A 144,179-nucleotide genomic window follows, 5' to 3' on the forward strand; every position below is an offset into this window, starting at 1 on the left:
TATAGGAGGGCTCTCAAGTGACTCTTGACTCTCCATTTCCCATGTGTGATCCTTGGATGCCTGACCCTAAGCTTTACCCTTAAGGTTAGTCCTAACCCATACTCCACTAGAGCTTGTTCCCATGCTCCCATGCTCACAAGCCTAATATGGGTTAGCCTCCTAGTATATGCACACATAATGTGCATATAACACACAATACTGTACATACCACATGGTATTATCGATGAGCTATCAAGCTCTTCTTATGCTATCTAGCTATATTTGTCATATATATACCATTGTCGATAGCTAGTGCACAAACATTGAGGAATAGCTCTATTGGTGCATGTCCTAGTGCTATATAGCATAAAAACATTTGATAATATGTGATATGAACTAGACATAATACATATAGCATGCATATTTGCTTCATTGCAAAACCTTTATGGTGTATATGTCCTTGTGATATTTAGTAGAGATAGTCTCATATATATAGCTATGTTGGTGAAGCTCTCTAGGCTATATAGTAAATAGACTAGCTATATAGAATATTGAGTCTGAATATACAGGTGTTATAATTACTTCCAATGAGCTAATAACTTAGTCTGTGCTATATGGCATTATTTGTGCTAAATAGCACAATTGTATGTATTAATAGCACAGTGACTCGATCTATGCTATATGGCATTTATCTATGCTATATAGCACATCTGTATATATTAATAACAAAACAATAGGTAATTATATGTGCTATGAAATACACCTCAAAAATATAACATGCATATGTATGTGCTATATAGCTATTATTAATATTTAATAATACCTTGTCTATGCTATATAGCTCTGTCTCTGCTATACAACTATGTGTGTGCTATATAGCTAGTCCACAAATGTTCCTCTGCTATATAGCACAAGAACAAACAAATTAGCACTCACATACACTTATGTGTGCTATGAACTCTCTATGAACTACACATCAGAAATGTAGCATGCATACATATTTGCTATGCTATATAGATATTAATATTTTAATGTTACTCTTTTTATGCTATATAGATATTAATATTTTAATGTTACTCTTTTTATGCTATATAGATATTAATATTTTAATGTTACTCTTTTTATGCTACATAATTAGTGCACAAATATTCAAAAAATATTTCTAACTTACTCTATCTTTGCTATATAGCACAGTCTTGTGGTACATAGCTATATGTGTCTTCTTATACTTTATATATATGGATAGTTATCTGTCTAAAATTCATACACGTGAATAAATTTGTGTGGTATTTTTAATGATTTTATTTGTGTCTTTTAAAGCTATGATTTAAAGTGCTTTACGAGATTCTTGGATTTTTCATATAGAGTATTTTTTGAAGTTTAAAGACACCCATTCACATGTGAAGATCAGGTAAAGGTCCTTTGAGAAGCTCAAGCCATGGTTTGTATGAAAGTTGAAAGATCAGAACACGTGTTGTTTTGTGTACCACATACAACTGAGGTTTTTAAAAGATGCATTTAATATTATACCCTCAGATGCTTTTGGTTTTCATGGGAATTCATGTACATGTGTGAGTGCAATGCTTGCAAATCATCTATGGTTGGGGCCAAATGTCTTGCTGTTGAGCACTTTTTCTCAGTAATTATACAGTTGTGGGAATCATGTGTATGTACAAAGGAGTGGGATTCAAGATCTCACTAATATAAGTGTCTTATGGGTCAATGTGATGAATGTCATGTGAAAAATCTTTGCTTATGTCCATGCAAGCAAGAGGAGACAACAAAGACAATTTCAATTCAACTCTTTGATGAAATTCAAGTTCAAAACAAGCATGGTTAAAGTAAACAAAAGTGTTGTCCCTCAAGCATGTGGCTTTTATTGAGCTGACAAAGATGATACAGGTCTGCACAAAAACCTTCATCAACAATTTCACTTATAGATGGTAGGCTGATCAAGACAGAGAGAGCTTAAAGATATTTCCTTCAGATACCATTGTATCAATAGTAGATTTTATTGAGAACTACTTATTCAAAGAGAAAAATGAGATATTTCCTTCAGATACCATTGTATCAATAGTAGATTTTATTGAGAACTACTTATTCAAAGAGAAAAATGAGATACAATCCATGCAATGGCATACAGAGCAATACACAATTCGTGTTCATATTATGTATCAGCATAGTATTAAGGATGAAAATATTATCAAGGATATGCATTTCTACATTTTTGATGATAATCAGGATGATACCCTCTTTGTCCAGCACTATTTTCTTCTTTGTAACTAGTGGCTTAAAGAGCAGGGTTTGAATTTCAAGAAGCACGAGGTGTGATGGCGTGGGTTCACAGTTCAAAGCTACAAGACCATTCTACTTTATCATGTGATTTTACCAACTAGCACGTGTTAAGATGACATGGACTTTTTCTGGATCAAGCCATGGCAAGGGGGAGCATGATGGAACTGGCGCTGTAGTAAAGAGGCCCCTAACACATGAACAAATTAAGACCAATGGTGTTCTTAGGCAGGCTACTACTATTGTTGAGTTTTTGAGAAAACAAATGTCCAATGGTGCATTAGGGCCAAAAATGAAAAAAAAAGGGTCGTGTAAGGATTGGATTAACTTTCTTAATCAAAGTGATTTAACTAAAATAGTAGTGACAAATAGCTATATTAAATGCGTCTCTTTTACCTATATTTAGAGCAAAGTGTCTTTAATATGCCATCCATCACGTATATATCCTTTTGGCAGCCCACTTACCTACTTTTGTACACGTTTTCTAAAATAAATAATTTCAAATATTTGAATACATAACATACTTGTCTCTTCTATAGGGCATGATGCGAGTTTTTCCCTCTCTTTTCTTTCTAATATCTTTTTTCTCTCCTTGCTATCTCTTTCTTTCTCTTTGGATCATTTTTATTGCTATGGGAGACTCCAAGATTTGATCCACACTTAAAGAAAAGACACCATATCAACTTAGTATTTAACAAAGAATATTACACCTACAGAAGTATCTATCACAAATCTCTACATGATGAGGTTGAAGCTAAAAGGCTACGTGCAGAAGGAAAGAAGTATGCAGATTTGCGGGTTCAAGGAGGTCTATACCCACTTGACCCATCAACCGGTAAGCCTCCGTCATTTAGCACCTTGCATGATCTTGTTTGATTCGTTGGGGATGGTAAAAAAGGCTTATTTAGATATTGCTCAAGATTGAATAATCCATCTACTATTTTCAAGCAAACTATGCTTGGTGTCTACAAGCAATATGTTAAAGGACTAGAAGATATCATGATCTCATAAACTCAACATGTAAATCAGTTGGAAAGGCTACTTCAATCATCTCAGCAGGAAGAGGTAACGAAGCTTAGACAAACTAAACAAAAATTGGAGGAACATGCACTCCAAAAAAACCTAACTAAAAAGCACTCCTTTTGGGTTAAGGGTGAGATCTAGACAGTTTAGAAGTGTTACATTCCTATCCGCACATGGGGGTGCTAATAAGAAACGGATGAGGCTTGCTCGAAGCTATGTAAGTAGTGTGGGAGGTTTCTACTTGGATAATTCTCTAGATAGAATTTCTATGATCAAATATTCTATAAAAAATAATGACATGATTGAAATGCTCAAGCTCTCGTAGTGTGTAGGACTTCGAAGGAAGGTAGTCAAGGAAGTTTGCAATGACTTTCATGACTTGGTCAATCCGGATAAGGTGGTGGAGGCATGTGACAAGGTTTCAATAAGCAAAAAGGGATACAGAGCCATATCAAAGCTACTCATCCAAGGTATGAAGCCTCATCGTCTTTCTATGTTCCGACCAAATACCGTAGCAATGGCATGACACCAACAAAATTTGGCTATTCCGGGGTTCATAGGTGAATACAAACACATTGATGGTTTAATAACTGTAGAGAAGCCAAAAACAAAGAAGTCAACATGTATACTAACATATTTACAGATGTTAGAAGGGTCCAATCAGCCATGGTGAAGTTCTATCAGTGCACAATAGAGGACTGTGAGGATAATCTTATTTTTTTTATCGTGCTTGATTAGGCACAAATTCTCAAACATCAAAAAATGGAAAGAATTAGTATAGGGCTGATGAACAAAGCTTTAAATTATGACCAAGGTAAGGAAGACTATCCATTATATAGCATACAATTAGAGATGAAACTACGGCACATAGGGGAAGCTGCAGTGCCCAACAAGAGTCATGATCTCAAATTGTTGTTTTGGCACATAGAAATTCCAATCGTCATCATTGATGCTCATAATAAAGGAGAGATGCTTGTGGTGGATGGGGTAGGAAATTTTATAGTTGAGTGGCACATGAGTGCCGAATTGAAAGTATTGAAGTGCATGTATGGGGTGTGTGATGGTCCTAGATGTGCAAAACTATGCCTCTATTGCATGGCAGGAATGAACAGTACGGATTGGTACAACCCTACAATGGATTGTACAAAGCCTCCATTCAGAGACAAGATAAAGCAAGTAACTGATGATAAAAACCAGACCAAGGCTAAAGGGAAATCAAAGACCACAAGCAAGGGAAAGCCAACTAAAATAGCCAAATTCAAGGGTGAACTATGTATTGTGCCTGAAGATCCCAATTGGGATCCCATGCTTCCTATAAAGCTAGAGAGATCTCACGTTTATAGTTTACATGCAAAAATTAGAATACTGGATAAGCTATTAAAGCTTCATCTTGGCTATGCTCATTCCATTTTTGCCATCAGAGCTATTGAATGTTTAGAGCAATGTGAGATTTTACTCTCTAACATGGGCTTTCACAGTGGACATGTGCAACTTAAAAAGACTGACAAGGAATGCATGTTTAGAGCAATGTGAGATTTTACTCTCTAACATGGGCTTTCACAGTGGACATGTGCAACTTAAAAAGACTGACAAGAAATCAGGTACCACTGGTGATGTTCTAGTAGATGTGCCAATGGGAGGAGACAAAGCTAGGAGATTCTTGTCAAACTATGAAAACAAACATGTTACAACAGTATGGAAATGTTGGAAATCTATATGCAAGCACAAAACTAACCAAGCTAGTGATTTAAGGCTGACAAAGCTTTATATGAGGCTCTGGATAGAGCTTGATAATTTTATAAAACTCTTACATAAGCAAATGACTAAAGGAGATTACGTAAGACATTTTGAAATAGCAATCAAGAAACTTGTGGAAACAATTGTACCTGCCTAGGGAAACAAGGACATAACCTTCTACTTAGTAAGAGTTTTTGCTTCATGTAATTCATAATTAATATGATATAAAATGATTATTGATATGTATTTTTATATGGGAAGCATATTTTGTTTGCTCACAGCCCATATTTGTGAGGAACCAAGGGCCTCTTGCTACATGGAATACTCATGGCATGGAAAAATCACACTACGCTACACGTATCAACTATTTTTGTACAACTCGACATGGTGGCGGAAAAACAAAAACAAATGCACTATGAGAGCTTTTCAACACATTTTACCAAAGGCAAATGCAAGGATACAATGAAATTATTAAAAATCAGGTTAGTTTATACAACACAAAAACAGTCATTGTTATTAACATCAATATATTATAAACACTCCTCATGCTAAATAAAGTGTATGTTTATGCAGGATGGTGATTGAGAAGGAGAAAAAGTAAAAGTGATGCAAACTGTAATAAAAATTATTCTCAATACAAGTGGGAAAAGACTTTTAAAAAAGTCTTCTTTTTTGCTTCAATTGTTTGTCTTCCTCAAAGAGACTCCCCTCCCTTTTGGGGCTTTCTTTGGGCAGTTGTTTGCCCTCGTCTTCAGATAACTGTTTAGCCTCATCTTCTTTGGGTAGTTTTCCTCTATAACTTAATAGCTTTTGGCATTGATAGCCTCCAAAAGCATGGGTATTAAAATTAGAAACTTCCTTTGCATACACCGCATAACACAAAAAATACCCTTCCCTCGATGCCCACAGTCCTGGTGCATATCCAAAAATACGTGTAGCTTCCTCCTTCTCTATGAGCATTATCTTTTCTACATTGTGTTGTATCCTTCCATATCCTAAGTATGCTGACATAACCTTTAAGTCCATCAATGGAATGCATGGATCATATGAATATTTTGAGTGGTATTAGCAAGCCTCATATAGTGGCTGAGGGCTGAGTCTCTACCAACAAAAATGTGTTTGTCTCCACCTCGATCGAGGAATCCATCTTCATCTACTATCTCAAGCTATAAATAAAGAGAAAATTTACTTTACAACAATAAAAATCTTTTTAAAAAAATGTTGTGTATTTATTCTTATAAATACCTTTTTGTTCTCTCACCGCCGTCAACAAGTCGCCTATCCTCCCACAAGTCAATTAAACCTTGTGGAGGCATCTCTTCTTCGGAGCATGGAATCCTTGGTTGCTCCCTTCCCATATTAGAGATTCCCATGAATAGCTTCAAATTCTTCCTCTATGGAAAGAGTGTCTTCTTGTTCTTCAAAATTTTAAGTTATGCACATTTCTATAGCCTTAGGTGCACCGATGAAATTGTCGCATGTTGCTTCTGTGGCACCTAGATCTAAAAATTCCAATGCAACTTGACATCCATCTGCAATTAAACCAATACAATAGTCCTACCTTATATTCAATAACTTTTGGGTATCTATTAGTAGTACAAATGTGAGATCCCCTGTCCCCACTGTGCAACGAATTTAGGTGTGCTAGCAGCGGAAGTAGCACTTCTTGCGCGGGGCAGGGTCCCTCACTCGGGACCTCGCCCCACGGATATCCGGACAAGAGACTTATCATCGGTTCTTGCAGGGGGCAGGGTCCCTCACTCGAGGCCTCGCCCCACGGATATCCGGACAAGAGACTTATCCATCGGTTCTTCCAAAACCGAGAGCCCAAAAAAACTTCCCTTGCCCGAAAAGCATGGGCGATTCCTCTAGGATAATTTTTCTCCAATGTAGTCAAGACCCTTAACTAGCTGAACTGATTCGACCGAACCCATAAGTCCCATAGTCAGATCAGGGAAAAGATTGCACTTGGATCATTAGAGACCAACGCTTTTTTCCTCATTGAGAGACATAACCATTGATCATTCTTTTCCATAGAATAATTTTTGTCTGGGATTTACTTCATCTATCGTACCATAACAGATTGAATCTCAATTTAGGAATCCATCAGTCCAACCTAACCCCACTTTGTCCCGCATGTTAGCCAACCGCCCCAACCACTATAGTGATAGGATCCAATAAAGAATTTGGTTAGATTTTGCCTCGGGTACCACGGGAGTTTGGTTAGATTTTGCCCCGGGTACCACGGAAAAGAGTTCCCAAGCCCCCTAGCCGGGTATTCATGCAAACTTAAAAATAGTCACACCACTTACACACCCAATATAAAATTGCCTTTTTCACAAAATCAGCTGTCTTTAAAATAATCATTTAATGAAATCATAAAGTCACTGATCATAATCCTCAAAATCTCCGATTGAATCCTTAATTCCAATCATTCCTTCATTGGTATTGTTGAAATTTGAGCATAATGATGAGCTATGGTGGATCATACACTAGAATCAACATGATTAACAAAGTGATTAGCAAGTGATTAAGATGTAATTAGTGAATAATTAGCAGATAGATTAATGTAGGCATGGATACTCAAAAACCAGCAAATTCTCATTAGGGCTATGCCTCAATTTATAGTGTTTACATCAAGCATCAAATCCCTTTGATTTCTCCATGATTCACTCCCTGAATATCTCCACCTCTTGCCTGATTCTCTCCACCTCTTCTCTTTTCCCTGAATATCTCCCAGAATATCTCCACACTCCTAAATTCCCTCATGCTACCCATTATTCTCTCCCAGTAGATTCTTCTCACCTTTTCACAGGTTCTTTCACAATTACATCTCCTCTTTTACAGCCTCTATCCAAGAGCTTGTTCCCACACACACCCTATTCACTTGTATATTTCAACACCTCCCCTCAAGTGAATACTCCTAGTACACCTAGACCCTATACCAAGTTTGCCTCCCCTTACTTGATAGTCCGCGACCAGTGTCTACTCCTCCCCTCAAGTTATCTCAGCACACCTGGACCCTGTATCAAGTTTCTCTCTTACTTGACAGTCCGTGACCAGTGCCTCAAGTCCCTAAACTCCATAGTCCTTGACACTCTCTCTCTCTATGTGTCCAAGGCTACTATAAGTGCCCGCGACCTTGACTAAAGTGCTCACACATACATCTACCACGTGGCCTACATCATCGGTGGCTCAGAGGTGGTTTTACTTTATTGGGGCAGGTTACATTGGGTTGTGGGTTCTCTCTCTCTCTCTCTCTCTCAGAGATTTTCACATGGCTCCTCACTCTTTGGAGCCTCACATCTTCTCTTCTCTTCAATCTTCTTGTCGTGGCAGCATCTCTCCACGCGTCCGTCTCTTCTTCCAGTCTTCTCAGGGCAGCTTCTCTTCTTGTGGCAGCTTCTCTTCTCGTGTCCATGTCTTCCTTCAGGTCTTCTTCTCGGTGTGGATCCTCTTCTTGGAAAGAGATATTCTTCTTCTTTCATGGCTGGGGCCATGAGCTCGTCCGTCAGGTCATTTTGCTCCATGTGAGCAACATATTTCAATGTTTTGCTGACAGTTCCTTTGGGCTTTTTATGTTTTTTTTGTATCATTATGCAATGCAAACCCAAATTTATGCGGGAGGTCTTACCTCTTGCCTTAATCTGGACAAGGGCAGTGTCTGTTCCCATTTTTACACTGATAAAATGTGCCCAATACATAATGCGTATAGCATTCATTCTCATGCACATTCCAAATGCAACTTTGGCTGTGAATAATCTTGTATTTGAGTGAGATTTACAGGCATTAACCAAGGGTTAAATGCAAAATGATGATTTTCACAATTTTATCAGCACAATTTTACCAGAAATTACATTAAATTAAGGGTAACCAATTTGTACGGGATGGTTGGAGTATCAAACCAACTCCGATTTGAAATCTGAAGTTATAGGGATCTGTATCAGATACCTAATGGTTAATTTGAACCCTCAATTGCACCAAAGTACAGCGATTAGCACTGATTAATCACTGATTAGCAAATTAATGCTCTGGTTTGTGTGTAGAAAACAGAGTATGCGGGGAGCTCAGATCTGGTGCCTTCCACTTCAAATGAGCTCAAATGCTTTCAAAGGCATCAATAGCAATGAGTCTAGTAGAGGATTAAGCCAAGAAACACAAGATTTGACCAAATAATGAAAGCTTAATCTCTGTTTTACCAAAGTCACCTGCAGATTTGATGAGGAGCTTGGATCTCACTGTAGACTTGATGAAACTGAATTATGTCCTCACCAACTTGTAGAGCATGCTTGAAAACCCCCGGGGCTAAGAGGAATTAGAGCAATTTGATTTGATGAAGTGGGAATTAGTGATTTGCTGCAGAAAAACGTAGCCTGCTAAAATAGGGATTTCTCCCAGCTCCGTTGACGGTTTGCACTTCTTTTTTGATGAGCTTGAAGAGCACTGAGATGGCTATCATGTCCTAGAAGGGTTTGGCCTAATTTTATGTGTGCAAGGAGAGGGAGCTCCTCCACTGGCTGGGGGTGAAGGGGAAGATAAAAAACTCACTAAAAATTGATTTTTTTGCTAATTATCTTACTAATCCTCATTAATTAACTAATGGGCTCATAAATCTGGTTGATTCTAGGCATGGCTCTGATACCATGTTGAAATTTGAGCATAATGATGAGCTATGGTGGATCATACACTAGAATCAACATGATTAACAAAGTGATTAGCAAGTGATTAAGATGTAATTAGTGAATAATTAGCAGATAGATTAATGTAGGCATGGATACTCAAAAACCAGCAAATTCTCATTAGGGCTATGCCTCAATTTATAGTGTTTACATCAAGCATCAAATCCCTTTGATTTCTCCATGATTCACTCCCTGAATATCTCCACCTCTTGCCTGATTCTCTCCACCTCTTCTCTTTTCCCAGAATATCTCCCAGAATATCTCCACACTCCTAAATTCCCTCATGCTACCCATTATTCTCTCCCAGTAGATTCTTCTCACCTTTTCACAGGTTCTTTCACAATTACATCTCCTCTTTTACAGCCTCTATCCAAGAGCTTGTTCCCACACACACCCTATTCACTTGTATATTTCAACAGGTATACCTATGGCATCATTGGCAACCAGAACGCTCACCACCTGTCCACTCAGAGGGCCTTTTTGATAGCTCCTAGCTCATAGTAATTGGCAATATATTCACATATCAAAATGGAATCTCCGTTGAATATCAGCAAGATCAACCAATGGATCCATATAAAAGAGCCATGGACTCATCCGCAGCAAGGTCAATCAAGGAGATCCATGCCCGAATTTAGAAAACAAATCTGACTTCTTGTTCCAAAATCTTCCTTGACGCATGCGTGGGTATTGTTGGTGACCCAGAGCCCGAGCACCGTATGGTCATCACCCTTTAGGATCCTTCGCAGGTGACCTAGCGCTTCACTCATAGACCGCTTCCTTGGTCCCTCATCCACCATTTTGGAAGCTCACCATTTTAATCGAACCGAGACTGGTCAAGACCTCGGTCGACCTTGCTACGCGAGATGTCCTCCATTGACTCTCCGTCAGCTATTGCAACTTTATCAGATTAGGTCTTGACGACCTCATTCACAAGACAGTCAAATTTCTTCCCCAGCATTCTTGACATAAAACACTCATTTCAAAACAGTTAAAAATTATAGTTTCTATAACGAACTCTCGTCTTTCCACATTGATCCGTATCAAACCACATTATTTAATTTCACAATCATTTCATAAGTATTCCTATTCTCATCCAATCACATCATTTTCATCTCATCACATCTTTCCTCAATTTATCCTCATCACCTCTCTTCCACTCGCATCTACCCTATCCACATCTCATCACATCACATTCATTCACATCTCATCCAATCAGACTACATCAAATTCACGAACATCTCATCCACTCAAACCACATCACATTCACTCACAACACATCTCATTCATTTTACCTCAGAACTCATTCATTCACATCTATCCCGATTCACATCCCATCACATCACATTCATTCATATCCATCACATTCACATTCATCACCATTATATCACATCACTTCTATCCACATCATATCTCATTCATACACATCTCATCTCATTCATCCGGATCCATCCAATTGTTCACATGTACAACTACTCGCATTCATTCATATCCATCACATTCACATTCATCACCATTATATCACATTCACATCTATCCCGATTCACATCCCATCACATCACATTCATTCATATCCATCACATTCACATTCATCACCATTATATCACATCACTTCTATCCACATCATATCTCATTCATACACATCTCATCTCATTCATCCGGATCCATCCAATTGTTCACATGTACAACTACTCGCATCCATCCATACATTCATATCTATCACTTCACATACACATATATTCATGTCACCTCTCGTCTCTTTACGTCACATCACATTCTTTCACATACACATCTATATCCATTCTTTCGCATACATTCACATCCATTCTTTTACATACTCATTCACATCCATTCTTCACATACACACTCACATCCATTTTCATCACATACATTCACTCACATCCCATATCATTCATTTACATTCTAATTCACATGACATCGCATCTCATCCATTCATTCACATTTATCTAATTCACATCGCATCTCATCACATCTATTCACCTAACATTCTCATCACATCTATTCACCTAACATTCTCATCACCTCTATTCACATCACATCCATCCATCCATTCATTCCCATCTATCTGATTCACATCACATCTCATCACATCTATTCACCTCACATCTCATCACCTATATTCACATCACATCTCATCACCTATATTCACATCACATCACCTATATTCACATCTCATCACCTATATTCACATCACATCCATCCATCCATTCACATTTATCTAATTCACATCACATCTCATCACATCTCCTCACCTCTATTCACATCACATCCATCCAATCACTCACATCTATCTGATTCACCTCACATCTCATCACTTCTATTCACATCACATCCATCCATCCATTCATTCCCATCTATTTGATTCACATCACATCTCATCCATCCAATCACTCACATCTATCTGATTCACCTCACATCTCATCACTTCTATTCACATCACATCCATCCATCCATTCATTCCCATCTATTTGATTCACATCACATCTCATCACATCTATTCACCTCACATCTCATCACTTCTATTCACATCACATCCATCCATCCATTTATTCCCATCTATTTGATTCACATCACATCTCATCACATCTATTCACCTCACATCTCATCACCTCTATTCACATCACATCCATCATAGAATTTAAACATAGATTTTTAAGAGGATTCTAATTTTGATATAAAGATTCTTTACGCATCTATTTATGCATAAAAATCAACTTCAGTGGGAATAACACTTTTATAAAAATCTTTTTATGCATCTATTTATGAAAAAAAATCAGTTTTAATGAAAATAACACTTTTGGAATAAAAATAAATCCTTTATGCATCTTTCTATAACTAAAACCAATTTTAATGAAAATAACACTTTTGAAATAAATATAAATCCTTTATGTATCTTTCTATGCATAAAATCAATTTTTATGAAAATAACACTTTTGGAATAAAAATAAATCCTTTATGCATCTTTCTATGCAAAAAATTAATTTCAATGAAAAGAACACTTTTGGAATAAAAATAAATCCTTTAGGCATCTTTTTGTGCATAAAAGCAATTTGAATGAAAGTAACACTTTTGGAATAAAAATAAATCCTTTATGCATCTTTCTATGCATAAAAGTAATTTTAATGAAAATAACACTTTAGAAATAAAAATAAATCTTTTATGCATCTTTCTATGCATAAAATCAATTTTATTAAAAATAACACTTTTGAAATAAAAATAAATCGTTTATGCATCTTTCTATGCATAAAATCAATTTTGATGAGAATAACACTTTTATAATATAGAGATTTCCAATATGCATCTTTCTATGCAATGGAAAGGAACAAGCACTTGGTACACAATTTTTGTGCAATCATTAGGCTGAATTCAAGGATGTATTGAGGTGAATTGACACATGTATATGTCATTAAAAATGGATATGTCCTATGCTTCTTGGAGAATTTTGTGTGTGAGTTTCCTTGTGGAGTTTGGTACCTACTCTCACAGCTAGAAGTCTCGTACTTTCCCAGCGACACCGTCCACGTCACGACAACGCGCTGGCAATCAGAAGAAAACCAGTCGCCTCTCTCTTTTCCCCTTAAGCTTCCATTAAAGCTTCATGTTTGGTGATTTTTTCTTGCTCATATCATTACCCCCTTTGCTCTAATCAATCAAGTGATGAAGTAAATGTTTGTTGCTGAGATTTCTCTTGGTTTTGAAGAGATTCCAACCACTTGAAATATTTATAAATCTCATTCTCGTCAAGCTTCAATATCAACATCAACTTTCAAGCTTTCAAAGCTTTCAAATTAGTGTGCTTTTAAGCACTAATTGTGTTGTTTAACACTAATTACTCTATTAATCTAGCAAAGGAAAAGTGTTCTTAAACACTAATAGTGTTATTAAATACTAATGGTGAGTTAATCACCAAAATAAGTATCATTTAATACTAAAAATGTACTTTTTAGCACTAATTATGTTTTATACACACTAATGGTGATATTAATCATCAACCAAAGTGTTGCTTAACACTAAGGTGGTCTTAACCATCAAAGGAGGAGGTCATTTACATTAAGGAGGCTCTTCTTTATCAACATGGAGGCCGGTGTCATGCCATGGCACGTCTATGGTGTGAAACCATGCATGTGAGGCCATTAAATGCAAATCAAGATGCATGGGATTAAGTGCCACAGTGTACATGATTTATATATGCCTTTACGCGTAACAGGGCTTTTTTTTTGTTCATGTTTGTGTACATGGTTTTCATGTGAGCTTGGTGTTTTAAAGCAGATACTGAGGGCTAGCAGAAGTCCCTGTGCCTGTGTACATATGGGATGCATGAATTGCGAATAAACTTTGCCCTGAATGCCCTGGCAAATGTACAGAGTGGGTGGTTTTGCAATGAGCCAGTACAGGCACGTTGTTTTTTTCGAAACAAATGTTGGAGATCTGGAAGTTTTATGGCAACAGTATGGTGTGCGGGTGATTACCAAATGTAGGGCACCGACTGCAATTGTCTTGTTTGGTAATAATGATGCTGATGATTCAAAGCCGTGGGCAGCTCTTGTACTAGAAGGGTGGGCACCGTATGTCGAGGAAAGCAAGGTAATAAAGAAGATGAATGTGGCCATTCTTGAGGCTTTGAGGCCTTAAGAAATAATAAATAATATAATACATGTGGCCACCTTATAAAGAGCCACGTGGAGATTTTACATGGCTACCAGCACGTCATCTAGGAGGCTGGCGAAGATTCGAGTAGTAGCCGCTCGTTGAAATGGATGCCGGGCTAGGGATTCGACAAGGATTGTCTGACCTGCGAAAGGACATAGTCGCCTCTGAGGGGATCGAATCCAGATCACTATATAAGGATACGAGGGGTGAAGTTTACAGAGCCTTTGGTCGTTAAGGGGAAATATGTTGCTGGATTGTTTAGTAGAAGAACTAAGTGGCTCATGGTGGGGAGGATATGAGGGGCATGAAGCTGATTCATGCTGTTCAATTTGAATATCTTACTCAAGCTTGTTAGAGACTGTGATGTTGTTAAAACTTCACCGTGATGCTACTATAAGAAGGTGGTGAATGTGTAAAGTAACTATAGCTAAAGACCGAAGCAATAGGCAATCTTTCTATACTCAAGATAGTGGAGATTGTGAAGCTATTCGCAGCTGCAAACTCAAGGCGATGGTGTTGTGTGTTTAAGTTTCTGATACTCATACTCACAAGATTCAAATTATGTGGAAAGCTTGGGTTGATAATTCAACGGCTCCACGTATTATGTGATGATGATCTAATGAGTCTTATTGTGAGCATGGTCATTTCATGTTGAGTGTTTGTTATGATGAATGGGTGTGTGAAATGCAAGCTCTCTCTTTCAATTCAAAAAAAAATGCAGACGGCTGCCGGGTCCTGAAGGAAGCGGAGCCAGCAGAGGAGGCGCTGTGGGGAGAGGCAGAGTTGAGGCCTTATGAGAGGGTGATCGCCTCGTCATGGTGAAGGAGCTCTGGTGAGCTGCAGACAGAAACAAAGGGCATGGTATCCGCCTTGTATGTTAAGAAGGCTGGCAGCAGTAGCTGGAGAGACTACCTTGCAGAAGAGCTGGGTGGAGAGGCAGGTGCCCTGGTCATAGAGAGGCTCTTGGGTGAGCGTGCAGGCGCAAGGCGCAAGAGGGAGAGCTGCAATGGGCTGCTGGTGGCGACTGGAGACGTCGACACGTTGGTAGCCAACGGTGACTGACAAAAGAGAAGGAGGAGAGGGACCCGGGCAAGCAGCTGGTGTAAACGTGTGCTGGCGACAGATAGAGGCTGGCGACGGGCTGAGGAAGTCACCTTGGTGAAGAGCTTGAAGACTGGGGAGGTCGGAGGTAGTGGTCTACAAAAGAGGAGCAGAGAGGTGGTGGTCTACAAGCGAGGAGCAGAGAGGTGGTGGTCTACAAGCGATGAGCAGAGAGGTGGTGGTCTACAAGAGAGGAGCAGAGAGGTGGTAGTCTACAAGCGAGGAGCAGTGGTGGTCATCTACAAGCGCATACCAGAGGCATGGTGAGATACCAGAGAGTGGCTGCCGGGTCTAGAAGGAAGCAGAGGCTACGCAGTCGTGGGTTTGTGTGAGGTAGGTCGAGCTGCCTGCTGGCAACAGTGGAGAGCAGTAGAAAAAAGGTGCCGAGAGTGGAGAAGCAAGGCTGGCGTGAGAGCAGTTTGGGCACAGCTGCAGTCATACACAGAGGGAGGCCTCCTTTGGGCTGGTTGGTGCAGAGGGTGATGCAGTGATGAAGTGCAAGGGTTGACAGTGCAAGGAGATGATTGTCGAGCTACTGCTGGCGATTGAGAGAACACGAGTTTGTGGGCTGCTGCAGAGAAACGCTTGTAGAGGTCTTAATGTCATAATGTTATTTGTTTTCTTGGGTTTTGGAAATCATGTGATGGTGTATATATGCCATATGCCATCTTTTGCTTTGTGAGTTGTTGGAATCTGAAAGCAGGTTTTCATGAGATCAAGAGTCATCTTGAAATGGAGATGTTGACATTATGTGAACATGTGATGTGAATGGTCACATGTATATGGAAATCTTTTGAAGATTGTGCTATGCCTACATGTGTTATGTATGAGGCACTTGGATAAAGGGTCAGGAGATCTATGCTTGAAGCGGGTCATGCTCTTGACTCGTAATGTATATGCATTCATCAAGCTGAATTTGGGGTTGCTTTGAAGTGAATTGGCACATGTACATGTTGACCAAAATTGAGATGTCATAACCCCCCTTGAAGAGTTATATGTTTTGTTTCCTTGCTGGGATTTGAAGCTACTCTCACAGCCAGAAGTCTCGCACTTTCCCAGCCATACCGCCCACGTCACGACACCGGGCACACACCATAAGTGCTACATTTCAAGTCTTCATCATCAACCCGTTTCTTCCAAAGAGAAATGGTGCAACCATGAACCAAGTGTCTTCATCCCATCAACCCAAAGAGGTTGAAGAATTTTGGTTTTTTCGTCATCAAACTCAGATTTTTGAGTGTTTTTAAACTTGAACACATGTACACTAAGTGTTCATCTTCAATGTTGTTGTGTAAGTTTGGCCTCAGTTGGTCAAATGGTGAAACAGGGATTACAGGTTCGTTTTCAACAACGAGCATGGTTGCTTCGTTGAGGATTTCAAAAATGGATGTAGAGTCATTGCCAAAGGCAAGAAAGAAGGCACGTTATTTAAGTTGGATGCTGGGATTCCTAAGTTAAAATCAGCCATGTTCTCTAAAAGCCGAAATGTGGTACAAGACATTGACATGTGGCATAAAAGGATTGGACATGTGAACATACAAAGGTTAAAGAACATGCAGGTAAGAGGCATTGTTAGTGGGCTGCCTAGATTCAAAGTATGATGGGAATATGCATGTTTGTGATGCCTGTTAGTTTGGAAAGCAGGCAAGGCAAGGTTGCCATTTCTTAGAGAAGGCAACATGAGTAGCAGGCCACTTGAGATAGTTCATAGCGATGTATGGGGTCTTGCACAGAATCCATCCATTAAAGGCAGCTTATATTATGTGACATTCATTGATGGTTTCAACAGAATGACTTGGATTTACTTTCTCAGAGAGAAAAGTGAAGTGTTGGGAAAGTTTATGGACTTCAAAGCTTTTGCAGAGAAGCAATATGGCTCTTGCATAAAATGTTTGAGGACATATGGAGGTGGTGAATACACCTCACACGCTTTTGAGCATTTCCTGAGAAAGCATGGCATAAGAAGACAGTTAACTTGCATGTATACACCTCAGCAAAATGGTGCTGAGAGAAAGAATAGAGTCATTTGTGGAGTGGCCAGGGCTGTGCGGGAATGTTTTCGGGCAGAATGGTGTAGCTAGCTGGCAATTCAATTGGCTACACCATTCTACCTGTTGGTAAGAATACTTGTTCAATTGTACTCAAAATTGAGAGAAAACTTGCATTTTATATTAATTGAAAAAGATAATTACATATTTCATGATTACATGCTAGTGTTGATCCAAGGCATGGATAACAACACTTTGAATGTGCTAGACCATCATATGTACAAGTTAAAATGGCAGCCCAAAATAGGTGTAGCAAAACAATATCATTTATGTGAAAGTTTTGATCCAAATCATGCATTATAGCAACACGCCAAAAAATCGTGTATACAAGCCAAAATAAATGTAGACGTGGCTAGCATTGCGCTACGCATCGTGATGTGAGGGTTGAGGCATACCCTATAGCAACGCACACATAAGAAGAAATTAGTATTCAATGCAAACATGCCAATGCAAATGAGTAGATGGATACAAGTAGTAGTAGGATGCTTACCACATTTTCTACTACTCCCCAATTGATAGAGGGATTGATAGAGGGCATACCCTTGGACTGATCCAGTTGCTCATGCAATGCTTGTGTGCTAATGTTAATCCAATTCTAGGATTAACAAGAGTAACCGCCATTATCTTACATCAAAGAGTCACGATAGATACACCAAAGGGTCATACATTCAAGATATCAAGCAATACTGTCCAAAGCTATAACTTGGATGGGTGCCCGTAATGGTGTGATGGAGTATTTATGGCGATTCCCGCTTCAAGAGCATGTGGTAGCAAGATAGGATGAAGTCCTAAGTGATGTACTTCATGGATATATTATGAGAGTAGTCATTGTAATAGCATTAGGCCTCTTATAAGTAGCCTAAACTGCTCGACCGTGAGTGTGAACACTTATGGCTGTGTATATAAGTGAATTTCTCTCATAATACAATATACTCTCCAATTGTGCAATTGAGTCTTACTCTTGCTAATCCTATTGCTAATCTCTCTCCCTAATACATGCTAGTGAGTGTGTGTGAGTGAAGTGAGGTTAGAGGAGGGACGAGGACCCGTAGTGCAACATGTGGCAGTGTGACAACGCTCATGGAAGACATGGTGGAATTGCTTCTCAAGGAGTTGTAGAGCTTAGAGACCTTGAGGGTTATGAGCTCAGCCATTGGAAAGATCCTCACGACATTTGCGGTTAACCAGGTAATCTCCTTTTGGCTGTGTTTCAAGAAGGGTTAGGGTGAGCCTTAACATTTTTGGCGCTGCCCCCGAGGAGCCATCCCTTGGCTTTTTCCATCGTTTTGTCTCTAATCTATGCATAATCCATTGCCCATTTTCTTGATTAGTGGTTTTCCATGAAGAAGATGTGGATTTGATGGTGATTTGTGTGAAATTTGGTGTAGAATAGCTCTCTCTTTTTTTTTTAAAAGAATGCTTTTTGCTTAATCTTTCGATTAATTATTATTTTTGTTGTTATTTTTATGGTTTATCATGTGCTTAGGGCTTGCAAAGAGTGTGTACTAGGCTTTGTTTGTATCCATTGCATCAAACAATGTAAGAGAATGCATTTCTTAGTGAATGTTAGCTTTCTTTAGTTTAATCATAGAATTTAAGATCATTAATTGTAGTTTAATTATGTGTTTTTTGTTGAAATTGTGTGGATTGGGTTGTTGCAAGATCAGGGTGTCCAGTTTTATCCAGTTTATGCTGGACTGGGACAATGCTTGGAGAGAAAATTTTGGGAGGCAAGGTACTTAAAATGAGATCAAGCAAATAATAGAAATATACGCTTGCCCTTAAATTAACCCGATATAACTTAAATTAATATAAATCAATCTAATTAATCAAAATTAATCAAAAATATGATGAAATGATAAACAAATGATCTTTCCATACTTAGAGTGATCCAATTTATTTTTCCATAGATGCACCATTACAAGTACACTAGTCCCTATAGGTTTTAGATGATTCACATCAAAAATGTAATTTTACTAATTAGATTATTAATATTTACAGGCCTTCTGATAGTCTGGAAGAATTTTAAAAAAGAGATCATTAAAAATCCAACCATTGGATTTGCAATTTTTACTAACCACCACATTCTCCTAATGTCTCAGCATCTACCCACTCTTTTGATCTACAAGATTGAGGATTTTAAGTGGTAGCTATTGTGGGTACAAAAAGTGGCGTATATTATAACACTTTAAAGACCTTGAAATATTTAAAGAAAATAGACAAATATCTTAAAATTTTCTCGAAAAATCAAGTTAAGCTCCATATTATGTGAAGATCTAAGGTACAAAGTGGTAATCTCATATGATTTTATATGTAAAAGATATTAGCATTTTATGGAATCAGTTCAAATTTGGGACAGGGTGTATACATTGACTTTGTACCTAAGAAAATGAGGACTTTTGACTATCTAAAGCTTAATCAAATTATGCAACTATACTTCCAACTTTGAATATGATGTTCCAACAAAAGAACTTGAAACGAAATTCCTTCATTTACTAGGAGAGATTAGCCACTAAAGGTAAACAAATGCCTGTGTTTTTACTGTTTACAAGGTGCCTGAGTGGACAAAACTGGGCACCCTGATCTTGCAACCACCCGGATTAGAGTGTTAGCAAGCATTAGGAGTAGCTTAATCTTTTAAAAAATTTTCTTCAAAAAATCCTTGATTTTAACTAATTTCTCTTAATGGACTGGTTTTTGTCATTAAGAGTGATTAATCTTGATCATCAAGAGGCAAATAAAATTAGAAAATGTATTAATTGGGGTCTAAATTGATCATTTGAGTAGTCAAAATTGGGGTTTTTGAGTGTTTTGAGAGCATCTAGATGCATGAAAACACCTAATCACACCAAGTTTTTGATCAATTGGAGAAATTTGACTCTCTTTGCTTAATTTTACCTTAAAAAGTAGACTATAATTAAGAGTCTAATTAATCTCCTAATTTAGATTAATTTATACAATTGGTGATGCACATAGATTAGTTTTTCCTTGCTCTATCCAATGATGTGCTCAATTGTATGAATTAATTAAGGATTGGTGGTTAATTAGAGTCCTTGATTAGTGTAAAAAAAGATTAGTGAAAGGATTAATCTTGAGTTAATCCTTAATCACCTTTCTACATAACTCATTAAGGCTAATGAGCATTCAATGAGAAGATGCTCATGAGTTATCAATTTGTCCATTTTGGGGGTCAGGGTGTAAGGTGTGTCATTAAAGGGTTGACTTTTTTTTATTCCACTTAACTTTTTTGGGAAAATGCCCATATCCCTTTCATTCTAAATTCAAAAAACATTCCCCCCAAAAGAGAAATTCCTATTTCCCACTAGACTATTAAAAAAAATCAAAATTTAATCCTCACATGAAGTCCAGTTCACGCGTGAAGAGTTCTTCCACGGGATGAAACAGCAGTTCACTCTACGGGCAAAATAAAAAATTAAAAAAATTAAAATTTAATCCTCACGTGAAGTTCGCTTCTCTTCATGGCGTGAAACAGCAGTTCATGCGTCAAAAAATAAAAAAAATAAAATTAAAAATTTAATTTTCACGTGAAGTCCGGTTTACGCGTGAAGAGTTCTTCACGGCGTGAAATAGAAGTTCACGCGGTTTTAAAAAAAACAAAATTTAATTTTCATGTGAAGTCCGATTCACGTGTGAAGAGTTCTTCAACACAGTGCAAAATAAAAGTTTCTGCAGTAAAAAAAATAAAAAATCAAAAATCAAAAATCAAAATTTAATTTTCACGTGAAGTCCAATTCACGCGTGAAGAGTTCTTCACAGCGTGAAACTGAAAATCACGCGACAAATAAAAAAATCAAAAATAAGAAAAAATCACGTGAAGTCTCGTTCACGCGTGAAGAGTTCTTTAGGGCATGAAACAGAAGTTCACGCGGCAAAAAAAAAAGTCCTCTGGTTCACACGTGAAGAGTTCTTCATGATGTGAAACAGAAGTTCATGTGACAAAAAAAAAGGAAAAAAAAGAAAAAAGTTTTTTTTTTATTTTCACGTGAAGCGGGCCCGGTTCACGCGTGAAGAGTTCTTCACAGCGTGAAACAGTTCACGTGTAAAAAAAAAGATCGAAATTTAATCTATGTGAAGTCTGGTTCACGCGTGAAGAGTTCTTCACACAGTGTGAAACAGAAGTTCACGCAGTGGGGGTGGCAACGGTTTAAAAAATAAATAAATAATTAATTAATTAATTAAAATTTAATCCTCACGTGAAGGTCTGGTTCACACGTGGAGTTCTTCACGGCATGAAACAAAAGTTCTCTGGAAACCACCCCTGTTTGGAGGCCCGTATCTCCTAAACGGTGTATCCAATGAAGACGCTCTAGGGCTCATCGCTCAGAAAGCTAACATCGAGCTCTTCGACTTTGGACTTCTTTGTTCGAAGTCAAAATCGATCATTTTGGCCTTCGACCAGCAGTCCCAAAATCCGACCTAGAAATCAAGGCAAAAAACAAAACCACGAAAAATCACAAAAAACAGCACGAAAATGACGACGAGCCATATTCGGGCTATTTTTTAGGGCATAACGATAAAATCATGGACGCCTTAGGGAAACAAAGTTGTAGTACTCCAAAAATACTACAACTCCCTATAGAGTTTTTTAAAATTCCTTTTGGAACACCCTCAAAAACATGCTGCGAAACAAGGAAAAATTTCTTGAATTTTTTTTCTGATTCCCTTCCAAGATTAAAACAATCTATCAAAACCTCAATGCTCTTCTCTGATGATAAAGCCAAAATCACATCAACACTTGTACCTTTAATGACTCAACCTGAGCTATACCAGGACATAACAAACTACATAAAATAGGACTGTCAAGTTTCGCAAGTTTCCAAACAGTCCTCAAAGGGTCAAGTGTGCCATTGTACGCAGGGTGGTTGCAAGATCAGGGTGCCCAGTTTTGTCCACTCAAACACCCTGTAAACAGTAAAAAAACAGGCATTTGTTTACCTTTAGAGGCTAATCTCTCCTACATAACGAAGGAATTTCCTTTCAAGTTCTTTTGTTTTTAGAACATCACATGCAAAGCTAGGAATATAGTTGTATGATTTGATTAAGAATTAGATAGTCTAAAGTCCTGATTTCCTTAGGTATAAAGTCAATGTATATACCCTGTCCCAAATTTGGACCGATTCCAAAAAATGCTAATATGTTTTACATATAAGCTCATATGCAATTCCCACTTTGGACCTTATATCTTCACATAATATAGAGCTTAACTTGATTTTTTGAGAAAATTTTAAGCTATTTGTCTATTTTCTTTAAAATTTTCAAGGTCTTTTAAGTGTTGTAAAATATGCCACTTTTTGTACCCACGATCACTACCACTTAAAATGCTCAATCTTGTAGATCAAAAAAGTGGTAGTAGTGAGACATTATTAGAATGTGGTGGTTAGTCAAAATTGCAAATCCAATGATTAGATTTTTAATGGTCTATTTTTTAAAATTCTTCGAGGTTATCAGAAGGCCTACAAATATTAATAATTTAATTAGTAAAATTACATTTTTGATATCATCTAAAACTTATGGGGACTAGTGTACTTTGTAGTGGTGCATCTATGGAAAAAAAATGGATCACTTTAAGTATGAAAATATGATTTTTTAAATCATTTCATCTTTTTTTTAATTACTTTTGATTAATTAGACTAATTTATATTCATTTAAATTATATTGGGTTAATGTGAGTGTATGTGTATTTTCTATTAGTTGCTTAATCTCATTTGAAGTACCTTGCTCCCCCAAATTTTTTCTCCAAGCATTGTCCCAATCCAGCATAAACTAGACAAAACTAGACACCCTGATCTTGCAACAACCCTGCAAGTGGGTACTTTTGAAAAAATTGAGACCCAAACAGAGGATGAAAGTGAATGGGAATATGAAACAGAAAAATGATCTGAAGCTGGAACACTAGCTAAAACACCCATGGTTCCTTTGGAAGATTCTATCATGATATGGTTGGATTTTCCTACAGGCAATAATGTTCAATGCAAACGCGCATTGATTAGCCCTTAAGCAAGTCATAACATCATGACAATAGACACTTGGGTGTCATTGGGACAACTTGAACTCACCCTGACAAGCAATAGTCTTACAAAAAAGGAACCACTGAACAAAACATTGAAGTTCCAGGTTACTTTAGATACACTGCTCGATGGCAACAGGAATTTACATTCCATGTCACCCTAGATTCCCTTGAGTATTGATGTCATCATTGGTGGACCTTGGATAAGTGAATCATTGTATTCACTAGATGAATCCATGCAAATAGTAACCTTGAACACTCCTGCATGCAATGTACAATTGCTATTAGGGGAGGAAGAAACCTTGCAGGAGCTGGAACTTCAAACATATCTTACTGAAAAGATCCCTAGGATTTCGGTTGGATTGGAAATTTCAAATGAAATCACTATAGCTCAAGCACAACTTTATCCAAAACAAAACACAATCTCATGACCCTCGAGCTATGGGATTTGTTAGGTCAACCAACACTCGCGGCACATCCTGAAAGGATTACGTGATCATGCCATGTCTAGGGTACCTTCTTGAACATACAATGTATATTGACACTAACCCCTCACTTGCAAGTTTTTTGTGGTTGAGTATGTGTTGGAAGCAGATTTGATCTTGGGGCATAAATGGATTGTTGCTGCCCAAGCACCACTATGCTTTGCTAGTGATAGAGTCAACATGGTCAACAACAAGAAGTTGACGATACCATACTGTGAAGAAGAGGATCCAACTTTAATGGATATCTATGATGCTGAACCCAAAAGGATACAAGCCTCTTCCATAAAAGCCCCTTTACACAATGACCTACCATGTGCATTAACAACCAACTCCGATAAAGCCTCTACTCCATCAACCCCATCCTCACCTACGAAGTTCAATGCCAAAACCTCGCAATCAGCAACTATTCCTGAAGAATTTCCCAGAGCCCAACCATCTAACTCTAACAAGGAACTAAAAGGAAAGTCCCGAGCTCCTATGCATCTTTAAAGGAGACAACCACATGCTCAAAGGAAAGGCCCCAGCTCCTATGCATCTTCAAAGGAGACAACCACATGCTCAAATGCCTTGTCATCAAAAACCACTCCACAAGAGACTCTAACCTCATCAACAATGCCAATGAGTCTCAAACCTACAGCCTCAATGCCAACCAAAGTCAAGGAGGGCCCCAAACCTTCCACATCACCCCAAAAGAAAACTCCACCAAGATAACCACAATCAAGATATCTTAATAGTATCAAAATGTGGGTGGAAAAGCAGCTACTTGTTGTAGCTCAAGGCTACTATGAAGGTGCCAATCAAATTTGGGTGCCTTGACAGTCAAAACCTCTTCCACAATGCAACACTCGAAAGCAAAGGAAGAACAAGAGTACTCCACAACACCGTCCACAAAAGCCTATGTGAGTTCCTCAAAGAACTCCACCAATGCAACAAGTGTGGGTACCAAAAACATTACTACAAGCACAAGGGTATTACCAAAGAAATACCAAAGCTTGGGTCCCCAAGCGCATCACAAAGTCCCCTAAGCTCACACAAATAAGGAAGCCTCAATACCCAGCACATCGGCAACCAAATTATAGTGTTCATCAAAGATGGGTGGCTGTGGATGTACTTCAACAACATGGATACCATGATGGTAAGTCCATCATATGGTTGCCAAAATCCAACAATGTGAAGAAAACCTCACCACCAACTTCAACCCCCAACAACTTCCCCTATAGTTCAACAAGAATGGAGGCCCAAGAAAAAACAAGCAACTCTCTCAACCACTCTCGTGCATTCAGCACCAACACAAGAGCTTGTCTGTTCAAGAAAACAATCAACAGTCTTCCCTACTGCCTCGACATCATTTCAACAACAAATTCAAGATCAAATACGGAGACTTAAGAGCACATCAAGAACAAAATAACAATGCTCTTACCACCCCTCTAAAAATGATATATTGCAAACATAGTTGTAAAGTCACGGTCCATGTCAGTCCCTGCACTTTCACGTTTGTAATTTCACATCATGACTTTCACGTCTCCTATTTCACGTCATGACTTTCACGTCTCCTATTTCACGTCATGACTTTCACATCTGCTACCTCACGTCATGACTTTCACGTCTACTATTTCACGTCATGACTTTCACCTCTGCTACTTCACGACATGACTTTCACGTCTGCTAATTCACATCATCACTTTCACGTCTACTATTTCATGTCTGCACTTTCACGTCTACACTTTCATGTATGGTATTTCACGCCTCAGTGTTTCACGTCTTAGCAGTTCATATAAAAAAATAAAAATAAATAAATCAACATTTGAAAAGTTAAGGAGTTCCATCTCAAGGCTTAAGAACCTGCACTTTCACGATTTAAGTCTCATCATGGATTAAGCCATATCACACAATAGCCACTATATATTTATTACGCTTATTGCTTACTATTCTTTTGGCTAAATTAATGTAGTAGCTACTCCATGAGTACAAATCCATACTCATGCATTGGAGAACATTTGCACCAATGCCTCACCATCAACAACTTCCAGGTACATCTCTGGGATGGGGGGCCCATGGTGGTGGGCGCGAAAGCCTGGTCAATGTGGTATAACCCAATGCTTGAAATTTTCCTTTAAATTCTAAACCTCTCCGAATTGTAAGATTCCTCCCCAGCATCTCAAGATGTCCAACATCTTCCCCTGTAATCAAATCCCTCTTCAGAAATATAAAAGATCTTGTTTCTACCACTTTTGGCCTAGAGAGAGAAAATATTCTAGAGAGATAATATTCAGATATTAAATATTTTTGGATAGAAAAAATTCTTATCTTATTAAAATAAGTTTCCCTGAATCAGAAATTCAAAAAGATTTTCAGAAGGTGCATTAGAAATTAAGTATAATCTGTTCAAGCAGCATTATCCTGGGGGTGAAGATTTTTTTTAAAATTTTAAGTTAAGGTTCCTATGGACCAATAAGATTCATCCAAATGTAGGGAGGAGATAAATATAAGAATAAAATAAAAATCCCCCAAAAATGAGTAAATACTCACATAAGATGAAGAGTTGACTAAGGACAAGGTTAATAGTTAAAAAAGAGAGATATTTTAGTGAAATGATGCATTTTTGACACCTCTGCATGGGGGAATTCCCCTCATGAAGGAGGCACCTATTTCACATGCTTGAATGAGTTTTAAACTTCCAAATAATGGGATATTTTTATCTCTCCTCTCTCCTGTTTCAATTAGATCCAAAAAGTGACCAAAACTGACCCAAAAATGGTCAAAAATTGACCAAATAGATCAGGAAAATTCTAGAATCAGTTGGCTTGGTTAGAAGCTCACTTTTTCCTATAAATAGAAGCCCTCCCCTTTGTTGCAACTCAATAGTGTTATGCACTGTTACCCTGCCTCTCCCAAGTGCCAAAAATAGTGAATTTAATTCATAATTCATTAGTTTTTGACCCTCCCTCTTTCAAAAGATTGGTGGCCACTCTTGTATCAAACAAGAGTTGAACCCTCAAACCATCAATCCAAAGGAAAGCTCTCAGATTCATTAGTAAGTTGGAGATTCTTCTCTTTTTCATTCAATTCATGGTTTTTTATGATTTTTTTAATGATTTTTGTCTTCCCTATCTTGCAAATGATGTTATGCCTCATTGTAAAAGGCATTCCTCTCTCTTCTCTAGTAAATCAGTCCTTCTTTATCCTAGATAAGTGATAATTGATGGAATTAAACTTTTTATAATGTTTTCTCTTTTATAAGTGAGTTTTGATTAGTATAGATTACTTTAAATCAATTAGAGTTAATTTTAATGACAAAATCAAGTAGAAAATTTTGAAAAATGGTCAACCATACAAAGGAGGTTATGGCAAATTTTTTGGAAATAAGAATTATCTTTTATTATGCTAAAAGAGTAATTCCTATCAATTCTATACTCTAAAAGTGTCATTTTCATGCATAGAGGATGCATATTGATTATTATTATTTTATGCATAAAAGAATAATTTTCTTTTATTATGAAAGTGTTACTTTCATCAAAATAGATTTTTATGCATAAAGGAATAATTTTCTTTTATTATGAAAGTGTTACTTTCATCAAAATAGATTTTTATACACAAAGGAATAATTTTCTTATGAAAGTGTTACTTTCATCAAAATGGAATTTTTAGGCATAAAAGATTATTTTTTTATTATAAAAGTGTTACTTTTATCATATTTTATTTTTATGCATAAAAGATTTTTTTAATATATAAAAGTGTTACTTTTATCATAATTGATTTTTATGCATAAAAGTATGCATAAAGGATTATTTTTTTATATATAAAAGTGTTACTTTTATCATAATTGATTTTTATGCATAAAGGATTATTATTTTTTAATTATAAAAAGTGTTACTTTTATCATATTTGATTTTCATGCATAGAAGTATGCATAAAAGAAATTTATTTTATTATAAAAGTGTTACTTTTATCATATTTGAATTTCATACATAGAAGTATGCATAACAAAAATTTATTTTATTATAAAAGTGTTACTTTTATCATATTTGATTTTCATGCATAAAAGTATGCATAAAAGATATTTTTTTATATTAAAAGTGTGATTTTCATCAAAAATGATTTTTATGCATAAATGGTTGCATAAAAGATATTTTTTTATTTTAAAAGTGTGATTTTCATCATAAATGATTTTTATGCATAAATCGTTGCATAAAAGATATTTTTTTATATTAAAGGTGTGATTCTCATCATAAATGGTTTTTATGCATAAATGGGTGCATAAAAGATATTTTTTATTAAAAGAATGATTTTCATCATAAATATTTTTCTATGATGATAAAAGTGTGACTTTCGTCAGAATCGAATTTTATGCATAATTAGATGCATATAGAATCTTTATAATTAAATAAGGGTTCTCCTTAATCCTCTTTAATTATAAGTAGATAATATGTGAGAAGAAATGTTACCGTTTCATATTCACTAAGATGGTAATGAGAAAATTCGATTAAACTATCAGTTGGAGATTGAGATAAATGATTATTTTATTCTTTTTAAGAAATCCATGTTTTAGAAATCTGTAAGCAAATATTCGTTGAACAAAACTTAGAAAAAGAGAAATTGAAATAGTACCTTTCAAGAGAGATAGTTTAGGAAGAACCTTTCCAGACCACCCAAACTCTGATTCAGACTATTGACCAAGTCCTAATTCCTTCGTCAAATTCAATCAATGACGATGTACCAAGTTCAGGAAAAATATACTCAGATCGCCCACCGAATCTGAAACTAAGTTAAGACTTGATTTTGATCTGAGAATCAAGTTGACAGAATTCGAGGAATTTTGTTTGAAATTCAGACCTGGATCTAGAACTCGGGGGGGTCACTATATGTAAATCCTCTATATCACGTGCGTTCAAGTGCTATTTAAAAAGTCCCTTATCTGTGAATTTTTTAGTGAATATAATGTATCCTTTCCTATTCAAATCCAAAATTTTTTTTAATACAATAAATAAATCCCCTCTGTAAATATATTTTTGTAAGTTTTAAATATTTAAAATGTCCTTCTGTTGAATCCACCTCATACTTACATATTTATACGAGTGACCCCCCCCCCGAGATCTAGAAGTATTGATAAGATTATTCATGGTTCTCAAACAAAAATCAAAACAAAACTTGTATAGAAACCCTATTTTCTTAAAGAATTGTCTTATGCCAGAATGCTGGAGGGAGCATTTGGCATTTATGTTTATCTAAGGGAAGTTCGGTTGCAACAGCTGGTGGGGAGTGTTCGAATGTCAGCTCACACGGCAAAATCTGCCGAGGTCTTGACCAGCCTTCGGTATGGTTAAAATGATTCACTTCCGGTACGATGGACGAGAGCCGACGAAGCGGTCCCTGAGTGAAGTGCCAAGACACCTAAGGAGGATCCTGGAGGGTTCAGACCAGGTGATACATAGGCTCGCGGTGCCGAGGACACCCATGCGTATGTCGTGGAAGATATATATGTATGATGACGAGAAACTTATTGTAATCTGTTACTGGATCTCATTGTTGGTTGGCTAGTCTCAATGGAGAGTCCAAAGTGATACTGTTTTGTGAGAAACAAAGACTCATGATTGGAAATTTTGAAGTATGGCATGTGTAACTAGTAAATTGTTTTGTCAATGGATTTTTTTGTTATGTTTTAAAGAGGAGTGTGTGCGTATCTATTTTCTAAAGCTAAAGTTAAGAAAGGCATTTCAATTAACGGGTGGATGAGTACTTGTTTGGATCTACCGATTCCAGTGGGGCAGGGTGGTGGCTAACCCATGGGCCGGATGTGGTTAGGCTGGAATCAGTGGAGTTTTTAATAATCAAACTGAAAAATCTTAGGATTACGCTATGATTCGGTTAGCTAGTTAAATTCCGTGATAAATTTCTCAATTGAGTGGATCAACGGTTGTGCCTGATCTTGATTAGGAAAAAAGCGTTGAAATTTACTCAGATGATCAAATTATATCAGTGATAGTTTCCTTCTATCTAGTTTATTCAGGTGAAGGATAGTTTAGAATTGATCTCGTTAGAAAACTTGTTAAGAAAAATTCAAAAAGGTGGAATCGTCCCCACTTTCTGGGCATGGGAAATTTTCCCGGTTTCGGTTTTCGGAGTGACCCACCAGTCTAGTCTTGTGCCCGGACATTCGTGGGTGAGGCCCCGAGTGAGAAACCCTGCCCCGCGCAAGAGGGGACTGCTTCCGCTATTAGCTACTGGGAATCTAGTGTGCGGAGGGGGTAGAGGGATATCACAATTGGTATCAGAGCAAAATTACCTAAATTTTAATAAAAATCTGGGAAAGAAATGTTTTTCACTTGTTAATACTATATGAATGAACTTCAAAAATTGAAAACTTATAAATTGAATTGGAAATTTATAGATGGACACCCCGAACCTATCTGGAATTCTTGGACTCTCTCAGAGTCAGGATATGATAGCTTTTGCATTTGATCACCTCATCAACTCTGTGCGACGACCCGAATGAGCAGAGTGAGACTCGCTCGCCATTTGAGAGTCTTTACTTTCTTTATCCTCTTGAGCGACGTCGGTATATGTGGTTCAATGGAGGACGGTGCATTAATGTCAGTACCAGTCAGCGTCGGAAGCTCAGGCAAAATATTTCCTTGGCCATGATTCTGATAAGACTAGGGCTTGTTCAACATGTTCAACTCTTTGATCATTCACCCAAGAACTTTAGAACTTCATGCCGATTTCTTAGACTTCTTAGCTGCTTTATCCCTAGGAATAGAATTACAGCACCTCTTTGTGTAATGAATCGTGTATACTATGGTATGACTTCTTCACAGTTTCGCTTCTTTATACGACGATTACGTCTGAGGCAGTGATTCTGGAGCCCGAGCTGCTCTATGTACATATTACAACTTTTATATAAATATAGAAATGTTTTCCAAAGAAAATTCCCTATTATATAAGTGATTGTTTATAGACGATTTGATAAAGAAAAATCTGTTATCGGACATATGTCATAGATCTCCAATAAGATCATTGTCTTGTATAAGAAATTATTTTCCGAACCTCTTAAGTCTTAGAATCTCGTGGATGATATCAAAATAAAAATTTAATAATATATAAATTTTTTGGCAAAATCATGAGACGAGGAAACCGTGGGCCGTTAGCCAGACCCTCTCTCTGAAGATGATGAGCTTGACCTTGATGTTCGTAAGGCTCTTCATAGGACTCAGCCCAGGACCCTTCAAAGGAGAAGGGGAGAACCTGGGCGAGGCTGTGGAGAAATGGGTGGAAGCCATGGAAGAGTATTTTGACGTCACAGGCTACAATGAGCGGAGCAAAATGGCTCTTGCCCGACTGAAAATAGTGGAAAGAGCCAGAGTAGCATGGAGGAACCACTGTGACACCAACCGTCTGGACAGAAATACTCAGTCTTGGAACGACCTAAAAACCTATCTAAGAAAGAGATTTTGTCCTCTTGGATTTTTGGAAACCAAAATGAACGAATTCTTAGAGCTAAAGTAGGAGAGCAAAACCATCCAGGAATATCACCAGGCCTTTGCTCTTCTACTCAAATATTCACCACCTCTAGATGAAGAGCAACTCATGGCCAGGTTCATTCAGGGAATGAACGAACCCTTGGACACACTGGTCAAAAATGCCAAACCAGTGTCCATGGCTGAAGCAGTAAGAATGGCAAAAGATTTTACCAAAGCCTTTGTAGTAAAGGTCCCGCCAAAGCCTGCACCCTCTAACTTTAAAAGATTCCAAGCCCAGGGAAGTATTTCAAACTTTCCACCCCCGAATAGGCAGCAAGGCCCGAATCAAAATCAAGATTCAGGAAGATTTCAAAGTGAAGGAAGACCCTTCCCCCAGAGTACTTTCTCAGGAGCCCCACCTCTTTCAAGAAATTAGAGGGATGAGCTCAGAACTGAAAATTGATGTTTTGGATGCCAGGGTTCTAGTCACCAACTGAAAGACTGCCTGACTCCTGCCATGTCAAGGGGACAGGGAAGTCAAGAACCCCGAGTTCAGAGACCAATCCCTTCATACCAGTCTAATCAAGGTCCGTCTCGCCCAAGCCAGGGAAACCCCAGAAGAACTCCAGCTCAGCCATCTGCCTCTGTCCAGAGTAACCTCAGAACTTCTTCCCAGAATTGGGGAAGCCAAAGAGAAAGAGTTCTACCTCAGACTGCACAGCAGCCAGAGCGGTCACAATTTCAGATATAGTAGAAGAGGAAAGAGGGCAGATCTATGCCGCAATTGAAAATCAATGGCCTAACCAGCAGTTCTCTATCATCCATACTCCAACAGAGTATCAGGGTAAGCCTTTTAAGCTTTTGATTGATTCAGGCAGTTCTCATTCATTCATTTCCCCTGGATGCTTGCGTAAGCTAGTCTTAGAACAAAAATCAGAGAAACCTATGCAAGTTGAATTGGCCAGTGGTGGGAAGACTCTTTTCACTCACCATGAGACAGATCTTATCTAGTTCAATCTAGATGGTAATGTAACCGATTATCAATTTAAAGTCTTACCTCTAGGAGTTTTTGACGGGATCCTTGGAATGGATTGGCTCCACAAAAATCAAGCTGACATACATTGTCACAATGGAACCATTTCCTTCCATGACCTTCACGGGAACAAAGTTCAAGGAACTGAGTTTCCGGATCCCCAGACCTTCAGTTAGTAAAAGCTTCCAGGTTACTGAAAGGACTTAGGAAGAAGCAACAAATTTATGTTGTCAAAATGAACCTAGTAGACTCAAAGCTTAAGGCTAAAGAGCCAGAATGGTTAAGTGAATTTGATGATCTATTCCCAGCAGAGATAACTGAAATGCCTCCAATCCGGGAAGTAGATCATGTGATTGAATTGACCCCCGGAGCTCAGCTAGTAGCCCTGCGCACGTACAAAATGCGAGTTCCTGAAGCCATTGAACTCAAGGAACAGCTTAGATAGCTGTTAGAACAAGGGTTTGTAAGACCCAGTGTTTCACCTTAGGGTGCGCCAGTTCTCTTTCAGAAAAAGAAAGATGGAACGCTTAGACTCTGTATGGACTATAGAGGTCTGAATTAGACAGTTAAGAATAAATATCTTATCCCCAGAATTGATGAGCTTTTGGACAGGCTAAGTGGAGCCCAGATCTTCACAAAGATATATCTCAAATCAGGGTATTATCAGATCAGGATTAATGAGCAAGATATCCCAAAAACAGCCCATCAATACTCGGTATGGGCATTATGAATTTATTGTCATGCCGTTTGGATTGACTAATGCCCCAGCTACATTTAATCGCCTAATGCAGGACATCCTCAGAGAATACTTGGATGATTTTTTTCTAGTTTTCTTTGATGACATTCTAATTTACTCAAGGAATATAACTGACCATGAGACTCATGTCAGAAAAGTTCTTGAGATTCTAAGGAAGCATCAACTCTTTGCCAAAAAGAGCAAATGCACTTTCTCTGCCGACCACGTTGAATACTTGGGCTTTCAGGTATCCAAAGATGGAATTTCTCCAGATTTCGCAAAAGTCCAAGTAGTCCATAGATTGGCCTGAACCAAAGACAGTGAAAGAAGTCAGAGGATTCTTGGGATTGACTGGTTGGTATAGGATTTTTATACCAAAGTATGCTCTCATAGCTTCCCCATGACTAACCTTCTCAAAAAGAATACCCCATTTCAGTGGTCTGCCAAGTGCCAGAGTGCTTTTGATAAGCTGAAGACCGCCTTGGTAACCAATCCTGTTCTGAAGCTGCTAGATTTCTCTCTACCCTTTGAGGTAACTGATGCAAGTGGTTTTACCCTGAGAGGTGCACTTATGCAGGAAGGTCATGCAGTAGCCTATGAATCCCAAAAACTCAGAATGCATGAGAGGAATTATGCTGTCCACACGACTTGGAACTACTTTTAGTAGTATATGCCCTCAAGTTGTGGAGACATTACCTACTAGGACAAAGATTCACTTTGATGACAGATCATTAGAGCTTAAAGTGGATCTTCACTCAAAAGGATCTCAACATGTGCCAAAGAAGGTGGATGCAGACCCTGCAGGAATTTGATTTTGAAATCAAGTACCACCCCGGCAAAGAAAATGTGGTAGCAGATGCCCTCAGCAGAAAAGCCTCGTTGCTTGCAATTACTGTAATATCAAATCCCTTGATTATTGAAGCAAGAGAGAAGATCATGCAGGAGATTCTTTGGCCCTATTGCTACCCTACTTATGCAGGAAAGCAAAACTCCTCAGGAGTTGAACAGAGTTCAGGGGTACAGCCTGGATGATGGCATTATGTATTATAATCGCAGACTATGCATCCCCAATGATGAGGGAACCAAGGATCAAATCTTGAATGAAGCCCATAACAGTCTTATAGCAGGACATCCAGGTTTCATCAAAAACTACATGTCTGTAAAGAAAAGTTTCTTTTGGACTGGTCTGAAAAAGGATGTACTGAATAATGTACGTCAATGTCTGACATGCCAGAAAGTCAAAGCTGAAAGAGTAATTTAAATGCCTGGTGTGAGGTGAAAAAAAAGAAAGAAAGAACCTGCCTCTATAGCCCTTCACCTCCCAAACTTAGAAACACACACACGAACGGGGGCACCACCAGCACACCGGCTAGAACATTTCTCACAGTTCACCACCCACCCACACCAGAAAGATAGCTCAAAACCAACACAGACAACTGATCATTCAGCAAACACACAGCACCATCCACATTTCAATAAAAACTCAACAGTTACACCAAAAACCAGGACTCTGGCCAGGATTTAGTGCCAAGGGAATTCACCCTTGCGTCTAACAACCAAGCCTCTGTCTCCCGGTCTCTGCACTCTCCAGAGGGCGCCCCACCAGCAACCCTTCTTCACTTTCTCTGTAGCCTGGCTACTCTTTGTCCAGCTGCTACCTGCCAAGTGTCGTAGGCGAGCCCCACTGTCTCCAGCCCACACATTAGCACCTCTACTACAGCCAACATACACAAAAAACCAAGGCTCTCTCTCTCGTCAGCATCCACTCTCTGCCTGCAATCGTCACCCACACAAAACCAGCTACTTCTCTCTCCAGAAGGTGCCCACACCAGCTAACCTTCAACTTCAACAGCTCCCACTTTCTGTGTGTTGAGACCAGCAGCTTCGCCAACCACCAGAGCCTATCAGCTCGTCATCTCCTCTTGCTCTTCACACTACAGCTCCCTCTTTCTCTTGTATCCAGCCCAAGCCACATCAACTTTAGTCCCTTGCTAATAGTAGCCCTCTCTCTGCTGCTCCAATCACTAGCCCTACTATCTCCCTCTGCAGCTATCACCAGGGTACTCTCCACAACGAGGCAGCCATCACCTTGTTAGCTTTCCACCATCACCCGATAGCGATCATGGTCCCTGGCTGCGCACCCTTCTCTTGCTGCAACTCTTCGCCAGCCCTTCACTCACCTCTCTGGCACCAGGCAGCCACCTCACAACTGGTCCACGCCTTCTACTCGGCGACCCTGGCTCCTCACTCGCACAAGGCGGCTTCCCAGCTTTCTCTCGAGCGCCAATCCACCTCTTCGCCAACCCGTCAGCCTAGTCGACCCTTATCTTCACCCTCTTGCCTGCTTGCATGGCCAACTGTAGCTCATCACCTGCACAAAGCTGCGCTCCCTTCACACCTCCGGTCCCTTCACGATTCCCAGTAGCAACTCCAGCTCGCTTTCCCGCCAGCCTTTCGTATCTGCAGTGCCTCAGCACTCCAGAACGCCCTTCGTCGCCTCACACCTTTTTGCCTCTCCTCTGGTCTCTGCAGCTCTTCTGCACGGTGATCATCCCTTCTGGACCCGGGCTCCCCAGCAAGGCGGTCATCCTAGAATCACCAACCTGGCGTCCTTTTTCGAACAAGGCGGCTGCTCCTCGAATCTTTGCCAGCCTCCAAGACGACATGCTGGCAGCCATAAAAATCTCCACGTAGCTATTCCCAAGTTGGCCACTTTGCATTATATTTATTTATTTATTTTTTAAAGCTTAATAATGGCCACCAATGCCTCCTTATTACCTTGCTTCTCAAGTTCATGTGCAGCACCATGACCTTCCAAAATTATGCAACATCTGCCCACAGCTCATGATCATCAGCACCTCTCCTCACCAAAATACGACCAATTCCATCTGTGCCATGCACTGCCGATGATCATCACACGCTTGCTAAAAATGGAGTGCCATCCTTGCATCTAGAACTAGCCCCAGATTGACCAACCATCATCACATTCGGAGTTTTTGGCACACTTTCACATGCAGGCATCACCATCAGCTCGTAAAAACAAACATAAAACCACCCACTTTGTACATTTGCCACCAGGGCATTCAGGGCAAAGTTTATTCGTAAACCACGCACACCATATGTACACACACCCAAAACACCTTTCAGATTTTCACCTGACACTTGGGAAGTTACATCCATTGGACATCCCCCAGATGAAGTGGGAATGTATTAGTATGGATTTTATTACTGGATTACCTTCAGTGCAATCAGGTTACAACTCCATCTTCGTAGTAGTTGACAGACTAACCAAAGTTGCCCATCTGATCCTAGTAAAAGAAACCTACACTGCAGTGGATGTGGCCAGAGTGTTCCTCAAAGAAATCTTCAGATTGCATGGACTACCCAAGATAATAGTAAGTGATCGAGATCCCAAGTTTACTTCAAGGTTCTGGACTGCATTTTTCGAAGCAGTGGGAACTTTCTTGGATCTCAACACAGCTTATCACCCTGAGACCGATGGTCAAATTGAAAGGGTAAACCAAGTAATCGAAGATATACTTCGGTCATGCTATGGCAGAGAACCCAAGAAGTGGCTAAGCTATATCTGCACCTAGTGGAGTTAGCCTACAATGCTTCTTATCACAGAAGTATTGGGATGAGCCCTTTTAAGGCTTTGTATGGACAAGATTGCTTAACTCCATTAACTTGGTCTGACCCATTGATTAGGGTCGAGATGTCCAGACCAATACTTGACAACATGGAGCAGCAGATGCAAGCAATTCGTAAAGATATAAAAGCTACCCAGGATAGACAGAAGCAATATGCAAATAAGAAGAGGACAGACAGAGAATTCAAAGAAGCAGATATGTTCTTCATTCGAGTACGGCCCAAAAGAAGTTCTTTATCTCTTGGAAAGTACAAGAAGTTATCTCCCAGATATTGTGGGCCATATCTGACTACAAAGAAAGTAGGTGACTTAGCCTACGAGCTTCTTCTGCCTCCTCATCTCAAAGTTCATAATGTATTTCATGTAAGCCTTCTAAAGAAATATGTGCGAAGCCCAAATCATGTGCTTGATGATGAAATCTTAACCTCTTCAACCCAAGGTCAGATGGAACTCCAACCTGAAGAAATTCTTGATGTTCGAGAAAAGATTCTCAGGAACAGAATTCTCAGAGAACTATTGGTAAAATGGAAGTTCTATCTTTTTAAAGATGCCACCTGGGAGAATGAAGCCGATCTGTTTGCGGGACTACCCCCAGTTTGCGAGATGAGGGCATCTCGCGTTTTTCAAGTGGGAGAGAATGTAAGATTCCTCCCCAGCCTCTCAAGATGTCTAGCATCTTCCCCTATAATCAAATCCCTCTTCAAAAATATAAAAGATCTTGTTTCTACCAGTTTTGGCCTAGAGAGAGAAAATATTCTAGAGAGATAATATTTAGATATTAAATATTTTTGGATAGAAAAAATTCTCATCTTATTAAAATAAGTTCCCCTGAATCAGAAGTTCAAAAAGATTTTCAGAAGGTGCATTAGAAATTAAGTATAATCTGTTCAAGAAGCATTATCCTGGGAGTGAAGATTTTTTCAAAATTTTAAATTAAGGTTCCTATGGACCAATAAGATTCATCCAAATGTAGGGAGGAGATAAATAGAAGAATAAAAGAAAAATCCCCCAAAAATGAGTAAATACTCACATAAGATGAAGAAACACCATATTAGAGAATTTGGGAATTTCTCACAAGTTTGGGACACGTGGTCAAAAGTTTGGATTAACCATAACTTGAACACCACTAATCCAAAATGAGCGCTTTATAGCTCTTTAGATTCCATTTTTCAAGCGCTTTCCAATGATAGATCATATGATAGGGTTTTGAGAAACTTACAAACATGTTATCCATGTCCCCTTTTTTAAGTATTCAAAAATGGGAATTGGGAATTCCTAAATTCACTAATATGGTGTTAAGAGTTGACTAAGAACAAGGTTAATAATTAAAAAAGAGAGATATTTTAGTGAAATGATGCATTTTTGACACCTCTGCATGGGGGAATTTCCCTCATGAAAGAGGCGCCTATTTCACATGCTTGAATGAGTTTTAAACTCCCAAATAATGGGATATTTTTATCTCTCCTGTCTCTTGTTTCAGTTAGATCCAAAAAGTGACCAAAACTGACCCAAAAATGGTCAAAAATTGACCAAACTGATCTGGAAAATTCTAAAATCAGTTGGCTTGGTTAGAAGCTCACTTTTTCCTATAAATAGAAGCCCTCCCCTTTGTTGAAACTCAATAGTGTTATGCACTATTACCCTGCCTCTCCCAAGTGCCAAAAACAGTGAATTTAATTCATAATTCATTAGTTTTTGACCCTCCCTCTTCCAAAAGATTGGTGGCCACTCTGGTCTCAAACAAGAGTTGAACCCTCAAACCATCAATCCAAAGGAAAGCTCTCAGATTCATTAGTAAGTTGGAGATTCTTCTCTTTTTCATTCAATTCATGGTTTTTTATGATTTTTTTAATGATTTTTGTCTTCCCTATCTTGCAAATGATGTTATGCCTCATTGTAAAAGGCATTTTCCTCTCTTCTCTAGTAAATCAACCCTTCTTTATCCTAGCTAAGTGATAATTGATGGAATTAAACTTTTTATAATGTTTTCTCTTTTATAAGTGAATTTTGATTAGTATAGATTACTTTAAATCAATTAGAGTTAATTTTTATGACAAAATCAAGTAGGAAAATTTTGAAAAATGGTCAGCCATACAAAGGAGGTTATGGCAATTTTTTTGGAAATAAGAATTATCTTTTATTATGCTAAAAGAGTAATTCCTATCAATTCTATACTCTAAAAGTGTCATTTTCATGCATAGAGGATGCATATTGATTATTATTATTTTATGCCCTGGGCTCTTTATATATGGCATCCTCAATATATTCTACTGCATTTCCTCCTCTACACCAGCTCACATAACCTTGTGATGAAAACAACCACTCCTCACCTCTACTCCCCTCTGACACATCTAATTCCCACTCATAATCAAATACTAATTTAACAAACACCTGATCTTCAACTCCCACCTCATGATCATCCAATTTGCAACCTGCATCATTGGCTTCCAACTCTCCCTCTGAGCAACCTACCAGACCAAGACTATAGCCAAACCACTCATCCATATGCTGAGCATCAACATGTGGTGTGTCCACCATAAACCCATTTTCCTTCAGCCGATCAACATCAAACACAGCAACTTCATGCACTGTAGACTCATCATTGTCACTTCCCTGTAGTTTCTCTAGCTTCAAGACCATTGGCGATCCTTCAAGATTCTCCACATCTTGCACAGGCATCCCTACCAAGTCTAAGCTCCCCAAACTCCCAAGCAAAGCATCTTGGTCCCCCTGACCAACAACAATAGCCTCACATGCATCCTCACCACTGACAACCGACTCATTCTCTTGGGCATGACAAGGAACACACACCTTATGATCAGCAACCGCACCTGCGAAATCTATCACACCATCATCCAAAGTAGCATCCAACTCATCATTAGTCACACCATCACTCCCTTCCTGCACAACTGGTATGCAAGCATTTGTTACCTTCTCCAAGGTAGCCAACTTCAACAAATCATCCAATGCATTATCAAGTACACAGTTCAGCTCATCATCCTCATTCTCACAAGCTGCAATATCCAACTCATCACCCAGATCATCAGCATGTTCTTCATCCATAATATCTTCATTAGTAACACTTTGATCATCACTCTCTACCTTGACTGACTGAAGTACAGGCACATGCAAATCATTACTCTTTTCTAAATCAAAGAGATCATCCAAGTCATATCCATACTCAAACACATCAGGCTTCTCAGCATTAGCATCACTTTCACAATCCACAGCATCATCAATACTTCCACCCTCCTCCTCCTCACCTTCTGAAAGCTCTTCAGGGCTGATTCCAGAAACCTCATCCTTCTCCATTCCCAACAGATTAATTTGTCCCATATCCTGCTCTGCAAATGTGACCTTATGGACTTCATGGACATTGGGCTGAATTGCATCCCTCATCTGCATACTAGGGTCCATCACCCTATTATTCATTCCCATAGACAATTGATATATTCCACCATTAGCTTTGGCTGGTTTCTCACATTGCGGACTGATATGACCCCACTCACCACAATTGTGGCATTGCACATCACTCGGATACCCTCTCCCTCTTCCAATATCTGCTGAATTTCTTTCAAAACCAGATGATGCATTTGTCTTCCTTCCCGTAACACCTATGCCTCTTCCACTTCCTACAGACTCTATCCAATTCAAGCTTAAAGACTTCATGAGCTCCACTGCTTCATGAACCTCTTTCTTCAAAGAATCCTCTTGTTTAGGAACAACAAGAACTTTTCTTCCAGGATGCATACTCTCAATCTCTGGCATCTTCACAAACCTTTTCGGCTCTTCCTGCATTCCCATCTGCCTCAGACGCTTCACCTTCCACTCCTTCTCATGAGCAACTCTGACAGCCTCCTCAAAGCTATCCAGGTTCTTCAGCTCCACCTTCAGACGGAGGGTTGGCTCCAAACCAGCCACAAACCAGTCTCTCTTTATCATCTGCGGGGGTACTTCAGGAATCAAAGCCTCACACCATAGACTCCACAGTCTACCAAACTCAATCAAATACTGATCCACATCTTGACTGTCCTGCTGAATGTTACACAACTCCTTCCACATTCATTTGGACTCCTCACACGGGCAAACTGTGCTAAAAATGCAACTCTGACTACACGATACTCAGGATCCTATTGATGAACATTCCTGTGTGTAGTCACAAACATCTGTAGCCATGTTTTTGCATCACCCTGCAAGAAATAAGCCAAAATCTGAGAAAGGATCTCCGGAGTTGCCCTATCTTTCATCAAGGATGTAAATTCCATCTTCTCCAGAAACCTAACTGCACTCTCCTGTGGCAATCCCCAATACTCCGAAAAATCTTGAGCCATTTCCCAACCTGCTTCACACAAACCTTTGTCCCCTTTCACAAACCAGAGGAAATCTGCTCCTCTCTGGAGGCACCAAAAAGTGATGGCACGGAAGCGGTAAAGCTGTTTACGCCTTTATAGAGTGCCACACTTCCACACAATCATGCAAACACACCAGAACACCAGACCAAAGAACATGAACAAGACTTATATTTCAGAATAGACCCTCATCTTTACAGAGCTGGATATCTAGGATATCCTCAGAATCATCCTTATCAAGCCTACTCCAGCTCCTGGTTGCTCCCAATCTGTTCACTCTTGCTTCTGTGCAGCCGACCTCTTCGTTCTCTACTCTGCACCTCAGCTGAAGACCACCCTCTCCTACACCACCAGCACACTACCAGTTCCCAAAGCAAAAACAAAACCCAGCCACACCTCTGAACCTCCCTGTCTCTCTCAGAGACGGCAACCATGTAATCAAGAAAACACCCCAGGCGGTTCTCCTGCCAGTCGGAACCACCTGCCACCACAGCAGCCCCCAACTCTCTTTTTCTCTATCTCACCTGCGCACAGTCCTCAACTCCCTGCATCCAAAGCTTTTTAAAAAAAACCTTCCAACTCTCTCCTTCGCACTCTTCCTTTGGCTACCTGCCCGCCACCAGTCTCCTAGGCGGCTCCCTCTTCTTGTCTTCTCTATCTGCCACCACTGCCAGCCATCAGAGAACCGAGAGCAACACACTTTACCCCTCACTACATTCCCAGGGCTCTCCAGCCAGTCGCCAGCTCTTGTTTTACCTTCGCTCGCTAACTCTCCCACACACGGCTGCTCTCCACTCTTGCCTTGCACCTTGATGCCCTGGCGGCCTTCTCTACAGCCTGCAGTAGCGGCTACCCACTCTAGCCCAAACGACTTCTTCTTCTTACGCGTGCCTTCCATGCTCACCAGTCCATCGGCTGTCCACTCTGCGTCTCACGCTCACTACCACTTCAAGGGCCTTTTCCTCTCGTCCAGCAGAAGCTGCCCAACATGCCCACTTTGCGCCATGAACTTCAGCTTCAGTCCTCTGTAGCTGTCAACCACGCCAGGCGTCCTTTGCGAACCAGGCGGCTGCTCCACTGTTCTACGCCTGCAGATCACCTGCGAGCCCTTCACACAAGGTCATCTGCGAGGTGACATACACTCGCCTTCCTCTGGCTTATACAGTACCACCCCTGGCTCTCCACACGGCGAACACTCCATCGCTTCTTCACCAAAGCGCCTGTGTGCAGTACCACCAGCTCATACACGTCTCCGCCTCAGCCTCAACACTCTTCACATAGACAGGCGGCTTACACCCTCGCGCCTCTGACTTCAGCTCTTCACGGGTCTGCTGCTCTCGACAAGGCGATCCCTCATATCCCTTGGCGACCACCACCCCTTCATCACACCCATCTCCTGCAGCGCCAGAGCGACCTTCGCACAAGGACAGCTTTCTTTTTTGTCTGCACACTCCAGAATCCTTATCACCAGGCGGCTCTTTACACCTGGCAGCCACCTTTTGAATCTTCGCTAGCCTTGCCTTCTTCACGTTGGCGGCCTACAACACCTTCCACGTGGTCATTTGATTGTTGGCCATGTGTATTACATTTTTATTTATTTTTTTTGAGCTTCAAAATGATGGGCACACAATACAATAAGAGTCCCTCCTTCCCTCCATTTCACACCAATCTAAAGGCTACATTGGCCCATTAATCATTGCTCCCATGCTTCCATATATACTTTCAAATGCAATCTTCCAAATGCCCATTGTATTTGGGATGCGTACACATATCCAGAGCAATCAAATGGTTGACACCATCTCCAGCATAACACGCTCCGCACAAGCCTATGCTTCCAAGATTTCATCATTTTCCTGCAAATACACTTCCATCAAGGCCCCTAGCTTGATTGCCGCATCCACGACGCCCACCCTGAGTCAATGGGTACTCCCATGACTTTACCACAACACGAACAACACTCATGTACACAGGTACAAGTTGAGTTTGAGGTTCCCGAAAAACTTCACACACCGGTTGCTTTGGTGCCTAAGCTTAGCTATGCCTCACCATGGGTGTGTATATCATGCTTGCTTTACATATGCCAAGCCTATGTTGAAGCAAAGTTGTACCCTTGCTTTGCTTTGCTGCCTAAGCTTAGCTATTCCTCACCATGGGTGTGTATATCATGCTTGCTTTACACATGCCAAGCCTATGTTGAAGCAAAGCTGTACCTTGCTTTGCTGTGGCGGCCTAGGCTTGGCTATGCCTTGTCATGGCCATGGCAAGGCAAGCCTAGGCTGCAGCAAAGCAAGGGCGTAGCTTTGCTTCAACATAGGCTTGGCATATGTAAAGAAAGCATGATATACACATTCTGAGAAATGTCATGAGGACAGTAACTTGGCCCTGGAGGCCAACTATAAGGTAGCCGTCCTTGCACCCCGATCGATGTTACACCTATTGTGTCCCATCTAACCCCTTCTAAGGATTATTTCTTCACGCATTGTTCCTAGAGGCATCACATAAAACTTCCTTTCCAAGGTATTATTTCCAATGTGGAACAAAAGTGTTATTGTGCCTAAGCAGGAACTTCCTGAGATGCCACTATTGTGACTATGGTAGGGGTATCTTTCAGTGAAGGTTCCCCAAGGGAATGCCATGTTTTGTAAGACATTAAATTATAACTAGCTCTTGTATCGACAAGAGATAATTTTTGGGTGAAGGTGTTGGAGCTCTATATATGGCTCACTCTACCTAACTTGGTCTCACCTATATATATGTATCTTGTCCTCAATATGAATCAGTCTTTGGGAGCGTACATGATGTGTCTCTTGTCTCTTCTCTTTCTCTCTACATTTCAACATGGTATCAGAGCATCTATAAGGGAAGCATCTATGTCTTCTTGTTAAATTCATGATTATAATTTGATGTCTTACAAGATTATAATTTGATGTCTTACAAGATTATTCTTTGATTATGTGTTGTCTACATGATTTTATAGCTTAACTTGTTGTAATTAGAGTTGTTTCTTAATCGCGTTCTTAAAACCAAAACCTATCAAAAAAGTTTGTCAAACGGAGTTGTGAGTCAAAAGTTATGACAGTTCAGGCAAACTGCATCTGTAAACAGCAAAACAGGTTCTTTGAATAAGCATACAGGTTCTTTGTGTGAGCACATAGGTTTTGTCTTCGTCAAGCGTCTTTGTGAGCACACAGGTTTCGTCTTCGTCAAGCGTCTTTAGCAAACCGCCAAATCTAGCTTCTTCGTCAAGCGTTTTTAGCAAACCGCCAAATCTAGCTTTTTCGTCAAGCGTCTCTTATTATTTTGCTATTTTTAGCAAAACGACCAATCTAGCTTTTTCATCAAGCATCTATCAATGAATCTTGCGTCCCACATCTCGCTATTTTGAGGACTCTTTTCTTATTGACATCTCTTATCTCTTGCGGTCGTCCTTGTCTATGGTGTGCAGATTTTGTGATTTTATCTTATACGTCTTCTCGCAGATAGATATGGCTATGACTGTTCTCGTTAATGGTTTTCCTTCTGGCCAACGTTCTATTCCTTCTTTTCAAGGCCAAGGGTTTCCCGGTTGGAAAGCAAAGATGCTGTTAATTCTTGAAGGCGATGAGCTTTCAAATGTTGTTATTGGCGATTCTCTATGTCCGTCTCAGCCTACTATTTCGGATTCTAACAACGTTCTTATCACGGAAGCCCCTGTTTTTGATGCATGGCGTCTTGCTTATATGGATTGGCAGAGGCATGATAAAGCAGCTCGTCTCGTCGGTACATTCTTTCTGCTCTTAGTGATTCTCTCATGCTTGATGTGTATGACTTTCCTACTTCCCATGACGTATGGGAGTATCTTATAGCAAATTTTCAGAAAAAGTCTGTTAGAGAAACACTTTATTTGAGAGGTTTGCTTTCAAAGTTACAGTATAAAGTTGGTACTGCTATGACCAAGCATATTGATTCTTTCAAATCTATTATTAATCAACTTGCTGCTGCGGGTGATCCTGTTCCACGAAAGCAACTTATTACAATTCTTCTTGATACGATAAAGGATCCGTCTTATGACAACATTGTTACCATTCTTTCTAACAAGGACGGTCTTGATTTTGACCAAACTTGCATATCTTTGATTGAGTACTCTCAACGTCAACAACGACGTAGCGTTGGTCATGATGCAGCTATGTTTTCACAACAAGAGGAGCCTGAGTCCCAACAGTTGGAACGGGCCTTTTATGTGCGAAAGCGTCCTTTTCAACGAGGAAACCACAGAGGTGGTCATCGTGGTGGTAGTTTCTCTCGTCTCAAATTTCCTAACAAGCATTGTTCTTACTGCAATAGGAATGGTCATACTGAAGATGACTGCTGGGCACGTTAATATGATGAAGAACACAACATTACCACAAAACAACCACGTTTATCTAGAGATTCTTCTTCTTGTGATTATTGTGGAAAATCTGATCATCCCTCTTCCATGTGCTTTAAGCGTCGATTTGATGTAGATCGAAATCGAGCATATGCAGCCGAGCATCATGATAATGATGTGCCTGAAACAAGTTGTGTTTTATGTTTAGTTCCCCTAGACAGAATACTTCATGTACGTGATGGTTCACTTTTCATTATTGATTCTGGTGCTACAGGAAATATGACATATGAATCTAAGTGGCTACATAACTATCATTCTTTACCTTTTAAGCGTGTTGTTTATCTTGCTGATGATACAACTTGTCAAGTCAAGAGCATTGGAGATTTATATCTTGGCACCTTATCTTCTTCAACTCGAGTTTTACGAGGGGTTTTACATGTCCCAGAACTGCAACGTAATCTTCTTTTAGTTGCAAGACTTGTTGATTTGTTGGATTCGACCACACCAAATGCCGCATTGAGAAAGATGGACAGATTATTGCAACTGCTTCTCGTAATGGTAATTTGTTTGAGCTCTCTCTCAATGATGTTGTAGCAAATGTTGTCACTGCTCCAGGTGATCATGATTGCAAGATATGGCATCATCGCTTTGTTCATGCTGATTTCTCAAAGCTTCTTGATCTTCATCGTCAAGGTCTTGTACGTGGCATGGATCTTAAAGCTCATCCTCATATGGGAATCTGTGAGTTTTGTGCTCTTGGCAAACACAATCGTAAACCCTTTCCTCTCTCGAATTCAGTTCATTCTCATGATTTATTGGATCTTGTTCATACTGACATTTGTGGACCTTTGCCTCCATCGAGAACTCAACATCGTTATTTCATTACATTTATTGATGATTACTCACGGTATACAAATGTTTTCTTGCTTCGACAAAAATCTGAGGCGTTATCTGTTTTTAAGCAATTTCACAAGGCTACCGAACTTCAAACTGGTCGTCACCTCAAGAAACTTCGCAGCGATAATGGTGGAGAATATGTGTCTCGTGAGTTTGAGAGTTATTGTACGGACCATGGTATTCATCATGAACATACTATTCCATATTCACCTCAACAGAACGCTGTTGCTGAACGTAAGAATCACACTATTATCAATGCTATACGATGTATGCTGATTCATTCTGGGTTATCTCGTGTTTTCTGGAGTGAAGCTCTCTTGACAGTAGTCTTTGTTCAGAATCATCTTCCTACTACTGCTCCTTCTGGTAAGATACCCATTACAGCATGGACACGTGAAATTCCTTCTGTATCTCATTTTCGAACCTTTGGATGTATTGCTTATATTCATGTTCCTAAAGAAACACGAGCAAAGCTTGATGCTCCTGGGCTTAAAGTTATTTTTATTGGGTATTCTGACACTTCCAAAGGCTACAAATTCTATGACCCATCCTCCAAGAAAGTGCTTGTGAATCGTGATGCTATTTTCAATGAACAGCTCATGGGCGGTACATGGTCCATGGGGATGATTCTGATGATACTAAATCTTTGCTTCAAGCTTTTCCATTCTTGTGTGATGATGAATCTTCTTCTATAGAGCAACTTTCCTCTTCACAATCATCTAAAGAGCAACTTTCCTCTTCACAACCATTGATTCCGAATGCTGTCATTGATGATGTTGACATTTTTATTGATCTGCCTATTGATTTTGAGCATGGTTCTTGTCATGTTTATGATGAAGATTTTGATGCTGATGTTTTCTCTACTTCTGAAGATCCTGCCACACGTACAGTGATGCTATATGTTCTCCACAAAAGGATCAATGGCAAGAGGCTATGGAAGCAGAGTACGATTCTCTTATCTCTAAAGGTACATGGGTACTCACTGAGCTGCCTCCTGGCCGTACTGCCATTAAGTGTAAGTGGGTATATAAGACAAAATTTAAAGCAGATGGATCCTTTGACAAATTCAAGGCACGTTTAGTTGCCAAAGGTTATTCTCAAGTTGCTGGCGTTGATTATCATGAAACCTTTTCACTAGTTGTTCGCATTACTAGTATTCGGGTTTTATTGGCATTTGCTGTTCAATTCGACTTAGAAAGTCATCAGATGGACGTGCGCACAGCTTTCTTGAATGGAGATTTGAATGAAGAAATTTACATGGAGCAGCCAGAAGGATTTGTTATTGCAGGTAAGGAAGATCTTGTTGCTCGTCTTCATAGGGCCTTATATGGTCTTAAACAAGCTTCCCGGGCCTGGTACATCAAGTTTGATCTTTTTCTTACCTCCCATGGCTTTCTCTCTTGCTCTTCTGATCCCAACTTATTTACCAAACACCAAATAGGTAGTTTTGTAATCCTTGCCCTTTATGTGGATGATACAATCCTTGTTTCCAATGATTTGGGATTTTTACAACAAAATAAGCAGTTGTTATCTTCGGCATTTGATATGGTGGATCTTGGAGAGCTTCACTCGTGTCTTGGCATTCAGATTCAAAGGGATCGCAGCAAAGGTATTTTATTACTTCGACAGTCAAAGTTTATTGAAGATACTATTAAGAAGTTTGGTTTGGAATCTGCACATTCAGCAACTACTCCTTGTCTTGCGAGTTCCATGAAAAACACTTCTGATGGTGGTGGCCAGCTTGTTACAAAACCATATGCTAATTTGGTTGGATGTCTTCAAGTTGTTGGTTTGAACACTCGTCCTGACATTTTGTTTATTGCTAACTATCTCGGGCAACATCTTGCATGTCCTTCTCTTAAGCATTGGTCTTTAGCAAAGCGCGTGTTGAAATACTTGAAAGGCACTGCAGATTATGGTTTGGTTTATCAACGACAATTCACATCCGACTCCATTCCATCTCTTTCTCTTTTGGGTTACACAGATGCAGATTGGGCGAGCTCACATTTATCTATGCGATCTACTAGTGGCAATTGTTTCTTCATTAATGGTTGTCTTATTTCTTGGACTAGCAACAAGAAACAACGTTGTGTTGCAGTTTCTACAACTGAATCTGAATATGTTGCGGCATCGCTTGCAGCTCGTGAACTCATTTGGCTTCGACAAGTGTTGACAGATATTGGCCATTCTCCTCTTTCTAGTACACCCTTGCGGTGTGATAATCAGAGTGCTATTAGTCTTGCAAAAGACTATGTCCAACATAACAAGTCAAAACATATTGCTGTGCATTACCATTATGTTCGATATGAAGTACGCAAAGGCACTATCATGATTGAACATTGTCCAAGTGACCAGATGATTGCAGATATTCTTACCAAAGGTCTCCATGAGTCACGCTTCATTATCTTGCGCTCAGAGCTTGGAGTTGCCTCGGGCTCACTCTTTCTAGATTAGGCTCTTTACTCTTATGGTAGCTTTGTACATATATCGTTGTAATCTTATAGACACCATGCACTTTGCACATTTCACAATTGCACACTATGACCTCTTGGTCCTTTTGTATATTTGTACATAGATGTACAATGCACTTTCACATCATTACTTCTGGTTTATATTTTCACATTTGTATAGGGGCTTGGGTTTTTCCCTTGTACTCCCCAAGGGTTTTTTCATCCATAGCTAGAGACCCTTGTTTGAGTGGGGGTGTTGGAGCTCTATATATGGCTCACTCTACCTAACTTGGTCTCACCTATATATATGTATCTTGTCCTCAATATGAATCAGTCTTTGGGAGCGTACATGATGTGTCTCTTGTCTCGTCTCTTTCTCTCTACATTTCAACAGAAGGTTGTCAGGGTGGTAATTCCTAACCACATCCAAGCAAACTTCACCCCCATTCTTCCTCTTCGAGGTCTACCACTTTAGCCATGTTGACCATGATTTGCTTCTATCAAATCTTGTCTTGCCTCTTTTTAGCCTCTTGTTGGGCGGTTTGTTTCATATCTTCATGGTGCTTTTTTAAAAAATTTATTGTCATGATAGCCTTTAGGGTGGCTTCGGTGAGTGGGCCATATTAGCATTTTTATTTGATACCATTGAAATAGCCTGCCATTTCGACACCGTCAAGTGTCTCTATATGCATAGTGCCTTGTGGGGTTATCGCACATTGATGACTAGGAAGAGTCCTAAGCCTCTTATCTTGAGTTTTGTTTTGTGCATTGTTTTACTGAATAAGAGGACCGTGTTGCCCTCGTTCATTTGTTTTAGCTGGTCATCGAACCATTGTTTACACCTTAGATTTTAGACAATCATGCTATATACAACTACAAGACGTGTTTTATTAAGCTTTTTAAGCTCAAAAAGGGGATAACCCTAAACCTTGTAGGAAGTTCTATAGGCCCAAAGTTCTACCGGTAACTTTTGTTCCCAATCATTGTGGCTGGCCTCAGTAATTTTAGTTAGAATGGCACACAAAACCTTGTTCGTGATTTCTTCTTGGCCATTCGCTTGGCCATTATAGGGGGTTCAAGACTTTCTATAAGTGACAAGGAACTCTTGTAAGAGGAAATTGGATTACCCATTGTCACTCTAGGGGGCAACCGAAGTGTGATGACTGACTCATATAGAAATTTAACAGTCGATCACCCATCACCTTTACAGGTAGCTCGAGATTCAACCCACTTAGTGCAATAGTTTGTACAGCGATTATGTATCTGCTTTGAGTGTATCTGGCTATGGGAATAATGGGTCAAATGAAATCAATGCCCCACATTTTAAATAGTTGTAAGGACACTACAGGATTCAAGGGCATGATGTCCTTTAAGTGGGAAATTGTTGCACGTAGGCATTCATTGTACCACTTGACATATTCTGTTGCATCTGCCATTATTGTGGGACACCATAACCCGGATGTGAGGACTTTGTGCATAGTGATATCTACTTCAAAGTTCCCACTAGCACAGGTAGAGTGAGAATGTTCAACAATGACGACATATTTATCTTCATGGACACATCGTATAAAAATCTTGTCTTTTTCCTGCATATAGAGTTTGCCTGCAAAATGAGTTAGTAGGGGGTGCTTGGGTTTAATTAGGCAACGAGAATGGTCCTTGTGTAGGAAGGGGTCCACTGATAAGCCGTTGGCTAGGAAGTGTGCTAGCTCCTCAATCCACTTTGGAATTAAGAATAGTTGGAATAGGGCGGCATCTAGTAAATCATCATCCACTCCTATTGGTGGCTCACTGTTCGGGATTCTTGACATGTGGTCTGCCAAAACATGTTACGAGCCAAAACATGTGGTCTGCCAAAACATGCTACGAGCCTTTCCTCACTATAATGGTGAAGCCAATCTTAATCAATATAAGTAGCCATTGGTGATCCTTCCTGTCGTACAATAGGGCTTACTTCCAGGTATAGAAGAGCTCAATGGTACACAAAGAAGATGAATTTGGTCACCAGAAGATAATGGATGGCGAAACTTCTTAATGGTGTAGACCATGACCAACCCTTATCTTTTGGTCGTGGTATAATTTCTCTCAGCCTTGTTTAGTTGGAAGCTGGCAAATCCACCTTGTGTTCACTCGATTGGGCCAGCACACATCTGACAGCAAAAGCGGAGGCATCAATGTGGACATGAAAGATAATGTCCCAATTGGGGGATTGGAGAATAGGAGCACTATAGCCAATGCTTTTTTGAGGGTCATATAAGCCTGTTGGAATTCCTTCATCCACTCGAAAACGATCAAGAGTCCATAAAGAGGTCGAGCTGTATCAGTATACATAAAAATGAATTGCCGCTAGTAGCCAACAAGTCCCATGAAATGCTGGACTCCCTTAAAGTTGCTGGGTGGGGATAGCTTAAGGATGAGCTGCACTTTGCTATCATCTCTGGAGATTCCCTATCTCGGGACAATGTGTCTAGGATTACTCCATGATGCCTAACCTAAAATTAACATTTGAGTTGGTTTAATGATATGCGATACAATGTGCATCTTTCTAACACCTTAGATAAACAGTCAAGGTGTTAGAAAGATGAGGAGTTGACACAAAGGTCATCCATAAAGACCTCAAGGAATGTTCGAATATATTCTTTATAGGCTATGCACATTAGACACTGGAAGATGCTAGGGACATTGGTTAGCTTGAAGGGCATGACACGATATGCGTGTCAAAGGCTATTTTTTGTTGAGACTTGGGTCGATCAACACTTGGTTATAGTTGGAGAATCCATCAAGGAAGTTGTGGGATTCCTTTTATACTACTTATTCTAGCACATGTTCAGGGAAGGGTAAGGGGCAATGATCCCTTATGGTGGTGGCATTGACCTTTTTGAGGTCTACACACACTCTTACCTTCCCATTATTTTTGGGCACTATCACAATGGGCGATACCCATTCCATATGCTATATTTCATAGATGAATCTGACATTAATGAGTCTATAGATCTCTTCTTGGTCCATTTTGGAATATTTCTAGTTCATAGGATAAGCCCTTTATTTGACCAACCTTGCACCATCAACCACCATCGGCATGGTGTGCTTGACTACTTCAGGAGGTAAACCTTTCATATCCATGTACTTCCAACAGGCAAAGAAATACTCGAATTCTGTAAGCAGAGCGATGAGCTCGGTCTCTTCCTCTATAGAGAGGTCTTCTCCAATGTATACTGGCCTTGGGTCTGCAATCGGGCTTGCAAAGATAATTTCTTTTACCTTGGTTGGACCATCATATGAGGTCCCTAGTTGTCCATTGTGGGACCTTCGGGCTGAGTCATATTGGACAAATCTATCAGCCATGTGGAAGGTCTTGAAGTGTTTGGGCACCTATTTGGTCTCTTTTCCCTTGGCTCTTTCTTCTTCTACTAGCCTTTTGGCTTCTTTTTCCACCAGCGCTAACTTTTTATTGCGTGTTTTACGTGCAGAGCGATAAAGCTTTTCAGGTTGAGGTTTGCAATTAATAGGTTCCATTGGCTTTGGGGTGGTCTAAGTGTGGACCAGAAGGAAGCTATTGGCAAACTCCTTTTGCCATATTTGGTTGAAATGATCATGTGCTTCAGCTGCCCCAACATACTTTAGCCAATGGGTGTTTGAATCATCAGAGAAGACATATCATTTTGGCCTTGCGAGTCCTGTGGAAGCGTGTTTCCCTTGATGGTTCCACATTAATGGCCTGTTCAAGTTCCTGGGTGGCAACATTAGGTAGGTACACGGTGCTAAGCATATATAAAGATGTGATCTCCTACCCGTCCAACTACCATAGAAAACCTTGTTCCCATGCGTCTAAGAAGGATGTTCAGGGTGGCAAGGGTATGCATCCGCCGATTCTTAGAGTCTTCTGGCTCCGAAAGAGGTGCACATTCCTCACTATCCTTTTTATCATCTAGTGTCTTATGGCATGTTTGACACATATGGACTTTAGTGGATCTAGTTATTGTTATTAAGTCCTCTACAAGGGCTATGTCACTCATTGGATGTACCTTCATTGTGCGTAGGTTGATCTTCACTATTTGATCTTTCTTTGAATGTAAATGTGGTCGGTATCCCAATTGTGGATCATTTTGGATTCTCGCATGAATGGTCTCCCGAGGATGTAATCATAATGGGTTCACGTCGAAAGTTCATCACCACAAAGGTGTGTGGGTAGTTTTAAGTATCTTTATTTTCGAATCCTTCAGTAGACCAATGGGTCTAGTTGTGGCTCAATCAGTGAGTTTGACTAGCAATGTGGTGTCATCCATGGTGAGTTCTTCCCATTTTTTCTAGCATTGTTTTGTAACAATGCTCACTCTTGCTCCCCTGTCCAGGATTGCTATGACCTGGAGGCACTCTATTGTTCCAGGTCTCATCGGACAATACTTACACATACAATCAATACCACATGCAATGCAGGAGCACCTACAGAGGTGCTTTCCATCCCTTTCTTGATAGGACACTCAGCTACTCAGTGAGGTCTTGCGCAACGATAGATAGCATTGCATAGGTGGTCATTTTGCCATTATATTCATGTTGTGGCCTTGTGGCATTGGGGTGTAACATTGGGTACATTTGGTCACCCTCCGTCATATAGTGGCTTAGAATTTGAGAGGGTGGACTAGTTGGCTCAAGGGTGTCTTAGGTAGGAACTTCGGGAATTTTTCCCTCATCTCCTTCTTTGAAGATTTTCGTCAGTGTTAATTGACAAGCTAGTGTGATTCGTAGAATTGAGGGTTGAGGTGGGAGAACTGGGGGTGGTAAGGGAATTTGAGGTACCCTAAGAATTCCTCTTTAAGCCACTTCTTGGCCTAGTTGAGGTGCATTGTGGAGCGCAGATGCTGGCAAGGCCAACGGTTGCCTTGGGTTTACGGCAAGGCCTGAGGTAGTGTGTGGGCTTGAGAAACACTTTGTTGATAGCAATTCATGACTTTGTGATCGCCCCATTGTTGACAATGTGTGCAACAGAATGTGGAACGGGGTTGCAAATGTGGACACTCCGTGATGGTATGGTTAGCTTGATAGATCGGGAACCATACAAGCACCCTCTTTGGATAGAGATGGGGTTGGCCTTCTTGGTCCATGTTGGGTTATCTGCTACATTAATGCAGTGGCGAACTTCTCAACTTGTTGGTATAGATGTGGAATCTTTGCTCTTTTCATCAGATTTTGTGCTGGTGGTCTTGCATGAGGCTTCTGATGTATCCTCATAGAGTCCTCGGGAATGTGTTCCCTTGAAATTGTCCTCAATGTCCATAGCACTCCTACAACATTTCCCAAAGGAGATATGGGCCAAGGCATACAATGCATTGTGCAAGGGTACCTCATCTAGACCTTTTAGAAACCTCCCCTATTAATCTTTCATCAGAGAGCTTATCTTTGGCACTGCAACAAGAGTGGAGATATTTGACTCTGTTGATATAGTCTTGGATGGTTTCACCATCCCTCTGTCTAACGTTGTGTAGTTGCTCCACCAAACTCCATCTGGTACCTTGGCGATAATATCCTACCATTATGAAGGCCTCTTTCAAGGCTTCAAAGGTGGCCTAATCCTCTGCTTTCAAGGACCTAAACCATTGGCCAGCTTTATCCAAAGGCACTCACCTTACCTTGATCTTCCACATGGCAAAAGGATTCAAAGATTTGTTTGAACATCTCTAAATGTGGGATGGGGTCTCTAGTCCCATCAAATTTAGTGATTAGCTTTGAGATGTTTGGGGGTTTGTTCTGCTCTAATCTGGGTCTTGGTGCAGGTTGCACTCAAGCTAGGGGCGTGATTGCCGCAACCACCCCCTCCCTATTTCCGTGGGGCAAATATTAACATTTCTGGTGTTAGCCCTACCATGGCTCGAGCGGGCATTGGTTGAGGAATGATTGGAGGAGGAGGAGCGGGGCCATGCAAATAATAGACCATTGGAGGCCCTTGTCTTATGGGTGGGTTCGGCTGTGTCCCTTGTGGTCCCATGTGGTACCTTGGGTATACTCCCTATGGTAGGTACTATTGATATACACGTGGACTGGGGGCTACAGACTGGGCTGAAGAGACTGGTCCAGGTAGGCCTTTTCTCTTTGGTATGATGTTTCTAGTCCTTGGAAAGATGGACTTGGCCCTAGGTTTTTTATGGGTCTTTGGGCCCCGTATGAATCAACCACTCCTCGACAGGCATGGCTCTCTAGACTCGTGGTTCAGTCTAGGTTTGATGGCTTTTGCTCTGCCCTATTTCTGCTCTATGATCTAGAGACGATGTGGGCTCACTTTCTTGTTGATGTCGGGCCATACCTCTCACCCTAGGCTGCAGCTCTTTCGACTGTGTGTCTCTGAGGATAAAGTTGCAAAGGCTCGAAGAAAGGCTTCCCTACTGTGAATGTGTGGAAGAGGTAGGCTCTTGCTCTTAGACAGGTGGTATGTCCATGCACTAAGCTTCGAGTTCTCCTATCTCAAGGTCCAGAGTTTCTCGTCCCGTGCTGGGATGGTCTTCACTCTCATCATCACTGGTGCTGTTCAAAGGTGAGAACCGTTTGGCTCCACGCAGTATGGATCGATGGGTCTAACTTTATGAGCAAGAGAGCTTTGGGAGAGTTTATGTCATCAAAAAGAGGGTTGTTTTGCACCAATTTACCCAAACATAGGTGCATGGAAGTGTGGCACTACTATGCACAATGTTGAGATTCAAGCTCGATAGCAGCATGTGTGAGACATGCTGCTACCTAACATAGGTGCATGGAAGTGTGGCACTACTATGCACAATGTTGAGATTCAAGCTCGATGTTAGGTAGCAGCATGTGTGAGACATAAATGATCGCGTCCAGCTGGTCATAGTGTGTGGACATTAGCTAGGGTTAGCTGTGTGTGGATACAACACATAGGTGTGTGTGGATTATGGCTTTATGCATTGTGTGAGAAGGGAGATGGCTTCCCTCTATGGTTAGGGTTTACAATATACATTAGGGTTTGCTCTTGTGTGTGTGTCTCCTCTCCCTCTACCTGTTTTTCATCATGGTATCAGAGCCTGGTGCTTTCTATTAGGGTTTATGAGTGAGTGAGAGAAGAGGGAGAAGAAGCTATGAAGAAAAGCTGTGAAGCTTGCCATTGATGCTGTGAAGCGATTTCTATCAGATCTGAGAGCTTGGCCTACCGGGTAAGGTCTACTAAACACCCTTGAGGAGCAGATTGCAGGTGATACAGGCACAAACAAGGAAAATTAGGGTTGCCCAAAGCAAAAGAAAATTTTGGTTTTTTGCAAGCTTTCCATTGGAGCTTGGAAGTGGTGATGTATTGTGAAAATGGATGCAATCTGGCAAGAAACATGTATTTGGCAAATGGGAATGTATTGGCAACTCATGTGCAAGCCCTACACTGAATTTGGAGCAAGTATGATGCATTTGAGTGATTAAAAAATTACTATTTTTGAAGCTCTCACAAAACAGAGAAAAAGAGTCACTTGGTGGATGAAATTAGAGCTAGTTTTTGGCAAAAATTACTCAATTGATGGGTTGTACACATGCCTTGGTGTGTTAGGCAATCATATATACTCTCAATTGACACTACAATTAGCCCAAATCCCCTCAAGAGCAGGCGGCGCAGATCATACAACAGCAGAAACATAGCATTTTCTCATACTTTTGATAAGTGGAGGCCAAATTCCACTTGTGTGGTTGATTAAATCCAAACTTTGCTTAGAAATTGGGTAATACACAAACTCAAGGAGGTTGCTACATGATTCGTTGGAGCAATTATGATCTATGGAGCTGGAAATGAGCTGATTAAGCAGGTTGTCTACTGTGATTAGTAAAATAGAGTGTGATTAATCGGCTAATTACTCTCTTATCTTAAACAATTGGCCTAATTCCTTTTACATGGAGTTAGTGTACATCATTTCTAAGCTAATGAATGCCTGGTCTCTCAATTTGGACAAGCATTGAAGAAATTAGAGCCATTTTACTACTGGTCTTTTTTTGTTTTTCTGGTTTTTCTCAAAATAGAGAAGGGGGTTGGACAAAATTGGTATATACACACCTTGGTTGGTGTTGATATGCAACATTGAGCTTTTTAGGTGTCAATGCAAGTTATCCACACTTGATTGAACCACTACATTGCAGTTTGAAGCCTTGGAAAATGCGCCAAAATAAGGTACCTTGGACTACGCATGTCAGCTCAATTTGGATGCAATCAGTTTGATTTTCTACATCAAAAGTGAAGTTCATTGTGTACATTGGAGTATCTGGAACACTTATAGGAGTGTGGTTGAGCTGAGGAAGGCTCGTTTAAAGATTTGGACGTGTGCAGAAGGTACATTTACATTGATCAAATATGTTAGATAATCCAATACAAATTGTGGGTGAAAAATTGGATAGGAAGAACTTCCAGGCATGGAAGTATAGGATCAAAAGCTTTCTTAAGGGAAAAGGTTTTTGGAACCTTATTACAGGTGCGGAGCCAGAGCCGAAACTACCCCGACAACCTACATAGAGCAACAGGTTATAGCTCACAAGAAATGGTCAGAAAGAGCATACAAAATTTTGCATTATCTGTCTATATGTATCTCGGATGCTATACTCATACATATACATGATGCTGAGAATCCCAAGGTTGCATGGGATACATTGGTAAAGCTGTTTGATACAGACACTAGTGCTCGCAAGTCCTAGTTTGCGAGACAACAGATTCATAATGTGAAACAGAAAGGAAGGAGCATCCATGATTATGTACAAGAGATAAAGAAGTATGCAGATGCATTGGCAACAATCAATGCCCCCATGCCTGACGATGATTTGGTAGACATTACCTTGCGTGGTCTTGGCAAGGAGTATAAGTCTTTTGATACATCCATCTCGGTTCGGAGTATAGGTTTACCAGATTTTGATGAGTTGGTTCACTCTTGCTTGTTGAGGAAATCAAACTCAGTGACTCCTTTCATGATGCATCTACTAGCCATGACGATAATGGCAGAAAAATCAGGCTTTCTATTCACAAAGAGGATTTAGAGCCAGGGGGAGATTTGCATCACGTGGCCATGGTAATGGTCGTGGATGGTAGGATAGGTCACCATAACAGAATTTTCAGCCTACATATGGTGCTAGAGGTGGTCGTGGATATACACCTCCTCAGAGAGGCAGCGGTAATCCTCGTGGTAGAGGACATTGGCAAGGCCAACCAACATCTATACAAAATGTGGAATGCCATTACTGTGGAAAATTTGGTCATATGGCACATGATTGTTTCCGCAAACAAAATGATTTGAGAGGGGGTAGAGCACAACATGGTGGACATTATGCACAACATGGTGGAAATTATGCATCAAGCAGCAATGATGGCAGTGTAAATCACTTGTTTGCCATGAAACATGTTGTGGGATCTATGATGACAAATGCTGAAATTGATGACACTTGCTATATGGACTCTAGAGCATCAAACCATATGACTTGTCATGGCGAATGGTTTGAGCATATGAAGCCTATGGATGTGAAAGGCTATGTGGAGACATGAGATGATACCCAACATGCTATCACACATGTTGGAAGTGTACCATTGGTTATGCACAATGGTGAAACAAAATCTATGACAGATGTCTTGTATGTGCCTTCTATTACAAAAAGTTTGGCCTCAGTTGGTCAAATGGTGGAACAGGGATAAACAGGTTTGTTTTCAACAACGAGCATGGTTGCTTCATTGAGGATTTCAAAAATGGATGTAGAGTCATTGCCAAAGGCAAGTTATTTAAGTTGGATGTTGGGATTCCTGAGTTAAAATCAGCCATGTTCTCTAAAAGCCGAAATGTGGTATAGGACATTGACATGTGGCATAAAAGGATTGGACATGTGAACATAAAAGGATTGGACATGTGAACATACAAAGGTTAAAGAACATGCAGGTAAGAGGCATTGTTAGTGGGTTGCCTAGATTCAAGTATGATGGGAATATGCATGTTTGTGATGCCTTTCAATTTGGAAAGCAGGCAAGGTTGCCGTTTCTTCCTAGAGAAGGCAACATGAGTAGCAGGCCACTTGAGATAGTTCATAGCGATGTATGGGGTCCTGCACAAAATCCATCCATTAAAGGCAGCTTATATTATGTGACATTCATTGATGATTTCAGCAGAATGACTTGGATTTACTTTCGCAGAGAGAAAAGTGAAGTGTTGGGAAAGTTTATGGACTTCAAAGCTTTTGGAGAGAAGCAATATGGCTCTTGCATAAAATTTTTGAGGACAGATGGAGGTGATGAATACACCTCACATGCTTTTGAGCATTTCTTGAGAAAGCATGGCATAAGAAGACAGTTAACTTGCAGGTATACACCTCAATAAAATGGTGCTGAGCGAAAGAATAGAGTCATTTGTGAAGTGGCCAGGGCGATGCTCAATGAAAAGAGCATGCCACACTATTATTGGGCAAAAGCATGTGCCACCACAGTGTATATACTTAAAAAGACACCCACAGCAGCCATACATGAAAGTACGCCAGAGATGCGGCTTACAGGTTTTAGGCCAGACATTGGACACCTCAAAGTGTTTGGTTGCATAGCTTATGTACATGTGCCTGACGAGAGAAGGAGGAAGTTGGATCCTAAGGCAGAGAAGTGTGTGTTTGTTGGATATGCACAGGATCGCAAGGCATATAAATGTTACAATCCACAAACTAGGCAAGTGGTTATCTCAAGAGATGTGGTGTTTGATGAACTTGCTAGTTGGTACAAAGCAAAGGATGAGGGTGTCATTGATTCTCTTGATGCTTATGTGCATGTGAACTTGCCACAAGCAAGTTCTATCTCTATGTCTAGGCCAGTAGAGTCTGAGAGTAGCACTATACGTCCATGGTCAGGATGCTTGAGACATGAGAGTGTGAGAATTGGGAGTAGTGCTATGGATAAAGGAAAAAAAAAGGTTAAAGGAATTGGCATTATAGGTTATGAGTCATCAAGTTTAGAGAGTTTGGATGAGGAACTTGGCATACCAATTTTACGCACACCTGGTGCAAGGCAGGATAGATATGTACCTCCACATGCTAGAGTGACAGGTATTCAGAGTGATCCGCATGCATTGCAGAGATCCCAAAGGGTTAGGTATCCAGTTGACAAGTTGACATATCGTGATTTTGCTATGCATTACACATATATGACCTCTTTGGTGAAGCATGTGGAACCTACATGCTATACAGAAGCTATTGGGAAGCATGAATGGGAGAAGGCAATGGATGTTGAGATGGACACTTTGGTTCATAATGAAACATGGGATTTGGTTGCATTACCACCACAAGGCAAAAATGTCATTGGTTGCAAATGGGTCTACAAAGTGAAATGCAAGTCTGATGGTTCCATTGAGCGACATAAAGCGAGATTGGTAGCTAAGGGTTATGCACAAACCCAAGGCTTGGACTACGATGAAACATTTAGTCCAGTTGTTGCAAAGATGGGAACAATGAGAGCAGTCATTGCTATGGCTGTAGCAAATGGTTGGGAAATGCATCAAATGAATGTGAAAAATGCATTTCTATATGGTGATCTACAAGAAGAAGTTTATATGGCACAGCTAGAACGATATGTACACCCAAGGTATCCCACTCATGTATGCAAATTAAAGAAAGCTTTATATGGGTTGAAGCAAGTACCTCATGCTTGGAGTGATAAGATGAGCCGATATCTTATCTCCCTTGGATTTCAGGTTTCTACAACAGATTCTTCACTCTATGTGAAGAAAACAGATCATGGGGTTGTCCTACTTGTCATCTATGTGGATGACTTGATTGTCACAGGAGATCATGCTACAGATGTTGTGAGATCCCTGTTCCCACCGCGCAACGGATTCGGGGTACTAGCAGCGGAAGTAGCACTTCTTGCGCGAGGCAGGGTCCCACACTCGGGGCCTCGTCCATGGATATCCGGACAAAAGACTAATCCGTCGGTTTTTCCAAAACCAGACCCGGAAAAACTTCCCTTATCCGGAAAGCACGGGCGATTCCACCAGGATAATTTTTACTCTAACGTAGTCAAAACCCTTACTGATCAAACAGATCCGACTGCATCTATAAAGATACTTGGTCAGATCAAGGAAGAAACTTGCACTTGGATCATTGGGATCAACGCTTTTTTCCCCACCAAGGAGGCACAGCCGTTGATTCCTATCCATAGAACAATTACTATCCGGGATTTACTTTATCTATCGTAATAACAGAAATTGAGTCTCGATTTACGGATCCATCAGTCCAGCCTAACCCCATCCGATCCCATGGGTTAGCCAACTGCCCAACCACTGTAGTGATGGGATCCAATTTGGAATTTGGTTAGGTTTTGTCCCGGGTACCAAGGAAAAGAGTTCCAAGGCCCCCTAGCCGGAAGTTCATGCAAACATAAAACTAGTCACACCACTTACACACCCAATATGAAATTGCCTTTTTCTTAGCATCAGCTAACTTTAAAACAATCCTTTAATGAAACCATAGTACCACTGATCACAATCTCCCAATTTATCCAGTTGATTCAATATTTCCCATCATTCCTTCATCAGAGTATCTATGGCATCATTGGCAACTAGAACGCTCACCACCTGTCCACACAGGGGCCGTTTCAATAGTTCCTAGCCCATAATACTCAACAATATAATCACTTATCAAGATGGACTCTCGTTGAAGATCAGCAAGATCAACCAACAGATCCATATAAAAGAGCCATGGACTCATCCGTTGAGGACCAGCAAGGTCAGTCAACCAGATCCATGCCCGGTTCCAGAAAACAACTCTTACTCCTTGTTCCAATATCTTCCTCGACGCACGCGTGGGTATCCTGGGCGACCCAGAGCCCGAGCACCGTATGGTCAGCACCCTCTAGGATCCTTCGCAGGTGACCTAGCGCTTCACTCATAGGCCGCTTCCTTGGTCCCTCATCCACCGTACCGGAAGCTCACCATTTTAATCGAACCGAGGCTGGTCAAGACCTCGGCCGACCTTGCTACACGAGACGTCCTCCATTGACTCTCCGTCAGCAGTTGCAACTTTATCAGTTAGGTCTCCACGACCTTAATCACAAGACGGTTAAAATGCTTTCCCAACATTCTTGACATAAAACAGCCATTTACAAACAGCATTTACAAACAGTTTACAAATACAATTTCTATATTAACTCTCATTTTTCCACATTATCCCTCATGCAATCCACATTACTTATTCCACATTTCATTTATATGTGTACTCATCCAATCATATCATTTTCCATCTCTTCACTTCAGATTCCTTCACATCACATATCATATATTCACATCCATATCCACACCCATACATCCACATCCACATCCACATTCACATCCATACATCCACATCTACATGCTTATCTCCATTTTCACATCCTCATTTATACATCCACATCCCATATCCACATTCATACATACACATCCATATCCACATCCATATCCGCATTCATACATACACATCCATATCCACATCCACATGCATACATTCATTATCACGTCCTCATTCATACATCCACATCCACATACATACATACATACATCCACATCCACATCCACATTCTCATTCACATCTATACATCCATATCTACATGCACATTCACATCCATACATCCACATCTATATCCTCATTCACATCCATGCATCCACATTCATGCATCCACATCTACATGCCTATATCCATACATACACATCCACATTTACATCCATGCATCCACATCCACATCCTCATTCACATCCATACATCCACATTCATACATCCACATCCACATCCACATTCACATCCATACATCCACATCTACATGCTTATCTCCATTTTCACATCCTCATTTATACATCCACATCCCATATCCACATTCATACATACACATCCATATCCACATCCACATGCTTACATACATCCACATCCACATTCCCATTCACATATATACATCCATATCTACATGCACATTCACATCCATACATCCACATCTATATCCTCATTCACATCCATACATCCACATTCATGCATCCACATCTACATGCTTATCTCCATTTTCACATCCTCATTTATACATCCACATCCCATATCCACATTCATACATACACATCCATATCCACATCCACATGCATACATACATCCACATCCACATTCCCATTCACATATATACATCCATATCTACATGCACATTCACATCCATACATCCACATCTATATCCTCATTCACATCCATACATCCACATTCATGCATCCACATCTACATGCTTATCTCCATTTTCACATCCTCATTTATACATCCACATCCCATATCCACATTCATACATACACATCCATATCCACATCCATATGCATACATACATCCACATCCACATTCCCATTCACATATATACATCCATATCTACATGCACATTCACATCCATACATCCACATCTATATCCTCATTCACATCCATACATCCACATTCATGCATCCACATCTACATGCTTATCTCCATTTTCACATCCTCATTTATACATCCACATCCCATATCCACATTCATACATACACATCCATATCCACATCCATATGCATACATACATCCACATCCACATTCCCATTCACATATATACATCTTTATCTACATGTACATTCACATCCATACATCCACATCTATATCCTCATTCACATCCATACATCCACATTCATGCATCCACATCTACATGCATACATCCATACATCCACATCCACATTTACATCCATGCATCCACATCTACATCCTCATTCACATCCATACATCCACATTCATACATCCATACATCCACATTCATACATCCACATCCACATCCACATTCACATCCATACATCCACATTCATACATCCACATCCACATCTATACATCCACATTCATACATCCACATCCACATCCACATTCACATCCATACATCCACATTCATACATCCACATCCACATCCATACATCCACATTCATACATCCACATCCACATCCACATGCATCTTGTCATATCTTATCACTTCCCATATCTTTTATGCATACCTCTATGCATGAAATTCAATTATGCTAAAAGTAACACTTTTATAATAAAATATTTAACTTTTATGCATACCTCTATGCATGAAATCCAATATGATTAAAGTAACACTTTTGATATAAAAAAATTATCCTTTATGCATACTTCTATGCATGAAAATTAAAAATGATAAAAGTAACACTTTTGATATAAAAAATTTAAGCATTATGCATACTTCTATGCATGAAATAAAAATGATAAAAATAACACTTTTAATATAAAAATTTATCCATTATGCATGATATTAAAATTTAATTTCTCCATGATTGTAATGAAATTCTTTCAATTAATCTAGGATGATAATTCCTAGAATATGGTAGGAAGTCCTCTTTTTATGCTTTGAATGAGATTATTTTATGCATAATTTTTATAAAAATTTTGCCATAGCTCCGCTGCTATGACTGATAAATCTCAATTTTTCTAAGGGATAATGCTTATCATTAAGGAAATAATTAAAATAATCTCTAATTGGATTATTAATCCATAATGGATTGAATCATTAATATACATAAACTAAAAGCATAGAAAAAAGCCATTAATTTGGCCTCAAGCATAGCTTAATCTTGGGTTAAGAAAAAGCTTTATGAAAAGCTTGATTTGGATTGAGAACGGGTCATGAGTATGACCATTTCTTGAGTGAGGGAGAGAATTTACATAAAAATCATTAGAATTTAAACATAAATGAAAATTAACTTCAATAGCATTATGTAACTCTTCACTACTATTCAAACTTCAATAGCATTTAAAAAAAAAACCATACCAATTAAACTTCTCAAGCTTGAGAGGGGTTGAGAAGAGAGAAACATTGAGAAATTATAGAAAGATCAATATTCACTAATTACCTTACAACTTGCTTGATTCTTTGTTCACGGTAGAGGCCCCCAACCAATCAATTGGTTAAGTATGTTGATGGAGCCACTAATGGGGATTGAAGAAAGAGGGAAGCTCCAAAAACTAGTGAATTATTAAATGAATTCACAGTTCTTGGCTTAGGTGGAGTAGAGTAACGATGCATAAACACTAACTATTTTTCAACAAGGGGGAGGCTTCTATTTATAGGAAAAATTGAGCTCCTAACCAAACAAACTGATTCTAGAATTTTCTAAATCAGTTTGGTCAATATTTGACCATTTTTAGGTCAGTTAAGCTAACTTTTTGGAACTAGACTTGAATGAGGAGAGAGGAGAGATGAAATATCTCAATTTTTATGAGTTTAAAACTCATTCAAGCATGTGAAATATGCACCTCCTTTAAAGAACTCCCCTTCCTTACATATGTGTCATAATGGAATCATTTTAATATTGCTCATAGTTTTTTTTTACTAATAAACCTTGTACATTTTCAACTCTTCATCTTATGTGAAATATGCACCTCCTTTAAAGAATTCCCCTTCCTTACATATGTGTCATAATGGAATCATTTTAGTATTGCTCATAGTTTTTTACTAATAAACCTTGTACATTTTCAACTCTTCATCTTATGTGAAATATGCACCTCCTTTAAAGAATTTCCCTTCCTTACATATGTGTCATAATGGCATCATTTTAATATTGCTCATAGTTTTTTACTAATAAACCTTGTACATTTTCAACTCTTCATCTTATGTGAGCATTTACTCATTTTTGGATACCCAAAATATCTCATATTTTTAATATTGCTCATAGTTTTTTACTAATAAACCTTGTACATTTTCAACTCTTCACCTTATGTGAGCATTTACTCATTTTTGGGTATCTTTTTTTTTTACAAATTTGGATTTATCTCTTCCCTACACATGGATTGATGCTATTGGCCCATAGGAACCTTAATTGGACCATAGTCTAAAGATTTCTAAAAATCTAGACCCTTAGACTAAGGTTCTTTATACCTATTTCCAATTAATTCCAATTGCACATTGGAAAATTCTTTTTGAATTTCTATTTCAGGGGAACTCATCTGAATTATAAGAGATATTTTTCTATCCAAAAATATTCAAAATCTGAATATTCTCTCTCTAGAATATTTTTCTCTCTCTAGGCTAAAACAGATAGAAACAAGGTCTTTATATTTCTGAAGAGGGTTGATTACAGGGGAAGATACTAGACATCAAAAAGGGGTTGGGGGAGGAATCTTACATTCTACCCCACTTAAAAAACGCGAGATGTCCTCATCTCGCAACTTGTGATAATTTCGCAAGATTCACGAATATGAGACTTAGAGAAAAAATTTTAATCAAGATTAACCACCAAGAAACGTCTTAAAGAGAGCAAGATTCAAAATAAGAACAAGATTTAAACTTTATTCATTCTCGAAACTTATACAGTAAAGATAGAAGAACTCTTTACACTTCCATAAGCCCGTCCATCATATGATCACAAAAGCAGTCCTCACAAGCTGCACAAGTATAAGGTAACTCATCTATGGGAATGATTCTGTGGGTTATTGCTGCGCCTATCTCAGTGGTATGAGGTGTTCTAACAAAAGGACCTCTGAGAGGCAAGCCAAAAATGGGGTAAAGGCATATCTTCTCATGAGGAAGAAAACACGCCAGTAAGAAGACCCGCTCAGAAAACCCAGGATGTCTTGATCTCATGACGCAGTAGTATCGGGGACCCAAACCCAAAGCTTCAATAACCATGGCCAAGCGGACATTGTTACGAAAGTGCTGCTGACCCCAGGGTGTTACCCTAGTTATGTCTTGATAGGTCCGCCATTTTGTCTGCGCTACAAAAGTTCCCAAGTGAGGGAAAAGTGAGCGCTCATACTGCTCTATAAAATCTTTCTTCACAGACTCCCTTGCGTCTTGAAGGTGAGAAATCATTAGGGATAAAACTAGTTCTTGTTGCCAAGCCATGAAGGAGATTAAGAAAGAAAGGAGATCGATGGAAGTAAGATTACTGTGAGCGACAAGTAAAAGTTACGACTTATATAAAGGAAGGAGCTAGCGTAACTTAGAAGCCAACGGTAACTTGCCACTGAAGTTTTACCGTCTTTCCATGATTTGGGTTTGACACATTTTTCTATAGAATGCATTAAGAATTTTGAGATGAAGAGATAAAAGAAGCTTGTAGGCTAAGTCACCTACTTTCATTGAATTCGGATATAAGGCTCACAATATCTGGGGGATAACTTCATATACTCCCCAAGAGATAAAGAACTTCTTTTGGGCCGTACTCGAATGAAGACCAAAACCTTGATATCCAAAACATCGATTCTCACTTCTGAACTCATTGTTCTGAATCCTTAAAACAGGTGGGACTCTTGAGAAGTATTCTAGGAAAAGGGTCTTCCTTTGTTAAACAGAACTTTCTTTTATTTTAGAGAGGGAATAATTATAAGATCAGAAAGGGAGATTCTTACTCCTATATACCTCGAAGGCTGGGGAGGAATCTTACATTCTACCCCACTTAAAAAGTGCGAGATGTCCTCATCTCGCAAGGTAGAGGACAACTCTTTTCCTTAACATCCAATTTTATTTTGGGGTTCCTTATATTCTGGTCAACCCAGCAGAACACTGGGATAAATATCCCTTATATAGAACTCATCATTAATATTCAGATCATATCATTCATATCTTTAACATGATAATGGTCCATTAGACCGAAAAATTTCCTTCTGAACATTCCTCCACGGGAATTTCAGTCAAGCAAGTTCTCAATTTGTCATCCCTTAACTTGATCTACTGATCAAGTGTTAATAGTAACAATTTGACAGCACAACCCACTAATCTCATAGTGATTTGCTGAATTCATTATCATCATTCTAGTTATGAATATCATCACTGGGACTCGTCCCATTCATCCTCATTGTGGTTTTGTTCAGATTTTTATATTTCAACTAATTTCAGAAATCATCATTTTTCAATCAGAATTTTCAATCAGAATCCAATTCAATTCATCAATTCTCAAACAGAATTAAAAATCATATCAACCACATTCGAATTCATCATCTGGATAGCATTAACGCTTATAATTTCAAGTCTTAGATTTACTCGTATATACTGTCAGTAAAGAGCTGCAGTATACTCTCGGTATATACGGGTAGTCGTGGCTCTTGGAATTATAAGGTAAATACCATCATGTCTAGGCCTCAAGCAAGTCAGGGATTCTATATAATTGCGGTACTTCTATCTGAAGACCCAATTACCAAATTACGAATTTCAGTTTGAATATCAAATTGTATGAATTATATCACACAATTACAACCTTTTTGTGTTTCTACATAAATTTTTGACATATTTGTCTTCTCAGTTGATCTTTATTAACCAATTCGCTCTGATACCAACTGTGAGATCCCTGTTCCCACCGCGCAACGGATTCGGGGTACTAGCAGCGGAAGTAGCACTTCTTGCGCGAGGCAGGGTCCCACACTCGGGGCCTCGTCCATGGATATCCGGACAAAAGACTAATCCGTCGGTTTTTCCAAAACCAGACCCGGAAAAACTTCCCTTATCCGGAAAGCACGGGCGATTCCACCAGGATAATTTTTACTCTAACGTAGTCAAAACCCTTACTGATCAAACAGATCCGACTGCATCTATAAAGATACTTGGTCAGATCAAGGAAGAAACTTGCACTTGGATCATTGGGATCAACGCTTTTTTCCCCACCAAGGAGGCACAGCCGTTGATTCCTATCCATAGAACAATTACTATCCGGGATTTACTTTATCTATCGTAATAACAGAAATTGAGTCTCGATTTACGGATCCATCAGTCCAGCCTAACCCCATCCGATCCCATGGGTTAGCCAACTGCCCAACCACTGTAGTGATGGGATCCAATTTGGAATTTGGTTAGGTTTTGTCCCGGGTACCAAGGAAAAGAGTTCCAAGGCCCCCTAGCCGGAAGTTCATGCAAACATAAAACTAGTCACACCACTTACACACCCAATATGAAATTGCCTTTTTCTTAGCATCAGCTAACTTTAAAACAATCCTTTAATGAAACCATAGTACCACTGATCACAATCTCCCAATTTATCCAGTTGATTCAATATTTCCCATCATTCCTTCATCAGAGTATCTATGGCATCATTGGCAACTAGAACGCTCACCACCTGTCCACACAGGGGCCGTTTCAATAGTTCCTAGCCCATAATACTCAACAATATAATCACTTATCAAGATGGACTCTCGTTGAAGATCAGCAAGATCAACCAACAGATCCATATAAAAGAGCCATGGACTCATCCGTTGAGGACCAGCAAGGTCAGTCAACCAGATCCATGCCCGGTTCCAGAAAACAACTCTTACTCCTTGTTCCAATATCTTCCTCGACGCACGCGTGGGTATCCTGGGCGACCCAGAGCCCGAGCACCGTATGGTCAGCACCCTCTAGGATCCTTCGCAGGTGACCTAGCGCTTCACTCATAGGCCGCTTCCTTGGTCCCTCATCCACCGTACCGGAAGCTCACCATTTTAATCGAACCGAGGCTGGTCAAGACCTCGGCCGACCTTGCTACGCGAGACGTCCTCCATTGACTCTCCGTCAGCAGTTGCAACTTTATCAGTTAGGTCTCCACGACCTTAATCACAAGACGGTCAAAATGCTTTCCCAACATTCTTGACATAAAACAGCCATTTACAAACAGCATTTACAAACAGTTTACAAATACAATTTCTATATTAACTCTCATTTTTCCACATTATCCCTCATGCAATCCACATTACTTATTCCACATTTCATTTATATGTGTACTCATCCAATCATATCATTTTCCATCTCTTCACTTCAGATTCCTTCACATCACATATCATATATTCACATCCATATCCACACCCATACATCCACATCCACATCCACATTCACATCCATACATCCACATCTACATGCTTATCTCCATTTTCACATCCTCATTTATACATCCACATTCATACATACACATCCATATCCACATCCATATCCGCATTCATACATACACATCCATATCCACATCCACATGCATACATTCATTATCACGTCCTCATTCATACATCCACATCCACATACATACATACATACATCCACATCCACATCCACATTCTCATTCACATCTATACATCCATATCTACATGCACATTCACATCCATACATCCACATCTATATCCTCATTCACATCCATGCATCCACATTCATGCATCCACATCTACATGCCTATATCCATACATACACATCCACATTTACATCCATGCATCCACATCCACATCCTCATTCACATCCATACATCCACATTCATACATCCACATCCACATCCACATTCACATCCATACATCCACATCTACATGCTTATCTCCATTTTCACATCCTCATTTATACATCCACATCCCATATCCACATTCATACATACACATCCAAATCCACATCCACATGCTTACATACATCCACATCCACATTCCCATTCACATATATACATCCATATCTACATGCACATTCACATCCATACATCCACATCTATATCCTCATTCACATCCATACATCCACATTCATGCATCCACATCTACATGCTTATCTCCATTTTCACATCCTCATTTATACATCCACATCCCATATCCACATTCATACATACACATCCATATCCACATCCACATGCATACATACATCCACATCCACATTCCCATTCACATATATACATCCATATCTACATGCACATTCACATCCATACATCCACATCTATATCCTCATTCACATCCATACATCCACATTCATGCATCCACATCTACATGCTTATCTCCATTTTCACATCCTCATTTATACATCCACATCCCATATCCACATTCATACATACACATCCATATCCACATCCATATGCATACATACATCCACATCCACATTCCCATTCACATATATACATCCATATCTACATGCACATTCACATCCATACATCCACATCTATATCCTCATTCACATCCATACATCCACATTCATGCATCCACATCTACATGCTTATCTCCATTTTCACATCCTCATTTATACATCCACATCCCATATCCACATTCATACATACACATCCATATCCACATCCATATGCATACATACATCCACATCCACATTCCCATTCACATATATACATCTTTATCTACATGTACATTCACATCCATACATCCACATCTATATCCTCATTCACATCCATACATCCACATTCATGCATCCACATCTACATGCATACATCCATACATCCACATCCACATTTACATCCATGCATCCACATCTACATCCTCATTCACATCCATACATCCACATTCATACATCCACATCCACATTCACATCCATACATCCACATTCATACATCCACATCCACATCCATACATCCACATTCATACATCCACATCCACATCCACATTCACATCCATACATCCACATTCATACATCCACATCCACATCCATACATCAACATTCATACATCCACATCCACATCCACATGCATCTTGTCATATCTTATCACTTCCCATATCTTTTATGCATACCTCTATGCATGAAATTCAATTATGCTAAAAGTAACACTTTTATAATAAAATATTCAACTTTTATGCATACCTCTATGCATGAAATCCAATATGATTAAAGTAACACTTTTGATATAAAAAAATTATCCTTTATGCATACTTCTATGCATGAAAATTAAAAATGATAAAAGTAACACTTTTGATATAAAAAATTTAAGCATTATGCATACTTCTATGCATGAAATAAAAATGATAAAAATAACACTTTTAATATAAAAATTTATCCATTATGCATGATATTAAAATTTAATTTCTCCATGATTGTAATGAAATTCTTTCAATTAATCTAGGATGATAATTCCTAGAATATGGTAGGAAGTCCTCTTTTTATGCTTTGAATGAGATTATTTTATGCATAATTTTTATAAAAATTTTGCCATAGCTCCGCTGCTATGACTGATAAATCTCAATTTTTCTAAGGGATAATGCTTATCATTAAGGAAATAATTAAAATAATCTCTAATTGGATTATTAATCCATAATGGATTGAATCATTAATATACATAAACTAAAAGCATAGAAAAAAGCCATTAATTTGGCCTCAAGCATAGCTTAATCTTGGGTTAAGAAAAAGCTTTATGAAAAGCTTGATTTGGATTGAGAACGGGTCATGAGTATGACCATTTCTTGAGTGAGGGAGAGAATTTACATAAAAATCATTAGAATTTAAACATAAATGAAAATTAACTTCAATAGCATTATGTAACTCTTCACTACTATTCAAACTTCAATAGCATTTAAAAAAAAACCATACCAATTAAACTTCTCAAGCTTGAGAGGGGTTGAGAAGAGAGAAACATTGAGAAATTATAGAAAGATCAATATTCACTAATTACCTTACAACTTGCTTGATTCTTTGTTCACGGTAGAGGCCCCCAACCAATCAATTGGTTAAGTATGTTGATGGAGCCACTAATGGGGATTGAAGAAAGAGGGAAGCTCCAAAAACTAGTGAATTATTAAATGAATTTACAGTTCTTGGCTTAGGTGGAGTAGAGTAACGATGCATAAACACTAACTATTTTTCAACAAGGGGGAGGCTTCTATTTATAGGAAAAATTGAGCTCCTAACCAAACAAACTGATTCTAGAATTTTCTAAATCAGTTTGGTCAATATTTGACCATTTTTAGGTCAGTTAAGCTAACTTTTTGGAACTAGACTTGAATGAGGAGAGAGGAGAGATGAAATATCTCAATTTTTATGAGTTTAAAACTCATTCAAGCATGTGAAATATGCACCTCCTTTAAAGAACTCCCCTTCCTTACATATGTGTCATAATGGAATCATTTTAATATTGCTCATAGTTTTTTTTTACTAATAAACCTTGTACATTTTCAACTCTTCATCTTATGTGAAATATGCACCTCCTTTAAAGAATTCCCCTTCCTTACATATGTGTCATAATGGAATCATTTTAGTATTGCTCATAGTTTTTTACTAATAAACCTTGTACATTTTCAACTCTTCATCTTATGTGAAATATGCACCTCCTTTAAAGAATTTCCCTTCCTTACATATGTGTCATAATGGCATCATTTTAATATTGCTCATAGTTTTTTACTAATAAACCTTGTACATTTTCAACTCTTAATCTTATGTGAGCATTTACTCATTTTTGGATACCCAAAATATCTCATATTTTTAATATTGCTCATAGTTTTTTACTAATAAACCTTGTACATTTTCAACTCTTCACCTTATGTGAGCATTTACTCATTTTTGGGTATCTTCTTTTTTTACAAATTTGGATTTATCTCTTCCCTACACATGGATTGATGCTATTGGCCCATAGGAACCTTAATTGGACCATAGTCTAAAGATTTCTAAAAATCTAGACCCTTAGACTAAGGTTCTTTATACCTATTTCCAATTAATTCCAATTGCACATTGGAAAATTCTTTTTGAATTTCTATTTCAGGGGAACTCATCTGAATTATAAGAGATATTTTTCTATCCAAAAATATTCAAAATCTGAATATTCTCTCTCTAGAATATTTTTCTCTCTCTAGGCTAAAACAGATAGAAACAAGGTCTTTATATTTCTGAAGAGGGTTGATTACAGGGGAAGATACTAGACATCAAAAAGGGGTTGGGGGAGGAATCTTACAGATGTTATGCATATCAAGAAGGCATTGAGTGGGCAGTTTGACATGAAAGACTTGGGTGAATTAAGATATTTTCTTGGGATTGAAGTGATCAAAGACCATGCAGGTACATGGTTAGTGCAACGCAAATATGCATTGGATATATTGGCAAAATATGGGATGACAAGGTGAGCATGGTAAAGGCTTGGATATACATGGCTACACAGACGTAGATTGGGCAGGTAGCTCATATGACACGAGATCTACTAGTGGTTATGCCTTTACACTTGGAACTGTCATGGTGAGTTGGAGTAGCAAGAAGCAACCTACTGTTGCTTAATCTAGTACAGAGGCTGAATAAAAGGGTGCAGCCATTGCTACATGTGAAGGAGTATGGTTAAAGAGTCTCTTGGCTGATTTGGGTGAGCCTATTGATGGCAAGGTTTTCATTCATTGTGACAACATGAGCAGCATACAGTTGGCCAAGAATCTAGTTTTTCATGCGCGGACCAAACACATAGAGGTCCACTATCACTTTGTCAGAGAGAAAGTGCTAGATGGTACAGTGGATCTGCAATATGTGAAGACTGAAGAATCTAGTTTTTCATGCGCAGACCAAACACATAGAGGTCTACTATCACTTTGTCAGAGAGAAAGTGCTAGATGGTACAGTGGATCTGCAATATGTGAAGACTGAAGAGCCGACATCTTTACAAAGCCACTTAGAAGGGAGAAGTTTGAGTACTTCCATACTATGTTGGGAGTACGTGGGATGAGCTTGAGGGGGAATGTTGAGAGCTTTGATAGCCCAAGCTCATCTACATCTTCATCTATGGAAGTACATCATGAGCTTGAGAGGGGCTATTGAGATTCAAGTTTGATGTCAGCGTCGTGTGCCAGCTGTGCTATGTGCTGGCATGTTAGGTAGCAGCATGTGTGTGAGACATAAATGACTGCATCCAGCTGGTCATAGTGTGTGGACATTAGCTAGGGTTAGCTCAACACATAGTGTGTGTTGTGTATTATGGATTATGGCTTTATGCATTGTGTGAGAAGGGAGATGGCTTCCCTCTATGGTTAGGGTTTGTAATATACATTAGGGTTTGCTCCTGTGTGTGTGTCTCCTCTCCCTCTACCTGTTTTTCATCACACAATCCCCCTATGAACAATCTGTTGTTGTTTTTTGTTTTTGGGAATGGTACGGCTATATGCTTTGGGATGATATGAGTGTATGCTTCAGAAGGGAACATGTGTACTCTTCTCAGGGAGCACATGGCATCATGGGCATATGCTTCCTAAAGGACATGGGCATGGATTCAAGAAGGAATGGGTGTGCGCTTTTGGATGGAGAAGGTGCGAGCATATGGCAGGTGAATGGTATAGGTGTGGCATGTTTGCCACGGGCGTACGCTTTAAACACAGGACAACTGGTATATGGGTGTGGCACAAACGGAACGACCATACACTTTCTGGAGCTAGGAAAAAAGAGAATGATACAAGCATGGCAAAATTGACACAGATGTGGTAAATGAGATGAATAATGTGGAATAGGGGTACCCTTCAGGAAGGAACGATCGAGGCACAAATGGAGTGACCGTGGAACAAATGGAACGACCGTGGCACTATCAGATTTCAGAGAATTTATGGCTACAAGTCTGACTACTACCACCTACTATATTCCCTAATAGTGCAGCTATACCCACTTAGTCAAACGCAGTTGAATGCACTATATGCCCACTTAATGCAATAATTCTATTTTTAATGCTGCTAGAGATTTCCTAAGATTTGGCTAGAGAGAATAGTATAGGCATGGCACATTTGCCATGACTGTGGTTTAGGAATGTTTGTTCGCTTCTGAGAAAAGTCTGCAAAATGTGATTTTTGCCTTGTTTCCTCCTCAGATTCTTGCAATTTCACGTATCTTCCCAATAATTTTTTGGATTTTTTATTTTATAGAGAGCTAGAGTTTGCCTCAAGCTATCTATTGATTCCTACAATGCTTAAAGAACCCTAACTAATTAGGACTAATTTGGTAATTAAGCTATGGTGAAAACTTAATGAAAGAAGAACAAAAAAGAAGAAATTTACATGAATGTCAAGGGCAAACATTGAACACTAACTACTACAGGATGACCCATTTTCAATGCTTAGTATTGATGGTTTATGCGTTGTAAATAGCCATCGATATATAAACGTCAAAATTTGACATTAAAATAACCGTCGAAGATAAATGTCGAAATAAGCATTGAAAACAAAGTCGAAGTAAAGGTCAAAATAAGCGTCAAAAAGCACATCAAAAACTATTTTTTAATTTTTTAATTTGGACTTCTTAAAAAATTAATTATGCAACAAAAGAAGAAAAAAATGACAATATTTCTTGGTAAATAAAATTGAAATACGATTTATAGCTCATCATCGATTCTCTCATCCTCAGCTAAATTCATGGCTCCAAATACTCCAATTTCCATAAATACCTCTCCATTTGCATCTTTGTCACAATAGGTGTAACCTCTGTATCTCTTCTATTTCAAGCATTAGAGGTGGTTGTGTTGAAATTTGTTCTTCTATTGCTTCTTCAAATTTTGGATTAGTTATTGTGTTTGCTTTTGGTTCAAGTGCTAGTATTTGTTTAATTACTACACCTTCATTTGATCCTTCTTCTAGTTGTTCAACTGGATTAAGATCTATTTCTTGTGCTTCTTGAGTGGGTTCCTCAACCTCTACTTCATCTGAAATTTCCATATCTTCAAATATTTGTTTACTACATGGATCAATTTGGATTACAAACAACCACCTACGATCTCTGGAGTCCACCTTGAAGACGACCTGGTCACAATGCTCTGGTAGCACAAATGTGTCCCTTATGTTTATCCATATCTTTGTGGAGTCTAATTAAACAAATCCTCTCTTATCTCTGTGCATGTTTGCTTATGGTCCTCCTTGAGTCACTACCTTGAACCACTTCACATTAAAAATGAACATAGAAAACTTTCTGAACCCAACCTTAATAATGTCTTGTATCATTCCACGGTAAAGATGAACGGCAAGTCATTAAAGATGCAATGGATTTGCGTATGAAAATTGTTTAAATACGTGGAATTATGGGAAAGTGTCATAAGACTTTAGCAGGGTGTAAGATTCCTCCCCCAACCCCTTTTTGATGTCTAGTATCTTCCCCTGTAATCAATCCCTCTTCAGAAATATAAAGACCTTGTTTCTAACTGTTTTAACCTAGAGAGAGAAAATATTCTAGAGAGAGAATATTCAGATTTTTAATATTTTTGGATAGAAAATTATCTCATCTTATTAAAATAAGTTCCCCTGAAACAGAAATTCAAAAAGAACTTTCCAATGTGCAATTAGAATTTATTGGAAATGGGTATAAAGGATCTTAGCCTAAGGGTCTAGATTTTCAGAAATTTTTGGATTATGGTCCAATTAAGGTTCCTATGGGCCAATAGCATCAATCCATGTGTAGGGAGGAGATAAATCCAATTTGTAAAAGAAGATACCCAAAAATGAGTAAATGCTCACATAAGATGAAGAGTTGAAAATGTACAAGGTTTATTAGTAAAAAAACTATGAGCAATATTAAAAATATGAGATATTTTGGGTATCCAAAAATGAGTAAATGCTCACATAAGATGAAGAGTTGAAAATGTACAAGGTCTATTAGTAAAAAACTATGAGCAATATTAAAAATATGAGATATTTTGGGTATAATGATTCCATTTTGACACATATGTAAGGAAGGGGAGTTCTTTAAAGGAGGTGCATATTTCACATAAGATGAAGAGTTGAAAATGTACAAGGTTTATTAGTAAAAAACTATGAGCAATATTAAAAATATGAGATATTTTGGGTATCCAAAAATGAGTAAATGCTCACACAAGATGAAGAGTTGAAAATGTACAAGGTTTATTAGTAAAAAACTATGAGCAATATTAAAAATATGAGATATTTTGGGTATAATGATTCCATTTTGACACATATGTAAGGAAGGGGAGTTCTTTAAAGGAGGTGCATATTTCACATGCTTGAATGAGTTTTAAACTAAAAAATAATGTGGTATTTTTATCTCTCCTCTCTCTTGAACCAAACCAAATCAAAATGGAACCAAACTGAATCAAAATGGAACCAAACTGAATCAAAAAGTAACCAAACTAGGTCCAAATCTAGTCTAAATTCAACCAAATTGAATTTGGAAAATTCTAGAATTCCGTTAGCTTTGGTTAGAGCTTCCCTCTCCTATAAATAGACATGAGTCCTTTGAAAAAAAGAGAAGAATTTTACTATACTAGAGTTATGCTGAAATAATGCTAATTCCTACTATTCTCTAAAATTCTCTCCAAATTGAAGAAATTGGAGCTTCCCTCTTTCTTCAATCCCCATTGGTGGCTCCATCAACATACTTACCAATTGATTGGTTGGGGGCCTCTACCGTGAACAAAGAATCAAGCAAATTGTAAGGTAAATGGTGAATTTTGATCTTTTCTATAATTCCTCAATGTTTCTCTCTTCTCAACCCCTCTCAACCTTGAGAAGCTTAATTGGAATGGTTTTTGAATGCTATTCAAGTTAATTGATGAATGTTAGTGAAGAGTTACATAATTTGATGAATGCTATTGAAGTTAATTGATTAATGATAGTTAAGAATTACATAAATTTTTATTTATGCTTAATTCTAATGGTTTTTATGTAATTTCTCTCTCTCACTCAAGAAATGGTCATACTCATGACCCATTCTCAATCCAAATGAAGCTTTTCATAAAGCTTTTCCTTAATCCAAGATTAAGCTATGCGTGAGGCCAAATTAATGGCTTTTTTCTATGCTTTTAGTTTATGTATATTGATGATTCAATCCATTATGGAATTAGAGACCATTCTAATTATTTCCTTAATGATAAGCTTTATCCCTTAGAAAAATTGAGATTTATCAGTCATAGCAGCGGAGCTATGGCAAAATTTTTATAAAAATTACGCATAAAATAATTTCATTCAAAGCATAAAAAGAGGACTTCCTACCATATTCTAGGAATTATCATCCTAGATTAATTGAAAGAATTTCATTGTAATCATGGAGAAATTAAATTTTTATATTATGCATAAAAGATAAGTTTTTATATCAAAAGTGTTACTTTTATCATTTTTATTTTCATGCATAGAAGTATGCATAATGGATAAATTTTTATATAAAAAGTGTTACTTTTATCATTTTTATTTTCATGCATAGAGGTATGCATAAAAGATTATTATTTTAACATAAAAGTGTTACTTTTATCACAATTGAATTTCATGCATAGAGGTATGCATAAAAGTTGATAATTTTATTATAAAAGTGTTACTTATATCACAATTGAATTTCATACATAGAAGTATGCATAAGAGTTGATTATTTTATTATAAAAGTGTTACTTTTATCATATTTGGATTTCATGCATAGAAGTATGCATAAAAGATATTCTTTTTATACTAAAAGTGTGATTTTCATCATAAAGGAATTTTATGCATAACTTAGATGCATAAGAGAAATTCTTTTATTCTAAAAGTGTAATTCCTACCAAATTGAGTTTATGCATAGGAAGATGCATAAAAGATTGATTCAAAAGTGTCATTCTCATCTAAATTGAATTCATGCATAGGAAGATGCATAAAAGATTGAATTTTAATTCAAAATTGTCATTTTCATTTAAAATGAATTTATGCATAGGAAGATGCATAAATGATTGATTTACTTCGAAAGTATTAATCTCCTTAAATGGAATTTATGCATAAATAAATGTGTAAAGAAATCTTATATCAAATATAAGAATTCTCTTGTATTCTATAAATAGAAATGAGATGTGATAGAATGTGATAAGAGGTGTATAAGATGTGATAAGAGGTGATAAGATGCTTATGAAATAAGTTAGCAGGTGATAAGATGAATTAAGATGTGTATGGGATGAGGTAAGAAGTGTATGTGATAGGATAAGATGTATATGGGTTGTGATAGGGCGAGAATGGATGTGATGTAAAAGATTAGATGTGAAGGCATATGGGGTTATATGAATGGGAATGTGGAAATGGATGTATGTATGTGGATGTGTGGATGTGGAGATGGGAGTGTGGATGTATGAATGTGAAAATGGATGTATGCATGAAGATGTATATGCATAGATGTGAATGTGGATGTAGATGTATGCATGAAGATGTATATGCATAGATGTGAATGTGGATGTAGATGTGGATGTATAGATGTGAATGTGAATGTGGATGTATGCATGAGGATGTATATGCATAGATGTGAATGTGGATGTAGATGTGGATGTATAGATGTGAATGGGAATGTGGATATGGATGTATGTGAATGTGGATGTAGATGTGGATGTATAGATGTGAATGTGGAATGTGGATGTGGATGTATGTATGTATGTGGATGTATAGATGTGAATGGGAATGTGGATGTGGATGTATGTGAATGTGGATGTAGATGTGGATGTATAGATGTGAATGTGAAATGTGGATGTGGATGTATGTATGTATGTGGATGTAGATGTGGATGTATAGATGTGAATGGGAATGTGGATGTGGATGTATGTATGTATGTGGATGTGGATGTATGAATGAGGACGTGATAGTGGATGTGGAAGTGGATGTGGATGTATGAATGAGGACATGATAGTGGATGTATGCATGTGGGTGTGGATGTATGGATGTGGATATGGATGTGTATGTATGAATGTGGATACGGGATGTGGATGTATAAATGAGGATGTGAAAATGGAGGTAAGCATGTAGATGTGGATGTATAAATGAGGATGTGAAAATGGAGGTAAGCATGTAGATGTGGATGTATGGACGTGAATGTGGATGTGGATGTGTATGTATGGATGTGGATATGGATGTGAATATATGATATGTGATGTGAAGGAATCTGAAGTGAAGAGATGGAAAATGATGTGATTGGATGAGTACATATATAAATGGAATGTGGAATAAGTAATGTGGATTAATGAGGGATAATGTGGAAAAATGAGAGTTAATATAGAAACTGTATTTGTAAACTGTTGTAAATGCTGTTTGTAAATGGCTGTTTTATGTCAAGAATGCTGGGGAAGCATTTTGACCGTCTTGTGATTAAGGTCGTGGAGACCTAGCTGTTAAAGTTGCAACTGCTGACGGAGAGTCAATGGAGGACGTCTCCCGTAGCAAGGTCGGCCGAGGTCTTGACCAGCCTCGGTTCGATTAAAAATGGTGAGCTTCCGGTACGGTGGATGAGGGACCAAGGAAGCGGCCTATGAGTGAAGCGCTAGGTCACCTGCGGCGAAGGATCCTAGAGGGTGCTGAGACCATACGGTGCTCGGGCTCTGGGTCGGCCAGGATACCCACACGTGCGTCGAGGAAGATATTGGAATAAGGAGTAAGAGTTATTTTGTGAAACCGGGCATGGATCTGGTTGATTGACCTTGCTGGTCTTCAATGGATGAGTCCATGGCTCTTTATATGGATCTATTGGTTGATCTTGCTGATCTTCAACGAGAGTCCATCTTGATTTTTATAAGTGATTATATTGCCGAGTATTATGGGGGGGCTAGGAACTATTGAAAAGGCCCCTGTGTGGATAGGTGGTGAGCGTTCTAGTTGCCAATGATGCCATAGATACTCTGATGAAGGAATGATGGAAAATTATGAATCAACCGGATAAATTGGAAGATTGTGATCAGTGGTACTATGGTTTCATTAAAGGATTGTTTTAAAGTTAGCTGATGCTAAGAAAAAGGTAATTTCATATTGGGTGTGTAAGTGGTGTGGCTGATGCTAAGAAAAAGGCAATTTCATATTGGGTGATGCTAAGAAAAAGGCAATTTCATATTGGGTGTGTAAGTGGTGTGGCTAGTTTTATGTTTGCATGATGCTAAGAAAAAGGCAATTTCATATTGGGTGTGTAAGTGGTGTGGCTAGTTTTATGTTTGTATGAACTTCCAGCTAGGGGGCCTTGGAACTCTTTTCCTTGTTACCCGGGACAAAACCTAACCAAATTCCAAATTGGATCCCATCACTACAGTGGTTGGGCGGTTGGCTAACCCATGGGATCGGATGGGGTAAGGCTGGACTGATGGATCCGTAAATCGAGACTTAATTTCTGTTATTACGATAGATAAAGTAAATCTCGGATAGTAATTGTTCTATGGATAGGAATCAACGGCTGTGCCTCTTGATGGGGAAAAAAGCGTTGATCCCAATGATCCAAGTGCAAGTTTCTTCCTTGATCCGACCGAGTATCTTTATAGGTGCAGTCGGATCAGCGTGATCAGTAATGATCTTGACTACGTTAGAGTAAAAAGTTATCTTGGTGGAATCGCTCGTGCTTTCCGCATAAGGGAAGTTTTTCCGGGTTCGGTTTTGGAAAAACCGACGGATTAGTCTCTTGTCCGGATATCCGTGGGGGGACGAGGCCCCGAGTGTGGGTCCCTGCCCCACGCTTGAAGTGCTACTTCCGCTGCTAGTACCCCGAATCCGTCGCAAAGTGGGGACAGAGATCTCACACAGGGACCCTTTGTCCTTGGACATCTTGCCTATATCTCGATGAACCACACTCCGGACACTCTTGAAGAGTGGTGTACTCATGTCGAAAGAGAATGCAATTATTCAAACAAGCGTGGTGTGTGTTATAGTCCATCCCTATGGAGTGCAACATTTATTCTGCTCATGCACGGTTCGAAGGCATCTCATTGTCTTCTGGTAGAATTTGATCCTTCAATAACATGTTACATAACAGAGCAGATATAGTAAAGGATAAAGGCAAGATATTCATGCAAGCAAGTGAAACATAGAGAGGGGAAGGGACACATACCCCATAAGTTTCAAACACTCATATTAGACCACCCATATATTGATTGCAAGTTCAATATGGAGAGGCAAGTGCTCAGAGCTGAAACACGTGCTCCGTGGTAAAATGGTAAACGAGAAAGCCTACGTAGCTCTTTCTCCTCTTGAGAAAAGCATGCTCCACATGTCTTCTGATGTCTTCTACTTCATGATCCTCTACTCCATGGCTTTGTGTCATGCAGAGCATATATCATGTCATCCATGTTATGTTCTAGAACTTGATCTGAGTCCGTAAAAGGTTGCTCGTGTTCCAATCCCATCAAGGTTGCCTCTTCCCTTTCTCTTTTTCTCCGCTCAAGTTGGATATCACCAGTTCATTATTTTTTGGGCGAACATTGAGGCCAGTAAGTAGATGTTGTAAGTCACTCTACTAGAAATACGCCCCATGTTTTGGGATACTTGTTTACAAATTCTTTGATGTCGGGCAACTTGGCACTTGCAACTGCATAGGCACAATGTTTTCTTCTCTAAACTCACAAAATTTGCATGGTTTATAGCACTCACGGGCTCCATGTATGTTGAATACACATGTGAATTTGGGTCCAAAGAGGGGGACGTGGAGCTTCTTTTATACTTCATGCATGGCCTAGTTAGTGTATTCTTATTTATGGAAAGGTATTGGGCCGCCAAAAAATTTAAAATTTGAATGTGAAAAGGAATAAAAAAACAAATTTAAGCAGCCCATCGAAATAGGCATTAATATAACCATCGAAAAAAGTGTTGAAAATACTATCTATTGAGACGGGCATTTTGATGCTTGTTTCGACACGTATTTCGATGGTTATATCGATGCCTATTTTGACAGTTGTTTCAATGTCGATTTCGACAACTATTTCAGGGATTTTTAATAGAACCATGGTGCCTCACTATTAACGTCTTCAAAAATTGGTTTTTGCTTGCCCTCTTCAAAAAATTATAGGTTCTCTTCTCTCCCTTCCCAGAACCCTTTCTTGTTTTAGTTTTTTTCTATGTCTCTAATATGCACCATCTAATAGTGTCCTCCCCCTTCCCCCATCCCTTTCTTGTTTCAGCTTTTTTTTTAATGTGTGTGTCTCTAATATGTGTGTGTGTCTAATATGCAGCTTCTAGTTGTATGTTTGTTTTGTAGCTTTTAATTTGCTGAGATTCTAGGTAGCCCTTCACCTTTCTCTTGTTTTTGCTTGTTTATTATCTTTTCTTTTGATAATTGCATCCTTGGGTGCTGGGGTTTAGGATTAGCTTAGGTTTAAGCATGCATGCATCTAGCTTAAGGCTATGCTTAAGGCTTATGCATACGCTTAAGCATTATGCTCAAGCTATATGCATAAGGCTTAAGCTTAGGCAAAGAGATTGAAGTTTATGCATAGAGCTTCAAGTTTATGCAAAGAGATTGCTTGTTTCCTTTGCCTTCACAAGCTCTATTAATGGTATGATTTGCTTGTTTCTTTTCTTGTGTTGTGTGTATTTGCAAGTTTGCCTATCTTTACACAATCTCTTTACTTCCAGGTATGGACCATAAACCCTTTGATGCTTTTGTTGTTTTTTTCTTTTTTTAACTTATATACAAGAGGCCCTAAGATGGGGAGGTGGGTAGTAATGCATGTTATATAGGCTTCTTTCCTTGTATAGAACCTATGCAAGAAGCTTATGCATAGAGCTTACATAGGCTTCTTGCAAGATCTATGCATAGGCTTGTGCAAGCTTGCATGAAGCTTATGCATAGAGCATGCATAGGCTTCTTGCAAGCTTGCATGAAGCTTATGCATAGAGCTTGCATAGGCTTCTTGTTGCAAGATCTATGCATAGGCTTCTTGCAAGCTTACATGAAGAATATGCATAGAGCTTGCACAGGCTTCTTGCAAAAGCCCTTATATGTAATAGGCTTAGGGTTTAGGATTTATGCATAGGCTTAGGGTTTAGGGTTTTTGTATAAGCCCTTATGCATAGGGTATGCATTCATGAAGTTTAAATGTGTAACTAATCACTTTTTCTCATGTTATATTTTATAGGTCTTGTATTGTTTTCCTCTCCTTCGGCTTGACATTTTTGAGGTAATCTCTCTTATTCATGCAACCTCATGTTTATGCAACCTCATTCCAGGTTTAGGGTTTAGGCTTATGCATAGAGATATGGGGAATTATTGTAGGCCATCTAGAATGCTGTATAAGTCAAGTTAGGAGTGGTTATCCACGGCAAGTAGGTGGTTATCCACGGCAAGGAGGTGTTTAAGTCAAGTTAGGAGTGGTTATCCACGGCAAGTAGGTGGTTATAGTGGAGGGGGAGCCCTCAATCTTCTCACTATCCTTATCTTGTCAAAGAGAAGTTGCCTTTGGCTTTAAAAGTGGGGAGCGTGTGGAAAGTCCTGAAAAGCTATCATCTCAAAAGGGGCACTGTCCACCCTGCTTGTCTAAGCAAGATTGTAGAAGGTCTCAACAATGTTCTAATATCAACAATCTTGATTGTCTAAGAAATATTATAGAAGGTCTCAACAATGTTCTAATATCACATGTTGCCTTTTTTGTTTAAGCTTTAAACATTCATTTGTTAGGGCATTCTTGTGATGTTTTCCTCTCCTTCGGCTTGACATTACCGAGGTAAGCTCTCTTATTCATTTGTTAGGGCATTCTTGTGATGTTTTCCTCTCCTTCATCTTGACATTACCGAGGTAAGCTCTCTTATTCATGAAACCTCATGTTTATTGCAACCTTATGCCGGGTTTAGGGTTTAGGCTTATGCATAGAGATATGGGGAATTATTGTAGGCCATCTAGAATGCTGGTTAAGTCAAGTTAGGAGTAGTTATAGTGGAGGGGGAGCCCTCGATCTTTTCACTATCCTTATCTTGCAAAAGAGAAGTTGCCTTTGGCTTTGTTAGTGGGAAGCATGTGGAAAGTCCTCAGAGGCTATCATCCAAAAGGAGCACTATCCACCTTGCTTGTCTAAGTAGTATTGTAGAAGGTCTTGACAATGTTCTAATATCACATGTTGCCTTTTTTGCTTAAGCTTTAAGCATTATTCTGTTATTCATAAGCCCTTATGCATAGAGCTTAATGATTTTGACTCATAGAGCTTTAAAAGTGGCTAATATAATTTATTTTATTTGTGTAGACCATGGATTGTACACCCGTAGCCCTAATTTCTTCAACTTGCCTACACCACAGGAAATGTCCCTGAGCCAATTTTACCATTTGATGTCGCAGATGAGCCTCAAGTAAAGAGATATGGCACAAGCCTACTTTTTTGGGGAGGCGACGGTGGCACTTCTGCATCGCCATCACAACCCACCACTACACAAGCCACACCCTCGCGGGGCACTCCACGGCATGTCATAAAAACCACGCCTCGGCTCACTCGACTATTTCCAATCATCTTAGAAAAGATCGTTTGACGGGCTGTTACCATGGTGGTGTCTCCACAGACGCTTCTTCCCCTCAACGCGCTGTGCACCCACCCATTTCCAATTGTGAGGGGACATCAAGCTGGCGTTCATCCCATCACTTCGACACAAATCCTTCTACCCCCAATCTGGCTAATTTTTTCTATCAAAAAAAGTAGTGTATGGAAATGTGGTCTTAGATGACGTTGGCAACGATATGAAGTCTCGAATCTATAAGTTATGCCATGTAGCCGTTGCTCACAATTGCATGACTACATGGCATAAACTTGACAATGCCAAGAATAAATAAGTCATGAATAAAATCAAAAGTGAGTTTATGCCAGCAACAACAGGTAGTGAAGAGGTCCATCCTAGATGGATAAAAGATCACTAGTAAATGTGATGAAGCACTGGCACAATGACATTACATGCAAGGTAAAGGCAGGGGGATAAAAGCCTTGGAATTTCTCACAAGAGATTTGGAAAGAAGAGTTTAGAAAGCATTGTGCAAATCCCCAAAGGTATATGACGCAGTAGGAGGAGGCCACATCAAAGAAAGTGAAGAGCATAGAGACCTCCCATCTTGCAAGCGGTGGATGGGATACTTTCCACACACCTACTTTTAAATGTTAATACACATATCACTCCCTTTTTTGGCATAATGGGCATTTCATTTTTTTAATAAAGTACTTATTATGCTTCATTCTTCTAGCTGCGAGTGGTCAGTCATGCTATGAGTGATGCGGAGGAAAGGTACGCCCCCTATTGCATGATACGTATGCGCAACTTGAGCGAGAGGGCCACAACGTGAATTGGATGGATGTGGTGAATATGGTAAACCTCTACATTTTTCACCCATCAATTAGTTTTTTCCTCATTTGTCATTTCTAAGTCTTTTCCCCTTGAATACTCTTTCACAAGGACCAATGCCAAACCCTAAAACACCAAATTGGGGAATATGGGAATTTCCCACAAGTTTGGGACACGTGGTCAAAAGTTTCGATTAACCATAACTTGAACACCACTAATCCAAAATGAGCGCTTTATAGCTCTTTTGATTCCATTTTTCAAGCGCTTTCCAACGATAGGTCATATGATAGGGTTTTGAGAAACTTACAAACATGTTATCCATGTCCCCTTTTTTAAGTATTCAAAAGTGGGAATTGGGAAATTTCCAAATTCACTAATATGGTGTTCTAAGGGCAACGATGATGATTAGGAGCTATGTATAGGAGTTGGGTAACTTCTTTTTGTTGGCTCTATGCCTCTTTTTGTGTACTTTGTGCCAGCTCCATTATGAGCTATGTAACTTTGTTACTTAATAAAAATTTAAGTTTCATGACCTTTCAGTAGAAAACAGGGATGTAAGCAGTAAAACTTGTATATTAAGTACACCCAGCCTGCTGCAGGACTACACTTGGGTGCAACATTATTTAAAAAATAAATAAACCTACATCCGTTGATGTAATCGTCGATATAAGCATCGAAATAAGAATTAAAAAATTCATCAAAAAACGTGTCATTGTCAACGTCAAAATACGGGTTGCAATAGTAGTCGTTTTGTTTTGGTGTCAAAAGCGACATCCCAATAAGCATCGAAATAGTGGTTGAAAAGTAACATTAATCTTTGATGTTTATATCGACATACTTCAATGCACATTTTGACGTGTATATCGATGGTTTTATATTGACACTTTTTTTGATACGCATATCGACGCTTTCAGGGATTTTTTATATGATGTTCAAAACCGTAAAATCAACCCTACCCGATAATAGTGACTTACTCACTTCTCCCGCACTTGGTGAATACCTCAATGCTCCAAATGCTCTGGTTGACCTCCATAGCACCATGGAATCACCTTAAAACAAGCAAAAACAAGCTCAACACAAGCAAACAACTGGTGGATTTGCACTCCAACTAGGCCAAATGAGGACTCTAGCAAATGAACTAAGTTGAGGGGACCCTAAGCTAAGTGCAGTCCCCAGCAAACACGGTGGTGCCAAAGATGTTAATCTTAACATACTACCTTTCACACAAGAGAGAGGGAGAGAAGAAGAGAAACAACATGCAAGGGTCGAGTTCGGAGAGGTGCACTTAGCCAACCCTAATGAGGGTTAACTCCTCGATGTGAAGCCGCTAGGGGCTCACTCCACCTCTACTTGTGTCACCCAAGTAGATACTCAAGAGCTAGGTAGAGAGCAAGAAGGATCGAGCTATGTAAACTCCTCGATGTGAAGAAGGATCGAGCTATGTAAACTCCGCTAGGGGCTCACTCCACCTCTACTTGTATCACCCAAGTAGATACTCAAGAGCTAGGTAAAGAACAAGAAGGATCGAGCTATGTAAAGATTAACCTTAACTTCATTCGACATGCATGCAACATGGCATTTGGTAGAGAGCAAAGAGATGGGAGAGGAGAAGCTAGATCGTCACCATCCCTACAAGCATACACACCAACACACATACACACCGACAATCAAGCACGCAAGCAATAACAAAGAAAGCATGCATCCACAAGATCATGAGAGTGTGTGAGAGAGAGAGAGTCAAAACTCAAATGAGACTAATGGGATTGTCCCCTTTCATATTTTATAAAATGTCTTATATACAAGAGCTCTTACAATCTTAGTTTACAATGGATGGTTGCCCATTTACAATTGGGGGCCCAAAACTAGTCTTCTCCTATCTCTATGTACAACTCTTTCATATGATCACAATTATACAAGCCGTAAGCTCACTCATCCCATCTCTCCTTTATCATTAAGAGCTTTGCGCAGTTACAAAAGATGAGTTATATGAGTGTAGCCACTCTTGAAAAGTAATGTTAACCAGAGTGGTCAATAGCTTGATATCTCAACAACCAAGTAAACAATTGAAAGAATCTACTAAAATCGGCCAAGTAATAACCAAAAAAATTTATGTGGATAGTTTTATGAACATGGAGCATGTACATATGTCAAGATCTCCTACAAAGTAGCATCATTAAGAAAGAAAGAAGACACTCTAGAAAGCTCAAAAGCTACCACACCATGAAGATGCAGCCTAGGGTGGAAAAGGATCAGAACAACATAGTGCCACTGCACATAAGGGCACTAAAGATATTGACAAAGAGTATGACCTTTCAAGTAAATTTAAGAACATGAAATTTAACATACTACTTAGACCATTGACTGAACTTGAAGCTCCTTTTAGCTAGGTTAATGGAATAAAGACCATATTAGGGAGTTTGGGAAAATCCCATTATTTTGGGAATTTTCTTTTCAATATACTTTTTGGTGTATCTTTATCATACCAAATCCAAAGTTGTCAAAAAATGTGGATTTAGAACCTACTCTTCAAGATCTTTCCAATGATATGTAAGATGAGCTGGTTTTCACAAAAGCTTAAAAGGGTTCACTATGCCCCCATTTTTTAAATCCTATGAAATGGGAATTGGGAGTCATCCCATACTTCCTAATAGGTCTTGTTAGTCTAAAGAAGAGGATTTAGAACCTACTCTTCAAGATCTTTCCAATGATATGTAAGATGAGCTGGATTTCACAAAAGCTGAAAAGGGTTCACAAAATCTTAAAAGGGTTCACTATGCCCCCATTTTTTAAATCCTATAAAATGGGAATTGGGAGTCATCCCATACTTCCTAATAGGTCTTGTTAGTCTTAAGAAGAGAAACCTCTAGCAGACAATCCAATAGTAAAATGTGAGAAAATATAAGCAAAAAAAGTCTTAAAAGTAGACATGGTCGCACATTATTGCTTTACAGACACACTGTGAAGACATGCTATTTCTAGAGTCCTACTAGATGGTGGATTAGGAGTTCAAAATAGAAAGCTAGGGAGTTGGGATAGATGAGTTGTTAAAGAAGCACCATTCAATATATGGTGGATTAGACAATATGAGAGCACCTATACATAATCACAAAGAAGGAGATGATGTGGCAGGATGCAAATTCCTTGTCTCATTTGTGGTGTTGAAGATGAATTTAATGCAGTGTTGTATCATGGAAAGATCAAACCATACTAGGAAAGGGACACCATCTCCATCAAAGGGGTAAAGAAGAATTTTAGTTGAAAGGAGAAACATTCATGCAAAAGGATTGAGATTAATGAATGGAGTGGATGATGAAGAGAAAGAAAGGATCCCCAGAGAAAACTCTAATCCTGCCACATGGTTCATGGTGGTGGATGTGGGGGAAATAGTAGCACAATACACTACACTGAGACCTCGACACAAGAAGTATGAAGTAGAGAATATTCAAGAGACTCCTTTAGGAGAATAGTGAGAAGAACGAACAAAGTCTGCAAAAGAAGGCTAAGTCCAATAACCACATGGAGGAAATTGGTAGAAATAAAATAGGCATCTCAATAGATAAGGTAAAAAAAGCCAAAAGAGAAATTCAGTAGTAAGCTTGTTAGAGTGTAGAAAGACAAGCTTGTGGAGATAAATTTGGGTATGCAAGATGATTTGTAGAATGTCACGATCGGTGCAGAGCTAGAGTACAAATTTTGGGAAGATCTAATCTCATTATTGAATGAATATAGGTCTGCCTAGGCATAGAGTTACTACACCAATATAAAAGGTATTAAGCCCAATTTCTATCAGCATCGTATGAACCTCAAGGAAGATCCTGAAAGAGGATGTGGTGCCGATCTGATAGCAGAGGTACATGATGAACCCCAACTATGCCAAGCAAGTCAAGGAAGAAATTGATGAGCTAATTGAAATTGAAATCATCTATCCAACCGAGCCACATGAAAAATCATTTCCATATGATAGTGCCAAAGAAGGACTTGAAGATCAAATTTGGTTTAGAATGTTGAGAAAAAATATCTTAGAAGTATTTACTTTTCCCTTTACTATGTGGAATGAAATCACAGGTCATGAGATGAATTCATTTCATGGATGGTTTTAGCTACTATAATCAAGTCTACAATATAGGGAGAAGAGTGCATCATGGAATGGGGTGTGTTTACCTCCAATGTCATGATGTTTGGTTTGCAAAATGCTCCTATAGCATTTCAAAGAATGGTCTAAGAAATGTTTTTTAAATATCTTATAGATTTCATGATGAAATTATTTATGGATGATTTTCATGTGTTTGGTAGAAGAGGGAAACACCTCCACCATTTCAGGCTATGCCTACACAGACGCATAGAGGCCAAGTTCAAACTATATCTCACAAATTGTGAGTTTGTAGTATCCTTACGAACACTATTGGGCCACATTATGTCAAAAAAAAGGTCCACAATAGGTGAAAGTAATACATACCATACTACTACAAAAGGATTTGAAGAAACTGGAAAAAGGTTCCTAGGAAAGGTAATGGCACACAAATCTGTAAGATATTTAGGTCATGTAGCATATCCAATGTACTTACTAAAAAACAAGGACAGAGTGTATAGATGGTCGGAGGAATGTGACACAGCACTTGGATGGCTTAAGAAAATAGTGACTACACTTGGCTGAGCGCCCAAGACTATAATGGGACGTAGTGATAGGCAGTGTTAATGAAAAAATTAGAGGAATGTTGGTATATCAACCGATCTATTATGCAAGTAGAGTGCTCTTCAAGGAAAAATACAACTACAATAACACAAGTGAAAGAGAAGGAAGCCCTCAAACTCAATTAATACATTTATACACTATTTACTAGTGGGGAACAATTTGTGCTCCATTTGGATTATCTACATATAAATTTAGATACCATTTGTTATGAGGACTAATTTGTGTTCCATCTAGATCATTAAACATTTTAGTATCTAGTCAACAAGAAAATTTGATGGGAACGTTTTCTTAGATGTTACTGTGGTAAGAGTTTATTTTCACATGTGTACACCCTAGGAAGTGAACATGTAGTGGTGGAAAGCTTCCTATGTATAGTTTGGATAGTGGGAAATCTATAGAATGTGGAGTGTCAGATCATTCAATGGATGCAGAACTATTTTTAAAAAATTATCAAGACTCTATGAAGGTAATTATAGCAATGGTTAAGTAGTATGTAGAACTATTTATAGCATTGGTCTAAAAGATGGGCATTTTTCCTGAACGATGACATGGGATGTGTAACAAGATGGAACTAAAAAAGCATGATATTTAAAATGATCATTGGATCAATTGTGTAAAATGGGAGTAGAATAAATACTCCATAAATTTGTAACACAAGTTGGCCTATGGTGGCAAACTAGAATGATTGAGATTTTGCCAAGCAATGTGACATGTGTTAGAAGCTGGGGGATACCCCGCCATCAGCTAACTACAGCAAACAAAATGGTACATAATCTTATTTTTCCACTTGAAGCATTCATGAAGGGGGATTTAATGTCATTGGCAAGGTCCCTATAGTAAACGAAAAAATGAAATTGCTACATCTTAGTGGCTCCTAACTACTACACCAAGTGGGTAGAGGCAAAGACACTCAGGGAACAATTTCACCAATTTATCTATTGCTTCTTGTTAATATAAATGTTTTCACACATCTACAACTGTCAAGTGACATGATATGTATCTAAGTAGACCTTTGTGACCATCTCCTACACAAATATTAAGAGTGATGTTGAAAAAAGAGGGACTGGATTTTGTGATAGGGCATTTGGGATAAATTGAAATTTGAGCGATCACACCAAAGATCAATATGATGCCATCCTAATGACCTCATGTTCTATCTCTCTCCATAGCACCAATGTGTCGACCTTTTCTCTTTTTTTGAACTCAAGCATAATCATCTTTAATGTTCACCTCCTTTCATTTTTTTGGTTGGTTGCTAATACAAACAAGACCTTTTTGTCATACCAAATTAGGACTAATGCCACAAATCTTGTTTGTTACCCTCCAAAATTTAAAATTCGATGAATTTAATGTTTGATATTAAATAAAAACTACCCTCAGTATGGTCTGTACAGTTAGTGTTCGTTAATACGATGTGTAATGTAGTTAGTGTTATATATTCCATCTTAAATGTAGGAAAATCTAAATAGATTTACCTTTTCAATACGTGGGGATATTATATGTTTCTTTTGGATCTTGTTTTTCACTTTTACACATTTTTCACATCAAATAGGAAAATGAAAATTTTCTTAGAGGGACCCAAAATGAGCTCCGTTTTTCCCTAATGAATGCCAGAAGTGTGGAAGCTATCACCCAAGCAGGTCATCAATGTCCGTAGTTGAGCTCGATATCTCAACAACCCAGTAAACAATCAAAAGGAGCTGCTAAAATCAGCCACCAACAAGTCAGAGCCAAAGAAGTATATATGGATAGTTGGATGAACATGGAGCATGTACATAACACCTCAAAATTTCCTACAAATTAGCATCATTAAGAAAGAAATAAGACACTCTAAATAGCTCGAAAGCTACCGCACCACGAAGATGCAATCCAAGGTGTAAAAGGATCAGAACAACATAGTGCCACTGCACATAAGGGCACTAAAGATATTGACAAAGAGTATAAACTTTTGAGCGAATTGAAGAACATGAAATTGAACATAACACTTAGCCCCTTGGCTAAACTTGAAGCACCTTTTGGTAGGTTAACGGATTAAAGACCATATTCGAGAGTTTGGGAAAATCCTATTACTTGAGAATTTTATTTTCAATATAATTTTTTGCATACCAAATCCAAAGTTGTCTGAGAATGTGGATTTAGAACCTAATCTTCAAGAGCTTTCCAAACGATATGTCAGATGAGGAGCTGGTTTTGACAAAATCTTAAAAGGGTTTACTGTGCCCCCATTTTTTAAATCTTATAAAATGGGAATTGGGACTTATCCCATACTTCCTAATATGGACTTGTTAGTCTAAATAAGATAAACCTCTAGTAGACAATCCAATAGTAGAATGTGATAAAATAGATACAAAAAAAGTCTTAAAAGTAGACATGGTCCCACATTATTGCTTTACAGACACACTATGAAGACTATTTCTAGAGTCCTACTAGATGGGGGATTAGGACTTCAAAATAGATAGATAGAGAGTTAGGTCGGATGAGCTAGCAAAGCAGCACCATTCAACATATCGTGGATTAGACAATAGGAGAACACCTCCACATAATCGTAAGGAAAGAAACAATAGGAGAACACCGCATAATCATAAAGAAGGAGATGATGTGGCAAGATGCAAATTCTTTGTCTCATTTATGGTGTTAAAGATGAATTTAATGTAGTGTTGCATCATGGCAAGATAAAACAAGACTAGGAAATGGAAACCATCTCAATCAAAAGGGGTAAAGAAGATAATGATTTAAGTCAAAAGTACACATTCATGAAAAAGGACTGAACTTAATAAATGGAGTGGACGATAAAGAGAAAGAAAGAATCCCAAGAGAAAACTCTCATCTTGCCACACTCTCACAAATACTCTATAGATTTGTAACATAAGTTGGCCTATGGTGGCCAACTAGAATGATTGAGATTATTCCTAGCAATGTGACATGTGTCAAAAGTTGGGGGATAGCTGACTACAACAGACAAAATGCTACATAATCTTATTTTTCCACTTGAAGCAATCATGAAGGGGGGTTTAATCTCATTGGCAAGGTCCCTATAGTTTTAAAAAAATGTAATGGCTAAATCTTGGTAGCTCCTGACTACTTCACTAAGTGGGTAGAGGCAAAGACACTCAAGGACAAATTTCACCAATTTAATACAAAAGTTTTAGTTGTATGAGAAAATAATGACTAGGTTAGGATTCTTAGTAAGTGAACAAGCATTATATTTCTGCAATGATTTCCAAAATGATGTGATATCTAATCTCAAGACTAAATACTTGGTCATACAAAAAAAAACTATCTGCACATTGCAATAGGACACAAAATACACTAAATCGGGTCCTATTAAAAATAGTACAAAATATTATAAACAAAAATCAAACTATTAAGAAGTTACAATATGTACTTTGGGCATTCAGAAGAGCATACAAGGTTAGAACTAGGAAACCCCACTATTCAAATTGGTCTGTATGCTAGAAGCAATTATGCCCATGAACTTTTTAGTGCCAATCATGAAAGTGGTAGTGCACAACATCTTTCCCTAGATTAATCTATGTGTCATAAACTAGAACAATTGCTAGCACTAAAGGAGGACATGCAAAAAAGTGCCATGCTACAAAAGCCATGAAGTGGAAAATAAAATAATGGCTAGACAAAAATACAAAATACAAACTCTTTCCATAAGGTTACTAGGTGTTGGTGGTCAACTCAAGAATGGGTCCGCATCATAGAAAATTGCATCTCAAATGGGCAAGACCATATCAGGTAACTTAAACACTAGGATAGATTCATTCTAAGTTCACGACATTGCATGCCACTATAACTAGAACACTAGGGAAGGGCACATTCATTCTAAGTTCACGACATGGCATGCCACTACCAAAAGCGGTCAATGGATTCAGACTATAAAAAGTTATAAATGGATTCAAACTAAATCCATATTGTGGGCCAGTGAGAACAATTTGACAGTGGGAGTATAGCATTCAATATGGAAAAAAAGTGCAATTAAAAATAGATGATCCAAAAAGTGATGATGTATATTTCTATTTCCTACATTTTTGGTATGAAAATGGTAAACAATATGCTCACATCTAGGCATGAGCGCAATAAATACATGATGCATCACATGTTGCACCCTCATCATGAGAAGTTAATAAGCATGGGATTTAATTCCCTCCCAAGATTTACTACCCACACTCTACACGCATCAAGGAAGAAAGGGAATTGTGAATCAGATCAAGCAAACAACGGTTTAAAATTGACATGCAAGGTAAAACTCTATTTCATACTCTTTTTTCTTCTACTCTTGCACAATATTTCACCCCCTTTTGTATATACAACCATGGTGATAGACAAGCTCATAGAGTTTGAACCATCAAACTCACTACTAAACCCGAACCACCCAAACCATCATCCATGGTTGTAGAGGGTTGGTTCATCAACTTGGCTCAATTATATTAGAAAACTCTACATGATAATTTATGGAAGAAAAATAACTGGTGGAGTTGGCTAAGAACAACAATGTGTAAACTATTACAAAGAAGGTGATGAGAGTGACTGAGAGGACATGGTGAGAGAAGCCTTATATCTCCCATCTGAAGGAATAACAAATCTAGATGCATCTGAGGAATATATTACCTTAGATCTAAAGAAGTTTATCCAAAATGTGGAGGAAGCAGTAGAAGATAAAAGAAAATTATTCACCACCAAGAGGAAGTTGAGGATCTAGGAGGTAGAGGATGAACATGAAGATATCAATGTAGTACACTTGCTCGCCACTGTGCAGATGATGAATGTGTGGGAACAAGAAATCACAAATACATAAAGAGCATGTTGGAAGGAGAACATAAATCTAATCAAGGACTTCTTGGTATTACCTCCTCCAAATTGCAACCCATTGCTCTCATGCCACTATAACAAGACAAAGATGAACATGACATAAGAACTGGAGAATCCAAGAAGTCATCTTGTGAATATCCATCAAGCATTCCAACAACAACACCAATAAGGAGCCAAAGAATCCCATGGTGAGAAAACAAAAACAATAGCAAACTTGCAAGTGGAAGCCAAACATTGTAAGAGCACAAATATAAAATCCAAAGGAAAGACTTGAGGTAGAAAAAGAAAAAACCAAAAGAGCAATTGGCATGGGAAAAAATTTAATACAGCTAGAGGAGATAAAGGCAAACAAATAGGGCATTGATCATCATTAACACTTGACAATATGACCCTATCATAGATGCGAGATTAGATTCGAGTCATAGATCAACAACACCTAGAAATCAAAAGAAATAAGAATGTTGCACAATAAGCTCAATACAAGGATCAAATTAGAGTCATAGATCAACAACACCTAGAAATCAGAAGAAATAAGAATGTTGCACAATAAGCTCAATTCAAGGACCTGAAGCAAGAGTATGACAACCTTAAAAAATAACATAAATTTTTTTTCAAAAAAGTAGATAAGATAGCTTCTCACAATATTCAACTATCTCACAAAGTGGAGAAACTACATGGTGCAAAGTCGCTAGTAACTACACATTATTTTTGGTGAGAAGAACCAACTAAATGAAGGGTCAAAACATGTATTTCAAATCAAGGTATCAATCATATGGATAAGAGATAAAGTGTTCACAAACTAGCTTTTATATGTCACTAAAATGTGAACAACTAGCTCTAATAACTAATGGGATAAAACTATAGTGTTCTTCAGTAGCCCACATACATGCCTAGAGTATGTATAAGTAGTCTTAACAAAATAACATGGGGGGGCTTAATTTTTCACAAAGGCCCACATGTGTGACTAGAGTATGCACATTTAGCTAAAATAAAATAGATGGAGGAAACTACAATAGTAACAAGTAGCCCACATACTTGACTAAACTATGCACAAGTAGTCTTAATAAAATAAATGGAGAGGATTAAATTTTTCACAAAGGCTGACATGCATGACCAAAGTGCACACATTTAGCCAAGGTAAAATAGCTAGAGGGAATGAGATTGTTCACAACGGCCCACATATATGACCAAAGTTCACTTACTCGTTCAAATAAAGCAAGTTGAATATAGCTAGAGAGTGTTCACAACCTGGTCCACATATGTGACTAGAGTACAACCACCTAGCTCAAACATAAACATAGAAAAGACAAACAAGCTAGAGCATTTGCAACCACCCCATAAAAGTGCTAGAGTATGCAGAACTAGTGTAAATTCACATGCATCAACACATACACTATGTAAGAGTAAAATTAGACTTAAATTTAAAAACAAACCATGTAAGATTTAAAGTATAAATTTAAAACTAAAAAAGGTTATTCACATAAGAAATAAATTTAAAGAAAATGCTACCTAAGGTTTTTAAAATAAAATATATGATTCTAAGTGCCCACATGAGGTTCACATACATAACCAAGGTGGTCCACAGAGAATAACAACAGCGAACATAGTTTAAAGTGCAGCACACCTAGCCCACATATGTGACTAGTGTCAACACAAAGATCCACACACATGCACACACGGTTCAAAGTGCACACGTCTCTCCCACACATGTGTGACCACAATGGTCAACGGATCACCAAACACACACAAAAAATTCAAAGTGCACACACTTGTCCCTGTGTGACCAAATGATGGTCACAAAGAGAAACACACACACACACACACACACACACACACACACACAGACAAACAAATAGAGAAAGAAGAGATATTTTACATGATCTCTCTCTCTCTCTCTCTCTCTCTGCTCTCAAAAGCTATTAAAATCTTTCACCACTTATATAGGAACCACAAAGATATAAAGAGCATGTTGGGAGGAGAAGAGCATAAAGCTAATCAATGACTTCTTGGTCTTACCTCCTCCCACATGCAAACCATTTCTCATGCCACCATAACAAGACAAAGACCGACATGATACAAGAATCAAAGAATCCAAGAAGTGAGCTAAATGGCCTTAAAAAAGTCACCAACAAGACAAATACCGACACGATATAAGAATCAAGGAATCCAAGAAGTCAATTGGATGGCCTTAAAAAGTCACCAACAACACCAATGAGAAGCCAAGGAATCCCATGGTGAGAAAACAAAAAAGGTGCCAATATCCTGCAAGTGGAAGCCAAACACTACAAGAGCTACAAGCACAAGAATAAAATTAAAAGAAAAGGCTTTAGGTAGAGAAATAAAAAACAAAAAGAGAAATTGCCATGGGTAAGTATCTAATGTAGCTAGTGGAGACAAAGGAAAAGAAATAGTGCATAGATTAGCATCAGCACTCAACAATATGATTCCACACAGATGATAGATCAGATTCGAGTCATAGAGAAGTAGCTCAAAATTACAAGAAATAAGAATACTACATAGTAAGCTCAATGCAATCACTTGAAGCGAGAGTATGGCAATCTCAAAGGAGAAGATTAAAAAGTATTCAAAAAGTGGATAAGCTAACTTCTCATAATATTAAACTATCTCACAAAGTGGAGGAACTACATGGTGCAAAGTCACCAACAACTACACGTTTCTTTTGGTGAGAAACACTAAAGAAATGAAGGGTCAAAATATGTACTTTAGATCAAGGAATAAATCATATGGGATAAGAGTTAGAGTGTTCACAACAACTAGCCTGCATACGTCACTAAAGTGCACATAACTAGCTCTAATAACTAATCTCATTCAACTATAGTATTCACGAGTAGCCCACATATATAACTAGCCTGCATACATCACTAAAGTGTACATAACTAGCTCTAATAACTAATCTCATTCAACTATAGTATTCACGAGTAGCCCACATATATAACTAAACTGTGTATAATTAGTCTTTATAAAATAAATGGGGAGGACTAAAGTTTTCACAAAGGCCCACATGTGTGACCCATTAAGGGAATTTGGGGTCTACACAAAGGGCCCTATAAGGACTTTTCATAAGAATATAACTCAAAAAATCTATGTGTAATAATTTTTTTGCAAATCAACTCTAGATTTGTCAGAGCTAGCATATTTAGAATCCACTCTTTGTGTTGATATATAGCATTATAGGGCTCTACCATGGGAAAGGAGTGATACCCAAAAGGTGGTTTTAAAACATATTTAGAATCCACTCTTTGTGTTGATACCCAAAAGGTGGTTTTAAAACATCTAAAACCACCATTATGGTTGTTTTTTAAGGTTTCAAAATCTCCTTTTGGGTATCACTCCTTCCCCATGGTAAAGCCTAATCATGCATGGATAGCTCTTGAAGAGTAGACTCCGACAAATTTGGAGTTGATTTGTAAAAAAATTATTGCACACCCATTTTTAAAGAGAATATTCTCATGTTGATATCTTAGAGGGCCCTTTTGAGACCCCAAATTTTGCCTAATGAGAGTATGCACATTTAGCCAAAATGAAATAGATGGAGGGAGCTACAATGTTAGCCCACATATGTGAGGAGAGTGCACACAAGGAGTCTTCATAGAATAAATGGGGAAGACTTAAGTTTTCATGAAGGCCCACACACATGACCAAAGCACACACATTTAGCCAAAATAAAATAGGTAGAGGGAACTAGAATGTTCATAATTGGCCCACATATGTGACCAAAGTGCGCATTACTAGTTTAAATAAAGCAACTTGAATATATCTAGAGTGGTCACAAAACTGGTCCACATATGTGACCAAAGTACACACAAAGTAGCTTATACACAAATGTATAAAAGATAAACAACTAGCTCAAACGTAAACATAGAAAAGAAAAACGAGCTAGTGCTAGAGCATTTACAACTGCTCCATAAGAGTGCCAGAATATGCATAACTAGTTTAAATTTACATGCATCAACACATACACTATGCAAGCATAAAAATAAAGTTAAATTTAAAAACAAACCACGTAAAATTTAAAAAAATAAATTTAAAATTGAAAAAAGTTCTTCACATGAGAAATAATCTCAAATTAAAAGAAAAAGCTACCTAAGATTTTTAAATTAAAATATGTGATTAAGTGCCCACCCAAGGTTAACATACATAATGCCTTTTGTTGAGGGTGTTGAGTACCCTCAACAAAAGTACCCTAAGCTACCTAAGATTTTTAAATTAAAATATGTGATTCTAAGTGCCCACCCAAGGTTAACATACATAATGCCTTTTGTTGAGGGTGTTGAGTACCCTCCCTGGCATCCTTCTTCGCCTTCTTCTAGTCCTTATTAATGGTGAAGTTTGCAAGAATTTGTTGTTTCCCCTCTTTTATACACCTCTTTGTGCGAGACCTCCTATTATTGAGGATCTTTATAATGCAATTCGTCACCCACTCATCAAAAGAACATGTGTGTGGTGGGTTTCAAAACCACTCATGCATATACTGAACCTCGGGGGGGTCACTATATGTAAATCCTCTATATCACGTGCGTTCAAGGCCTATTTAAAAAGTCCCTTATCTGTGAATTTTTTAGTGAATATAATGTATCCTTTCCTATTCAAATCTGTAATTTTTTTTTAAAATACAATAAATAAATCCCCTCTGTAAATATATTTCTGTAAGTTTTAAATATTTAAAATGTCCTTCTGTTGAACCCACGTGATACTTACATATTTATATGAGTGACCCCCCCGAGTACTGAACTATATACATAAAGTCTATTTCTTTTTGTTCTCCCCATGATTTGAAGGCATCCTTGTAGGTTTGGTTTACTAAATGACATAAGGTATAATAAGCCCTCCATCCCATGTCATCCATATAAGGCCCACTCTCCTCATCTAGCGTATAGTAAATCATCCCACCCTCCCCGAGCATGTCATCTATCTCCATAGGCAAAGGTGATCGTGCACCTCACCCAAAGCATCCATCACACCCCCACTACTCTATCATCATGACTTTGAGAAGCCCTTGAGCTATCACCACCTTAGTGACATTATGAGGATGTCGCATGCTAGGGAGGGAACCGCGAACAGGATAGGAGTGTAATGAGCACTAGGAGGAGATGAAGGGTGAGGATTAGGAAAAGTGGAAGTATGAGGGGTAGGAAAAGAAGAAGTGAGAGGGATAGGGAAGGTGGTGGGAAGCATGAATGTGGTCGGCTATGGGATAGTTGACGTGTCAGGCACATAATAGGCAGGGGATAAGCCCGAGCGACTTAATTGCTCAGCCCCATACCTAGAGTTCAAGTGATTCAAGTTGCCTCTATCTCTAAAACACACTGCGAATCTTGGTCATCTATGGGAATGGGCGCGACACTAGAAGATGCCCCTCCATATATCCGATGCTCATCCATTGGTGATGAACCCCATGATGGGCACATCTATATGCATAAAAACATAAAACATAGCTCACATAGAGTACACATTACACTCGGGGGGTGCACCTCAAAAAATGTAAGTCTACCACGTGCGATCATCAGGTGGGGTTTTTTTAATCCAAAATATTGGGTAAATTTACAGAAATACAATTACAAGAGGGGTATTTTAATTGTACTTTGGAAAAAAACCCGTAAGTCTATAAAGAAAAAGGGGTAGTTTTATTAGCTCAAAATTCACAGATAAGGGGTTTTTTAAATACCCCTTGAACGCACGTCGTAGGAGGGGCTTCCATATAGTGCACCCCCCGAGACATTACATAAAAAGATTTATGCCATAAAAACATTACATAGCTCACATATGCATACATAGCTTACATAGAGCATGTGTATGATCTATGCATTAAGAATTATGTAATAATGCTTAATGAATAATTCATTATGCATTAAACATTAATACTTAATGCATAATTAATTAAGAATTAAACATTAATGCTTATGCATTAAGCATTATCCTTGTGTATTAAACATTAGTGCATATTGGAATATGCATAATACATTAATGCTTAATGCAATAATGCTTAATGCATTATACATTATGTATTATGTGTAACGCATTAATGCTTAATTCATTATGCATTATGCATTATGCATTATGCATTATGCATAATGAGTAATGCATTAATTCATTAATGCTTAATGCATTAAATTAGGACTCGCAACATCTGGTCACAATGTTTGTCTGATTTATAGACCGTCGTTTGTTACAGTATGGCCTATGCATCTCAAGAAGGTCGTGTATGAAGACCATCACCGATTTTTTCCATTTGATTCATGAGAATTGTGTTCCATCTACAAAAGTAGTCTTCCCACATCCTCTAAGAGTAGGATATTGAAAAGTATTGTGGAGAGGATCGTCCCATACGCCACCGATATTAGAAACACCTAAGAATCAATCATCTTCTAGATCGGATGCACATCATAAAAATGTAGCATTGAATATTTGAGACCACCTAATTGGAAAGAGAGATTCTTAGCAGATAGAGAGGACTTGATATTGATTGGATTCCTCCCCACCACTTTCAATAGTTTAACAGAACATGAAGGTAATGTTACCTAAAGCACCTTGGATCTTGACAAAGAATGAGGAGAAGAGAGTGAAGGATCAAATTACCTCCTTTCTTACCCCTATGGGTGTCATGCCTTCTTTCAAGGAGGGGGGCATTCACAAAAATAAAGAAGAAAGGATCAATTCATTTTTATGGTCTAAAAATGCATAATTGGGATAAGATTTTTTAGGTATGTTCAATTTACTTATATACCTGGCATGATGGTCTTTCATTGTAATTACATAACATTGATTGCAATGTTTTTTGTTACATAGTTCATTCTTTTCATATGCATTAGCGGGTGTGGAGATCAAAAAGTGCGTGAGACCATCCATAAATGGGGGATGGTGGTGAGGTATAAAAAACTAAAATTATATCATGGTTTTGTTTCATTGTTATGCTAGTTTATAAGACATGTCATGCTAATTAAATGGACTCAACTCCATCTTAGGTACATAAGTTCCAAGGAGATCCATCCACTATTGATGTAGCCTAAGTAATGGCAGTGAGGCAGCTCAAGGGGTTCACCTCTAAGAAATTTTATATGTCACGTGTGTTCAAGGGGTATTTAAAAACCCCTTACACTTACATACTTTTATGAATAAAATGAGAACCCCCTCTTGTAAATGTAATTATATAACTTTTTTGAATTAATATAACCCTCTTGATGAACTCATGTGCTACATTTACATATTTTTCGGTGAACCCCCCGAGCGAGGGAGTGTGCATGATAGAGGAAAACCTCCCAAGAAATATCCTCACTAGTTAATTACATCTTGTGGTACACTTGATAGATGAAGTGTGGATGTGCGGTGTTGTGCATGGTCGGTGGATGTTCTTCCTTGAGTGTTTCATGAAGATTTTGTAAGATTTTGTTAGACAAAGAGCTAGGATAGAAGGAAGCATGGTAGAGGCTTGGTTAGTGCAAGAAGCATGTGTCCACATTTCAGAGTATCTCTCTCGAGTGGATCCCACAATGCCATGATTGTGGAGTAATGAGGAAGATGAGCACATGATGTCCCATGTACCGGAAGGAAAAGAAAGAGCAAGGAGAATGGGCACATCAATGTTTAAGCAAGTGAATACATTTTGTATTCTCAATAGTAAAGTTATGAAGAGGTGGGTGCCAAGGTATGAAGAGGTGGGTGCCAAGGTATGAAGAGGCAAGGAGAAACCGCTATGATGAGAGAAAAGCATTTAGGATGCATTCAAGAGGCTTGACATTTCCTTTAGAGCTTTCATTACTTCCAAAATATTGTACTATTGATTGGCTTTATGAAGAAATGGAAAAGGTTGAAGAACATGGAGAGATGGTGATAAAAGAAGAGTGGGAGTATGCAAGAGAATATGAGCCTCATGTAAGTGTGTCTCTACTTTCTCTTTTTTTTAAATTCAAGAAGAACCTCATGATTTGGTTATTCATTATTATAAATATATTTCATTTGGTTTTGGTGGTAGTAAAAGGTATACAATGCCATGTGGTCCAAAGGAAGGCATTTCCATAGTCAACATATAGATAGAAAGAGAAATATTCAAGATTGTGGGGTTATGACAAACTTGAGTAAGAAAGTGGAGTAATGCTTGATTATTATGGCATGATTCAAAACATCCTAAAGGTTGGATTCAGGACATTTCAAATTTTTATATTGGATGTAAAATGGCTCAAGGATGTGTGCGGAGACGCTCAAGCAACCATGAAAAGACATCCAAATAGATTTATGGCAATTGATTCCATAAAATTTTGGCAAATAGAGAGGGACACATTTGTGCTACCTCACCATTGTGAAGTAAATTATAACCATAAGCTTTTATTATATCATCCTTATGCATGTTTTATTTACGCTCCATGTGTTTCTTCTTACAAGGTTGTGTTTCATGTGGATATAAATAATACAAAATGGTGGTATATCATACAACTCACTCCTCATTCAAAGAGTATTTTTCAGGTTAGGGATGTTGAAGAGCTCATGGTTAAAGTGACAGTCAAAAATGACCACAAACTAATCAAGATGAAGGTGCCTTTATCCAAGATAATGAGGAAGGAATTGAATTTGAGCATGATGATGATGTTGAGTCCACTTCTAGTGGGATAGATCTTTTAATTGATCTTGCAATGGGACGTATGGATCTTGAGTTATACTAATTAGCATGTATGGATTTGATAGAATATGTAATAGTTGTTGGGCCAAGCTCGCCCTAATTAATTAAACAATTTCTCAATTTGCTAGGCTTGATTTAGTCCATATTTGATTGTATTATAATGCATTTGGTGCTTCTTCTTTTATGATATTAAGATGACATTTTATGATTCTTCTTTTGTGATATTGGGATATTTTTTAGTTCTCGAGAATGCTATATGGAATGTATGGATTTTTTTCCAATATGTAGCTATACTTACGCTATACATGTGGCTATAGCATAGTAAACATGTGCATAGCTATAAATTATAATTGTGTACACCCTGTGCGCACCTGCCCAGGTCCCCTCTCTCTACTCTCTCTCCTCTTCATGTGGCTATGTTGCACGACTATGCTCTCTATCTCTTGTAGTGAGTGTGGACATAAACAACCACACACATGCACACACGGTTCAAAGTGTGCACACCTCTCCTACACGTGTGTGACCACAATGGTCACAAAGAACGACCACACACACCAAATTCAAAGTACAAACACTTTTCCCACATGTGTGACCAAGTGGTCATCATAGAGAGCCACACACACACATATAGAGAAAGAAGAGAGAGTTTAGATTAGCTCTCTCTCTCTCTCTTGGTGCTCTCAAAAGCTAGTAAAAACAATTTGAATAAATACCTTTAAAAGCACCACTAATATAGCAACCTTTTTGATTGAAATGCTTTAACCAAAAGTTTTTTGATCCAAATATTTTGCATCGAAAAGAATAATTTTATTCATTATTACTCAGACCTATATGCAAAGAATTCACAAATAAACTTCAATAATTTGTAATAAAAAACATATACAACTTGTATAATGCAACTTAGAGTGTTTCAAATTCGTCCTCCCCCTCCCACCACCCATCCCCCTATGGAAAAAAATTGCCCATGGATACGCTTTACTCACCATGTACTAAAGGGTTGTTCATTTCTATCCTAATAGAAAACCCCTTATTTATGAATTTCTAAAAAAACATATAAAACCCTTCTATAAACTGTAAAATGATAAAATTACCCTTGTTATCACGTTTTTAGTATATAAACCCCATATGCATGTCATTTTTTGTAACTCTATATAAAAACAAAGCCTCTTGTGTTGAATTTGTGTGCTATCTTACATATTAGCTGTAAGTGACCTCAATCATAATTCTAGATTAGTGTCCTTCATGGAGCACAACATACATATACTATGGCACTACTAGAGGTTTAGGGCATACCGACGTTAGAATACCGATGCAAATGTCGAACGTCGGTATGCCCGTCGTAATCTTGGAGGAGACAAGTCAGGCGGGCTAATTTCAAAATTTCGTATACCGACGCTCTTACCGTTGCTTATACCGACGCGTATACCGAGGTATATACCGACGCTTATACCGAGGTGTATACCGACGCTTGTACCGATGCTCATAAGTTTTTTACAGCCAAGAACCTATTGTTCTCTGTTTTCCACGGCATCAAATTACAACCAGAGAAGGTATGCGTTTCAGCATCTCCTTCAAGCTTTTCTCTTTTCTCCTCTTCTCCTTCTCCACTTTAGCTTATATGCTCTTGCTTTTACTAATATGCTCTTGCTTTTGCTTTTTAGGATATAGGGCGTTTAGGATTTTGTGTTTTTTTAGCTCTCTATGCATGTTGAGAGCTCTCTATGTATGCATAGATCTCCTAATGCATGCATAGAGATTTTAGGATTTTGTATTACTTGTGTATTAGTTCTTATTCTTATGTTTAATTTACTAATTATTTTGTTTAATATTTTGTTTTGCAGCTCTTTCATCAATCTTTCACCAATCCTCTCCTTCAGCTTCGCAAAAAAGAGGTACTCCCTCTTTCGATTTTCCTTGTTTATGCTTTTTTTAACGTATTATTGCGCCCCTGTTTTTTGGTTTAGGGTAAGTTTAGGGTTCTTGCAAGCTTATACATAGGATTATTGGATCTATTCTTATCTTCTTATTTATTTTTAGATTTTTGAAACTAATATTTTTACTCTATCACTTTCTTAACGCTTATAGCCATATAATCTCTCTCGAAGTCTTCTTTAAACCTATATTAAAAGAGAATCGGTACATGACTTGGGAGGAATCTTACATTCTCCCCCACTTAAAAGATTCGAGATCCTTAGGGTAATCTCTAAGTAAATCCTCTCTCTCTCTCTCTCTCTCTCTCTCTCTCTCTCTCTCTCTCTCTCTCTCTCTCACAAAATCTTCTTTTATCTAAACAAGGTTCCTAAGAGTCTTTGCTTTCATGTGTCTAGCTCATTTTGTTGAGCTCCCAAAATGTTTTCATTATTCTAAAGTTAATTGGACTTATTATCCTAAGTTCATGCATCCATATACACTCTCATATGATATGAACCCATTCTTTATTATCCCTAATTCTACCTTACGAATTCCTTATTCCATATCCCCATGTAATATGATACTTCATAAATTGCCATGGAAAAACGTAAGGGGATCAATTCTTTATGCGATCTAGCCTATGATAGCAAGATGCTCAAAAGTGAGGAGCACAGAGGTAGATCGAAAGGGGGGGAACATGTGCAAAGTCTCTTTGCATAACCTTTCTATGCTTGTCACCACTCTTCATGGAGAAGAGGAACTCTAGGGGTATCCACCAAGTAGTGGAGTCAAGGATTAAAAATGTGATATCATCACATCCAGCGTAAAAAAATGCAAGCACTAAGCTATCGGACTCTAGAGTCCTAAATATATTCTCTAGCTCAACATTCTAACAAAACCTAAGATAAATATGGTCCCACATCTGACCGTAATAACGGGTTTCACTCATCCACCGTGTGCGAACGCATCATGATGAGAAGCCATGGGTGAAGGCGTAAAGGGAGCAACAAGCAAGGTTGATAGAAAGTGAGATAGAGAATGCAATAGAAGTGAATGAAAATAACCCCTATTTATACTTATAAATATAAGTTTATATATTATTTCATTTTAAAACTTTAATAAAGTAATATATGTTTTATTAAAATTTTAACGGAGTAATATTTATTTCATTGAAACTCATGATGAGGAGGTGATGGCACTCAATGAAGCTAGTGGTTGTTCATGACTTTGGGTTTCGTAAGACGACTGGATGGATGCAATTTATACTTTTTTTTATTATTGTACTTAAAATATCTATAAACTCATATTTATTTTAATGCCTTATGTTTATACTTTAGTAAATAAAGGACACTTCAATAAAATATTATAAATAATAAATCATACTTCTGTTTCTTGTTACATATTATTATTATTATTATTATATTTTATTATTTACAAAGCTACTTATATTATTATTTTCACTTAAATATATATTTACAGTTATATTTATTTTTATACTTATAGCCATAGACTTAAAATTAATGACACTTCATTAAAATATAAGAAATCATAAATCATATTCATATTTCTAGGATAATTAATTATATTATTGTCGAATTCAAAGGATGTGTGGAGCAACAATACACTGCTTGCATGTTTTGCAATGTTCACTTTGACTCCCAACCTTGCTACCATCTAACTTAAAATAAAAATTACAAGGGGGATCATTGGATATGAGTTGGATTTCCTGCCTCTCAAAAAACTAAGGGACCAATGACTTTCTACATTAACGCTAAAAGGGTCATGACCCTCCCAAAGAATATTAACATCAATCATTAGGGGAAGGTTGAGGTCTATAGGGGCCCTTTAAGATGCCATGTGATTAAAAGGTTATTAAGGAAAAGGGCCAATCATGTGATGCCATGTATATAAAAATGTTGGGTGATTAAAGGTGGTCAAAAGATTCTCTAGAAGATGCCTTTTTGTACTTTTCATTCCCAAAAAGTGGGGGGGAAAGTTTTTGAAATTTCGGACATCCATAACTTCTACATATGAGCTCAAAATTTGTCAGAGATTAGAGATCCAAAATCTACTCGCTAAGCTCTTTCCATAGATATGTCACATGATATGGTTTTGCCCACTCAATTTTAAAATCAATTTTGGCGGGAAACTTTGAAATTCAAATTTCTAGCCATTTAAAGAATAAGAAGGTATCTAAAGTCAAAGAAACTTAACATTTTACAAAAAGTCATTAAAATCATAATATGGCAGCTTAAAGGGCCCCTATAGACCTCAACCTTCCCCTAATGGAGTGCTGAATGCATGCCATCTTGCACGTCTTGGTCCAAGCTGAGCCACTCCCCTCGTAGAAGTCACCACCTCCTATACTTGAAGCGAATGCACAAAGTTTTTTTGCAATGAAGTACCTGTCACATAAAAAAACAAATAACCAACATAAAAACATAAAATCAACATTCAACATTCAACAATTAAAAATCAACAATCAATGTCTTGCAATGAAGTACTTATGAATAAAAACGATCAACAATCAACAAACACAGTAATTTTGCAATCTTGCCTAAATAGTAAAGGTAACATCTGACACAATAATTCTGCACTCAATGATATCATCGTATGAGTTCTCTTGAGATGCCATGACTCACCCAATAACTGAGTCATCCAATCCTTAGATGGGCACTTGCGTTGTAAGTAATCTTAGTTTTCTAACTACTTCACAGGAACCAAACAAATGTGCAAACAAACCAAATGGTACAAAAACCAACTTAGATGCACATCTCTAGAGCCTATGGATGGTTTCATGGCAGCATGAACATCAGCATAAACATGTTGAATGAAAGCCTCTGTTATTGTACTCATACCATTTATGTGTCTCTTGAACTCTATGATTCTACCTTTCCATTGCTTGTTGGGGTCTGTGGCATCTTTGAGCTTGACCTTGAAATTGCCACGAGTACTTGGTCGTAATAAAATCCAATTTAACTTACTGTACTGATCAGGGATCCAGTTACGTTCATCATCTCTCTTGTTAAACACCTCCACTGTATGAATATTACTGATATTCCTCCTCCTTGAAGACATCTAAATTAATAAAGCTAGGCTGCATGATTAATAAATATATATGTTAGATTGTAAGCAACAAATAAAGATTAAAACAACAAGAAATAAATAGCAACTTACTGCTTTGATTTACACAACCTTGTTGCTCATAACCTTGTTGCTTTGATTTACACAACCTTGTTGCTTCTATGAAAATAAACATAAACACATCAAGACAAAACATTAGCAAACCCTAAACCTATGATCATTACTCACATTAAGACAAAACATAGACAAACCCTAAACCTATGATCATTACTGTTGTATTTTATGCCACTTGAAATCTTTACTGTGTAGAGAAGATTGTAATAAACAAATAAACATTAAAAAAAACAAGAAATAATTAGCAACTTACTGCTCACAAACTTGTTGCTCCTGTGAAAATAAACAGCAACACATCAAGAGAAAACATAAATAAATCCTAAACCTATGATCATTACTGTGGTATTTTATGCCACTTCAAATCAATATTGTGCAAACAAGATTCAAAGCAACAAATAAAGATTAAAACAACAAGAAATAAACAGTAACTTACTGCTTTGATTTACACAACCTTGTTGCTCACAACCCTTCTCCTGAGAAAATAAACAGTAGTTGACACATCAAGACAAAACATAAACTAAACCCATTATTATTACTCACATCCAGACAAAACATAGACAAAACCTAAACATATGATAATTACTCACAAGAATTTGAAGCCACTTCACATCAAGATAGCTATATGTGGTGCAAAGAAGAGAAATTTCATGTAAGAAAACGAGCATAAATCACAGACGTTTTGTCCAAATGAGATGAAATTTTAGGAGGAGAGAGCTATGGTGTAGAACATGACTATAAATTTTTGTGAAGAAAGAACCAGAGTTGCCATATATAATACACAAAAACCAGTATACCTACAAGACCAAGCTATTCAATCTTAAAGGCTAGCTAGCTAGCTAAGTGTCATACCTTTGCATTTGCAACCTTTTCCTCTAATTGTTTGATGTTCTCTTGAGCTGTCTTTTGAAACTTATCCATTAGTTTCAAAAGCCGCTCTCAATTAGATTCTAAACTTAAGGACATAATTTCTCCTTGAAGCTAGCTCACACAATTGCTATGTTGTTGGGCACCCTCAACCCTATTCAAACTCCTCATTGTAGCTTCAACCATGCTTGTTGCTTCTTTAAAGGATATCTTTGCTAGAATTATCCTATACTGGACTCCCAATTTCATGTTGCATATCTGGTCCATTTCTATTGCATCAAACCGCATGATGGTGGTCAACCATGCATATATCATCTATTTTAGTGGACCACCCAAGTCCATGTGATTGTCCCTCATTTGCATGCATTTGTTCTTCCCATCTCTTTTGTTTGTTTGCTATATGATTCCTTTCCTCTCAGCTCTTCATAGCCCTCTTTGCAAAGTGAGCCCAAGCAATAGTGTAATCTACTTTAGTTGCAGATGTTCTTTGTGGCAACATAGTTATCCATGGCAAAAACCTTTGCAGATTCTTGACCAAATTCGTACATGGATGGACCCTCCTGGTACACATCCCAATGACAATGAACCAATGCCTCTCCAAACTCTGCCCCCACATGATAGGCTTTCACCTTCTTACTGCTCCGTGGGCATGTGAACATTATTGTCCACTCTTTATCAAGAATGTCATTTTTGCCATGCAAAGAGCGAGGAACAACTCCATCCAAGGAAAGGCCATGCTCCTCATGAAATTCAGGTGCATAATGACAAAACCAAGTCCGCAAGGGTAGGGCAACATTCTTTATGATAGATGTGGAATTTTCATTATGCTAGCTTAAAGATCATGATTTTCCCATCTTGCACCAAACCAAATGCACCCTAAAAGATCATAAACATGTAAGTAGCTAACTTTCACACCCTTCACTAACATTTAAAATAACTCTACACATGCTAGAGAATCTATATAATTGACATAATTTCTACACATATGCTTAATTTCTAAACTCTTTTCTCTCAATTTTCCTCTCCAAATATCAATAGTGTAAATTGTAGACAATTAAATGCAAACAAAGAACCAAATTTTAACCTCTCAATATGTAAACAAAGAAACAAACAAAGATAGAATTTGAAGGTTGCAGTACCCATCCTAGGGAGTCAAGAACTTCACCAATGCATGAAATCACATTAGTCACCTCTTGCTACTAGCTTGTGATTAGCACCGGTCCAGAAGGAATTCGATGGCGTACAAAGAATTTTAGAATGGAATTTGGTGGGGCTTGAGTACATTACTTGAAATAGACTAAAGAGGGGCATGTGGGACGTTATGATGACATAAAGAGTGAAAATATGCAGGGGAGAAGAGAGCTTGAGCTCTTGCAAGCACACACACACTCACAAAACCCTAAAAGAGAACACACAAGGTGAGAGGTTGAAAATCTTCTTCATCTTTACACAACACTCAACACACCATATACAAAGATAAGAGTATACACAATATGAAAAGGTACTCAATCAAATACATACTAGGGTTCTCTATAGTGTTAACCCAACTAAATGAGCTGGCGCTATAACTATGCTAATCTCTAGAATGACTATCACCACACAGCCTGTCATCCCACTGGCCGCATATCACTCCATGATCTCACCAACAATGCCAGTGGTGTAAGTGTGGGGCCTATCCCCCAGGCGGGTCATCAATGTCTATCGCCTCACTAGATGATCTCGATATCTCAACACTCCCCCTCGAGCTCAACTCCATCTCATGTACACCAAGCAAATCCCTGAATCTGTAGAGCTTCTCTGTACCGAGTTTCATAAAATAGTCCACAATGCAAAGTAGACCTCACATACCTCAGTATGCGTCTCAATGCATCCAAATGCAGCTTCCGAGGAACCTACATAAACTTACTCACCAACCCAATAGCATAGCTCAAATCTGGCCTGGTGATTGTCATTAGATCAGACTTCCTACTATGTACCTATACATAGTAGGATCCTCCAAAATCTCTCCTGAATTTGCACTCAACTTGCCATTTTGATCCAATGGCACTGAGATAGGCTTACAGCCTGTCATACCATACTTGGACATGTCCAAGCCATACTGTCTCTGCAGTAATCCAATACCATGTGGTGACCTAATCACCTCAATGCCCAAGAAATATCTGAGCTCCCCCATATCCTTCATCTCAAACTTCTGTCTAAGCAAGATCTTTACATCAAAGATCTCTTCATCATGGTCCCCCGTAATGATCATAGATGACAACAAGCACAACCCCTCTATCACTGTGTCTCACATACAGCGAGAAATCTGCATTGGCTACATGAAAGGCAATAGTGATAAGATATTTAGAAATCTTGTCTCAGACCATGCTCTTGGTGCCTGTTTTAAGCCATACAAGGCTTTCTTCAACCTACAAACATGCTCGGGGTGAGTCATATCCTCATAACCAGGTGGCTGCAACATATACACCTCTTCCTGCAAATCCCCATGCAAGAATGCAATCTTTACATCCATTTGATGTAAAGACCATTGCTTTGAGACAGCCACTGCTATCACAACTCACTCTTGCCATCTTGGCAACTGGGCTGAACGTTTCCTCATAATAAATGCCATATGTATGCGTATATCCTTTGGCTACCAAACTAGCCTTGTACCTACTTATGCTTCCATCACTGTTATGTTTTACTTTGTACACCCACTTGCATCCAATGGCTTTCTTGCCATCAGAAAATTGCACTAAATCCCAAGTCTCATTTCCATATAGTGCATCCATCTCCTCATCCATAGCTTTCTCCCAACACACATTTCCAACAACCTCATCAATGCATGTGGGCTCTACAACTTGCACAACTTTGGGCCATGTATGCATAGTGATGTGCCACATAACCATCATAGGTAAACCTCTGCACAAGATTCTTCACTCTCCCAAATCTTGGTAGCTTTGCATTCATGGCTTCAATAGTCTTCTTTACACCAGGTGTTCTCATAGAGCTGGTATCCCAAGATCCTCATCAAGGCTCATCTCTGAGCCACTAGACTCTCCATCAACATGAGAATGCCCTGCAGAAATGTTAGGCATACTAAGAGGTTCAACCACTTTCTCTTTACGTTTATGTGATGTACTAATCACATTTGCAAGACTGGTATTATGATGCATCCTGCCAGTCCATGGTCTATCAATTGAACCACTAGATGAGGACTCTCCTGGTCCACTCAAAGACTGTGATTGCTAACTTGCATTCTGTGCAACCACATTTCCACTCACATCAGCCCCAATAGCTTCTTTTTCAGCAGCATACCAGCTGCTCATCTCATAAAAAATGACATCCCTGCTTACCCTCAACTCATGTGTAGCAGGGTTATAACACCTATATCCCTTTAGCTCAAGGGAATACCCAATAAACACACATTTTTCAGCTTTTGGTAGTTCTTAGCTCATCTGGCACATGCACATATGCAATGCATTCAAAGACTTTCAGATGAGACAAATAAGGTTTTCTGCCAGTAAATCTCTCCTCTGGAGTTACATCATGGCTGTAGTTGGAATCCTATTCATGATGTAAAATGCTATAGAAACAGCCTCAACCTAATAGCTATGCGGCATATTCTTCTCTCTCTTCAATGCTCGTGCAATCTCAGCAATGTGCCTGTTTTTTTCGCTCAGCAACTCCATTTTGCTGTGGAGTGTATCTGTATGTAAACTGTGTCTGAATACCATTCTTCTGCAAAAATTCAGAGAACTCATTGGAAAAGTACTTTCCCCCTCCATTTGAGCTTAGGCACCTTACATGTTTCCCTCTGCTTTTCAACCATAACTCTGAAATTTTGAAAATGAGTGAACACCCCACTCTTCTCCTTCATGAAGTATACCCACACTTTCCTTGTGTGGTCATCATGTCACATCATACCTACAGCCTCCCATAGACATGGTCTTCGTAGAACCCCATACATCTGAATGCACAACATCTAGTGCATTTCTGCTCACATTTCTGTCACATGGAAATACATGCTTTGTTTGCTTTCCAAATTGGCATGCTTCACATATTTTCTTCATACCTTCAACTTTAAACTTTGGCAGCCCTGTCATCACAACTCCTTTAGTTTGCATAGACTTCATTCTCTACACATTCACATGTCCAATTCTTTTATGCCAAATGTCTGTGTCTGCAATAATTCCTGAACCATTTGCAAACATCGCAGCACTCACTTTAGGCATGTTTACATTCAATGTAAACATTCTGCCCACTCTGTTGACTTTTGCAACCAACCTGCACTTGTCTTTAAAGTCTTCAATATAAAAACCATCAAGGTTAAACCGAACCTGCAAACCCTGCTCAATCATCTGGCCAACTAAAACCAGATTCTTTGTTATGTTTGGAACATGAAGTACATCTACAAGGTACTTCACTTTGCCATCCTGCATAGACAATGGCATATCTCCAACATGGGCAATTGGATGAGCAGTGTCATCTCCTATTTCCACAAAACCTGGTCTTTCAAGGTTTTTCATCTCCTTGAACCACTCTCCATGACTTGTCATGTGGTTCGAAGCACCTCAATCAACGTACCATACATCATCTTTATGTGTTGCTTCAACATTTTCAAACATGGCATTAATGACATGCTACATAACAAAAAACCTTTCATTATCCTCATTGTTTCTGCTCGAGGATGCATAGTTGTTTTACTGAAATTTCTCATTTTGCATGTCAACCTGCTTCTTATAACAATCTGCCTACACATGTCCAGGCTTACCACCATAATAAAAGCATCCACGTCTATCATTATACTGTCTTTGCCAATTTCCACGACCTCTTTGACCCCCCTGTCTCTGAATTGGCCTCTTCCACCTGTGTGTTGTTGTCGTGAATTCTGGGGGACTGTTTTTTGTTGTTGCTGCTGGCCATAATTCTGATTACCTATTTGGCCATCTCCTTGGCCACGTCCATGGCCTCCTCTACCTCGTTCTCTTCCTGAACTTGTGTAGAAGGCCTGTTGCTCTGAATTATTTTTGTTTTGTGAAGACTGTTGGTCTTCACCCAAGCTCTTTTCTTCTATAATCAACATAGACACCAAATCTGTGACTCATTGGGAATGTTTTCTCGAGTTTGAATAGATGTCTTGAACGCCTTGTATTGTGGCCCTAGACCACGTAGACAAACTTCCACCTTATCGTCATCATCTACTGCAACACCAATAGATGCAAGGGATTCCACAATACCCTTGATCTTCAATGTATAGTCATTCACAGACATACTCTTTTTCTCCACAGTATGAAGTTCATTCTTCAAGTGTATCTTTTGTGCCTTAGTATTCGTTTCATAGAGTTTTACCAAGGTGTCCCATGCCTCCTTGGGGGACTTGGCATCCTATATGTGCCCAATCATGGTGTCCTGTATACTGATAGAGAGCCAATACACAACTTTTCTGGCTCCTTGGTTCCAATCCTTGAACTCTTTCACATTTGCAGTAGTGGGATTGATCTCCGGTATCTCCGGTGCCTCTTCATGCTCACCTTCTATGTAGTCCCAGTAACCCTTTCCCATCAAAAAATTTGTCAACGTGAACCTCCAAGCATGGAAGTTGTTCTTGTCAAGCTTCTCAGCAACAATCTGGTCTATGCCTTCATTTGACATCTTGCCAGACACACAAATTTACCAGAAACAGCACTCTGGTTTGTCCTGCACAAATTGCTGTATTTTTTGTAGCGGTACTATACTACACTCAAATTGCACAACCAGTGACCTCAATATGCATACATACACCAAATGGAAAGTGTTTGACCTCTTTGCAGCACACACAATGTCTGCACAACCAATCTATCTTGTCCTGCACAAACTACTGTATTTTTTGCAGCGGTATTGTACTACACTCAAATGTCACAACCAGTGACCTCAATATGCATACATACACCAAATGGAAAGTGTTTGACCTCTTTGCAGCACACACAATGTCTGCACAACCAATCTATCTTCTTGCAGTTCTTAAAACAGAGTTCTGCATAGAATCGATGACTTACCCGCAGTGCTTGAACTCGCCTGCTTTCCAAAAGACGGAGGTCCTAACGCGTCCGAAATGTGTTTTTAGCCCGAAACATTTTCTATCCGATAGGAAAATATAGTTGCCCTATAGCTTTACACCTGCGAAGAAAGCTCCTCAATCAGAGATCGTTTGCTAGTGCCTCCCGTAGAGCTCCCGACAAGGGTGTAGTCGCCAACACAAATAGGGAAGAGTAGATGAAGCTCTTACCCTCATACCGCTTCCTGTGCTTCTCTTGCTTGCAGCTCAGACCTTAGCATGAACCACGCTCTGATACCATGAAAAGATGCAGGGGAGAAGAGAGCTTGAGCTCTTGCAAGCACACACACACACTCACAAAACCCTAAAAGAGAACACACAAGGTGAGAGGCTGAAAATCTTCTTCTTCACACAACACTCAACACACCATATACAAAGATAAGAGTACACACAATATGAAAAGGTACTCAACCAAATACATGCTAGGGTTCTCTGTAGTGTGAACCCAACTAAATGAGCTAGCGCTATAACTATGCGAGTCTCAAGAATGGGTGTCACATAGCCTATCATCCCGCTGGCCGCATATCACCCATGATCTCACCAACCATGCCAGGGGTTTAAGTGTGGGGCCTATCTCCCAGACGGGTCATCAATGTGCACCGCCTCACTAGATGAGCTTGATATCTCAACAAAGAGGACACTACATATTACTTTTTAGTTCATTTTATTTGAAATGTATGTTCAAACAAATTTCTAGTGAACATTTCTAATATTTCATTTTCTGTGGTATATAGCAATCAAACAAAAAAAAACTATGTTTTTAAGACTTTAACCTTGCTATGAAATTTAGCTATATAACTCTTATGGCATTCCACCATTCCCTGCTTTCACCCCATGTCATTTTCATACATGTGAGCTCCCAGTATCTAGAAACAAAGTAGAAAGGTCACTTTTCTTTAAAGTGTGAACACCCAATGTTGCTTGAATGCAAGTCCTTGATCTTTTATCCATTCAACATGTAATAGGAAATAATGTTGCACATCTAAGGTATCATGCACTTTATCATTTGAAATGAAGAAATGCATGGTCTTCTTGATCTCACCTGCAGCAATGTGAAAATATGTAATCATGACAAAAATGAAGAAATGTGTGGTCTTCTTGATTTCACCTAAAGCAATGCAAAAATATATAATCATGAAAAAAATGGTTACTTCAGTTGTGAACCAATGCATTCACGAGACTTCATTTTGTTCTTTGAAGGAGTTACTGTAGTTATCCACAAAGTATACTGCATGTTAAAGTATCGAGCTCATCTAGCGAGGCGGTGGACACTGATGACCCATCTGGGGGATAGGCCCCACACTTACACCACTGGCATGGTTGGTGAGATCATGGGTGATATGCGGCCAGTGGGATGACAGGCTGTGTGACAAGCCATTCTAGAGACTGGCATAGTTATAGCGTCAGCTCATTTAGTTGGGTTCACACTATAGAGAACCCTAGTATGTATGGCCCAAGAGAGTCCTCATCTAGTGGTTTAGTTGATAGACCATGGAGTGGTAGGCTGCGTCATAATACCAATCCTGCAAATGTGATTAGTACATCACATAAAGGCAAAGAGAAAGTGGTTGAGCCCCTTAGTATGCCTGACATTTCTGCAGGGCATTCTCATGTTAATGGAGAATCTAGTGGCTCAGAGATGAACCTTGATGAGGAGCTTGGGATACCAGCTATGAGAATACCTGGTGTAAAGAAGGCTATGGAAGCCATGAATGTAAAGCTGCAAAGATCTCGGAGAGTGAAGAATCCTATGCAGAGGTTTACCTATGATGGTTATGTGGCACATCACTATGCATACATGGCAAAAGTTGTACAGGTTGTAGAGCCCACATGCATTAATGAGGCTATTGGAAATGTGTGTTGGGAGAAAGCTATGGATGAGGAGATGGATGCACTATATGGAAATGATACTTGTGGGATTTAGTGCAATTGCCTGAAGGCAAGAAAGCCATTGGATGCAAGTGGGTGTACAAAGTAAAACATAACAGTGATGGACGCATAAGCAGGTACAAGGCTAGATTATATGCGCAGACATATGGCATTAATTATGAGGAAACTTTTAGCCCAAATGCCAAGATGGCAACAGTGAGAGTTGTGATAGCAGTGGCTGTGTCAAAGCAATGGTATTGACATCAGATGGATGTAAAGAATGCATTCATACATGGGGATTTGCAGGAAGAGGTGTATATGTTGTAGCCACACCTGGTTATGAGGATGTGAGTCCATGTTTGCAGGTTGAAGAAAGCCTTGTATGGCTTAAAATAAGCACCAAGAGCATGGTCTGACAAGATTTTTGAATATCTTGTCACTATTGGCTTTCATGTAGCCAATGCAAATTTCTCGTTGTATGTGAGACACAGTGATAGAGGGGTTGTGCTTGTTGTCATCTATGTAGATGACCTGATCATTACGGGGGACCATGATGCAAAGATCTTTTGATGTAAAGATCTTGCTTAGACAGAAGTTTGAGATGAAGGATCTGGGGGAGCTCAGATACTTCTTGGGCGTTGAGGTGATTAGGTCACCACATGGTATTGGATTACTGCAGAGACACTATGGCTTGGACATGTTGTCCAAGTATGGTATGACAGGCTGTAAGCCTATCTCAGTGCCATTGGATCAGAATGGCAAGTTGAGTGTGCAGATTCAGGAGAGATTTTGGAGGATCCTACTATGTATAGGCGCATAGTAGGAAGCTTGATCTACATGACGATCACCAGGCCAGATTTGAGCTATGTTGTTGGGTTGGTGAGTCAGTTTATGCAGGTTCCTCGGAAGCCGCATTTGGATGCATTGAGATGCATACTGAGGTATGTGAGGTCTACTTTGCATTGTTGACTATTTTATGAAACTGGAATAGAGATATGTGTACATGGGTACACAGATGCTGATTGGACTAGTGGTATCTCAGATAGAAGATCTACTAGCAGCTTCATGTTTTCTTTGGGGAGTGCTGTTGTGACTTGGAGCAGCAAGAAGCAGCATACGGTTGCTCTATCAAGTACAGAGGCCGAGTACAAAGGTGCTGCTATGGCAGCATGTGAGCTAGCTTGGTTGAGAAAGCTACTTTGCAGATTTGGGTCTATTAGACAATTTATCATTTTCTGTGACAGCATTAGCAGTATACTATTGGCCAGGAACCCAGTTTTTCATGCTCGCACATGAAGCATATAGAGGTCCACTACCATTTTGTCAGAGAGAAGGTTTTGGCAGGAGATGTTGACCTTGTTTATGTCAGCACATAGGATTTGGTTGCTGACATCTTCATTAAAGCATTGGGTACAGAGAAGCTCCGCAGATTCAGGGCTTTGCTTGGTGTACATGAGATGGAGTTGAGCTCGAGGGGGAGTGTTGAGATATCAAGCTCATCTAGTGAGGCGGTGGACACTGATGACCCGCTTGGGGGATAGGCCCCACACTTACACCACTTGCATGGTTGTGGTGAGATCATGGGTGATATGTGGCCAGTGGGATGACAGGCTGTGTGTGACAGCCATTCTAGAGACTGGCATAGTTTTAGCGCCAGTTTACTCACTTAAGTCTCATCAAGAATATGAATTGGAGGCTTCACATATGTAGATCTAGCCAATATTTTATGACAAACAAATTCCTTGTTGGGGGAGAACCTTGTCTCACTTGACCAAAAACCAAATACAAGTTCCTTGACCTCTTGAGTGATATGGGTGTTGTGTCCATGTTTTTGGCATGTCGATAAAGGCATTAATCCATCTTCATCAATAAGTAACCAAGATTTTTCTGAATACAAATTTCTCTCATGGGTCCCTAAAACCTTTGCAGCTTGTGGAAGACTCATGTCATATGATTCACTACCTTCACCATTCACCACCATCATGAAGGCTAATTTCTTCATGAAAATATCAGCTGACAACCTTGGCACCTTCACTCAGTTCAAGGTGTTGTGAACATTACTTAGAATTGTAGCTTCAATTTTTGAAGCTTTATCCTGCATACATACTCGCAAAGCAAGGTTGACAAAGAAGTTGCTAGAAAATCTCCTTTTTAACACTTGATTCCATTCCCATAGTCTCTTGATCAAAGCATTACACCATAGCTTGGCATATCTTACATCTGCTTTGCTCATCTACCACACCATTGTCTTGAGTCACCATGTTGTTAAATCTTGCTTGTTGCTTTCATTTGTTTTTTTCCGAATATGCTCTCACAGTCTTCCTTTTAGATGTAGAAGCCTCATGGTTACATTCTTCTGCAAGTTCTTGAGAAATACACATATTTGTAGTAGTTGCATAGGTCGTATCTTTGTGCAATTGTTGTGATTGAGATGTCTCCATTTCCCTCTACCAATACATAACCATTTTAAAAAAGAGTTAATCTTTCCTTGAAGTATCTGCCAACCCCCCAGTAATTATGTAATTAAATTTTGGATACCTTTGGTAAGTCATATATGTAGCTACACAGTTCATATCCATGAGCAATGTTTAACAAAAGGGGGTTATTGAGAAGACCTTCACAAATCGCTTGCTTGCATACATAGAGAGGCCTGCATAGGTGCATATCTGAGAAACGTGAATCCTAAACGCACAAAGAGATGGAGAAAGGGGGGATTGGGAGGATGGGAGGAAGTAGTTGAATGGTGGGTGTGAGGTCATTAATGCTTACAAGTGTTTGTCAGTTGTTGCTGGCAATTTAAAATGCTATTAATATACTTAAAATTTAAATTTCCTTTTTTTTAAAATTGTATTGGTAGTAGTCACATTTAAGCACAAAAAAAGAAATGTCCTTTGACACTACCTTCAAGTTGTTGTTGGCAATTTAAAATGATATTAATATACTTAAAATTTAAATTTCCTTTTCTTTTAATTGTATTGGTAGTAGTCACATTTAAGCACCAAAAAAGAAATGTCCTTTGACACTACCTTCAGGGCCACCTATACATGCTTTCACCCATTTGTCAAGGTCCAATTTATCCTACTTGAGAGGGTTTTCACATCAGTGCTTGAAAAATAAATCGCATTGAAGTGTACTTGTACCAACTAAATTTAAGAAAACCCGGCTGGGTGTTCACATAATGATGTTCACACACACAAATACAACATTTTTCTCTTTTAAATGATGAACTCTTTCTCACACATAATCACCTCTCATCAAATCTCTAAGACATTATTGCAAGGGAACACTTAGCCTCGGACAGTGTAGCCTAAATGTTCTTCTTTAGAGCATGTTGCCCAAGATAGTGAACATCTACCTATCATACTCTTGATCTTCTAAGATCCAAAAGTCCCCCCAAGACTTTCAATTTTGCTAAATTATGCCATACCAAGAGAAGGGTTCACTTGCTCACTTAAATCACTCTAGAATCACACACATACATGTATTATCATTCACATTTCATTGAGCTCTTTATGACCCATGTCATTTCGGGTAATAGAAAAGAAAAGTGTTTCATCTCCTTTCATCCCTACACATATGGGCACACATGAATAATCAAACAAACCCATGGCAAGCTAGCATTACCTTAGCTTATCCATACAAGAGCCTCAACTTACTTATATGTACAAGCTCAAGAATCTAAAGTAAGTATTACAACTCAATACTTATGAGCCATTGCTCAAGAAGAAATCTATCTGTCATGAAGGCATGAGACTAAATCCAAATATAATACAATATACGTCCATGAAAGTGTCAAAGTGGTAACGTAGGAGCCTGATAGGAATTACACATCATTTCCTATCTATATACATTCTTTTCAAATAAATATGTTACACTTATAGTGTAAGTCAAATACACTAGTTTCTTATAAAAAGTCATCTGACAATCCAAAGATTTTGATTGGCAATCAAAAGTTGTGATGGTGATCATTTCATCCTATATGTACAAGCTCAAGCATCTAAAGTAACTATTCCAACTCAATACTTGTGAGCCATTGCTTAAGTAGTAATCTATCTGAAGGCATGATTCTAAATCCAAATATAATACAAATACCGCCATGGAAGTGTCAAAGTTTTCCCATAGGAATGATAGGAAATACACATATCATTTCCTATATGTATACATTCTTTTCAAATACATATGTTACACTCATAATGTAAGTCAAAAACACTAGTTGCTAATTATAAAAAGTGAGCTGACAATCCAAGGATTTGGATTGGCGCGATAAAAAGTCATGGGGATCTAAGATTTTTGGGAATGATAAATTTTAGGATCGGCACTACTTGTAAATGTAAAATTATAAATATTGGCGAGCCTAGGTGAAATTGAGCAATTTTTTCAATGATCCCTTCAAGTAGTTTCTATATCAAGATAACTTTGGAAAACATAGTCCATAGTATAAAGTAGTGGGACAACAAAAAACATGTAAATTTCCAAAAGACAAAAAAATAGGAAAAGGCAAAAAAAAAAAGAATCACCTACAAGAAACTCATAGGTTGTTGTAGAAATTTAACATCATCATTTATTTGGGAGCAGTATAAACTTTTATATATTACTAGTTCTCTTTTTTCTTCATAGTCATTGTTATAAAAAAAGTTTTTTAACAAACATGGGATGCGTTAAGGTATATAAAATGTGAATCTTATCTACACATTTAGGTGATACATATAGGCATACATACCCTTTAATAGCATTTGTTTGCACTATTCCACACTCTTGTTCTAAACCAATCCATTTGCTTGCACTAGAAGGAAAACATGATCTATATTAAACCAATCCATTTGTAATCAAAATGATCGATCCATGGTCATGCATGTGAGTTTTGTGTGTGGGCACCCTCACATACACATGTGTGCATATGAGGTGGCGAATAGGTGAAAAAAATATCATTATGATTTGTGTACTGTGTCCATATTAATGTACTATTATGACATGAGTTTAAACATCAAAAGAAAGTAATGTCCACACAGCCGTGGATGGATCACATATTAGAGGTGGTCGAGGCCACTATTGTGGTGATCACATATTTGAGTAAAGATTCTTCAATTCCATGTAGATAGTAATGACATCTATAAAAAATTAAAGATCACAATATACTCGAAACCACCCACTATCGGTGTCACCAAGTTTATCAACGCATCCATCCCCACAACAAACTCACAATGTGAATATATAATATAAAAAACTATGAAGCCCACAATTAGATACATAGCCATTTATTCATAGACATACAATTTCCATACCAACCATGCAATGAGTTCAATTGGCGTGCAACATATCCTAGTATGTAGTTCTTGTAGCATTTGAGTATAAATTTACTATGAGTGTAATCGATAGAGAAAAAATATGAATGCGATAAATGACAAATATGTTTGCTTCTATGTGGGAAATTTTAAATAAATTTAATGACTAATGTAGCCATTTTTTATGTCCATAAATGATCAGTTACTAGTATGCCTATCTTCGTGGATCTAGTTTTATTCCATTTGGTTACCATCCACTTAGGCATATGAATAAGATAATAAGCATGATAATCAATAGGGGTTAATAATTATAGCGTCGAGTGGGGTATCTTTGATAGAGGGCTAATTGGCGTTCAAGTGCCTCCTTTTGATTGGTGAGCTCAGTGACACGACTCTCGAGGGTCGAGTAATCTCGACCTTTTTGGGCTAACTGCGCCTCCAAGGATGTGTTCTTTGATGTGGCTGCCCTTAGTTGCTCTTCTAGCCTTGATTTGTTGGTCTCGCTCTCTTTAATCTGCTTGGTAAAAGGGAAGAAGAGTAAAAAGTTCGATCTAAGGAAGATAAAAGACTAACAACAAATCCATGATGAGAAGGAAATAATAATAAACTCTCAATCAAAATTAAACTTGGACAAAGGTGGGAGCAAACAAATTTTCGAGTTACAAATAAAGCCTTGGCCTTAATGTAAAGCAAGCACAACGAAGAATTTACTTGACTGACTACCTGCTGTAAAGTTTTCGAGTTACAAATAAAGCCTTGGCCTTAACATAAAGCAAGCCTTAATGTAAAGCAAGCACAACGAAGAATTTAATTGACTGACTACCTGCTGTCGCAGCGTTGTTCTCTCCCCAGCTTGTGCTCTCTCTTTGCTGTCAGCCTCCTGCCGGAGATTCTCGTGCAGCAATTTGGCCTCTTCCGCCCTCTTGGCGAAGGCTTCCGCCTCGCTCTTCCTCTCCGCCGCCTCTTTTTGGTGGGCCTCTTTGGCTGCCTCGGCGTCGGCCTCGGCCTTGACGAACTTCTTTTCGAGCTCAGCAACCGTGGAATGGAAGGCCTTGCGCTGAGCCTCCGACTCGCGCTTTTTGGACTCAAGCGAGCGGCCAAGCTCTTGGACTTCCTCCGTCTTCATGTTATGGAGGTCGTGCATCTCTTTCAGTTTTTGCTCATGCAACTGCAGTTGGGATAGGAGGCTCTCGTGCTTATGCCCTAGCTCGGACTTTTGCGTGTGAAGCTCCGCCATGTGGGCCTCTGCGCGTTCCTTCCAGCTCTTGGCCTCCTTACGGGCGGCCGCCCATCCGTCCACCATGGGCTTGAAGATAGTCAGAAATGTCATGGCTGCGTGGGCCGGCTGCTGGCTTGCTATAACGGCGGACATCAACGCCTTGGCCACTACCGGCCATGCCTCCGCCTCCATTCTTAAGTCCTGGCCACTTGCCTGAGGCAGCGCAGCGCCCACACTAACAGTGGCGGGCGGATTGTATGCCGTTAAGGCCAAATTGTCGCTGCTGTCGCTGGTGGGCGAAACGTAAACGGCCGGAGAGAGCTCCTGGCTGCCGGATTGTGCTCCCGATTGGGTTGCCATAGCTAACGGAGGATCAAATAAATGCAGAAATTAATGATATGAAAGTTGAAACTAATGCAGGCAAGCGCAAGCTACAAAGTGGGATTGTGTGATGGTTCGTTCCATTGATGGTAGAATGCCTTTTGTAGATCGTCACGAGGAGATTATAGTATAGTATGTCTTTGCCTTCAATTGGAGATTATCTCCCGGGTGATCTCTTCCTTGCCGTGACCTTACAAGTTTTCAATTAATAACACTTCTACCTTATGAATAGGAAGCGCAAGATCTCCCGGGTGATCTCTTGCTTGCCGTGACCTTACAAGTTTTCAATTAATAACACTTCTACCTTACAAGGAGTAATGAATAGGAAGCGCAAGTTTTGAATTTAGTACCTTTAACAGAGCATTCATAAGTAAAGAAGCTTTGGTTCCATCGATTATCCATTGCCACACTCTTCCTTTCCCTTGATTACCAATTAATCACGTTAACTTTCCTACTTTTCTCCGTTGAATATCCATTATGCATATCCACGTTCCATTTGTTCCTTACTTTGAATCGGAGATACTTGCTTTGAACTCTAGCGTCTTAGGAATCTTAGCAAACTACTATGGTGTCTCAACTTCTTCTTCTTCTTCTTCTTCTTCTTTTTAAAGGCATGAGGGATTATATTAAATCAGAAACTTCCGAATACAAGAAGCTTTTTGCACAGAGAAGCATAACTCTTTAGCGGATAGCTCTTTTAAAAGCTACAAGTTCTCACATTTTTTCTACTACTTTTTCATCCCTCTGGTTGATGATCCTCATCTCTTCTTCAATTTCCTCCGAGGCTTGATTGAACTTGGAGTTTGTTGTTTGTGTTCGCTTATCTAGTGTCTTGTTGGCTCTGCTAATGACTGACTCTTGGTGCTTTCTTTGAGTCTCCTTCATTGTGCGTTCTTTGTCCAGTTCCAGTACTGACTTCTTGGTATTGGTAGTAGCTTTATCTACCTTGGTGATCACCTGTAGCTGCAGACATAGGAGACTGCTCATGGCATGAACCGGATCCCTATGCAGGGACTGAAAAACAACAACATTCTTGGATATCCAAATAGACCATAAATAGCAGGCTCTTATTAAAGACCATAGATTAGGAGAACATCCGACATACTCACCTAGCAGCCCTTGAGACCATGATAGAGAAGTCCTAATTGGAGACAAGCATTCCAACAGCAATCCATGTGCTTTCTTATTTGCTGGACAGGCCCAAAAAAGATGGGTGATAGATTTTGATTGGCTCTGACATCTGGGGCAGGTGCTTTGGCCTTTGCCCATCTTGGTAGCCCTTTTATTGGTCCATATTGCGTGGTGAAGGATCAGCCAGAGGAGGCAAGAGAATTTCGGGGGAATTAGTCTGGACCATATGTTTTTGAACTTGGTGAACCATGTTTAAAGTTTTCCTATCCCAAAGGATATTCCATCTTTGATCTAGCTTTACATGAGTCGGGGGAGGCTCAAAGTGCTTTGGTATAGAGAGGAGAGGTTCCTCGTTTCTCCACGAGAAGGATTTTTGGTGGAGTTTACCTTTGCTCAGAAGATGCAAGTGCTGCCTCTCCCATAAGTTTATTCTAGCCTGCAGCTCTGACCCTGCTTGATTGATTCTATACTTGGTGTTTACTTCTTCCTGTGAAAGCCATCTGTTTTCTGTCGGGTGCCGGAGATTATCCCGGACTTGTATACCTTTTTTTGACAGGAAGAGGGCCAATTTGACTTGTTGAGGGAGGATACGGGGGAGGTTTAAAGTCGGCCCACCAGAGTGAGTCATTCGAGTAGATTCCTTGAGCCCATCTTGGGTTGGGGTTTAACCGGGTGTTGCCTTTAAGGGTGTTCCATGCTCTCCAAAAGCTCTTAAGCAAGAAGCTTCCTTTGGGTTTTATCTTATATGGGTTGAACCACAAAGTGGTCTACAGGAGATTTCTCCATGTCCCGGGTACTCCTGCAAAGAGAAATTCTCTAGGTCTCTGTTTAACAGAATAGCCCAGTCCTCCTTGGGGGTCAACCAATTTCTTATTATCCATTTGGCTACTAATCTATTGGCCATTTCAGTGATGTTGATGATGCCCAATCCTCCTTTCTCCTTGGGGAGGGTACATATCTGCCAGCTGACTTTAGGGATTTTGGTCTTCAGAGGGTCCCAGGACGACCAGAGGAAGTTCCTACAAAGCCTTTCAATACCTTTTAAAGGGTTTCCCAGCATCAGAGAAAAAACAAAGTTATCAGGATGAGAAAGTGGTTAATCACCATTATTCTACCTCCCAATGAAAGCTGGCATCCTCTCCATCTGTCAAATTTGGATTGGAGTTTATTAGCAATCCATTCCCACCTTTGGTTGATGGTCACTCCAAACCCCATTGGGATTCTCAAAAGCCTAAAAATATGACCCTCTTTAAAGATTTGACACCCTGAATCAGATAACCATTGGGGAGGGGGTTTCCTGATGCCTATTTCGCTATGATTTAATGCTTTACAGAAGATCTCTAGACAGTCCCAAAAGTTTTTTAATGAGTTGGGGTCATTGTTGACCAGCACATTTGTGTCATCAGCAAATTGTTGGAGGCACATTTGACTGGCTCCCATCGGAAGCTGTATTCCTTTGATGAGTCTAGACTGCATTCTTTTCTAGATTAGCCAATTCAGCCCATCAACATCTATTGCAAAGAGGAGAGGAGCTAACGGGCAGCCTTGTCTAATGGATCTACGTAGGATGATTCGTTCAGAGAGCATACCATTCACTGAGACTCTTGCTCTGGCATTGCCAAAGAGTGTGGAGACCCAATGGATGAATATGTCCCCCAGCCCAATATTCTGTAAAGAATCTAAAATAAAGTCCCATTCTAGCCTATCATATGCTTTGTCAAAGTCAATCTTGAAGAAAACAAAGTCCTGGTGGGACTTCTCAGCAAACTCTATTCCTTCCCATAGTGCTATAATTGCATCCAAGATGAATCTACCTTTGATGAAGCCTTTTTGTTCCTTTCTAACCCAGTCCTTTAGGTGGATAGAGAGTCTTCTTGATAGGATTTCTGTAAAAATTGTGTAAGCTATTGTTAGCATAGTGATAGGCCTCCAGTTGAGATGTTCTCCTTCTCACCTCTCTTGTGAATAAGCTTGATGACTCCATCGTTGATACTAAATGGCAAAGCACCAAACTTTGATGCTTGTTCCCATACCATGGCTAAAGGCTTCAAGAGAACCGTTTTGAATTTTTTAAAGAATTCAGCTGGAAGGCCATCCAAGCCTGGGCTTTTATGATTTGGAAGGGAGTCAATGGCTTCTTCAAATTCTGAAGGGAGCAGATCTAGATTTAACTGGGTAGACAGAGATGAAGGGGCTACCTTGTCCTTTGCTTTAGCTATTATTTGTTTGCATCTTATCTTTTCTTCATCATACTTCCCGGCGGGGGGGCTGAAATTTTTGGCAAAATGGTCAGATATAAGTGTGATATTTTCTTCCACACAGATTCTACTTTACTTCCATCAGGACCTACCATCATGGGAAGGTAATCTTTGGCTTGCTTTCTCTTAAGGGCTGTGAACATTGCTTTAGAGGGCCTTTCCCATTTCCCAGCCCACCACTCTCTAAAATACAATCTTAAATGGTGGCAATTGGATTTCCTCTTCCCTTTTGAGTTCTACTTTGGCTTGAAGCACAAAGGGTTGAATGGAAAGGTTGCCTTGGTTGACCTCTTGCTCTAGCTAGATCAGTCTTTTGTATTTGGAGTTTCTTCTCTCCTCTCGGACTTCAGCCACAGCCCTTCTTAAATGGGTGAGGAATCTTTGAGTTTCTTTTATCGCTAGGGACCATCTCTTGGCTGGCCGAAATTTACCTTGGAAGTGCATGCACCATATTTTTTCCACCCCTTCTATGACAGAGTGCAGTTCAAACAGCACTAGAGCAGTGTGAAACCACCCTGATCTAATTTTGGAGTCACTTCTTTCCATCTATACAAGGATGGGATGGTGGTTAGAGAGGGCTATGTCTGTAGCTATAGATACTTTGGCCTTTAGGTAGAGATCTTGGACGCCAGGTAGCAACGGTCGAGTCTAGCCTTTCTAAGCAGGATCCCCTTCCTATTATTCCTCCATGTGAACTCTTTTTTTTGGTCAATATCCATAAGGTCCTACAACCCTCTAAGGTTCTCCCAAGCCCTCTTTTCCCTACCTGATATTGTGATTCCTTGACATTGGTACCCGTCATCTGGGGATTCCACCATGTTGAAGTCTCCAATTAGCACCATTGAAGGGGAGAGGCTACAAAGTGAGTTCTAGAGTTCTGGTCTAGAGCCTGATGGACCTGAAGCATAAACACTCACACATGTCAATGGGTCTGGTCCTCCTATCTCTACAGCCACCCATTTATTGTTAGATTCAGTATAGGTATTTGAGACCACAGGCAGGAGATTGGGGGCAATCCCTATAGTTGTGTCCCCTGAACCTTGGGCATGGTTGGTACAGTACCAAGCATATTCTTTAGCTATGGTTTTAAGTCTTTTGTAGATGTCTGGAGAGGAACATTTTAGTTCTTGAAGGCATATGATAACCGACATTATTTGTAGAAAGATCCCTCTCCCCACCGCACAACGAATTCAGGGGTGCTAGCAGCGAAAGTAACACTTCTTACACGTGGTGGCAGGGTCCCTCACTCGGGGCCTCGCCCAACGGATATCCGGACAAGACACTAATCCCTCGGTTCTTCCAAAACCAAATCCGAAAAAACTTCCCTCGCCTAGAAAGCACGAGCGATTCCTCCATGATAATTTTACTCTAACATAGTCAAAAGCCTTAACTAACTGAACTGATCTGACCAAACCCATAAGTCCCATAGTCAGATCAAGGAAAAGATTGCACTTGGATCATAGAGACCAACACTTTTTTCCTCATTGAGAGGCACAGCCGTTGATTCTTTTCCATAGAACAATTCTTATCCGGGATTTACTTCATCTATCGTACCATAACAGAATTGAGTCTCATTTTAGGGACCCATCAATCCACCCTAGCCCCATCCAGTTCTATGGGTTAGCCTACCGCCCAACCATTGTAATGGGATCCATTTAAGAATTTAGTTAGGTTTTGTCCCTGGTGCGAGGGAAAAGAGTTCCCAGGCCCCCTCGCCAGATATTCATGCAAACTTAAAACTAGTCACACCACTTACACACCCAATATGAAATTGCCTTTTTCACACAATCAGTTGTCTTTAAAACAATCATTTAATGAAACCATAGTGTCACTGATCATAATCCTCCAAAATATCTGGTTGAATCCCAATTTTCAATTTTTCCTTCTCATCGGTGTACCTATGGCATCATTGGCAACCAGAACGCTCACCACCTGTCCACTCAGGGGCCTTTTCGATAGTTCCTAGCTCATAGTAACCGGCAATATTTTCACTTATAAAAATCAAAATGAAATCTCCATTGAAGATCAGCAAGATCAACCAACAGATCAATATAAAAGAGCCATGGACTCATCCGTTAAGGACCAGAAAGGTCAATCAACCAGATCCATGCCCAAATTCAGAAAACAACTCTTACTCCTTGTTCCAATATCTTCCCCGATGCACGTGTGGGTATCTTCGGAAACCCAGAGCCCGAGCACCGTATGGTCAGCACCCTCTAGGATCCTTCGCAGGTCACCTAGCGCTTCACTCATAGGCCGCTTCCTTGGTCCCTCATCCACAGTATCAAAAGCTTACCATTTAAATCGAACCGAGGCTAGTCAAGATCTCGATCGACCTTGCTACGCGAGGCATCCTCCATTGACTCTCCGTTAGCTGTTGCAACTTTATCAGATAAGGTCTCCATGACCTCATTCACACAAGACAGTCAAAATTCTTTCCCAGCATTCTTGACATAAAATAGTCATTTTAAAAATAGGTCATAAATAAAATTTTTATAGCGAACTCTCGTCTTTCCACATTGTTCCACATCAATCCTCATTTATTTCATATGTATTCCCATTCTCATCACATCATAATAATTCACATCACATATCACATCTATCCCAATTTACATCACATCTCATTCATCACATCCCCATTCACATGACATCACATCTCATTCATTCACATCCCCATTCACATGACATCACATCTCATTCATTCACATGACATCACATCCCGATTCACATCACATCACATCTATTCATGTCCATCACATCCATTTACATGCATCACATCTATTCACGTCCATCACATTCATTTACATCACATCCATTTACATCCTTCACATCACATTCATTCATATCCATCACATTCATTCATTCATATCCACCACATACATTCTCATAACCATCCCATCACATACATTCTATCCACATTATATCACATCACTTCTATCCACATCATATCTCATTCATACACATCTCATCTCATTCATCCACATCCATCCAATCATTCACCTGTGTACGACTACCCACATCTATTCATACATTCATATCTATCACTTCACATCCACGTATATTCATGTCACATCACATCTTTTTTCATCACATCACATTCTTTCACATACACATCCACATCACATTCTTTCACATACACATTCACATCCATTATTTCACATACATCCATTATTTCACATACATCCACTCACATCCCATATCATTCATTTACATCCTGATTCACATGACATCACATCTCATCCATTCATTCACATCTATCTAATTCATATCACATCCATTATTTCACATACATCCACTCACATCCCACATCATTCATTTACATCCTGATTCACATAACATCACATCTCATATATTCATTCACATCTATCTAGTTCACATCACATCTCATCACATCTATTCACCTCATATCTCATCACTCTTGAGATATCGAGTTTATCTAGTGAGGCGGTGGACATGAGGCGGTGGACACTGATGACCCGCCTGGGGGATAGGCCCCACACTTACAACACTGGCATGGTTGGTGAGATCATGGGTGATATGCGGCCAGTGGGATGACAGCAGGCTGTGTGACAGCCATTCTAGAGACTGGCATAGTTATAGTGCCAGCTCATTTAGTTGGGTTCACACTATAGAGAACCCTAGTATGTATTTGGTTGAGTACCTTTTCATATTGTGTGTACTCTTATCTTTGTATATGGTGTGTTGAGTGTTTGTGAAGAAGAAGAAGATTTTCAGCCTCTCACCTTGTGTGTTCTCTTTTAGGGTTTTGTGAGTGTGTGTGTGCTTACAAGAGCTCAAGCTCTCTTCTCCCCTGTATCTTTTCATGGTATCAGAGCCTGGTTCATGATGCTAAGGGCTGAGTTGAAAGCAAGAGAAGCACAAGAAGCAGTACAATTGTAAGATCTTCATCTACTCTTCCCTATTTGTGTTGGCGACTACACCCTTGTCGAGAGCTCTACGGGAGGCACCGACAAATGATCTTTGATTGAGGAGATTTCTTCGTGGGAGTAAAGCTATAGGACAATTAGATTGTCCTATTAGATGATATTTTTTGGGACAAAATGCGTTTCGGGCACGTTAGGATCTCCATTTTTTAGAAAGCAAGCATTTCGAGCACTACGGGTAAGTCATCGATTCTATGCAAAACTTTGTTTTAAGAACTGCACGAAGACAAATTGGTTGTCCAGACATTGTGTGTGCTACAAGGAGGTCAACAGTTGCCATTGGGTGTATGTATGCACATTGAGGTCACTGGTTGTGACGTTTGAGTGTAGTACAGTAGCGTTACAGAAAATACAACAGTTTGTGCAGGACAAACCAGAGTGCTGTTTCTGGTAAATTTATGTGTCTAGCAAGATTTTAAATGATGGCATAAACCAGATTGTTGCTAAGAAGCTTGATCAGAACAACTTCCATGCTTGGAGGTTCAGGTTGACAAATTTCCTGATGGGAAAGGGCTACTGGGACTATATAGAAGGTAAGCATGAAGAGGCACTGGAGATACCGAAGATCAATCCGACTGTTGTAGATGTGAAAGAGTTCAAAAATTGGAACCAAGGAGCCAGAAAAGTTATGTATTGGCTCTCTATCAGTATACAGGACACCATGATTGGTGGGCACAAACAGGATGCCAAGTCCCCCAAGAAGGCGTGGGACACCTTGGTAAAACTCTATGAAACGAATACCAAGGCATGAAAGATACAGTTGAAGAATGAACTTCATACTCTGGAGAAAAAGAGTATGTCTGTGAATGACTATGCATTGAAGATCAAGGGTATTGTGGAATCCCTTGCATCTATTGGCGTTTTAGTAGATGATGATGATAACGTGGAAGTCTGTCTACGTGGTCTCAGGCCACAATACAAGGCATTCATGACGTCTATTCAGACTCGGGAAAACATTCCCAATTTCATAGATTTGGTGTCTATGTTGATTATAGATGAGAAGAGCTTGGGTGAAGACCAACAGTCTTCACAGAACAAAAATAGCTCAGAGCAACAGGCCTTCTTCTACACAAGTTCAAGAAGAGGAAGAGGTAGAGGAGGACGAGGACGCGACCAAGGAGGTGGCCAAACAGGTAATCAGAATTATGGCCAACAGCAGCAGCAGCAATAATAACAGTCCTAGAATTCACAACAACAACAACACGTAGGTGGAAGAGGCCAATTCACAGGCAGGGGGGGTCAAAGAGGTCATGGAAATTGGCAAAGGCAGTATACTTATACACGTGGATGCTTTATTGTGGTAAGCCTGGACACGTGCAAGTAGATTGTTATAAGAAGCAAGCTGACATGCAAAATGGAAAATTGTAGTAAAACAACTATGCATCCTCAAGCAAAGACAATGAGGATAATAAAAGGTTGTTTGTTATACAGCAGGTTGTTAATGCTTAATGCCATGTCTGAAAATGTTGAAGTAGCACATAAAGATGATGTATGGTACGTTGATTCAGGTTCCTCAAACCACATGACAAGTCATGGGAAGTGGTTCAAGGAGATGAAAAACCTTGAAAGACCAGGTTTTGTCGAAACAAGGGATGACACTGCTCATCCAATTACCCATGTCGGAGATGTGCCATTGTCTATGCAGGATGGCAAAGTGAAGTACCTTGCAAATGTACCTCATGTTTCGAACATAACAAAGAATCTGGTTTCAGTGATTGAACAGGGTCCAGGTTTGGTTTAATCCTGATGGTTGTTATGTTGAAGACTTTAAAGACAAGTGTAGGTTGGTTGCAAAAGGCAACAGAGTGGGCAGAATGTTTACATTGAATGTAAACATGCCTGAAGTGAGTGCTGCGATGTTTGCAAATGGTTCAGGAATTGTTGTAGACACAGATATTTGGCATAAAAGAATTGGACATGTGAATGTGCAGAGACTGAAGTCTCTGCAAACTAAAGGAATTGTGACAAGGCTGCCAAAGTTTAAAGTTGAAGGTATGCCAAAAATATGTGAAGCATGCCAATTTGGAAAGCAAACAAAGCATGTATTTCCACGTGATAAAAATGTGAGCAGAAATGCACTAGATGTTGTGCATTCAAATGTATGGGGTCCTATGAAGACCATGTCTATGGGAGGCTACAGGTATTATGTGACATTTATTGATGACCACACAAGGAAAGTGTTGGTATACTTCATGAAGGAGAAGGGTGAGGTGTTTACTCATTTTCAGAATTTCAAAGTTATGGTTGAAAAGCAAACAGGGAAATATGTAAAGTACCTAAGGTCAGATGGAGGGGGAGAGTACTTCTCCAATGAGTTCTCTGAATTTTTGAAGAAGGATGGTATTCAAAGACAGTTTACATGCAGATATACTCCGTAGCAAAATAGAGTTGCTGAGCGGAAAAATAGGCACATTGCTGAGATTGCACGAGCGTTGATGGGAGAGAAGAATATGCCGCATAGCTATTGGGATGAGGCTATTTCTATAGTAGTTTACATCATGAACAAGATGCCACCAGCAGCCATACATAATGTAACTCCAGAGGAGAGGTTGGTTTAGTGGCAAAAAACTTGATTTGTCTCATCTGAAAGTCTTTGGATGCATTGCATATGTGCATGTGCCAGATGAGCCGAGAACTAAGCTGGATCCAAAAGCTGAAAAATGTGTGTTTATTGAGTATTCCCTTGAGCACAAGGGATACAGGTGTTATAACCCTGCTACACATGAGTTGAGGGTAAGCAAGGATGTTGTTTTTGATGATGAGATGAGCAGCTGGTATGCTGCTGAAAAAGAAGCTGTTGGGATTGATGTGAGTGGAAATGTGGTTGCACAGAATGCAAGTCAGCAATCACAGTCTTTGAGTGGACCAGGAGAGTCCTCATCTAGTGGTTCAGTTGATAGACCACGGAGTGGCAGGCTACGTCATAATACCAGTCCTGCAAATGTGATTAGTACATCACATAAAGGCAAAGAGAAAGTGATTAAGTCCCTTATTAGTATGCTTGACATTTCTGTAGGGCATTCTCATGCTAGTGGCTCCTTAGAGATGAGCCTTGATGAGGATCTTGCACTACAAGACAATGCTGCCATACACGCGTTTCATACACGCGATAAATTACGAACGCGTGTATGGTCGCGCCTGTATTTGAATAGAATCAGGCGCGTGTATTTTTGCATTTAAATTCGCGTGTATGTTTGCATTAATCAACGCGTGTATAAACGCGTCTATATACACGCAGTAATACACGCACCTATACACGATAATATTCACGGGGTAATACTCGCTATTATACACGGATAAATACACGCTACTATACATGGATTAATACACGCATGGCAGAGAAAAACTGGAAAAAAACTGAATTCCTTTACAAAATTAAAAACTATTTTCCTTAAACCATCTCATAGTACATTACAGTATACATCATTACACAATCCCACTACATGCATTTACAACAATGAAATATATTCAAAAATAAATCATATTGCATATGAGATGATGGAAATGTCATCAATTTAGAACATACAGTGACGGATTGGTTAGGGTTCGATCTCATCTTCAATAAGATCCATCCTTGCCAAACGATCAACATCAATATCCATTTGATCAATTGGTAAGGCTACGATTAAATTTATTCCACTATCGATATTCTGTACTCCATTGATAATGGTATCGATGTCCTGATCATCCTCATCAACATCACCATCATCCTCAATGGTAGGGTCATTCTCATGATCATGAGAAATGGCATGCTCATCCTCATTATCACGATCATCTCTTATTTCTTGATCATCGATCACAACATCTTCAATGGCATGTTCGACGTCATCTTCATTGCGGCTTGTTACATCCTCCATATGCTCCATATCAGTGAATGTATTATACATCACTTTGGAACGTGGTGCAATAGGGATGGCGTACCACCATTTGATGTCATGCACCATTGGTAGATAGATAACCTACTCAAATACACACAGTACAGTAATTAATTAGCATATCAAAAGTCAAGGGGTACGCGAGCTTAGATATATATGTACATGAAACACATTAGTAAAAAAATGCATACCTGCTCACATTGTTGTGGCAATACGAGCCTATCTTTCTTTGTTTGCCAGAACTTTGTAGAGTCAATAGTTACATATCCACTTGCATGGCGTTTTATCGTTGCATCAGGCCCTTTTTCCACCACGTTCATTTGCCATTTGACATCCAAAACATACACAAAGAAGCGACGAAAGTCAAGCCTAAATATGTCTTGGATTATGCCACAATAATCATCCATTTTTCCATTAGCTCCCTCAAAGCTACTAATGACACCGCAATCTTGTGTATTTCTCTTTTCATCAATTCTTTGTGTTCGAAAATGCTTGCCTTCACACCATATAGCATTGAACATAGTGCACTGGACCAAAATAGAAACAATATTTGTGTAAGTAATGTGAACAAATATTAAAAGAAAATCACTTACAACTAATGCAAAACATTAGTTCTATGTACCTTTGACATGCATCCTCGTGCATACTCCCATTCTTCCGCCGTGATATGCAGCCCCTCGTCACTCTCTGCTCTCTCCATTTCCTCATGCAACCAATCAACATGGATATCATTCGGAAGTGTTGCTAGATGCTTAGGGTACGCCTTCCGAGAGCCACATTGCCTCCGAAAGAGAGCTCTTTCTGCTTGCCTTTTTGTCTTTGCATCCTCATATCTTGTAATCCATCTGCTCATCACATCACTATTAAGGATACAAGTGAAATTGAGATCATCAATCAACGTTCTGTCAACGTACTGCATCCTGCTTCAATTTATCAAATTATATGTTACAACTCTATTAATTTAATTTGGATACCATGAGTCATTTGAATACCATCAATTTACATCTACTCACCTCTAAACCTGTTTGATTCCATTCTCCATACATGGAGATATGATTCAAGGTAATTCGACGTGCTCGTACAATGCATCCTTGACATCGATTACACATACATTTGATCCGTTGTCCCAACCACACATCGCGATTACGATGACGCATTGTCTCATCTTCCTCAGAACTGCTTGAAGAGGTTGATGACATCCTGTGTACAAACCAGAAAACACAAACTCATTATATATTTTTAATGAAAGCACAAAAACGCGTGTATTCACGCGGCTATCTCCTAAAATTTGCGTGTATAAACGCGGCTACTTCCTAAAAAACGCGTGTATTCACGCGGCTAATTTCTGCAAAACGCGTGTATAAACGCAGCTAAAATCATGTACACGCGAATATACCTGCGTTTATAAACGCGAACATAAACGCACCCATAAACGCGGCGGCATATTTAAACTAAACATAGCCCGCCTTCCCCAAATATAGATTTTGAACTTAGAAATCAACAGTGCGCCTGTTTTCGCCTCTTCCAACAGCAAAGAGGGAGCAGAGAAAGGAGCACACACACGGGAGAAAGAGGGAGCAGAGAAGGAGCAGAGAGGACTCACTTTTTCAGAGGTAAGTCACTTTGTCCTGTGCCTTGTCTCTTTTGTCAGATTTGTTTACTTTGCTCTTTGCTCTTTGGGTTTGTCTTTTTGCACACGATTGGGTTGCTGCATCCTGACAGGGGCGACAATGGCTGGTCCTTTTATAAGGACATTCTGTTTTTGTCGGGGGGTCGGTCTTTTCGAGAAATTTTTTTCGCAGGTCGCGTGTAAGAACACGTGTAGGAGCGCGTGTAACCTGTCTGCAGAGTTTTTCCACGCGCATATACACGCGTTTTTTGCCGGGTATATACACGCGTTTTGTGACGGGTGTATACACGCGTTTCTGCAGACAGAAAACTGCGGCGTTTCAGATTTCATGGTTTGCAGGCATTTGACTTGTGTAATGACAATGTGTGAGTAAAGAGACAGCCCATGATGTACATGATGATGTTTGTTGCAGGTTCTTTATGGATATTCCAGGTTCTTCATCCGATCCATTTGCGTACAGCAATTGGTTGATGGAGATGATGAATCACTTTGGGCGCCAACCTGGTCCGGTTGAGCTTACAGAGTATATGTATGTCCATCCCCCTCCTTCCCTGCCTGGTGTCTATACCCCTATCGCGAGTATCCAGGGCACTCCAGTGCCGTCTATTCCTCCGAGTCCGACGAGACGGCATGCAGCTTCTCCTCTTCCACGTCCACCGAGGAGACATACCTCGTCCCAGACACACTCACGTACACCCTCACAGCCACCATCACGTGCTCCCTCAGAGCCACCGTCACGTCAGGGCTCACAGCCACCGTCACGTAGACAATCCCCCAGTCGTGACTCCACCCGCAGCAGTAGGAAGAGTGGGAGTGGGGGAGGATGCGGCGGGTGCTTTGGTGGGGGAGGTGGGGGAGGTGGGGGAGGTAGTAGGGCACGGGGTGAGAGAGGAGATAGAGGGAGAAGAGTTAGAGGAGACAGTTCGGAAGAGGAGGAGATGAGAGAGATGGAGAGAGTGGTTTGCTATGATGTGACGGATAGGGGCGGGATAGTGATGGATGCGAGGGGGAGGGAGGTAATGGAATACATGCGTGGGGTAGTATCAAACTCATATAGAAATTGTTTTATTAAATTTAAAGATCAAAATAGCCGATTAGTTGGGGAGGTGATAGAGGCTGTACACAATCGGTACCCCAATCCCCCACATGCTACATTCTCGGATGTATGGGGAAGGACGCGAATAAGGGAGATCTTAAGTAATAAAAGATCTCACCTTAAAAAACTCGCGTACGATGACCGGCTAAATGTAGCTGCGGGTGGCTATCCTGCCGAGAAACCTGCCACTGCGCACAAACGCGAGTGGAAGGAGGCAAAGAAACGAGCAGAGGGTGGCGTGAAGAGCAGGCAGCATGTGGAGGCACGACGGATCCAGATGGAGACCGTTGGATCTTCGCATTTCGGATCTGGCGGCGTCGAGTCATGGGAGGCAGAGTTCGTAAGTATCCTGTCACTTTATTTGATTGTTTACTTAATTCATTGATTCTATGAATTGTTTTAATCTTACAAATTGTGTTGATTATGATACAGCGACGGGTTACGGGGAGGAAGCCCACAACCCACGATACTGCGTATGCTCGCCGGCATAGCAGACGTGACACGTGGGCCATCTTCAGAGCCGAGGGACGTATTACGGACGCGCAGTTTGAGTTGGCCATGAGACCATACGGTCGACAGGTACTTGAAAATTCGTAACGAATGGTTTTGGTTTATTGAATTGCATATATATATATATATATATACTTATATACTATATATTACTTGAACAGGCACAAGCTGCTGATGATCCACCGGCCGCCGCTGCAGAGGGTGGACGTGAGCACTACTCCTCGGACATTCCGACCGATGCGAGCTCATCTGAGCATGAGGGGAGCACCGAGTCATCATCTGGGTCTGAGTAGTACTCAGATTTGTAGTATCACATTCCATATTTAGGATGTGATTGTATATATTTTTTTGTAAACTCAAGCCATGGGCTACTTCGAGATATGGACTCCCTTGTATACATGTATGAAATTTTGATAGTAATATTGAATTGATTGATCGATAGTATTACATTCATGGCTGTCTTGAATCGTGTAATGACAATGTATGCATTCATGTCGTTCTTGTCTTAATCTCCCTCGTGCATATGTTCTTCGTGGATGGTCTAATGGGATGGTCTAATGCACCAAAAACCCTAAACCAGAGAGTGCTATTGGGTGCTGGAATGCTGGAACAGTATTCAGGCACCAAATAGCACTCTCTGGATTTTTTTTTTTGCTCTCTGTTCGCGTGTATAAACGCGTCAAAACTGCTAAAAATTGCGTGTATCTGCGCGGATACACTGGAAATAACGCGTGTATACACGCGTATAAACTGGCAGTAACGCGTGTATAAGCCAATCTAAATAATAGAAACGCGTGTACAGACGCAAGTAAAAACGCGACTGGGACATTGGAACTGAACAGGATGCGGCTATACACCCGTGTATAACCGCGTCTAATAGAATAAGACGCGTGTATACTGGCGTGTATTAACGCGTCTGCAAAAAAAAACGCGGCTACACACCCGTGTATACGCGCGTCTGATAGGCACTGTACACGCGTTTTTACATGCATGTCTCTGGCCGCGAGAATACACGCGCTGATACACGGGCCCGCTACTTTTTTTCACAAGTCATTTTTAGCGGCTAAGAGCGCGGGTATGAGCCCAATCCCTTGTAGTGTTGGAATACCAGCTATGAGAACACCTGGTGTAAAAAATACTATGGAAGCCATGAATACAAAGCTACGAAGATCTAAGAGAGTGAAGAATCTTGTGTAGAGGTTTACCTATGATAGTTATGTGGCACATCACTATGCATACATGGAAAAAGTTGTACAGGTTGTAAAGCCCACATGCATTGATGAGGCTGTTGGAAATGTGTGTTGGGAGAAAGCTATCCAGGATGAGGAGATGGATGCACTATATGGAAATGAGACTTGGGTTTTAGAACAATTGCCTGAAGGCAAGAAAGCCATTGGATACAAGTGGGTGTACAAAGTAAAACATAACAGTGATGGAAGCATAAGCAGGTATAAGGCTAGATTGGTAGCCAAAGGATATGCGCAGACATATGGCATTGATTATGAGGAAACTTTCAGTCCAAGATGGCAACAGTGAGAGTTGTGGTAGCAGTGGCTGCGTCAAAGTATTGGTCTTTACATCAGATGGCAACAGTGAGAGTTGTGGTAGTGGTGGCTGCGTCAAAGCAATGGTCTTTACATCAGATGGATGTAAAGAATGCATTCTTGCATGGGGATTTATAGGAAGAGGTATATATGTTGCAGCCACCTGGCTATGAGGATGTGAGTCACCCCGAGCATGTTTGCAAGTTGAAGAAAGCCTTGTATGGCTTAAAACAAGCACCAAGAGCATGGTCTGACAAGATTTCTGAATATCTAGTCACTATTGGCTTTCATCATGCAGCCAATGTAGATTTCTCGTTGTATGTGAGACACAGTGATAGAGGTTGTGCTTGTTGTCATCTATGTAGATGACTTGATCATTATGGGGGACCATGATGTAGAGATCTTTGATGTAAAGATCTTGCTTAGAGAGAAGTTTGAGATGAAGGATCTAGGGGAGCTCAGATATTTCTTGGGCATTGAGGTGATTAGGTCACCACATGGTATTGGATTACTGCACAGACAATATGGCTTGGACATGTTGTCCAAGTATGGTATAACAGGCTGTTAGCCTATCTCAGTGCCATTGGATCAGAATGGCAAGTTGAGTGCAGATTCAGGAGAGATTTTGAAGGATCCTACTATGTATAGGCACATAGTAGGAAGCTTGATCTACATGACGATCACCAGGCCAGATTTGAGCTATGCTATTGGGTTGGTGAGTCAGTTTATGCAAGTTCCTCTCGGAAGCCGCATTTGGATGCATTGAGATGCATACTAAGGTATGTGAGATCTACTTTGCATTGTGGACTATTTTATGAAATTGGGACACAAATATGTGTACATGGGTACACAGATGCTGATTGGGGTGATATGAATGAATGTGATGTGATGGATGTAAATGGATGTGATGTAAATGAATGTGATGGACATGAATAGATGTGATGCATGTAGATGGATATGATGGACGTGAATAGATGTGATGCATGTAGATGGATGTGATGGACGTGAATAGATGTGATGTGATGTGAATTGGGATGTGAATAAATGAGATGTGGTGTCATGTGAATCAGGATGTGAATGAATGAGATGTGGTGTCATGTCAATCGGGATGTGAATGAATGAGATGTGATGTAAATTGGGATAGACGTGATATGTGATGTGAATGATTATGATGTGATGAGAATGGGAATACAAATGAAATAAATGAGGATTGATGTGGAACAATGTGGAAAGATGAGAGTTCACTATAGAAACTATATTTATGACTTGTTTTTAAAATGACTATTTTATGTCAAGAATGCTCGGGAAGCATTTTGACCATCTTGTGAATGAGGTCGTGGAGACTTAATCTGATAAAGTTGCAAGAGTGACGGAGAGTCAATGGAGGACATCTCGCGTAGCAAGGTTGGCCGAGGTCTTGACCAGCCTTGGTTTGTTGACTTAAATGGTGAGCTTCCGATACGGTGGATGAGGGACCAAGGAAGTGGCCTATGAGTGAAGTGCTAGGTGACCTGCGAAAGATCCTAGAGGGTGTTGACCATACGGTGCTCGGGCTCTGGGTCACGGAAGATACGGGGAAGATACCCACAAGTGCATCGGGGGAGATATTGGAACAAGGAGTAAGAGTTGTTTTCTAAATTTGGGCATGGATCTGGTTGATTGACCTTGCTGGTCCTCACAACGGATGAGTCATGGCTCTTTTATATGGATCTGTTGGTTGATCTTGCTTATCTTCAACGGAGATTCCATTTTGATTTTTATAAGTGAAAATATTACCAGTTACTATGAGCTAGGAACTATCGAAAAGGCCCCTGATGAGTGAACAGGTGGTGAGCATTCTGGTTGCCAATGATGCCATAGGTACACCGATGAAGGAAAAATTAGAAATTAGGATTCAAGTGGATATTTTGGAGGATTATGATCAGTGACACTATGGTTTCATAAAATGATTGTTTTAAAGATAGCTGATTCTGTAAAAAAGACAATTTCATATTGGGTGTGTAAGTGGTGTGACTAGTTTTAAGTTTGCATGAATATCCGGCTAGTGGGCCTGGGAACTCTTTTCCTTGGTACCCAGGATAAAACCTAACTAAATTCTTAAATGGATCCCATCACTACAATGGTTAGGCGGTTGGCTAACCCGCAAGACTGGATGGGGTTAGGCAAGATTGATGGGTCCATAAAATGAGACTCAATTCTGTTATGGTAAAATAGATGAAGTAAATCCCGTATAAAAATTGTTCTATGGAAAAGAATCAACGGTTGTGCCTCTCAATGAGGAAAAAAGCGTTGGTCTCTATGATTTAAGTGCAATCTTTTCCTTGATCTGGCTATGGGACTTACGGGTTCGGTCAGATCAGTTCAATTAGTTAAGGCTTTTGACTACGGGTGGTTGCAAGATGAGGGTACTCACTTTCGTTCACTCTCTCTAAAATTGGGACATCCATGCATCTCGGGCGGAGTACCTCGATCGTGATAGTGCCGCGAATTAAAAGACGACACGTGCCTCCCGAGCCTAAATCGACATATCTCGATCGAGATGCCAACTAATGCCACGCTAGCAGGTCTGGGTTTCCAGGCGTCATCCATGTCACCAATACATGTCACCGCCACCACAATATCTCGATCGAGATATCTATGCCACTCGGATCCACATCAGGGCCACGCTGTATCCCCGTAGGCATATT

General features: G+C 39.2%; 1 protein-coding gene across 1 annotated transcript; it reads right to left on the minus strand.

Moving 5' to 3' along the window:
* Nucleotides 1–124,041: 124,041 nt before the first annotated feature.
* On the minus strand, nucleotides 124,042–125,558 carry LOC147608053 (uncharacterized). The gene is made up of 2 exons (XM_086790061.1): nucleotides 124,728–125,558; nucleotides 124,042–124,418 (listed from the first exon to the last, which is right to left on the minus strand). Exons 1-2 carry the CDS (start codon nucleotides 125,481–125,483, stop codon nucleotides 124,206–124,208), a joined length of 969 nt encoding a protein of 322 aa, XP_086646187.1. The 5' UTR covers nucleotides 125,484–125,558; the 3' UTR covers nucleotides 124,042–124,205.
* Nucleotides 125,559–144,179: the final 18,621 nt, after the last annotated feature.

The sequence above is a fragment of the Cibotium barometz genome, chromosome 54, assembly GCF_041138505.1.
Source record: "Cibotium barometz isolate CiBa-2024 chromosome 54, ASM4113850v1, whole genome shotgun sequence".
In the NCBI taxonomy this organism is placed as follows: Eukaryota; Viridiplantae; Streptophyta; class Polypodiopsida; order Cyatheales; family Cibotiaceae; genus Cibotium; species Cibotium barometz.

Coding starts and splice junctions, on each gene's coding strand:
- LOC147608053 (XM_086790061.1), bottom strand. CDS start 125,483: ATGGCAACCCAATCGGGAGCACAATCCGGCAGCCAGGAGCTCTCTCCG. Junction 124,419..124,727: donor GAACAACGCTGCGACAGCAG/GTAGTCAGTCAA, acceptor TTTACCAAGCAG/ATTAAAGAGAGCGAGACCAA.